Genomic DNA, 144,179 nt, shown 5'->3' with positions numbered 1-144,179 from the left:
CTAACTGTGAGGCTCGGCCCTCTTCGCCCCAATTGGTTGGCTCGGTTGGGGCCCGAGATGGTGGAGTTTTAGCAGCTTTGAGGTCAAATGCCACTACAACAGAGGTCCTCATGCCCTGTATTACTCGGCATGTGCTCGATACCGAGTTTGCTCAGGTGATGGACATTCCTTCGGAGGCCATTGTGGGCTAGATAACGGCCCTCTTCTATAAGGTGAGTTGTCCCTTTCGCAATGGACGTTGTTCTTGATTAAAAAGTTCTCGCTTTTCTGTTGACCATGGCTTTATGTTTCATGTTTCAATTTGCTCCTCTTGTGAGCGCCCGTCATGAGAACTGCACAACAAGACGAAGTGCAAAGAGGTGAAGACGACCATGCTGCAAAAGAGCACTGAGTCTGAGTAACTCCACTCTAAAAATGCTACTCTGTTGGCTCGAGCAAAGGAGTCCTTCCTGATAAGCTCTCTCTATTTTGAGGTTTGCTAAACAATTTCAAGCTCGAGCAAACTTCACTCTCCGACTTTTGTCCAACAACTGAGTGACCTGCAGGGTCGGCCGTACAAGGCCTCGTATGAAGCCATGCCAATGGTCACCTGATTGTTATTATTATATGCAAACTTGCCCAACGGCAGATGATTATCCTAGCTACCCTAAAAATCCAGCACACACGCTCACAGCATATCTTCTAGAATCTGATTGACTCTCTCAATCTACCCATCTGTCTGGGGATGGTAGGCGGTGTTGTACTTCGAAATCATGCCCAAAGCTCACTGAAAGCTCTTCCAGAATTGCAACATGAACCTCGGGTCACGATTAGATACTATTAATACTAGCACTCCATGCAACTTGACGATCTCGTTAAAAAATAATTGAGCGAGTCTATCCATGGAGTAGTGTAACGCCCCATACCTTCCCGTACTCGGGTGCTACCGAGTAACCCAAGTTAGTACGTACAAACCTAACTTATTTGAACATCTATGTTCATTATAGTCTAGATCCACCATTTGTTAGGTTCACAATGTTCCTTGAATGGTCCATCCCTTGAAGACACAAATCAGATTGTTTGGGTTCATATTCAACCCCTGGATCACACCTAAACACTCCTTAAAGAACCCTTAGGGTTATTAATAACTAGATATATGTCGATCCAACCTATGGGTAAGTTGAATGATCAGGATGTTGGAAATTAGTAATCAGGTATTCATATGTTATGGCCTACATAATAGTCAAAGTTAGTTAAAGAGTAGATACATGAATTATAGCTGTTGATCAACCATAAGGATATCTTTGTTTAAGATTAGGCCCTACAAGTGTAACGTAAAATAATAATAATCTATATTGTTAAAGATGTCATAACTGTGACACTCAATATTGTCAATCCATCGAAATGATGGACTAGTGGGAAACATAAATTGGTCATGAAATCACTTAATATGACCCATCTAAACTATGGGTCTACCTCACCTATTGATTCCCGTCCTAACTTGGACAGTCGAAGCTGGTGATCAGTGCAGGTCCTGTAAGGCCTGTATCTTGGTCTGTACCATTCCTTAGACTCCCACGATCCTCCCCATCGAATATAAGTAAGCCATGACTTATAATCAGCATTTGCACGTGACTCTAAGTCACATCCTGTAGATCTGAGTTGACTCGATCCGAGACTTGCACCATTGTGACCGCGCCGTCATCGCGGTTCCAACGACGCATCTTACGCACCAATGCGATACCCAGGCCAGGAGTTGTGGGTCCACGTTCATCTTGAGGAAAACACCACGCATTGTGAATTCTGAGAGAATCTCTACCCAATCCATCACATTAATCAATCAATACTAGTCAAGTACATCCCATCACAACCCATACCTATCCCATCCCTCTCTCACCAAAAAGTCAACCAAGACCATACCCTCTATGTCATTTCTTCTTACAACACTCATTCCTCTCTCCCATCTCTCACCCATTCCATCTTATCTCCTTCCATTTTCTAAGCAACCATGAGAGAAAAATCCTAAGGAGAGAGAAGAAGCTAAGTGTTCGGCCCACTTTCCTACCCCAAATCCCACCATCCAACCCTTTAATCTTCATCATCCACCATCAAAGAGAGAGCTTAGGAGCCAAGGATTTCAAGGAGCTAAAGAAGAAGACAATCGATGGGTGATTTGTAGGATTAGATTGTGTTTTTGAAGTTGGGCCAAGTGGGGCCTATATATTGATAGTATAGATCTCACTTTGGACCCTAGGTGTGGCCAATGGCCCACCATGATTCATATGATCATTCCATGATGGGGCCATTCTCCATGGACCCCATCATGATGTTTATTTTCCTATTGCTTAAGGTCATCTAGACCTTGCATTTTTGGTGGAAAAAGAGATCTCCACCATTGATTTTGATTGGTAGGCCCACAAGTAATGGGACCCACTTGATGTATATTTTATGATGTATGGAAGGGAGGGATCGTAGTGGCGGAGCCCTCCATCGCACGCTCTCTCTCTCTCTCTCTCTCTCTCTCTCTCTCTCTCTCTCTCTCTCTCTCTCTCCCCCCCCCACCCCCTTTCCTTACATGATGGCCCACCTGTCGACTGTGTGATGTCCTCACCGTCCAATGGCTGGACATGGGACCCTCGTGATGCGAGTGTTTTATCCATGTCGTTCATCCAACCACTTGGCTATCCGTATGGGCAAGCCTGACAGGAGGGAAGATATAAATATTAGCCAATCGAGAATTGTAGTGGGCCACCACGTGGACCCACCTTGCATGTGTGAACACCCACACCGTCCAGCGTGGGACGGTGCTGGACACACCACGGTGTATGTGTTATATCCATGTTGTCCATCTATGGATGTGGAGCCCCACACATGTGGAGCCTACCTTGATATAAGTGGTGTACACACTGTCCGTGGACCCACACCATGACGTACATGGGTCATCCAGACCGTCCAGGTCATGGTCTCACATGATATATGTGTTGTATCCATCCCTGTCCTTCCATCTCTGTAGGGCCTACCACGCTAGATGTGTTGTATCCACACCGTCCAATCACTGAACGGTGAGAAGCAGCTTAACTAGAGTACCTCACACTAGCTAGGTAGTTGCTGTACGCGTCTGATCGTGAGCTATGCGTTATATCCTACCATCCATACCATCCATCCATTTGACAGGCCATGGGACCCACCCCATAGGTGTAGCACGTGTGGGGGTGGGGCCCACCTTGATGTATGTATTCTATAACCACACCATCCAGAGTACTGGACGGTGCTGCTTTGTGGGCTAGCCGTGATGTATGGGACTTATCCACGCCGTCTGTTTGCTAGACGGGTGGGGCCCACCTTTAATGTATGTGTTTCATTCCTGCTATCATGTGGGACCCAAGTGATGTATGTGCCTTATATCCTGACCGTCCATTCCAGCTGGACGTGGACCCCCCACCATTATGTATGTGTCATATATCCACACCATCCAGTCTGCTGGATGGTGGGACCCACCTGATGGATGAGTTGTATATGCACCATCCATCCAATTTTTCCAAATCATTTTAGGCCATGGGCCGGGAAATGGGATAGATCCAAATCTCCAGTGATCCACACCGTGCATCCGTGGGGCCACTGCGATATATGTGTTGTATCTTCACGCCGTCCGTTTGCTGGACAGGTGGGGCCCACCTTGTGATGTGTTGTATATTCACACCATCCATCCACATGGCCCCACGTGGTGTACATATTTGATCCAAGCTGTCCATCTGGTGGGGTCCATTTGGAATGTGCAAGGCATACCTCAATGTGATGTATATGAGGCCTTTGAATGAGGCCTAATGTGATGTATTTGTGGCCCATTTGATGAGGCCCAATGTGATGTATTTGTGGCCCATTTGATGAGGCCCAATGTGATGTATATATGGCCCACATGATGAGGCCCATTATGATTTATATGAGGCCTTTAAATGAGGCCCAATGTGATATATTTGAGGCCCATATGATGAGGCCTGATGTGATGTATATGAGGCCCATTGAGAAGTATATTAGGCCCTTATGTGAGGCCCTTTGTGATGTTTTTAAGGCCCATGTGTGAGGCCCAATGTGATGTGTATGAGGCCCATGAGTGAGGCTCAGTGTGATGTATGTGAGGCCCAGATAGTGAGGCCCACTGTGATGTGTTTGAGGCCCAGATAGTGATGCATGTGAGGCCCTTATATGAGGCCCAATTATGATGAGTGATTCCACCATGATGTATATGTTATATTCACACCGTTCATCCATTTCTTTAAAGACGTAGGCCCCATTGTCTTGAGAGGCCCACCCTGATTTATGGATTATATGCCCACCATAGGGCTGCCTTATAAGGCCCATCATGTTGTATGTGTTTCATACACGATGTCCATCCATTTCCCGATTTGTATAAGGGTCGTGGGCCCCATAGAGAGTTAGATTCAAATCCCAAGTGGGCCACACTAGGAGACAATAGTTGTTAAATGTCCACCATTGAAATCCTCCCTAAGGCCCGTTCTTAAGCCCATTACATTGGAAATAATGATGGTTAAATGTCCACGTTGTAATCTCCATTAGGCCCATTGTTAGGCCCATTCTCATCTCCTCTTATTGGGCTTACCCCAAACCTTCGGGCCCCCATTTATGATACCCGTCTCACCCCACCGGGTAAACCTTGTACTCAAAGTTTTTTTATCATAGTGGATTTGTGATGATGTTGTTGGTTGTTGTTTGTGGGTTATGCTTATGGTTATGCTTACTACGAATCAAATTCATGTTAAAAATCCTCCTTGTGTGATCCCAGGATCGGAACCTGGTGGGTGCCAAGAGCTGAGAATGGGGTACTATGGAGGCTGTCGGTGCCGGATTCAGTGATAGAGAATTTTGTGACCCCGGTTTCCGAGTTTGGGCCGTGACATTATCTAGGTTATGCGATGCAAGAACATAATAAGCCAATATTATATACTGAGGAAGCAATGTAGATCAGTTATGCAATGTAGAGACATAGTAAACTAAATAACATATACTGAGGATGCAATGCAATATGCAAATTCCGGCGAGTCCACGAATACTGTCAACCTCATCTAGGTCATATAAATGTAGAAACATAGCAACCCAAAATGCCATATGCTGCGAATGTAATGCAATATGCAGATCCTGGCAAGTCCATAATACCATCAACCTTATTCAGGCTATGCAATATAGAAGTATAATAAACCAAATGCTATGCGCTGAGGATGCAATGCAATATGCAGTGCGAATGAAATGACCAAGCTGGAGTGTGAAGTCAGGTACGTAGTATCGCAAGCTATGGGGTCCATCACAAGGGGCTTCTATTTAAACCAGTCTCATACCTAAATTTGGATAGCCAGACTCAATGTGGTAAACTCCTGATCTCAGGTTAGTCACGGGCCCCAACCAAAATCTTAGTTATTGTAAAGGTACACATAACAATTAGTTACGCACCACCAACCCGAGTGGACAATGAATGAATGAATGAGTAAAATGATGAGTATACAACTCCTGCTCAATAAATCCACATATCACTATTGTACATCTGTGGGATATCACCAGGGTCTAGTACACTCCACACTGGCTGCCACCTCCCTAGCTGCACAACCATGCAAGTGGAAAAGACCTCACTACCCGTCTGCTAGCAGTATACCAATGCCAACCCTGCTCGTCCATAGCGGACCCATTTGTGAGCTAGTTAAACTCAACCTAGCTTACAACCCCTTCACTCGGGTAGATAAGGCCACACCCCCTTCCAACCAACCACGACACAATGGGAGACGCGGTCTACTAGTATTCAGTACTCGGGCACTCATGTACCCACTCAATCTAGACGTTAAAGCATCTCCTGGCCACGGAGGTTTAAGGACTTTCACCCAGGGACATCTATAATACCCCATGTAGAAAAAGATTTTTGGTGTCCCATCTGGCCATCCACGATATGCCTTTGGAGGCTACGGCCCTGCTATCGCTAGGGTGTACAGTAGTCATATCCCAAGATGTGAGATGTATGAGTCATACCATCCAATCATGCATCAAACCAGCGTGTATCGCGCGCTCATGTGGGGCAACTCTGTCTCTCAGGGAGTCCCATAATAATCCGCCCAATAGCATGTGCTATGATCAATCACTCCTTATATCAAGCATACATATGATGCTCATGGGCACAGATTGTGGAGCTAAACTAAGTATATTATATGATGATGATGTACTCTCCTCATATCAAGGATGGGCCTAGACGGCCTACTCATATCAAGAATAGGCTTAACAGGGCCTAAGGGAATGTCACAATGTGGACATTCAACCACCATTGCTCCTAATGAGTGGCCCTCATAGGGCTAAACATATAGTGGGGCCCATGGCCTCACATAAGGTCCTCACATACAACATAGTGGGCCTCACACAAGAGTCTAATATACATCACAATGGACCTCACACAAGGACTTAATATACTTCTCGACGGGCTTCATCATACGGGCCTCATATACATCATAATGGGTCTTACCACATAGGCCTCATATAAATCACACTGGGCCTCATCATATGGTCCTCACATATCACAATGAGCCGCATCACATGGGCCTTATATACATCAAGTGGGCCACATCACATGGGCCTTATATACATCAAGTGTGCAGCATCGCATGGGCCTCATATACAACATGTCAGGCCTCACTCATAGGCCACAAATACATCATAATGGGCCTCGCCAGATGGTCCATAAATACATCACAATGGGCTACATCCATGGGCCTCAAATACATCACAATGGGCCTAATGCCTGGGCCTCAAATACATCATAATGGGCCACGTCCCATGGACCTCAAATACATCACAATGGGTCTTACCTCATAGGCCTCACATACATCACACTGGGCCTCATCATATGGTCCTCACATATCACAATGGACCGCATCACATGGGCCTCATACACATCAAGTGGGCTGCATCGCATGGGCCTCATATACAATACGTCGGGCCTCACTCATGGGCCACATATACATCATAATGGGCCTCGCCAGATGGTCTATAAATACATCACGATGGGCCACATCCATGGGCCTCAAATACATCACAATGGGCCTGATGCCTGGGCCTCAAATACATCACATGGGCCTTATGTTTGGGCCTCAAATACATTATAATGGGCCACGTCCCATGGGCCTCGAATACATCACAATGGGCCACAACCCATAGGCCTTAAATACATCACAATGGGCCCAATATACATCACATTAAGGTGGGACCCACACACTATATTTTCATGTTATTATATCTACATCATACATCTATTTTTAGAGATTATTATAGAGCATTACCCAAAAAGAGAACCATACTGAAATATCATCTGGACTGCACCACAAATAGTAATGGAGATAATGATTTCATCGGTAAACAATTCACTAGGTCCACCATAACGTTTACTTTCCATCCAATCTGTTCATAAGGTCACAAAGACCTGACTTAAGAGGAAAACAAATTTCATATTGATCCAAAGCTTCTGTGACCCCAAACGGGTTTCAATGGTAGATGTCCAATCCTCCACTGGTTTTGTGGTGTGGTCCACCTGATAGACGATGTAGAATAGGACATATACATCAACGGTGGGTCTCACCATCCAGCAGCTACTGGACGGTGCAGGATAAGACCCACACATCAAGGTAGGCCGCACATGGTACTATCCAGATGGACAGTGCTGATATACAATAAATGCATTAAAGGTGGGTCCCACCCATCCAGTGAACAGATGGTGGGGAAGAAACCCATAGAAATTCTGACTTTAATACAGTAGCCATATGGCTGGGCTGCTGGCCCACTAGCAGATGGATGGTCTAGATTTAACACATACCTTAGATCAGACCCTCATATCTTGCTGACATCCATACAAATGGACGGATGGTCTGGATGTAACACAAACCTCATGAATCAGACCCATTAGTTGCTGACGTCAATATAGCACTTATATAGCTAGTGTAAGCATACACCAGCCAATCCTCTTCTACAGGGGTGGGTCCCATGTGGGGCCCACCATATAATATTATATATATTATATTTTATTATTATTATTATATGCTTTTAGAAGGGGGGGTGCTCCTGCATCCAGGCCTGGACGGACGGCTGGATGCAAAACACATATATCATGGTGGTCCCCACCGTCCAGACCACTGGACGGTATGGATATAAGACATAGGCATCATGTGTGGGTCCCACATGGATGGATGGTTTGGATATAAAACATACCCCAAGATTAGGGCCCACAAAACTTGTTAACGTCAATACAGCAACTGTCCAGCTGCTAGACTGCTGGGCTGTTGGCCTAGTGTCCAGCAGATGGACGGCCCAGATATAACACAAATCTCATGATAGGGCCCCACCAGCATGGATGAAACGCGTGCATCATTGGTGGGTCCGCATGTGTGGCCCACCACAGCTTTAGGATAAAGGTGATATTTGTGTTTTCCCTCATCCGAGCCGGCCTGAAAACAGGCAGCAAGTGGGCTCCATTTGCTGGACGTCCAGAAAATCTGGACAGTCCAGATTTGATCACATCGGATGGGCCACACACATATATTGTCAAAAGAAAAGGAGAGAGAGAGAGAGAGAGAGAGCGGTGAGATGGAGGGACCCCGCCACTATGGGCCCCTCTTTGCTTACAATCTCATACATAAAAATGGGTCCCATCACAAATGGGCCTTACATCAAATTCAAGATCTGATGCTATGAACACCCACCGATTTTGCTCCTTCTTGGCTCGCTGACTCCTAAACTCCTTGGATTTCCCTTTGATGGAAGTTGATGAAGGTTGAATGGCTAGGATGGGAGATTGGGTGGTAGGGAGTGGGCCACACCTAGCTTCTCCTCTCCTTAGGAATTGTTTGGATGTTTCCTCTCTTTGGTAGCTTGGAATGGAGTGAGAAATGAGAGAGAGAGAGAGGAGTGGTGTGTATGACATGGGAAGCATGGGTCACATTAACTTTTAGGATGAGATGAATGGGCTAAGCATGGGTTGCTTTGACTAGTTGGTGGAGAGGTATGGGTTGTACTTAACTAGTGATTGATTGATTGATGTGATGTTTGGTAGAGATTCTCTTGGGTTTCGCAACACACGGTGTTTTCCTCTAGATGAACATGAGCCCACAACTCCTAGCCTGGGTATCGCATCAGCGTGCGAGACGCAGTGTAGGAATCACGGCGATGGCGCGGTCACAATGGTACAAGTCTCAAGTCGAGTCGACTTAGATATATGAGATGCGACTCAGGGTTACGCGTAAAAGCCGGTTAGAGGTCGTGGTTTGTCAAAATTCGACAGGGAGGATCGCGAGAGTCTAAGGAACGGTACGGACTATGATACGGGCCTTACATGTTTGGTGCGATCAAAGGATACGATCAGTGTAACCGAAGCATAACAAAAGTGCATAAATTTGAAGTCAGTTCTAAGTCTGTATAAATTTTTCTTATTTAAATGGGTGCTTTAAGCTGTTATAAACACGAATTAGGGCTTTGGAGAAAGACATAGGGGTGACAGAGCTTCTATGGAGCTATCATTCTTCTTCAATTCTTTGGTGCTTGTTTGAATTTTCCATTTTTTTTCTTTTGTTTTCCTTATAGGATGTTAGTCATGCTAGGCTAATCCCTTAGCCTAATCTCTTAGCTAAGGCTAAGGGATGAAGCTTGTAGCTAATTACAATATTTAGTTTATTTGATTCAATAACATTAGTTTGAATAATGAGATTAGATTGAAATATATTTGGATTTACTTTAAAATTCTTTGAGTTGTTTATTTTTGGATTTGTTGTGCACTATGGGTATAATGAATGCTTTGATTTAACAATTGTTTAGCCTAAATTAGAGGAGGATTTAATCTATATAATTGATTGATCTATTACCACCTAAGGGTGCTTTAGACATTTTTTATTCCATGCGATTGAGATCTAAGTGTTGTAACACTCCTGTTCTCGAAACCCGAGTGTACAACTCGTTTTCCAGAAACCCGAGTGTTAACCTTTTGCGATGGCCCCAATTTCATGGATAATTTTTTTTCTTTTCTTTTTCTTATCTTTTTTAGATTTAGTAGTTTAGTGGAAGAGAAACAAATCAAGCATAATGGGAAGTCCAAATATACATATTCAATTATTCAAGTGGCTGTCCGAAGGCTTATACAAACCCATGTCCTTGAAATTACAGCTTAACTACTACAAGATATGTCTAATTGTCCTAGAGGGGGGTGAATAGGATTTTTTAATTTTTAATTAAACTAATTGCATGCACCTACTTCTAAACAATCAAGAATCCTAATGTGAAGAAGTACATAAACTAATTAAAACAGTGATATACATCATTCAAGCATTTTGACAAACATGTTTGGTGTATAAAATAGATAGAATATAGAGTTTAACCAAACAACACAAATAATGAATCAAAATATTCACTATAATGCACAATGATATGTAGTAGTTCAACTATGTGCCTACTCTACTCCCGACTGACCCACTCTCTTGTAGAGTGTGCCGGATTTCACTATTCAATAGTTTTAAATGAAGTTAATCATAAACCTTCACAACCTACACAAGGTTAACTTTTGTCTAAAAAAGGTCTTATAAAGTTCTACCTAAGAACTTGAGAAGTCCTACACAAGGACAACAACACCTACTCTCCCATCAGAGGCCTACGCAAGGACTTGACAAGTTTGAGAATATAAACTCTGAAACCCAATCATATACAAGAAAAGGTTTTCAGACACAAATGGACTCTTGTACTTACCTACAAGTGAGTGAGACACATTAAGCACATTTATGAAGATCTTTCAGGATGTTGAAGAGTCTTCAACTCCCTTGTACCGCAACCATATGATGATGCTCTAATGTCGATGCTAATGTTGATGGGTCAAGGGTTTGGGTGAATCCTATCTAGGTATTGATGGGTCTTTAAGAACTAGAAAAAATTCCCAAGGCTAAGCATTAAATGCATCCTAGCATATAGATTTCCTAATAAAAAAGGTCGTTAAAGCATCAATGAATGCATGAGTTTATTATTAAATCCAAGCTTTGAATATACCAATGATTGTCTTTAAGACAAGGATTGAATGATGAACTCTATGAGGAAAGAAGGCTTGACAAGATGGGTATGAACTCTTTCTATTAACTCTCTCAAAGCTCTCTCAAATACTCACCAAATTGCCAAGAAACAACCCCCATTGATATATAAAACGAATTCCCAATAGTAAAAAAACAAGCAAAAAACTATCAGGTCGAAGGGTCTTCAATACCATCGAAGTGACCTTCGATGCCATCGAACCTTCTTCGATTCCATCGAACCCAAGCAACAAGATATTCAAATAGTTGTTGGACAGTTTCTTTTGATGCCATCGAGCATCGTTCAATGTCATCGAAGGAGACCTTTGATACCATTGAAGGATGGCTCGATGCCATTGAAAAATTCTGTATATATGACCTCAGGTTGCTAGACAATTGGATAGTTTTTCGATGCCATCGAAGCTAAGCCCGATGTCATCAAAGCTTAAGTTAGATGTCATCGAAGGCTAAGTTCGATGCCATCAAACAGGCTTCAATGCCATTGGAAAAATCAAGAATTATGTGATTTTCTTCCTGGACAATTTGAGCACTTTTTCAATGCCATAGAAGCTTAAGTTCGATGCCATCGGAAAAATCCAGATTTTCCTTGTTTTATTGTTGGACTATTTGTGTTCTTTCTCGATGCCATCGAGGTTGTGTTTGATGTCATTGAAGGGGTCTTCGATGTCATCGAATAGGCTTCGATGTAATTGGAAAATTTTAAAAAAGACTTCAATTCTCACTGGACAATTTGACCTCTTAGCTCGATCCCATCGGGCTGCCTTCGATGACATTGAAGGCTGTTCGATGGCACTTTGATGCCATTGACAATGTCTAAATTTCAGAGTTTTTTTTTTTTACTTAGACATCGACTTCCATAGCCTTTTAACATACTTAGTAATGGTTCTTCCTAAATAATTTTGGTTAAGTATGGGCTATGTTTGAAGGATTTTGGTATAGGGTTTGGCGAGGTTATGAGCTACCTTATATTGAAACTTGAAGCCTCTAAATCTTTGGGTCTTCAATATTGGGTCTTCTTTGGGGCTCACTTGACTCTAAGACTCTAACTTCATGTTAATTGACGAATTAAGGTACTTTCAGTCCTAAGTCTTTATAAATACATGAAAGTACAAATTAAACATGAATGAAATCTATAATATAGAATCGCAAGATTATCTAGTTCCTCATACTCCACATGAGCACCAACATGCGCATCAACTACATCTCTTGCACACTGAATATGGTTTGATAGCATCAATGGTTATCCTAGTGAGGTATAACCCCTAAGATTTATCAAAACACCGTTCGGGTGGGGAAATGCAAAAGGAGGAGGTGTTCTTACCTCTTCGAGTCGGGTTAAACCCGGTTTAACCCATATCCCAATTCGGTGCTCCTTGGCTATGCATGAGCTATACACGTGCACTGATTAAAGTGGGGTCCACTGTGATGCTTAGTGGGATCCACTCTGTCCATAAGACTCCATGGGTCCAACTAGGTCATTAAAACCAAAGATAAGAAAGACCCAAAGCTCAAGTGGTCCAAAACCATTGAATTTTGAATTTATTTTACGATCTCCATTGATCCAATGGTTAGATTTACTCTAAACCTGAACCCCAATAGTTCAAGGATTCTAGGGGTTACTCACATGAAAATCGGTCATAATCTCAGTGATTAGATGACCCAATGGTGATGATTAAGTGATGGATTAGTAGATTGAGGGTTGTGGGTTGAGGTGTACATGAGTCAAGTTAGCTCGCTTGGATCGACTTAAAAAAGCTCGACTTGACTCGAATTGAAACTGTGTTGGAGTTGAGTCGAGCCAGTTTAATGAGCTCGGAACATTTCGAGTCAAGTCCGAGCTGGACCTAGCTCGACTCGACTCGGTTTGGCTTGGATCGACTCGGTTCAGTTTTTAAGTCAAGTATATATAGCTTAAAAAAAACCTACCCCATTACCTGTTCGCCCAACCTTAACCCCAGTAGCTAGCACCTAAATCGTCTCGAGTCGACTCTCCCCCTTTCACCCAACCCTAACCCATTCGCCTAAATCCCCCCGGCCATCCGTTCGCCCAAATCCTCTCGGTCCTTCGGCCAAATCCATCGTCGTTCTCTAGCACCCGGCGATTACTCTCCTTCCAGAGTTTGTCCAGACTACTGGCAACTGAAGTGAGTCTCCTCTCCACTCTCTCCATTTTTCCAACGTCTGTCTAGCGAGTAGTGTATGTCCGATTAGCGGACCCCACCTGACCACTGGCCGGGTGGCTCTAGTACAGTCGAACAGTGGCTATGGCCTAATCGGACAGTCAGACATCTCAGACCCCGACCACTGGTGGCTCTGGTACAGTCGGACACCACCCACGAGGCCTTGACTAGACCACTAGCCCAGTAGTTGTGGGTTGTGGCCCACTGTTTATATATATCAGACGTCTCAGACCCCAACCATTGGTGGCTCTGGTACAGTTGGACGCCACCCCGCAAGGCCGTGACCCGACCACTAGCCCGTTAGCTGTGGGATGTGGCCCACTATTTATATATATATATATATATATATATATATATATATATATTATATAGATTTAAAAATAATAGAATTGCTTATTTGATGAATGGATCATGTTCATGGATGATGGATGTATGGGATGGTTGGATTTATGGATGGATGTAAATGTATGGAAGATTTGGTTTGGATCATGGTTAGATGTAAGTGTTAATTTATAATTAATTGCTATGTTGTTTCTGAGTTAAATTGTTTATAAATTGTTAAAATGTGAGAATTGTGATATTGTTTTTATTAATTAGTTTAGTTATGTTTTAGTTAAATTATTTTTGTTAGATAGATGTAAGTTTTAATTTGTTTAATTATAAGATTGTGTTTGTTGGATAAATCACAGATGAAATTGTAACTGTAAGTGTTAATTTGTTCTTTTATATTTGCTAAGTTATTTTTTAGTTTAATTGTCTTTAATTTGTTAAATTGTGAGAATTGTGAATCTGTGATATTATTTTTGTTAGATAGATGTAAATGTTAATTTGTTAATTAGTTAAATTGTTTTATATATGTTATTATTAGATTGTAAGGAATAAGGATAAATAATCAGTTACCCATTTGAGGATTTTTTTTGTTGCAAACATAGATACAGTGTGTTCTTAGAGACAGAAATTTTTAAATTGTCCCATTTTTGGACAGTTCAGGGTTAGATAGATTGTAATGTCTTCATTTATTTCAATTTAAATGCATATGTCTGTTCTGGTTTCATCTCTCCTTTTTCTCTTTGGATATATTTCATATATTTATTTTCATCGTCAAATGTCCACACTTTGTGTTGATGCTTGACATGGGAATCAAATACATAATGAATATATTATGGAGAGAAAAGGGGAGATGTTGCCGAAATTTTGGCGTGGCATTTAAATTGGAAAATGAAGACATTACAATTTATTCAACCTTGAATTAGTGACTGATTTAGAAAGTTAGGCAAGTATACCCGTCTAGGTATAGGTAACTAAGGTAAGCATTATATCCTGCAATTATATAAAGTGGTGTAGTGAAGATTATAACATATCAAGAACTTTATTTTATAGATGACTAGTAAAGAGGAAACCCCAAATACCCCTGGTGAAGAGGAAACCCCAAATACCCCTGGTGTGGGTGCATCAGCCATATCTCCTCTTATCATAGAGGGAGACACGTCTTTAATTGTAGGCAAAGGAAAGAAGAGATCAGCAGTGTGGAATGACTTTGAAAAAGTCATAGTTAATGGTGTGTCGAAGATCAAGTGTATTCATTACAAGTCGCTATACAGTAAGATTCCAGGAGGATCAACAACACATTTAAACGGACATATAAAAAATTGTTCTAAAAGACCAAGACTCCCACCTCCATGCCAACAATTGCTTTCATTTACCAAGTTAGAAGGGGATGACTCATAAGACGTAGTATCCACTTATAAGTTTGATAAATAAAAGATGAAAGAGTGGTATGCTAGATTAGTGATTCTCAAAGAAAAACTTTTCAGAATGATAGAAAGTAAAGGGTTTAGGTCTTTTTGTCAATTCTTTAACCCTCAAGTTGAGAATGTCTCCTGCATCACTGTACAGAAAGAGTGCATGAAGATGTATGTAAAGGAGAAGATGAAACTGAAAGAAATTTTATCTTCAGTATCCAGAATAAGTTTGACATCTGATTTATGGACAGCGTCCAATTAAAGAAAAGGATACATTTCATTAACCGCACACTACGTATGTAACATCCTGAATTTTCACGGCCAAAGTTTATACTCGTGCCCGAGAAAATTAGGTGTTAATAATGTATAAATTAAATACTTTAAAAATCGTACCTTATTTTCTTTCTTCTTTTTTTCATTTAGATCACATCCAGATACATTCATGAAGGTAATATTCCTGATAATAAAATCAACTGTATTAATTGTTTCATCACAGTAAAAGGATTCAGTAAATAATCAAATGCCTTCTTAAATTGGAGCTTACTACATTTATTGAGTTTGGAGAGGAAGTATAAAACTAAATCATAAAACTATCTTCGTATTCTTTCAGTATAATCTTCTATAGGGAGATGGTCCTCTAGGTCTTTAATTTGTAAATCACCTGCATCATCTGTACGGTTGGAGAGGGTCAACGCCCTACTCATAGTGATGGTCATTCTTTTATAATTTATAATATAGTTGACATGAATCATAAGGATGAACGGGATATCGATACTCCTCATACTCCACATATATAAGGGCATCAATATGCACAATGTTCTATATGATATGCATGCCTGGCAAAATATGTGCAATCCATCACACTCAACAGTCATAGTTACATTGTGGAAGGCAGTTTATTACATCCGGCTCACCCCACATTCTTACACTACAGAGATTCATCGGCATGTCTCACATTATCATGGCTTTACGCGAACATCTTAAGGTGACACAACAACGCGGTTGGGGATTTACGTAACACGATGTATTCATGGAGCGACTATTTGTAACATCTAATCCCGAGAAGTGATGTAACACGCATGACATTTTACTTACATCGATTGTGCACCATGCCAACCAACCCACGGATTTACGTGCCGACCAAGAGCCGCTACCTGTAATGCATTACGTCCATGAATTTATGATGACTATTAGAGATGGGATGTCTAGCATGATACTTGCATGTAGGAGAATAAAATGATGTGAATATCTATGGTGATGAGTCACGAGGAAATTCAAATGGTGTAATATCTTTAAATAAAACAGGTAAAGGGCATGATCAATTAAATTGCGTACTTAAAGGAAGGATCCTCACATTAGTTTACTGATATTCTGGAACCTTATGGTAGATTCTATTCTAACCCTCCTGGTTCAAGTTGAATATCAAGTAAGTTTAGTAATGAGAAAGATATAATTCACCTAAGTTATGTTAATAAACTTTACGGGAATTGCCTTTACCAATCTTGATAAAGAAATTTATTTGATCATGTGAGGTTTGAGGAAATCTCTTCTCCCACTCTTGCACTTACCTATCTCTCTCTTTCTCTTCCTTATGGTCGAACAACAACTCTCTTCCTCTCTCTCTCTCTCTCTCTCTCTCTCTCTCTCTCTTGCAATATATCTCTCTCCTTCTTTCTCTTTTTCATTTTTCTTACTTGAGGAACGGGCAGGCTTTTTATAGCCAGACCGAACCTGGAAATTCATTATGCATCTTGGTTGTGGAACCTTCTTGCGTAAGAGTGGGATGGCAGACCGATTACGCAGCACAGCGTGGCATAGACATCTACCTGGTCTGTTGATTGCGGTGTGTGTACGCTGGTTTGTTCGGGATCTTGATCTTCTTTGGGATCGCTTCTCTTTGGATCATCTGGACTTTCTGGGTTTTCAAAAACATGCTAATAGTGGTGTTGGATTCCTGATTTGAACAGTGTAGTTGCTTGAGAGATGAGCATCGGTTTTAATGACGGATCGATCTCAATCCCTTCTTTTCTACTTTAGCAATCTCTAGGTTGGTCAGATCACTCATCTGATTCTTCCTAGCCCACCAAATTCATGGTGCAGGTAAGATTTTTGGGTCCACTACGCGGAGGACTCCTACCGCATGCTGTGTGGGAAATAGAGGAATTTCTATGGAAATATGCGAGGAATTTAGACAATCTCTCCCTCTCTTTTGGAGGAGATATGTCGGTCTTTTTTAAGTAAATGCGTAATGTGATATGCAAGGGAGAGGTGTTGTTGTTGCATCATTCGCATGACCCAAAATATCGACAAAACGGTGCATGTGGGCTGTGTAATCCCTCATGTGCATTGCTCTCCATGGTCGGAATTTCGAGAGGAGGTTGATGGATGGTCTGGATCTCTAGTCTACGGTGACGATGGCCCACACTAACTAAGATATGGAAATTTCCATTTTGAAAATGGTTCGAGCGGGAGTTGTGAAGAAGGAGGATCCTTCTTCGTGAAATCTTAGTCAGACTGCGTTTGACCGGTTCTTAGTGCATAGTGTTCTACGGCTGTGCACATTTTGGTGTACATGCAGACCCATATGGCAGTGGTTGGCAGGATCTTGCTCGATTCGCTCATTCATTTAATTCCTTGATGCATGTGTGGCCTCTTGGTTCCATAAGCAACCCGGTCTAGTGCCCAGGTGGGCCATGCTTTATCCTTTGGATTAAGTTATTGGGTTCTGATGTATTTTTCCTTAATTCCAGCTGTCAATACTCTATTTTGTTTATGATTCTTTTATAGTGATTACGTTGCCTGCTCTCATTCTTAGTCATTGGAATAGGTTGGATATCTAAAACGCTGTGGAAGTGTCCCTATTGATTGGACGTGTGTTTTCTGCTCGATCGATGCCTACGATGGTGTTTGGCACTTAAAGTTTCAGGGTGTTACAATGGTGGATGGTCTTGTCATAAAATCAACAGGCAGATGGTTTGATCTATGAATGGAGATAATTTCAAATGGTCAGATTCGTGTTGGGGATTGGATGTACGGTCATGATAGTTAAACTAGCATTGTACGCATGTATGTTTTGAGTCGAACTTTTTGGTAACACTCGAGAACTTTCAATACTCGAGTATTGAAAAGTTTAGGGTGTTACAACGTAGATAAAGATTGAAAACTCTGCAAGAGAATTTTAAACTTCCGCAATCTTCCTCCTCCACATACTGGTTTACTTATTTTAAATTACATCTACAATTGTCTAAAAGACTGGGGCATTGAGAAGAAAATTTCAGCAATAACTTTAGACAATACTTCAGCATATGACGGTGTCATTTTATGTTTACATAACCAGTTCAGGGTAACAGGAAATTTATTTTTTTATGAAAAAATATTTCAGGTCAGATGTTGTGCCCATATTCTAAATTTGATTGTGCAGGAATGGCTGAAAGGAATTGATCATACTGTAGAGAATATAAGAAAAAGTGTAAAATATATAAGGGGACATCGTCGAGATTGAGTGCATGGAATGACATCATTTAACGTTTGAATGTGCCATCTTAAAAAATTGTTGAAGTTAGATGTGTGTACACGTTAGAACTCGACTTATAAAATGTTAGATACAACAATGGAATTATAGCTTGCATTTTCTGAATATGCGGCGCGTGGCAGAATGTATTCTTGGTTGTCGAGCATAGATGATTGGACCAAAGCAAAATAAGTTCACAATTTTCTCAAAGTTTTTTACGACTGCACGAGGATTTTTTTTTCGGGAATAAGTATCCAATTGCGATTCTATTTCTTCCGTCTCTTTGGAAGATTAAGGATGCTCTACAAAAAAATACCAGTGCAGGTCCAGATTTTATACGACAGATGACAGTTGTTATGTAGATGAAGTTTGAAAAATACTGGGACGAATGTCATTTATTGATGTCCTTAGCATTGCTCTTTATCCTCATTGTAATATGGGCTTAGTCAAGTTTATTTTCATGAAAATTTATTCTCCTGAAAGAGCGGCAACAGAGACGTTCAAGGTTCGTCAAGCACTCAAAGAATTGTACAGTTCGTATGCTACTACTTTACCTATAGTAGGTATTAAAGAAAATAAAGATATAGATGTTTCTATACCTGATAATGAGGATGTGCTAAATGAATACATGTCTTACTTAGCACAAGAACGAATAAGAGTTCATTTTAAGGAATCAAAACTAGAACTATACCTCAATGAGCCAACCATAATGCGATCCGACTTTGATGTTTTAGATGGTGGAAGATGAGGGTCAGTGAATTAAAATACCCTACATTATTTGTGATGGCACGAGACATTATCAATACCAATTTCAACAGTGACATCAGAATCTGCATTTAGCACAGGGAGCAGGGTTGTGAGCAAGTATTGAAGTTCACTTTCATCAAATACAGTTGCAGTATTAATTTGTACAGAAGATTGGTTGCGTCCGATATGGGGAGGAGATGATATTGATGATGAGGAAGGTGAAGAGATTGAGATTCATGACAAGTCTTTACCTGTAACAATAACTACATGAAAGCGTTTATCAATTTTTTTCTATTTTGTTAAAACTTGAATGTTATGTAATATTGTTTAACTTGAAACTTGAAAGTGGTGGAATGTGAGTCTACAAGACTTTGATATTTATTTACTCACTATTATTCATTTGCTTTTATTTTTTTATATATTCATGTTGCTTTTATTTTGTTCTTATATCAAGTTCAAATAATTTATCAACATTCTGATTTTTTTAATTAAAAATTGAGTGTAGATATGTCATCATCTGACTCATCAACCAATATTTAGGACTACGCTTCCCTAGTCGAATCACCACCAAGGTCTAGAAGAATAAAGATTATGTGTGGTTTGTGTGATGCAAAGTTTTTGAACAAGACTAATTGGTTTCAGTTACACTTATCATGTCGAGGTGGTGATGTAAAATCATGCCCCAATGCTCCTAAGAATGTCCAAATTCTTTTTTAGGCCCTTTTAGATTCGAATAGAAAACCTTCCACTCCATCTAAACCTTTTGGATCTAGTACACGAATAACTTCCATGAAAGATACAAAGGAGGAATCTAGATTAAAAGCTTTGGAGGAAAAATAATTCAAACTCGCCTTAAAACGCAATATGGAAAAGGTTTCTAGACTTCAGCGATATCCTCAAAGACAACATGATGTTGAAGCATGATCGAGTACGAAGGGCAAGAAAAAGAAGAAGAGTAACAAATTCAAGTTCCTTACCCATCTCGGTGAATTTTATAAGGCATTGGGTACTGCGTACAAATCCTCATATAAAGAAAGTTTGAAAATTCTAGTTCAAAGTATGAAAGAGCATGAATGAAACATCTCTTCATCTTCTGACTCAGAGGAGGTGAACCAATATGTATATGAACAATTAGATAATAGTTCGGATGGATCAGATGACGATGCAGGAAGTTATAATTATGTCCCAGGAAGGCACTCCTCCTATGGATGTTATTAGTTATAATTTATGAACAATGTAATTATCAAAGCTTTTTAATCGTAAATTATGCATTTTATATATTTTATTGTTTTGTTCAACTTCAAACTCGAATTTGATAATCAAATTCAAATTCAAATCAAACTCAATATATAACTTGAACTCGAACTTGGCTCGAAATTCAAACTAAAACTCGGTTAGAATACTCGAACTCGAAACTCGGCTTGAAAACTCGAACTTGAAACTCGGCTCAAGAACTTAAACTCGAAACTGGCATGAAGACTCGAACTCGAACTCGGCTCGAACTTGGCTCGAACTGGACCGAGTTGTTGACCGAGCCGAGCTGAGCTGCTGATCCAAGCTCGAAGGCCGAGTCGAGCCGAGCTCGAGCTGAGGACTCTAGTTGGTCGAGTCCAGTTGAGCTAGGCAAAGCTCGGCTTGGATCGACTCGTGTACACCTTTAGTCGTGGGTTTGATGAATAGTGACTCTAGCGATTTAATCTCGATTATTAAGATATCTTAAGATTAGCCCTTCCATAGTCCACATTGGGCAATTTTGATGGTTTATAAGGTTGTCTAATTCCAATCCAATGGTTGATCTTATGATTCGATGGTCGAAGTAGGGAAGTCATGTGTTAGATCATTTCCTATCTGACTCATGTGGGTTCTCAAGTATCTAAGATTTGCTTAATTGGAATCCAATGTTGACTTAATGATTAAGTGGTCGATTGGCAACTCGAGGGTTGTGGACTAGAAGGACAGCGGATTTAATGCGTTGGGTCTTGATTCTGATATGGTAGGGATTGAAATCCTAAAAATAGTTCTCTCCAATGATGTGGTGGCCCATTTTGAAAATTAATAGATGAATGACTCGATCTATAGATGTAGATTAACCCTAGCGGTTAGACTTGGGCTAAAATGTAGGTGGTCATCCCAATAAGCCAAGTTTGTGTTTATACTAAGGCCCCGTTTGTTAAATCTGAAGTCTAAAGCCTGAATATTAAATCTAAAGCCTGAATCTGAAATCTGAAGTCAAAAAACTTGTTTGGTAATTATGGCTGAAGTTTGAAAATTAAGTACTACTGGATTTGAAACAACCTATTTGTTAACAAACATCTAAATGTCTGTAATATGTTAATTTGACACATTTGCCCCTATCTCCTGTTTGGAAATGTTTTACATTATAAAGAAATTACTATTTTTTTATTAAATTAAAATGAAATGATTGTATTTAATTCAAATAAACTAAAGTACTTAATAGAAAATTAAAATATCATTATTCATAAAAAAATAGAGAAAAAATTTAATGATTTGCATGTATAAGTGTGGCAGCAATTTCTTTTCACATATTAGACATAATGGTTTGTTCAAAGTCTCCAAATACTCCTTCCACTTCAGGCATATCATTCTTTGATTTGATATTCGTCTCCAAAAGAACATTTTCATCATTGTATTATTGGAAGAGTGGATTGGAGATGGATTCTTTTCTGATGGAGTTGTGCAGTGTCATGCATGCAATAACTATGTCGCTTTGCATTGGGAAGGAATATGGTGTCATTTGCTTCAAAATTGTAAAATGTGCCTTCAAAACGCTAAAGGCCCTTTTGATTACATTCCATAACTTCGCAAGCATATGATTAAAAATCTCCTCTTTATTAGTAGGCCACCCACCACTACGTAAGTCACTCAACCAATACCGAACATTACGGTATGGTGCCATAAAGCCTCTTATGTGAGTGTAAGCAGCATCAACCATATAATATTTATCTACTAAAAAATAGAGCAGATCTAAAGATTAAGTGTACCACACTGCAAAAAGCAGTGGGGGATTGAACGTCCACCATTGAAATCCTTTTGGGGGTCACAGAAGTTTCGGATCAATATGAAATTTGTTTTTCTTCTTCATACAGGTATTTGTGACCTTATAAACAAATTGGATGGAAAATAAACGTTAGGGTGGGCCCTACGAATTTTTTAACGGTGAAAATCATTATCCCTGCTGTTATTTTTGGTGTAGTCCATTTGAGCTTTAGATATGATTCATTTTTTGGCTAATGCTCTAAAATGATCTCGAAAAATGGATGAACGGTGTGGATATAATAAATACATCATTATGGGGCCCATGTAACTTTGATCTCCTTTGAACCGTTCGTACAACTCGGAGCTCAAGGAGAATAGGCGCTTGTCTTCCCACGACACGTATCTACTCCCCCTACCACCAACCTTGTGGCTAGTGGTCGGTGCTCTATGGGCCCCATCATGATGTATGTGTTTCATCCATTTCGTTCATCCATTTTTACCGATCATTTTAGGGCTTCACACCAAAAATGAGAGGGATATAAATCCCATGTGGACAACACCACAAGAAAATAATAGTGATTGGATATCCACCATTAAAATTCTCCTAAGGCCCATTGTACTATTTATTTGATATCCAATCTGTTGATTAGGTCATACAATCCCAGATGAAGGGAAAAGACAAAGATCAACTTGATCCAAAACTTTTATGGCCCTCAAAAGGTTTTTAATGGTTAACACTCATTCAACACTGTTTCTGTAATGTGGTCCATTGGGATTGGAGATTGGGATATACCTCATTTTTGGTCTCATAACATAAAATAATTTGGAAAAATAGATGGACGACATGGATGAAATACATACATCATGATGGATCCCACAGGCATTGGTAGGCAGTGTGAATGTGCAATTTGCATGGGATTCGGATTTCATGCAAAAGCTTTCGCAGGAAGTTTCTACCTAGGGATTCTAGGTGGGCTGTGCTAGTGGCTCCATGGGGCCTACAGTGATGTATATGATTTATCCACACCGTCTATCCACTTTTTCATATCATTTGGGGGCATAAAATAAAAAAATGAGGTAGATATAAGTCTCAAGTGGGCCACATTGCAGGAAATACTGAAAATTGGGTGCCTACCAATGAAATTTTCTCAGGGCCATAGAAGGTCATGGTCATGTTGAAATTCGTATTTTTCCTTTTTCATCAAGGTACATGTGACCTTATGAAGAGTTTACATGAGAAATAAACATCACATTTGATTCTAGGAAAGTTCCAACAATAGTTTTATTCAATTTCTGTTGGTTTCTATGGTGTGGCCCACTTGAGTTTTAAATGTACCTCATTTTTGGGCTTGTGCTCTAGAATAATCTGAAAAAGTTGATGGACAGTGTGGATCAAACACATAAATCCTGATCGGGCATAAAGAAGTTTCACATATTAAAAGTTGGTTTTCTATTAAGCAAATAATTTAAAGTGAAAAAAAAATCTCCGTAGTAACTTGAAAAGGGGTAATTTTGGAAGCACATTTTTTTAAAAAAGAAAAATTTATGGAGAGCATTCCGCATTCACCATTAAGCCAGACTCCTACCGCAGAAAGAATTCAATGAAAAATCACTTAACGCTTTTCGATTTCGGCGTTAACAAACAACTCTTGATACGAAGCATTTTCTTAATTCCGCGTTAAGTATTATTTTTCAGAGTTAACAAATATGCCCTAAGTTAGGGTTACATGGTAACACTCAAGTATCGAAAAGTACAAGGTGTTATAGTGTTTCATGAGAGATTCATTCAATTGAATTCATATTCTTATTGGTGTTGATGATTGATTTAATAGATTTATCTTCCTATTAGATAAGATAAGACTTCGATTCAAATTGAGTTATAAGAATTGAATAAATGATTGAGATATTGTGATTACAATAAGTGGATTTCTAAATCCTTAGTTTTTTATTATTATTTTGTTTAAAACCCTTTAGCCTATTCGTTGGATTAAAAACTCAGACACCACATACCTTTAGATTAGTTATAGGTTGTGTTCCCTATTATTTATGGATTTGATGTCAGTCTCACTGAGTTAAAACTACATTGCAACCCTGCACTTGAGGTTGTCAACCCATGGGTTCGATCACAACTGTTCTGCCATTGTAAAGGATATTCAATAGGGGACGAAATGCTGTCAAAATTATTCTTTTTAATTGATATTTGATGTTGTACAGTCAATATTTGAATTATCTCTGATATTTATCGAAATATCTCCGATATTATCTTTACCTCCAGCTCAACGATACCAGTAACATTGGTAGCGATATCGATAACACTGCCCGCGATATCGATAACACTGGCAGTATAAAAAATTCCAGGTATTAGCAACATATCGCTAAGTATCACCAACGTATCAATATCGATAATGTAATCGCTAATATTTTCAACTATGCAAATTTTAGGCGTCGCTTATATAACCAATGCATCGATATCGCCAATGTATCACTAATATTTTTGACTATGTAAATTCTAGGTAATGCTTGTATCATAAGTGTATCAACTATATTTCAATAATATCACCAACGAATTGATATCATTAAAATTTTGTTTATTAGAAAATTTTATTTCAATTTTTTTTTCTTCATGTGGACATGGTTGTATGTAGTGTTCAATTTGTCATTGATAATATTGATAATATCTCGATATTATTGATATCATAACATGCGCGATATTGAGACTAGAATCTTCCGTTTTCTTTCCAATTGTTGATGATTTTTTGATGAAGTATCATGTATTGTTGATATTTTACAATATTGATGGATGTTTGGATGCAAGGTTGGATGGTTAAATAGGCCGGATGGGATGGTTTGACTGATTTATTATAACAACACATGCTTTTAAGGCTTCATTTAAAGGTTATAGAGGGCTTGGATCGAGATAAAATCAATGCCTTCTTAGGTGTTGGGATGCCCCTAATAAATGAACCGAACGGATTTTCCACTGAGTGAGCCTAATCCTAATTTAGTGGGACCCACTCTCCTTGAAAAAATAGGATTTCAAAATAAGCAATAGTTGATTTCATAGAAATGGCAATTTAGTCTGAAAAAATTCAAAAGTTGGCCTAATGCAAATAAGAAAAAAAGAATAAAAAAAAAGAAAAAGAAAAAGAAAAAGAAAAAAGAAAAAAAAGTCAGGGAACTGAGGCCAAAACTTTGTAAAGGTCAAATCCCTTAGCACTGTTGTAAAAAACCCAAAAGCAACAGGGGCTCTTTTGCAAGCAACGCCTAGATTATCGCCTGTTTTGGAATACCCCACCCAGGTTTCTTCGGTGGCGAGCGTGGCCCCCCGGTCGAAGGACTAGGGTATCATACATGCATCCCACGTCGTCACCTGTTGGCCGCCACATTCGCACCAGCGTATCCGCGCGAGTTGAAATCCCTAATCACATGAGTTAATGAGTTTTTGGTGGGAAGATAAAAGAAGAGCGAGAGGGTTTTGGGAGATGGAAAAAGTTCGAACCTTTTCACAGCTCTTTAAAACCGGCTCCCGTGTTTTCCGTTTCTGAGAAGAAGGTAGAGAAGATGGGGAAACGAGGACAGAGAAAGGCAAATGGCGAAAGGGAAGAAACCCTTCCCAACGTTCTGGAGACTACCCGCATTCAAATCACTAAACGTCTCGAAGAGTTCCGAGCAGGCGATGCGGAAGGTTATTGCCTCTCTATTTTCCTTTCACTATTTCTCTTTATTTTGCAATTCTTTTTCGGATATGTCAGGAATCCAATTGTTTGGTGACGGCGAATTGAAAGAGAGAGTAGAATATGAAAGAAAGAGAGAAGGATGACAAAATCAAAGAGAAGAAAATCAGAAGTTTTTTTTTTTTTTTTTTTTGGGGTGGTCGGTGTTGGTATATCTTAACACCATAATTACTGTTGGATTCCCTTTTTCCACACCTCTCGCCAAATGCTATAACAAGAGTTGTAGAACGAGACGTTTCGCTCATCTGTTGTTTATCGCATCATTTATTGCATCTTCTACTCTCAATGGCAGTAACTATAGGTTCGCTAACTCTGGAGCCCTTCCTATCCACACGCATGTATGGACACCTGTCAATATGGAGCATTTGTGCGTGATCTGAGCTCTCTCTCCTGGGCAGGCTACGCTGGTTATATCTTCTGTTGCATATGTCAGGCTGTTTCGGCTGTTTCACTTGTTAAAACATTGTTAAAACATCCCACACCAAGAAAGACCTTATTATTGGGGCCAGCCAATGGGCCACCCAAGCCGACCATCTAAAAGATGATGGGTTGTGGCTTGATGAAAACCTGACCTGCCAATGTATGTGTGTTTGCTTTGTAGTAGTGACTTTGGAATTGTGCCTTGGAATTTGAGTTCGCCAATGTAAATTTTAAATAAATGGGGGAATTCTGCTGTGTCTGACCCTTGGTTTTGGTAATGTAGATTTTGGGTGTGTTTACTAAAGGTCTCAGGCTTGTCCGAACCCAGATCCAGTTTCAATCTGCCTCATTGACACCCGTACTTAATCGTAGAGGTGGCAATGGGTGATATCCTTGTCAAGTCAGACCTAGCTTGACCCGTTTACGTAATTGGCCAATGAGTTTGGCCTAGACCAGACAAATGATCCATTACCCAAAGACCCAGCCTGATCTACTTCAGATTCATTATGCCTGAGCTTGATCCAATTTGGCCCATTGCAGTGTAATAAAGATAGCCAGGGCCATCAGCTTGACCTTACACAACCTGGGTTGAATTGGACTAAGCACTTGCAACACTCATTTTTGAGTTGGGTTGGGTTTGGTCATTTGACCCAACCCATTAGTAACATATATAGGTTGGTTATGTTGATAGGGTTCGTAATGTTTTTGCTCAATTTGAGCTACTCCCAATTAACATGCTCAAACCTAGCTTAGAAGCGGGTTGGGCTAGTTGACCTGTTAAAAGAGGGGTTAGGGTTGAGTTTATTGGATTTCGGTCAGGTTAGGTTTGACCTTGGTTTGACTGAACTGACCTGCCCATGTATGGGTGCTTGCTTCAGTAGTAGTGACTTTGGAATTGTGCTTAGGGATTTGACTTCGCCAGGGCTTCCGCGACCTGTTTTGGACCATCGACCAATTGCTCTTGATGTTCCATATAATGATTGGGCCCTAAACCTTTTAGATTTGAGTGGGCTTGGTTAGAAATCGAGGGTTTTAAAATTTATTAGCAGATGGGTGGAATTCCTTGGAGGTTCAAGGTTATGTGGGATACAAGATTTGTAGGAAACTCGACTCTTCTAAAAGAAAAGATTAAATTATGGAAGGTCTTGGGTGCTAGAGAGATTACATTTGATGGTATGGCCAAGGAAATTCATGACTTGGATCATCCGGAGGCAGGCACTTAGTTGGATGAAGATAAAGAAAAAAGGGAGATTCTGCTGTGGCATTATGCTAACCAATCCAAAGAAGAGGAAATTAAATGGCAGCAACAATCTAGACCAGTTTGGCTTAAGGAAGGTGATAAAAACCCCTGCTAGTTTCATAGCATTGCAAGTGCTCAGTCTAGATGCAACGGGATTAGCAGTTTGCTTATAGGAGGCGAGAGGACTTTAGAAAGAAGTAGGATTTGTGACTCTATTATCGGCTATTACAGTAATTTGCTTTCTGGTGATGTGTAGAATAGACCGCGGCTTGATTATTTGTCGTTCGACAAGTTTTCGGAAGAAGAAGCCTCATCTCTTGAACTTCCATTCTCCATTGAGGAATTCAAAGCTGCGATTGATTCCATGTGTGTTGAGAAATCTCCACACCCTGATGGATTTCCTATAGCCTTGTTTCAGATTTTTTTGCACTTTCTTTAGAAAGACGTCACGAAATTTATTTGCAAGTTCTATGAGCCTAGTAGGTTGTCTGCATGCATGGGTGCTACCTTTATTGCTCTTATCCCTAAGATCGAAGGTGTGTAGCAATTAAAAGATTTTTGGCCCATAAGCTTAATAGGTAGCCCATACAAGATTCCTGCTAAAGTGTTGGCTTTGCGGTTTCTAGGAGTGTTATCCAAGGTTATAGCCGACAATGAAGGGGCATTCATTTTGGGTAGATAGATTTTTGATAGCGTGCTTATTGCCCATGAATGCATCGATTCGAGGTACAAGGAGAAGAAAAGCAGTATAGTTTGCAAGTTGGACCTAGAAAAAGCATATAATCATGTGGACTGGACTTTTTGGACTACGTGTTGAATCAGGTGGGTTGCAATCATAGATGGAGGGGTTGGATGAGGTCCTGTCTTCAGGCTGCCACTTTTTCTGTTCTAGTCAATGGTTCTTCTAGAGGATATTTTAAGGCCTCTAGGGGTCTCAGACAAGAGGATCTGTTGTGTCCCTATCCTTTTGTGGTCATTGGCCAGACCCTTAGCAAAATGCTCCATAGGGGATCCGCTGTGCCCCTATCTTTTTAGGTGTTCCCCCTCGAGTGGCAGTTTTCATTTGGTTGGTGGGCCACAAAAGAGTGTTGACTATTGATAACCTCCAACAAAGATCTCTTGTTCTCCTCAACATTTGTTTGTTATGCATAGCGGACACGAAGTTGATCGATCACGTGTTCATCCATTGTTCTTTTACCCGTATAATTCGGGAGTCATTCTTGGCCACATCTTTGATTCCTTGGGTCATGCCTCATTCCATGGATGTCCTACTCTGGGCGTGGCATGGAGGAGGTGGTGGGAAAGATGGGACAATCGTTTGGAGGCTCATCATTATGGCCTTATTTTGGGTAGTTTGGAAGGAAAGGAACAAGCATTGCTTTAGAAATGGCAAGACCTCCATCGATAGAGTAACATGTGTTGTTAAGTTGTGTTTGTCTCTTCCTTTTTGGGTCGTTAGTATTCTACTTTGTTGTATTCTTTTCCCGCCTTGTGGCGGGCTTCTTATTAAAGATTTTGTTGCCTCTAAAAAAAGGAAATGTAAATTTTTACTAAATGGGGAAATTATGCAGCACTTGACCTTTGGGTTTGTTAATGAAGATTTTGGGCTTGTTTCATGAAGGTCTTGGGCTCGGCCTGACCCAGACTCGGTTTGACTCTACTTCGTTGACAATGACACCTGTACTTATTTGAAGAGGTGGCAATGGGTGGGATCCTTGTCAAGTCGGGGCCAGCTTGACGGACCCATTTACATAATGGGCTAAGGAGTTTTCCCAAACTAGGCAAATGATCCATTACCTAAAGACCCAGCCTGGCCTACTTAAGATTCGTTATGCTTGAACTTGATCCGATTTGACCCATTGAATTGTAATTAAGTTAGGGCCATTGGCTTGACCTCAGCTTGACCCATTTACGTAATGGGCTAAGGAGTTTGGCCCAAACCAGGCAAATGATCCATTACCCAAAGACCTAGCCTGACCTCCTTAAGATTCATTATGCTTGATCTTGATCCGATTTGACCCATTGAATTGTAATTAAGTTAGGGCCATTGGCTTGACCTCACTCGATCTGTCTTGAGTTGGACTGAGTATTTCCAACACTTGTTTTGGTAGGGACTGAGTATTTGCAACACTTGTTTTGGTATAAGCAGTGAGGAAGTCTTGCGACATACGTGTAGGGTTTAAAAGCTCTATATTACTATTTGTTTCATATTTTGAGTTGGGTTGGTTTTAGTCATTTGACCTAGCCCATTAGTATCTTATATAGGTGGGTTGTATTGATAGGGTTCCTAATGTTTTTGCTCGATTTGAGTTGCTCCCAATTAACATTCTCAAACCTGGCTTAAAAGCGGGTTAGGCTAGTTAATTTGCAGGCTACTTACAACCATTTGCACCATTATTTAGCGTATAAAAGCTAGATCACAAAACTACGCTTGTGTAATTCAGTTAAATAAAGGCATATGTGGTAAAACACATTAGATCCCCTTCAAGTTGGGGTGTAGATGTTGATCATACCTAACTTGACAAGGACATCATTTAACTCGTTCCTCCCAATGACTTCTTCGAGAATGACAACTAATTGATCCTTTGAACTCACAAAAGTAGCACTAAATGTCACATTTTCCCTAATAAGCTGGTGGCCTAGTACTTGAATGTGTTTTGTGACTTTTGTTGCTAATTGACAAACACGATTGAATGAAATATGGAAGTAGCTTAATTCTCACAAAAGGAGCACCGAACACCTCCTCATACCTCTCGCTAAATGGTATCACAACTGTTGTAGAATAAGACGTTTCACTCATCTATTGTTTCTCACATCATTTCTTGCATATTCTCTGATGCAGGACATGAAATTCAAATATGATATGCAAGATTTTCAAGCTTTAGATCACACTAGTTCAGAAACAATTACACAAATTTCCATATCTCACACAAAAGTTCAAGTACTCAATCAAGGGGAATCTATGGAGGCCCAAGCCTACACATGCTAGGGCTGGATCAATCAAACTTATAGACCAAACAATACTAAGGAGAGTAAATTCATCCACATATGCACAAAAATATTTCCCCAATCCAAGGGATTCACAAGTTTCAATTCGGGGAACCCTAGGGTTAGGAAAAAAGGGGGCAAATAAATTGGAATTTAAGGCAATCTAGAGTTAGAGTTAGGGAAATTAAATAAGAGAGGAATGAAAGAGGGGAAAGATTGGACCTAATGACAGTTCACCCATGTGGACAGTGGACCAGGCCTGACGCACGTGCGCAGGGGCCTGTCTGCACGTGCGTGGGGACCACGGACTCGGAAAGCGCCTCCTTGAGTCTGGTCGGCCAGGGGTGGACTCCAAAACCCTTGAATTTCGGGCCGATCCGATATACGGTCTGTGTGTGGTGCTCCACCGAAGTTTCAGCCCTCTTGTAGGGCCAGATTTCAGAAATCTACTGTAGAAGAGAAATGTCTGCAAAATATTGATGGATTTGCAGGTGGGATGGTTGCAGGAGAAGAGAAATATGGATGGTAGAAGGTGGGGGGCGAATTGGGATGAGTGTGGTTTTGCACCACGATAGTCAGCCCTTCGAGGAAGGGAGGGTTTCACAACCAATTGGATTTTTACAACTCAGAAACTTAGAGGAGCAGGAAAAAATGTAAAAATTTTATTAATCTTCAATGAAAGAAAAAAAACTACAAGGGTTGCCTATTTATAATAAAATCCTATACTCCAAAACTCGTGCCATGTGCGCACCCTATTACTTGGAAATGAAGTAATAAAAAATAACAACTAATCAAAGCAATCTAAACGGTCCATGATATTTCTAATAACAATAATAAGCAAAACACAAAGTATTAGATTATTTAGAATAGTGGGCCACAATCATGAGAACTCATGGTGGGATTTACATGCCGATCGGGTCGACTCCAACAAACCAAAACGCAGTCCTCTAACTAGGAGACCCTCCCTGGATGTCGTCATCGATCCAGATCGATGGTGCGGCCCTCCTCGCGTACGTGCATAGTGGGGGCGTGCGTGCGGGCGCGCGTAATGTCCCCATCAAATCTCCTCGGCTGCGAAGATTTTGCTACTGGTGAAACAAAACTCCCAAACTGCTCCAAGATGTCAGGATCAAGTCTCTGAAGCTCCTCCTAAATGAGCCACGTACTGTCTGAAGCTGGGTGTGACTTCCACCTAACTAGGTACTTTTGAAACCCGCCATCCAACGTTGATACTATCTAATGGTCAAGAATATCCTCTATTTCCTCTCTGGGTCTGGGAAGGGTAGGTATGAGAGGTAGAGGCTAGGAAGAAGGGTTAGGAAGAGGCCATGGATCAAGGGATAGGTCTGAGGAATCAGGATGGTTGGGCGAAGAGCTGGACAAAGTATCAGTGGTCCCTTGAAAAGCAACTAGATCCTCCACATTGAATGTGGAATTAATTCACATGAAAGGTGGAAGATCTACCACATACGCATTGAGACTGTTTCGTTTTATAATTTTGAATGGTTCAGCGTTACACGCGTGTAATTTATGAACGACCCCCTGAGGGTACCGCTCAGGCCTAGTGCGGACCATCACAGTCCCCTACATTGAATTCCTTGAAACGTTTATACTGGTTTGCAAAAAAATTGTAATGTTTATTACCAGTAGTGATCTTTCGCCTGATTTCTTGATGTAATAAATGAATGTGATGCGCAAAGGACTCTGCGGACTCTGATGGCTTATGGGACAGTGACATAGGGACAATATCAATAGGCTTCCTAGGCTTATAACCAGTAATGACTTCAAAAGGACTTATACCTGTGGACCTATTAACAGAACTATTAAATGCAAACTTGGCTATAGGTAGTATGGTGTCCCACGTCCTGGTGTGCTCCCCTACTAAACATCTGAGCAAACTTCCTAGGCTCCTATTGACCACCTCAGTCTGAGGGTGGTGGGCAGAAGAAAATTGGAGCCTAGTATTCATCATGTGCCATAGTGTCTTCCAAAAGTAATTCATGAATCACACGTCACGGTCAGATACTATGGTTTTTGGTAACCCATGCAGTTTGACGACCTCACTAAAGAACAACTTGGCAACATGAGATGCGTCAGAGGTCTTAGAACAAGGACCGAAGTGGGTCATTTTAGAAAAACGGTCCACGACAACAAATATGAAATCGTGTTTCCGAATAGTCTTGGGGAGTCCAAGCATGAAGTTCATACTGATGTCCTGCTAAGGGATGAATAGAACTGGCAAAGGTGTGTATAATCCTGTATTTTGCTTTTTTTTTTGTCTTGCTAGTTGACAAGTACGACATTGCCATATAATTTTGGCCACGTCTCTCTTAAAGCTTAGCTAATGAAACCTATTCTCCAGTCGGGCAATGGTCTTGTCTCGACCGAAATGATCCACAACCCCTCTTGAATGTAACTCCCAGACAAGAAAATCGCGGAGGGAGGTGCGAGGTATGCACAAGCGGTCACTCCTAAACAAATATCCGTCTAAAATTAAGTACTCTCTGTTAGCTCTGACGGATTTTCTAATAACGATGCGTACACAACTCCAAAATCTGGACACTCAGAATAATCTTCTTTGATGCGCTCGAGGCCCGTGACTTCAACACTCATGGAATTGAGTAATGCGACTCGACGACTCAACGCGTCGGTAGACTTATTCTCTACATCGCCCTTGTGCTTAAGCATAAAAGTGTACTCTTGAAGGAATTGTACTCACTTGGCATGCCTAGGGTTTAATTTTTTCTGAGAATTCAGATATCTCAAGGCCTCATGATCTGAGAATAAGACGAATTTTTGCAGTAATAGGTAATAACGCCAGTGGCGCAGTGATTGCACTATCGCATAGAACTCTTTGTCATAGGTGGAATATTTTTGTTTCGCCTCGTTTAGTTTCTCACTAAAAAAGACGACAGGGTGCCCTTCCTGATTGAGTACTCCTATACCGACTCCTGACGCGTCTCATGCGACTTTAAAAGCTTTTGAAAAATTCAGAAGTCGCATGACTGAAGCTTCGATCATCTTGACCTTTATCTTTTTGAAGGCCTTCGAGGCTGCCTTTGTCCATTGAAACTTTCCTCTTTTTTTTAGTTTTATTTTTTATTTTTTTATGCAATCCGTGATGGGAGCCATGATAGAATTGAAGCCTCGAATGAATTGCCTATGAAAGGTGGCTAAGCTGTGAAAGCTGAATATTGTGGGTTCAGGCCAATTGACGTTGGCCTCGACCTTCTCGGGATCTGCCGATACGCCCTTAGTTGACACAATAAAACCTAAGAAGATAACACTACTAGACAAAAATGCACACTTCTTTAGGTTGATGTACAATTTCTTGGCTCTATGGATCCCACAAACCTGCCTCAAATGATTGAGGTATTGCTCCTTGGTCATATTATAAATCAAGATATCATCAAAGTATACGACCTGAAACTTCCCATGAAGGGCCTCAACACTTGGGTCATCACACGCATGAAAGTGCTTGGGGCGTTAGTCAGCCCAAAAGGCATAATTAGCCACTCATATAGCACATCTTTCATTTTGAAGGCCGTCTTCCACTCATCACTAGGGCGTACACGGATTTGGTGATAACTACTTTTGAGGTCAATTTTCGAGAAGATAGTAGCATTGGCCATCATATCTAACATGTCATCAAGACGCAGTACGTGAAACTAATACTTAACTGTGATTTTGTTGATGGCCCTACTATCAACACACATCCTCCACGTGCCATCCTCCTGTGCACACTTAGGGCAGTTCACAACTTTGTGATACCCTCCCGCTAAATGCACCTTCAAGCGGGTCACCCCTCACTCCTCGATACATGGCCACATAAATTACATATACTCCCGAATCGATTATTGGGAGTGGGCTGGCCGTATCGCCACCCTATATCAAGTTGTCTCCTTCCTCTTCCTCTTGACATATTTTATCTGTAAAAAAATATTATGTTAAAACTTGTTAGGACCCACCTTGGTGCATGTGCTGTGTATCCATGCTGCCCATCCATTTTGCCAGATTAATTTAAGGAATGGTCCTAAAAATGAGAATTATCCAAATCTCAGGTGGACCACACAGTAGGGATTTCCACCATTAGAAACTTCCTGGGGCCCACAAAAGTTTTGGATGTCGTGGAAAATAGATGGATGGTGTAAAATTATCGAGAAATATATGGATGGCATGGATAAAACACATACATCATGGTGGGGCCATAGAGCACCATTCAATAGGCAATAAGCAATTCAAGAAAAAAACACATATAATATATAGTAAGACACCAAAATTAGATAGTCTCATGCATAAGAATGTAGAAAGAATTAGGACATCATGAATCTTCATGATGTAGGTATTATTCTCACGTGGACCACACCACAAGAAATAGTGGGGCGTGATGGATGTTTAATCTTCCCCGTTTCATGTTGTGCGGCCCACTTGAGCTTTGGATCTGCCTGATTTTTGGTCTCACGACCTAATATGCCCTTAAAAAAATGGATGGACGGAGTGGATTTCTTACAAACATCATGGTGGGCCCCACCACAAGCCCCATAGGAACCAAAGAATGAGGCCGATCCAAAGTTCAAGTGAACCCATCATGATGTGGCCATGACCCTAGTGCGGATTGCCTACTGATAGCCAGGTGGCTATTGACACTACTTTGTGGGCCTCATCATGATGTATGTCCTATCTAGGCCATCCATACATTTTTTCAGATTATTTTATGGCATGAGATAAAAAATGAGGCAGATCCAAATCTCATATGGCCCACACCACATGAAAGAGTTGTGATTGAACACTCATCATTAGGAACTTCTTAGGGGCCACAAAAGTTTTGGATTAAGCTGATGTTTGTGTTTTTGATGCGGACATCAGAGTGTACCAGCGTCGCCGTAGGAGAGCCCCAGGCCCTGGCCCAACCCAGCCCACACTTTATTTGGGTGATCATTACTTGGGCTTGGTCTGTGGGCTACTTTGAAGACCCCATGTGCATAGGATGTGCATCATGAAGGCCCCAGACTGGGAGGATGCACATGGGTTGCATTATTTGGAGTGCTAGGATAGTTTTTAAGAGTTTTTATTGAGATCTGACTATTGGATCGCGTCCGATCACATGGTGGCCCGCCATGTGATCAAGTTCTTTTTCAGTTTTTAGTGTCCATTTATGTTTTGTTATTTTTCTGCACATTTTGGTTGGTTTGGATTTCTTAGTGGGCCCCTACTTTGCTAGATTTTAAAAAGGGGCATGTTGGTCATTTTACTTTTACATGTAAAAACTCTATTTAAGGGGGGGACGTCCAACCCTAAAGGGGATGAAGAGTACATGTTTGTTTTCTAAAGAGAAGCCTTTCTTTCTTCCATGTGACTTGGAAGAACCCTCCATGAGACTTGGAGCAAGGTGGTGAGATTCCATCTTTTTGTGGCTGTGTGACTCGCTCACGTGTTTATCTTCTGCAAGGTATGGTCTTTCCTTCTCCTTTTACTCCTTTAGAAAAAACCTCTTTGATCCTATCTAGCATAAATCCTTCAATCCATTGCGCCCAAAACCTTGACACCCTATGTCCCTGCCTCCTACATAAAACCTACCCTAGACCCTCTCCCAATTTCCTCCCACAACCCTCAATTCCCAAATTACAGATTTATCCCACCCCATAACCCATGTGATCTTCATCTCCTCTAAACATATTTTATGTGGTGAGTATGGTAAATTCTATGTGTGTATGAGTCTGCCCATGAGTATTTTGTTGATATTCTGTGCTAAGGGGTTGTTCTAACAACCTTGACATCCTGCGATTTAATCTTTATATGATTGTGTGCATGTGGGGATGATTTCTAATGAAATGACATGAATTTTTACTTGCTGAAATTACTGTTTGGTGAACTGTTCTGCTGAAATTATTGTTTAGTGGGCTTGGCCCATAACCCACAGATCCTAGGATCTGTATGCTCTGAGTTGTCATTTGACTAATCTCCTGTGAAACATGACATCCGTACATGTATCCTACATCATCTTTGGTATCAGAGAGAAGGTTTAGCATAAAGTATTTGTGAGTCCCATATTAAGTTAGGGTCTTTTGTGTGCATGCATATAGGTTGAGATTGCATCTCATATAGTGTTTAGGCCACACCATTAGGATAGTAAATTTGAACTAGAGTCTAGGGTTACATTGGGTACACCCCGTGCCCCATCGAATCAGTTTTTGTGTCAGTCCTAGAATTAGTTTCTTCCTTTTGAGTGAGTCCTTACGTTAAAGTTGTCTTAGGTGTGTCGCGGTATGGCAACCGCAAGTAATAGTTGTGATTTCGACCCGTTATCTCAACAGATCCTAGCACAACTACAAGCCATCACGTCTAGGCTAGATCGTTTTGAAATAGCCGTTGAGGAGCAGCGCACAACGACAGAATCCAATAAGCGGCGCCTTGCTGACCTTGAGGATCTTGGTGACGAGCATGAGTCTCAGGCTGAGGTATTGGAGCGTGGTGCTAGGAGGGATCCCACAACCCCAATAGAGCCAGCTAGGGCTCCCATAGCCCGTCCTACCCCTCAGAGAGAGCCTGTTAGGGATTATGCGAGGGGGCATGGCCCAGTAGTTGGCCGTGGAGGGGTGCGTCCTCAACCACCCTGGTTTGAGTACCATGACCGACATGATATTGAAGACCGTGTCATGAGAGGTGTGAAAGTCGATGCGCCGAGCTTTGATGGTCAGCTGGACCTAAGTCTTTGTCGACTGGTTGGCAGACATGGACCACTTTTTCGAGTGGCATGACATGCCTGACGACCGTCGAGTACAGTTCGCCAAGATGAAGCTTGTTAGTCAGGCTAAGTCTTTTTGGCTGAACTATGAGCGCCGACTTGAGAGGTCTAGGCAACCTCCCATCACACTATGGGCCGAGATGAAAGAGGCCCTGAGGGAGAAGTATCTTCCCCTGTCATACCGACAGAAGCTCATGGATTAGTGCAGTCCCTTCGCCAGGGGAACATATCAGCCACAGATTATATTGCTAAATTTGATGAGCATATGTTGCGGTTTGACATCTAGGAGGACCCCATTGCGACACTCTCCAGATTTAGGATGGGGCTCCGACCTGATCTTCAGCACTAGCTACTCACTCGTGATGTTGGCACCTTGGATCATGCCTACCAGTTGGTGCCTGAGTTAGAGCGGTATGTAGCACTCCAGCGTTCTCGACGTATGGATTATCGAGATCCCAGTTCTAGGGCTTCATCTCAGGGTATGAGACCTAATTATAGGACTCAGTCCAAACCATCCTCCTCTAGTCGACCCAATCCTAGAGATTTCAAGGGTAAGGCCATTGAGGGATCTAGTTCAAGAGGAGGTGAGCCTATAGAATGCTACCAGTGTAGCAAAACGGGTCATTTCGCACGTGAGTGTCCCCAAAAAGTGCGAGGGAAGGCCCTCCTGATTGAAGATTAAGGGGAAGATTATAATGATCAGGGCGATGTTCACTCCCCAAGTATAGGGTTGTGATGTAGTAATAAACTCGGTGAGACCGAGGTCGAATCCCAAGGGACTGATACTTGTACGTTATCTGAAAATAAGTAGAAATAGTACTAGAATGAGATGAAATCCAATTTGAGTTGTAATGTGAGGAATAATAGTGAAATACTAATCTAAAACTTAAGGAATTCAGAGGAAGGAAACTAGGGATTCAGAGGATCCACTTGTATAGATCAGGGAGATTGTATGCCTGTATCAAGAACCATGGAAATTAAACTGAACTTACTTGATCTAGTTCAAGAGATCAGACAGGTGTAAATTAGAGTGGATTCCATCACAAAACCATGCCCATGAGACAAAGCAAACAACAAAATCAAACCAATTCACAGCCAATCTGAGTGATGTATGAATGTCAGGAAGAGTTCCGTCATCCAACCATGTCCAAGGGGCAATGGTGAACAACAGGGTTTCCTAACTGCATAGTCACAATAAGGGAATGGACATACTCAAAGCCATCGCAAATATATTGTAATTTAAGTCACAATAAATCATTAAAAACTTGGAATTTGTCCACCTAGGTCTTGTTGGAATCGGATGCTCGCTGCTTCTTGGAAATCGGATGCTCGCTGCTTCTTGGAATTTGTCCACCTAGGTCTTGTTTAGAGGGCTTGTAGGACTCTGATGGACGGTTGGAAACCCTGTTTAGACGGTTGGAAATCGGATGCTCGCTGCTTCTTGGAATTTGTCCACCTAGGTCTTGTTTAGAGGGCTTGTAGGACTCTGATGGACGGTCCGGATTGGATCGCTGAAGCACGGAGGTGGCCCACGAGATTCATCCGCAGGCTCTGTTTGCGAAACAAAACCTGCGCATTCGCGCTGTGATGGACGGTGGACCCATGATTGAATTTTAAATGAAAATCCACGCCGTCCATCAGAATCAGCATAAAAAATTATTCAGAGATGGCTTGTTTTGGATTAGCGTTGACGTGGCCCATGAATTCTGCAAAGCCACCGTCCGTTATACGTTTGCAATTGCATCCGTGCGTATATACATGCATGGGTCCCAGAAAACACCTGGTGCACGGTCGATTTTACCTCCCAAGCATAATGGACGGACCCGATTGTCCATATAATGGACGGTGTGGGTCCACTTCGTGGTTCAACGGACACTCGTCCGTTTCTCTGGCGAAAAGCAGGAGCTGTTTTGGTTTTTTTTTTTAAGAAAGGGTCGGGTCAGCGCAGCTGCTGACCGGTTCTTGGACCAGTGCACGTCCAATGCGTGTGTGCTCCATATACATGCAGTGTACGTATGGGGTCCATCATGATGTACTCAAGTAATCTGCTCCATCCATCCGTTTTGTCAGCTCATTTAACGAGTTGAACCCAAGATTTAGGCATATCTAGATATCAGGTGGGCCCTAAATCAGAGCTGTATGGGCTTACTGACCGTTGGGCCACTTCCAGAGGCATCCAATGGCTGAAATTTGATGTGTACGGTTAGTTTTTGGTCCTCGAGCCATGTATAAAGTTTTGAGCTGAACAGATGATGGAAACCCAGTGATCTTGCATTCTGGCTGACTTTCAGGCCGCTTGAGCTTCAGTTCCTCGATTTTCGCGGATCCCTGGCGTGTAATTCCGTCGATCTTAGTCCCCTGGAGTCCGTCCCTTGCCTTTAGTGTCATCAGAGCATTAAATCCATGCTTTAAGCTCCCTTTTCAGTCCACGCTCGTAAATACACTCTGCATCACAAACATGATTAAAGCGGGCTATTAAATGGTATCATGTTCGTAAATCCCAGCAGTAACTGGGGTCTAATATGCAATATTTGACCCTCAACAGGCGACTATGAAGAAGAAGAGTATCGCCCTGATGTTGTTGCTAGTGATGAAGACGATGAGGAGACTATCCCACTTGCTATAGTCAGACGTATCTTAACTCAGGCTAAGGACCAGGATGATTGGCGTTGTTCTACTATTTTCCATACTTACGCCAAAAGTGGGGAAAAGAATTGCGAAGTCATTGTCGACAGTGGAAGTTGTGCAAATGTGGTCTCCGCTAGCACCTTGGATCGTTTGGGCCTAAAGCCCACTCCCCACCCTCAACCCTATAATGTCTCTTGGGTTGACGACTCTTCGATGTTAGTGTCCCAATGTTGTCTGGTGCCTTTAGAGTTTGGATCCTATAAAGACACTGTGTTGTGATGTTTTGCCCATGGATGTGGGACACATCATCTTGGGTCGGCCTTGGCTCTTTGATAAGGATGTCACGATATATGGTCGTTCAAATGCGTGTACATTCTTACACGAAGGCAGAAAGATTATTCTGAAGCCTATGCCTCCCAAGAACACGCAGGCTAAAAGGGGAGACGTCAAGAAGGGTGATGGAAAAGAAGTGAGGAAATCCCAAACTAAGTCTCTTCACATTATTAATGCGAAAGAATTTGAGAAAGAGGCTACAGAGAGTTTGGAGTTGTATGCCCTAGCAGCAAGAGAGGTTACACCAGAGGTTAGGGCAGAGATCCCGTCTAGGGTGAGTCCAGTTTTAGAGGAGTTTAGTGATGTATTTCCTGAGGACTTACCAGATGAACTTCCACCCATGAGGGACATCCAGCATGTCATTAACTTTCCATGGGTCTACTCTTCCGAACCTTCCTCACTATCGAATGAACTCGACTGAGCATGTCGAGTTGAAGAGGCAAGTCGATGAGTTGTTAAGAAAAGGGTTCATTCGAGAGAGTTTGAGTCCATGTGCTGTGCCTGTACTCTTCACACCCAAGAAGGATGGCATGTGGCGCATGTGCGTGGACAGCCGAGCAATTAACAATTCCACTTGAGCTTTGGATATGCTTCAATTTTGGGCTCAACCCCTTAAATGAGCTGGAAAAATGGTTGGACGGTGTGGGTAAACCACATACATTCATGGTGTGCCCCACAGAGTTTTCTTAGTACGATAAGAGCGTACCGAGTAACTAGGTACGCAATCCAAGCAGAGAGCTTTTGCGGAAGCCACCATTTTCGAAAGAGAGGAGGGAAGAGGGTTTTGGACCTTCCGGAACTCGAAAATCCCCAAATCTTCTCCTCAATCAAACTCGAATTCTCGTCGAAATCTCTGTTGAGAGAAATCTCCGTTGCTGTATCGATCCGAAGAAAAAGAAATAGGGAAATCAAAATTACAGCTGTCGATTGATGGAGTGGTCCATCAAATTCTACCTTTGATCACACAATCTTTGTCAACAAGTACTGAAATCCCCTCTTGTTTTTCCTCTTTAAAAACGGAAAAAAAAAATAAAAAATTCTTTTTTCGATATTTCGGTAATTACGCAACCCCACATCTCCGGCCTTCTATCGTCGAAATGATTGTTGGTTGTTGGCTACAGTAGACTCATGAGTTCGTGATAGACTCTGCACTATGTAGTAAACCCATGAGTCTGTGATAAAATCCAGAAAGGATGTGTGACAGTATCAATGATATCCATGATTTCAAAGATAATCGTGTGATATCCTACGATATATCGCGCGATACAAACACTTCGGACTGATTTCGTGTCACTGGCCAGCGATAATGATAATAACCAATAGTATCAATATTGCGTACACTGGTGACGGACCACCATTTTCCGGATGTGGGTATAGTTAGGGTAGATTATGTAACATGATCATCGATTGGTAGCAATGCAATGACCATCGTCTCATAAGAGGTAATTGATAAACTCAAATTGCCAACTAAAAGGCATCCAAAACCGTATAAGGTTGCAAGAGTTGATAACACTGCCATTCTTGTGACTCGAAGGTGTTTGGTGTCCTTTAAAATTGGCATCTATGAGGACAACATTTGGCGCGGTATAATTTCGATGAATGTCAACCACATCGTTTTCGATTGACCCTATCTCTTTGATCAAAATGTACAAAGAGACGGTAAGGCTAACACGCATACTTTCCTATGGCGAGGTAATTGTATCCATCTTCACTCATTATAGCCTACATTGAACAATCTTGATTAGGTTTTGGTCCCATCATTTAAATGGCCTAAAGAGTGTCTAGATCATCACTTGGGCACAATGTTTGGTCCTCCTACACAGGTGGATGCCAGTCTAGTAGAAATGGTAGGCTTCCAGAGAGTCCTTTTTAATTAGGACAGTAAGTACTTGCCTAATTTTTGCTTTATTTACTAAAGATTGGGACAATTGCGTTCTTCACAATAGGGCCATGCGTAAGAGCCTATAGACAGATGTACACAATTGACTAAAGTTTCCTTCTAGTTTCTGATTTTTGAACTCTTCAAGGAATGAGGCTCTTCCTAGTATATAGGGGATAGACTCTAGTTTTGTCCTCTTTGTTGTTGGACTCCACCAGATTATGCCCCTGGAGCTTTATTTTATTCTTCATAACTCCCTTGCTTTGTGTTGTGGTTTGGATGAGATTTGGAAAGATTAAAGTGGAGAAGTGATTTCTCCAAGCTGTTAGAATCCTGAAACAGTAGAAAGGTTTGTGTTTCTATGCTTTTTCATGGATAAGAATTGAAGTTGATTTCTATGCTGGCGAGTTAGCGGAGGGGTAATCGCAGTTCTTTCCTTGTGTCTAATGGTTATCCTTTGATTTATTATTTTTGTTTAGCTTTCATGCTATAGGCTTTGAGGGCTTGCTCCTCTATCCAGTTTTCTAATAAATTTAAAATTATCAATAAAAAATTAGCAATTGTTAATGCTTGCTTATGTATTCAAAGATGAACACCTGCAAAGTTGTAAGTACAGTATCTGATTGACCTATATTCGTCAGTAATTGTCAAGTGTACCTGATTGCTCTATATGCGCTCAATTTTTTTTTTTTTTTTTTAATCTTCTCAAGCTTAACTACATTTGGAATGCTGTAAAGATCCTTTACATTGAAATAGATGGCTCACAATATGGATGTTACACTCATTTCTTTTCTTTTGAACTTGCAGTCTATACCTTTGAACCCAACTTGACTAATCCTGAACGGGCCGTGGTGCATGAGCTGTGCAGGAAAATGGGTATGGTATCAAAAAGTTCGGGGTGAGTATTTAGATAGTGTGGTTGTAGCTACTAGAAGTTATTCCATCTAATGCGATGAATTAAATTAAATGATCAGACGTGACAACCGGCTTAAAGGATCTTATTATATAACTTGTTCTTTGCAACCTCAAGTTTAGGAAATGAACTTTGTGGACTTGGAATTGGATTTACCATGTGGACTATGAGGAGGTGTAGTTCTTAAGTGGAGCTACAATATGTATTGGATAATTTGATTTTATTTTTGAGAACTGTAGTAGCTTAAAAAGGAACACCAAAGATGGGAAACAAATCCCCATATAAAGGTTTTTCTGATTGAATCCTCTGGCCAATTTACTGCCCAAACTGTTCTTCTTTCTTCAGCAGTTTGGACTGCTCAATGGACGCCCAAGAGATGCATTCTTGGAGTTCCCTTCCACAATATACAACTTGCTAGAAAATATTATCAGATCCTCACTGATTTCTCAGTGACAACTTCGGCTTCTATCGAATTTCTCCATCTTGAACATCAAAAGACATACCAATTAATCCCTCATCATCCCTTAAAAAAATCCTCCAATCCCAGAAGGACCCATATTTTCTTTGGAAGTTCAATTGAAATCGAAGTTGACAATTCTATTTTGGTGGCCATTTTATTGATTTCCTATTGGAACCAAAAGTTTTGGCCTTTTCGGTGTTTCATTTCAGTCATAATTCACTAGAAGTTTGAAAGAAATCAAGACATAAAAAAGTTAAAAGAAAATGCAATGTTTAATGTTAATAGATGTGGAGATGTGGGCCGTACCACTGTACATCCCTCCTAAAGTTTGTTTTCACATAGACTTTGTTTTTAGTTATTTCTTCTTTTTATTAGTTGTTTATTTTGATCTGGGACGTCTAGGATATTTTAGCTCTTGCTCTCTGTCTCTCTCTGTCCCTCTCTCTCTCTCTCTCTCTCTCTCTCTCTCTCTCTCTCTTGTCATATTGACTTTATGTTATTAATATAAAGGGGAGAGGGTGGGCATCCAACACTAACTTACCTTTCCTCTCCTCCCAACTTCCTTTTCTCTCTTCTTTTCTTTTCTCTTCTCTTTAATCTATAATTCTACACATGATAAATACCTCAGCAACACATTAACACACAAAAGATAACCTTCTAAATCATTATAAGAAGTGAGAAGACATGGTAGAACTAATATGAAACACGCAATGTAGACATAATAAATTAATTATACACCAAAAAGTCCAGAGGATGAAAAGGACTGTCCGTTTTTATCTGCACAGTATTCATAGCATTCCTTGGCAGTCCCTCAGGAAGCATGACGTTCAAGACATAGCATTCTTAATAGTCACCTTTGACAAATACTGGTGAAGAAATAATCTTTGAAGAGGCTCAAGGAACCTAGATGACTCTATTTTGCTTAATCTGAGTCACCTGCTCTGGAAGATCCTAGAACTAGTTCTGTTTCCTTTTTCATCCCTTAAAACACCACCAGCACCAAATGCTGGCTATCTCAAGAGCTTTCCTCAGTGCTTAACTTCCATGACCCCATTTGAGGGCTGAACTATTAGTCAGTGTGCTTGGCTATCATCACCTTTGAGCTATCTCAAGAGCTATCCCCAGTGGTTAACTTCCATGATCCCATATGAGGGCTGAACTATTAGTCAGTGTGCTTGGCTATCATCACTTTTGATTTGATTATTAGAAACCAATCTTTTTCTGAATCTGCCACTTCAACTCCCAAGCATTCCTTTGAGACTACAGCCCATCAGATGAATGGTCTGATCACCCGTTTTGATTAACATCAGATTATCTGGATTGACCATCAAATGCAATAGAATTGACATTTACCAAAGTAGTGAATCTCAGAAACATCATCTTTCCCTCATTCTAATTAGAATTATATGAGGTTATAGGCTAACATAAGAAGACTTGAGACCCTAAATTTGTCTTCTCGAGTTCCTCTATAATGTAGATCATTCTTCTAATCTTATCTGTCCTTGAAATCCTCTCTAAGCGGACCTAATTTCCCTTTAGAATAATAGTTATGGTCATTAAGAAAATGCCAGAGAAGTACCTATAAAATAGGTTAAAGCTAAATACGATGCAAACACTACTGTTACTTCAACAAAATTGATTTAAACTAAAAGTTTCTAACTGACTGTTGGACTAAAACTATAATCGCATGATGCCTAAAATGATGAATTTACCCCTGGTGGAAAAAGAAGGAAAGTACAAAATTGTTCTTGTTCTTCATCCAATTGCGATGGGTCCAGTTCCAACATGCTTCAAAAGGTATTGTCCTGATTATTTTCCAGTCGTTTTTTTCCCATCAGTCTTGTGCAAATCCCACAGTATTCCTTGATATTGGCATATCACCATGGTGTGCTGTAAAGGCCATTACGGGGATGTAAAGTCAATTATGTAAAGGTAATGGTAGCAACTGTTACATGTTATGGGGTCGTAAAGGCCGTAACAGCCGTTACCCGTAAAGGCCATTACAGCTCCCGTAACAGCCCATTATGGCTCCTGTGAAGGCTGTAATGGGCCCGTAATGGACTGTTACAGGGCCGATACAGGTTTTCAGATTTATTTCCAATAAAAAAAGAGACCTTAACGGCCGTTACATCCCATATTGTAAAGGTAATGGCGGTGGCCGTTACGGCCACCGTTGCTGTTACGGAATACCTTGTGTATCACAGAGAAAGTCAGACTTCATCCTTTATATTTGATCCTTGCATGCAGTAACCCTTGACTATATCACATAGGGCATAAATAAATTGCAAACGTTCTTAATTGTGATGCGTTAGCACCCTATAATTCTTCTTGATTTTAGGGCATCCATGTTGAATGGAGGAAGTTTAGATCCATCAGACATTTAGATAAGGCTAGTTTCTTCTGGTTTAGGACCTATTTAATGTTTTTATACTGCTCATAGTCAATTGCTGAATTACTGAACCTCTGTGCTGTTGTGCTACTTTGTGCTTCTGGGTTATTTATCCTTCAATACAATCATTGGTTTCTCATCTAGTGTGTTGATTTTCACCTTTTTTTAATGAATCATGTGAAGTGGGGGGTTTTTTTTTTTCCGGTTAACCCTGGTCAGAGGAAGTTTCTAGTTCCCTACCTGAGGATGTGAGTTGTGTCTCAGGTTTTCAGCATGTACAACTGCTGTGCATGTTATAGTGATCCAGATAGTTGATTTGATGGGACTCACCAAGGACAATCATGCCACATAATTCTCCTTGATGGGGTGATCCTAACCTTTCAAATGTGCCCTGCATACTGGCATTTAAGTAAATGCCCTGCATACTGGCATTTAAGTAAAGAAATTCAGCCACTTTCCACTTAAACAAGGTTGAAGATTGAATCTCTAGGATCTTCCAATCTGGAGATTTAGGGGTGTCGTCCCTCCATGGTGGGGTTTATCATATCAATGGTCTACTTCTGAACCACGGGCCCCTCATTTACAATCCAAAACCCTCATGATACTATGCCATCGTTGTCTCGAGGGTCAGAAAATAGTCTCTTGAACATATGAATACCTTTGATACCCAGATAATTTGTATATGCTCACTGTCCTGTGTCAGATACAGCATGATATGATACCAATGCTCGTAGGAGGTACTTGCAGCACATGTTTTAACTGAATCATATTGCATTTAGATTCATTATGTATGGAATACTCTCCAATTTCTAACATTCTTGTTCTAATATATGTTTATTATATATGATATATGGATGCAAATAGGAATTTTATAATACAAATTTGTGAACACTGTCATTCATCAAATTTAGCATGTTTGAAAGATTAAGAAAAATATCTTGTTTAATACAACTGGAAATAAATATAATAGTCAGCATGGTTCTAGTAAAAGTTATAAAACTAAATATGAATTGCATGTGTTATAAATGGGATACTGTCACATACCTGTATCTAGTGTTCGTAATATCGATACTATCGGCCGATATTATTGTTATCACTGGTCAGCGACACGAAACCCATCGGAAACCCTTTGGAAATGAAAAAAAAAAAATATAGATTTTTATGTATCGTGCGAGATATCACCGAAAAAAAGAGAAAAAAATAGGGAAAATCATTCAATCCAGAGGATTTCGGTACCTATAGAAGAACATTGCATGATCGGAAGTAGAATTTGGTGGGCCACTCGATCGATCCATAGCAGTGCGTTGTATGCTCCACAAATTTTCAATTTCCCTTTTTTTTTTCCCCCTCGTCGAATAGATGCGTGATTTACATTGTAAAGGAGATTTCGGCAAGAAATCTGCGAAACCCTAAGAGATTGGGTTTAATCGAGGGATTTTAGGGATTTTTTGGAGAGATTTTAGGGTTTTGGAAGGTCTAAAACCCTTTCTGTTTGCATATTTTCGAAAATTGGTTTTTAATGCATTTTACGGACGCGGGTGCATTGCGTTAGCTCAAAGCCTCAAACGGACGATGTATCACGGGCTCTGTGGGGTCCACCTTGATGTATATGTTTTATCCAATCAGTCCATTCATTATGGAAGATCATTTTAGGGCATAAGTATAAAAAAGAGGCATTTTTAAGCCTAAAGTGGACCACACCACAGGAAGCAGTGGGGATTGAACGCTTACAATTGTTAACTTTTTGTTAGGGACAAAAGTTTTAGATCAAGCTGATATTCATTTTTTTACCTTCACTCATGTCTATGTGACCTTATGAACAAGTTGGATGGCCAAATAACCGTCATGACAGGCCCTACGATGTTTTGAACATGTTGGATGGCAAATAACTCAATCACCACTGTTTAATGTGGTGTGGTCCACTGGAGCATTCAATCTGCCTCTTTTTTAGGATCATGCCCTAAAATGATCCGTCAAAATGGATGGACGGCGTGGATAGAACATATTTAACATGGCGGGCCCTATATAGCCCCTGATAGGTCCATCTGTCTCTTACTAGGTAACGACGGAGGTAGCGGATTAGCTATTTCCTTGGTAAGAGGTTAGTGGGTGTTAACAGTTAACCTTACTGTGTGGGGCCACATTGATGATTTTTATCCATATCCACGCCGTCCATCCTTTTTCTTAGCTCATTTGAGGACGTTATCCAAAAATTTATGCAGATCCAAATCTCTAGTGGACCACACCACTGGAAAAAGTGGTGAATAACTATTAAAAGCTTTTCGTAGGCCACACAAGTTTTGGATGAATCTAATCTTTGTATTTTCCATTCATTAATTTTTTTTCTTGACCTTATCAACGGGTTGGATGGAAAGTAAACGTTACGGATCTCCTTGAAGTGGGCCTTAGGAAGTTTTTAATGGTGACTATTCAATCATCACTGTTTCTTGTGGTGTGGTCCACCTAAGATTTGGATATGCTTAATTTTTAGCAACTTGTCCTAAAATGTGTTGGAAAAATAAATGGACAAAGTGGATATACAAAATGTCATCAAGGTGGGCCCTATGGTGGGAACACCCACTAAGTTGTTACCTGGGTAACACCTAAGCCGCGCCCCGGCAAACTTGGGTGAGTCCTCGAACCAGCAATGTGGGTGGGACCGCTGAACGTAGGGCCCATCTCGATGTATGAATTGTATATCCACGCCGTTCATTTGTTTTTTCAGCTTATTTTATGCCATGGTCCCAGAAATAAATAAAATAAAAGTTTTAGGTGGACCACAGTACATGAAACAATGATTAATGATCATTGAAAACCTTTTGGGGGCCACAAAAGTTTTACATCAAAGTGATATTTGTTTTTATTTGTCATCTAGATCTGTATGACCTTATCAATAGGTTGGATGGTCAATAAACATTACAGTGGATGCCAGGAAGCTTTTAATGGTGGAAGTTCAATGAACACTGTGTCCTGTGGTGTGGTCCACTTGAAATATTTGTTGGCTTCATTTTTGGGCCCATGTCCTAAAATAATCTGGAAAAACAGATGGACGGTGTGGATATACAATGAACAATGAACAACACATGGACGCGGTGGATACTGAATATAGTTGTCTTAGTTCAATGGGACAACACATAGCTTAGACCCTATACAAAGGAAACCTATTATGTGCACTTCTTTTTTGAGATTTTATGATTTAAAAGTGTGTATTAAGGTCTTTTTCAATAATCCCTGAAGTTTCATTGAAAAATTCAACCATTTTCCCAATATTTCCTCATGTTTCCCAAAAAGTGAGATAAATTATGTGATACAAACGATATATCCCATGCAATAACCGATACGTATTTGTATCTCTAGGGTGCTATACATTGCGCGATACCGATATTTCGAACACTGCCCATATCAAGTATTTTAGAGAAGGAGAATTTTACCCTTATTCTTGTATTTCATCTTGATGTCCATATCTATGTATCATGGATCAAGACGAAGATTCTCTGCACTGTTGGCATGTAGATTAAACCTCAAATTTATTTATTATTATTATTTTTTATCAGGCGTGGAAAACAGAGGTGTGTTTCTGTTTATAAAAGTAAAAAGAAGCAGGTATCTGTTGTGAAGGGGAAAGAAAATGTTACTTGTTTGACATTTTCAGAAGAAACGAAAGATGTTTTAAGGGACTTATTTACAAACTATCCTCCTGATGATGGGGAGCTGAATGAGGAAACACCGATGAATTATAGTGGGAATGACAATAAGGGACAGGGGAAGCAAGATTCTAGCTTTTGCAGACCTTCAATGGGCAAGGCTGAGATTGCCAAGAAAGTTGATTTGCTTGCTTCTAGAATAAATGAGGCTCCACACTTAAGAAAGGTTCTTCTTCTAACCATATTCACTTGTAAATTTAGAAATTTATGTGAATTTCATCTACAATATTTTAAAGAAATACTATTGTGATTTATGATGCATGCTTTGTAGAAATTCTAGGAAGTGCCGTCGAAAACGTGTTTGGTGATTGGGACTGTTGATCCAGGCACTGAATATCTGGATGGGCCATGGACCAATCAAACAACTTGGACAATATGATTGTTATGAGATTTCCCCTTGTTTTGTTCACCGTTTCCCTTTTCGAGTTAACATTCCCGTTTTCAGGGGACTATCGGGTGGTCAGATTGCCTTGCTTTTTGAGCTATGGCCCATCCACCTGGTTCCTGGTTGCCACAATTATCCGAATCACTGCACACTAGTACCATGTGTACAATAGATTTGTTTTGGTGTGCGCTTCATGAACTTCTTGAAGCACATGCTTCATGGTAGCATTTATCAACACTTGAAGCTATTTGATTTCAATTGGGTGCTAACTCCACAAAATCTGTCTACCATTCTGGATTGGTGTTGAATGTTAACTGTGGTTTCATGCATGCAGATTATTGAAGATAGATCTAAGCTTCCAATTGTGTCCTTCAAGGATGTCATTACATCCACATTAGAATCACACCAGGTTCCTTTACTGTTATTGCTCCTTTGGATGGCTTATTTTGATAGATAATAGTCTATAAATGCATATCTATAAGACATTCACAAGCCAGGTTCCTTTACTGTTAGTGCTCCTTTGGATGGCTGGCTGCATTCTTGTTTGCAATTCATAGACATTAATCCACAAATATGCACCGATAACACTCACATGCATGCACACACAAAACTATGATCAAGTGTGAAGTAGTCATACCTTATAACATGTGAATTTATGTGGGTTCCAATAGGGCCACTGTGCACATGCAAGCATACTCTCACACTGAACTATGATCAAGTATGGAGTAGTTGTACCTTATTACGTTTAAATTTATGTGCATCCAATGTGGCTACTGACCATTGTAGCATTTGATCCACAAAATAATCACAATTGGATAATAACGGCCATGCAATAGGGGCATGAAAAATAGATGGTGAGAGTAAAAATGGTCTCACAAATTTATATGTGGGATCCAATGTGGCCACCGTAGATAGCATTTGATCAACAAAATAACCACGATTGGATAATCCTGGCCATATCCGCATACACAGAGGGCATGAAAAATAGACAACAAGAGTAAAAATGGTCTTAACATCAATTTTGTAAGCCCTTATTTGAGTTGATACAACAATCCAATAAGGTGATATTGGGGCCATGCACAATGGCACAATGGACACCATCTTTCTAATCGCACACGTGATTAGAGGTGGGCCTCCTACATCAAGCAAACACCGAGCAAACACCACTAGCTTGCCAAGAACCATCTGAAATCTGAGGAAAATGGACGGCTTCTCGTCTCATGCAAATCCTCTTTCACTGCCTACAACGGAGTAATGTCCACGACGCCGTCGAAGTGGTTGATGCTGGCCACATCATCCATAGGATAAAACTGCTCTAGTTCCTCCAACGCCTGCTCTCACTCACTGATTTTCATAGCCGAACCATCGACCATATCAAACCATGGATCATATTGGAATACTTTGATTTCCTTGCCATATTAACTAATTCCTCATTTACACTGCATATACTTTGTTTTAGTTCAACCAATTTTGCATCCTTTTGATTTGCACTGCATATACTTTTTTTCAGTTCAACTAATTTTACATCCTTTAGATTTTAAAGTATCCCTTCATAAATCTAGATTTGTGCTTATGCTCTCCCTCATCTTGTCAATCAAAACTATGTCTTCCACAACCAAAATACACCATGTGATCACTTCCTGCAAATGTGTCGTTACCTTGTCCATAACTAATGCAAAAAGGTACATGTCAATGCTGACCCTAGGTGAAAGCCTACAATAATTGGGAACTAACTTCTCTCCACTAGTGGTACCTGCATTTGATATTGCTCACTCGTACATATCATTAATCATATCAATATATCCTCTTGGAACTCCTTTCTTTACCAAAACCCACTAGATTAACTCTTTAAGGACCCTATTACATGCTTTTCCAAGTAAATAAAGGCCATGTGGAGATCCTTCCTCTTATATTTTTTCATCAATTATCTAAGCAGGAAAATAGCTTCTATGGTAGACTTCCTTGGCATAACCAAATTGATTTTTTGATACATGTCTCATGCCTTCGTCTTTGGTTAATCACTCTCGCCCAAAGTTTCATAGTATGCCCCAACATGAAGATAGCCTTGCATTGAAACTGGGTCAATCTCATCAAGTGGGCAACATGTACTTTGGATCTCATCAATAGCTTACTATGGTTTTCTGCGATGTACGCACGTTGTTATGGGTAAAATCCAAGGTGTACTGTTTTGGTAATGGTGGGCGTAATGGTCCCCACTGTTACCGATACGGATACGGCTCGTATCAGCAGATACGAGCCTTGTAATGCTCAATTTTATTTTATTTTATTTAATATATTATTTTTTAATTATTATTAATAATAGTTTTTTTTAGGTCAGAAAAATATGGAAAAATATCCATTAAATCTGGAATATTCTAAATATTCCAAACTTGCATTCATTTATAATTTTGAACATATTTATGGTGGTGTAACGGTCCACTATTTGGTGAGAAGTTGTATTGGGCTGTCTGATGAATTATGAACCTGACAACCTGGAATTGACTGTAAAACTTATATATTTAATTTTCTAACTATTTAATATCAATGATAAATATATTAGAATGAATATAATATCAAAATATCTCACGTGTAGGTGTTTGTAATTATTTTTCGTAATTTATTCTATATTAAGTTATTAACATACCTAAGGAGTGAGGTCTCTAGAATTGCATAAATTATAATGTTCATTCTATTTTAAAGTCTTCAACATATGACATGTCAAAGACTTCTCCTCCTATCCTGTGGTTCCTGTCGTGTTATCCTCAAGTCAAGAATATATAAAAAAATAGTAGTGTTTGATATACTCCCCTACAACTTGATTAATGATTACTTGATTAGTTGTTAGGGGAGTTATTTTAAGTACAAGTTCGGCAGTATCAAGTGTGTGCTTGCTTGGTGAATGTGTGGGTAATGGACTAATGGGTATATAGCAATACTTACCTTAATAAAAATATATACTTACAGTTACCATAATAAAATTCACGAGTTACCACTCACCACCAAAATGAAAATTTACTTTGTTGTGATTGCTTGATCTCTACCTCCACCTCCACGTCATTGTCATCATTAGGCTGCGACTGTGGAATAGGTGCTGCATATCCATAATATCCAGTGCCAGAGGAAAAGACCAGGTCAACGAAACCAGATAGGCAACGACTCCAACCCCGAGTAAGGATATCCACCAATGCCCATCGAATAGCCGTACTAGTGCCCATACTAAGGCTGTTGAGAATCTTGAGATTGAGAATGTGTTTGTTGTGATGAGTAACTTGGATTTGGATATGTATATCTATAATCATATGGATATGGATCAGGACTACTCTAACATGAGTGTGACAGAACAAGCTCAGTATAACTATAATCCCATTGGCCATAAGAATATCTATCATAATGATCAGGACCATGGGCCTACTTATGTTCCGGACCTCCTGGTGCACCACTAGACCTAGCTTCCTCTTGCTGGATGTATCGTGACTCAGTACACTCATAAGTCCGACCTCGTGTACCTTGTCGATGTTCATTGGGCTCTCGATTTGTAGATGGCTGTATGGTGTGCCGAGCAACACTAGAAGTGCTAGCATCAGGGGCGTCATCACCATCACCAGCATGATCATCTGACTCGGTCTCGCTGCTGCTACTGCTCGTCCTCTTCTGTTGAACTTAGAGCCAGACTTTGCATGAAAGCTGCCCCTCTTTCTGGGTCCAACATAGCTGCATGACTTTCTTGCTGCACTGTGTGTATTATTATGTCATCAACTTCCAATTCTTCACTATCCTTTTCAATTTGTTATTCCCTTGCTTCCAACCAAAGTAGCTTTGGGTCGTCCTCATCATAAATATTGTTCAAGTTTATTGGACAGTAGTTCGTGTCCCCGACGTCCATGATGCTCCTATGATGTCGTCGCATTCTTAGCCTCATGTTGTAGTGTGTGAAGACAGTCTATCCAACGTCCTAGTCTGCAATCTATTCCTATTCTTTAAATGAATAAGTGTAAAACAACTCCAATTGTTTTCGCAACTAGAAGATGTTGTCTGGCTCAAAACTTTTACTGTTATTTTTTGGAGAGCCTTCGTATTCTCTCTGAAATTCATCCACCATTTGGCTGTTGCAACCTAGATATTGCATGCTATGCAAGAGCATCTCCCAAGCTGCCTTGGCGAATTCCAAATATATCTAATTCATTCAACGCCTTTATTTGCATATATAAGTCAGGCTTTAATTTCTTTATTACATTCTTTAGCTCAAAACGAACTTCATTATCCGTAACAAATGATTGAGCATATCTGTACCTAGGATTTAGGTAGTAACCTGCTGCACGAAGATCATGATGAAGTTGCGTTGTCCATCTCTTGTCGATCATCTTCCAATAAGACTCCCAACTTGTACAATCATATTGAATTGTCAACTTCACCTTATCCATGGCATCGTAGAGTAAGCCCATGGTAGGTGCTTCGTTGGTTTCAACAAGACGGAGCACCTTCATTAGTGGCTCCATCACCTTTAGGATCCTCTTGACATTCTTCCAATATTTGTTGTCCTGTTCACAACTTTAACCGGTGTCCCTGATGTCTTCTTTCAATGTTTTGTGTTGAGCTAATCTCGGGAAGCGAACATCTCACTCAACTCTCCCCTATGCTGGTATAAACTCTCTAAGGCTATAATGTTTGTTGTAAATCTAGTCGCCGCAGGCCTTAGCAACTCTCTTCCTTCCGTGAACTTCCTCATTATTGCAACTACTTGATTATGGTTGTAAATAAATGGTGTTACTTATCTTGCCCTTTCGACCATTTCATTGACACTCTTCTTCTTCCCAATATCTTCCAATATAAGATCAATACAATGGGCAACATATGGTGGCCAAAACATATGTGGTCTCTTTATCATCAACTTATGTCCTACAACCTTATATGTTGCTTCGTGATCTGTCACATTCTGCACCCCATTCTCCTCTCCAATCTCATCCACCACTTTATCTATTAGGGAAAAAATATAATTAGATTTTTTTTTTTTTTCGGCCGATGCATCAATTGACTTATGGTACACAGTTCCCAAGTGGCAGTACACCATGAAGTTGATCATGCCGCGTCTGGTTGAGCTAGTCCAACCATCACACATGATCATGCATCCTTTAGCCTACCATATGGGTTTAAAGGTAGCCCACGTATGCTTTCACATTTGCATACTTTGCATCTGTCCATTTCCCCTAATCTCCCTAGCCGTGAGAGCTTTAATTCTTTCGCCTGCTTCTGCCACTGCATCAATTACCACCGGCCAATATGGAGAATTGGCCGCGTTAGGAGGTATGTTGGTATGCATAAATAACTTTGCTGCTGCCCTACCTAGCTTTTCAATGGAAGTTCTACTCTATATTTGTTTTATCTTCTTTTGTTTAGTTGATTATTTCCTAAATAGGATTAGATCAATAGAGGGTCTCCTGGGCTCATTTACTTCTTTATCCAAATGTATAGGGGCATCACGTGAAGATGCCTCTCATCGGCTCTTAAACATACGTCGTAATCCACCCAACCTACCCTCACCCCCACCCTCACCCCCATCCCCACCCTCACTTGCAGATGCAGTCGCATTCTTAGCTGCACTCCCACTCCCATTCCTACCTCCCCCCTTGTATCACGTATAAACCCCTTCGTGCGAAACATGCGTTGGCATTCTTCCTCTTCATGAGCAAAACGCAAGCTCCCTAACTATAGTTACTTTCTGATCTGAATCTTCGTCAGAATCAATAATATCTTTATCACAAACGCCTATATATTCAGGACCAAACACCTGTCGGGCTGCCTCCAAAATATCATATTTCTTTTTCTTCCCGGCTGCATGCTTACCCTTTGACTCATCCAAACTGGCTTGCATTAAAGTCATTATCTCTTTTGGTACTCTAGTATATCCTGCAACTTGACCATTTTGATGTGCCAAATGTTGTTTGTTGTTTGAGTTACGTAATTCCACCAGTTATTAGTTTGTCATAATAGTTACACTTCATTTGGTGCCTAGTACCACTTACCCTCTGACAATGTTGCCATCCAATATCCTCTCTTGTTGGCTAGACCCAGACATTTTCTTAGGTAGATATGGTCTATGTGAGAGTCTACTCGATTCTCTAAGTTTAAATACAGTTTTTAAAGGAGAATGAATTAATTAATTTAAATATCGAAACTTAATGTAAATAAATTAATAAAATAAAGTTCGAACTTCCGGATATAATCAATAAAGAAGAAATTATGTTTTAAACCATACGAAGCTCCAAAACTTGTCCTAAATAAGAAAATATAAATATAAAGTCAGTAATCCAAAAATAAAAATAAAAATAAAAATATATAAAATCAGTTGCATAATATGTTAAATGCACATTGATGTGTTCTACTATAATTAACACATCATACTCAACCATTAAAACAAAAAAACATTGAAAAACATGATTTTTCTTAATTTTTAAAAATTGCCAAAAAAAATAAAATAAAATATAAAATCAATTGCATAATATGTTAAATGCACATTAATATGTTCTACTATGATTACCACATCATATTCAACCATTAAAACAGAAATACATTGAAAAAAATGATTTTTCCTAATTTTAAAAAATAGATCGAAAATAGTCTGAAAATTAAAAAAATAGTATAAAATTAGTTGCATAATCTGTTAAATGCACATTGATATGTTCTACTATGATTAACACATCATATTCAACCATTAAAACAGAAATACATTGAAAAAACTGATTTTTCCTAATTTTAAAAAATCGATCAAAAATAGTCTGAAAATTAAAAAAATAATATAAAATTAGTTGCATAATCTGTTAAATGCACATTGATATGTTCTACTATGATTAACACATCATATTCAACCATTAAAACAAAAATACATTGAAAAAAAATGATTTTTCCTAATTTTAAAAATTGGTTGAAAATAAAAAATAAAATAAAAATAAAATCAGTTGCATAATCTGTTAAATGCACATTGATATGTTTTATTATAATTAACACATCATATTCAACCATTAAAACAAAAATACTTTGAAAAAAAAATAATTTTTCATAATTTTTAAAAATCGGTCGAAAATAAATAAAAAATAAAAAATTAGTTGCATAATATGTTAAATGACATTCATATGTTCTACTATGATTAACGCATCATATTCAACCGTTAAAACAGAAAAACATTGAAAAAAGTGATTTTTTCTAATTTTTAAAATCGGACGAAAATAATTTAAAAATAAAAAAAATATAAAATCAGTTGCATAATCTGTTAAATGTACATTGATATGTTCTACTATGATTATCAAATCATATTCAACCGTAACAACATAGATTAAAAAAAAAGGTATAAATACCTATTTTTGAAGATATTCCAGAAAATGGCCCACTGAGCTTCGATTCAACAAAATCCTTGAAATAGCTTATTTTGATATTCAAATTCATGCTAAGAGTGGTCGAAATTTGAAGTAGAATGGTTTAAGAAGAATTTGGAAGAGAAAAGTACCAAAAATGAGAAAAATAACCACTTAAAAAAGAAAAAAAAAGTTTGTTTTTTGACCGTTACGAACCCAAAAATAAGGGGGTCACCGTTATGGACCTGTAACACGTAACGGTACTAACCGTTACTATTATGTATCGGTTGTTACAGCCGATACATAACCAATTTTGCATACCTTGGTAAAATCGAGCTGACCTAATATATGAAACACGTGGCAACAAGACCATCAAAATAGACTCTCTGAACTATCAAAGGGCTAGAGAAGATGAGTTGAGCAACGAGACTTAATGACCGAGCTGAAATAGTTAAACTAGTTTGGAAATAAGACTTAGCAACAGACCTATATATCTTGACTTTTGATGTCGACCTCGACCTTGGGTGTCAACCTCGACCTCGAATGTTGACCTTGACCTTGAATCTGGACCTTCAATACCAACCTCAAGGTCGGATGCTGACCTCGACCTCGGATGTTGACCTCAAGCTCGGAATCAGAAACATCCAGAGAAATTCCCGCACTGTATATGGGCGGGATTGCTCAGCTAGATCTCAACTGAAGATCACGCCAATCGAAGCATAATTAAAGAAATATTCGAGAACAGATTCCGATTCCAATACAGGCCCCTCCAACTATCTTACAAATCTACTTGGATACGAGAATTACCTAAGAACACCTATAAATACATCGTCCTCTTCATGGAGAAGGTACACAAATATCCCGATTCTAGTACGCCTACTGTGAGTCTATACACCTAACTTAGGCATTGGAGGGGCCCTAACTACAACCGGTGCCCCCAATGTCCCCATGTTCTCCATTAATTTGTAGGTACCCAACGGCTCATAGGAGGTGGAATCGGATCGACCAGATTTGAGCAATAACAATTTGGTGTTGTCTGTGGAATGACAACAAGGCTATTCATAAGTTCCCCTTTCGTCAAGAACATCCATTTTTTCCCTTTGTCTTGTGATGGCTAAGGGAATAAGAAAGGCTTTAGCCACCATTATTGAACTAATCCCAATGCGGGAAGAACAGCCTTAGAGCCTTAGGGCATCGTAGTCAGATCCTCAACCTAACCCCCCTTCCTCGACAGTCGCATGAAGATCTCGGAACAGGGGGGTTGGCTCGTCTCTTTAGAGAACCATGTCGAGGCCTTGGCTGGTAATGTTGATCGGATTATGCGGATATCAGATAGATAGCATCCCTTCCCCAACCAAGGCGTGGAGTTGGGGGCAACAACCGAGCAATCTCGACCTCCTCAAGCACCTCACGACTCATGTGGTAAGGGATTGACCAACATGAAGCAAGTGTGTCCCCACACAAACCATGGGAACGACCGAGCTCGCTGAGTCCCATCTGCATCACACTATAGAAAAGAGAAGGTGTGAGAAAGCTCTTGAAGCGACAGTAGAAAGCGAAGTTCCATAGGAGGCAGAGTTGAAGGAAATCTGAGATCTGCTCAGCGATATCCAGTAGGCATGCCAGGCGAAAGCCCCTGCCTCCATTGACGCTATGCTTGAGGAAGCCGAGCCCTTGTTCACGGACGACATCATGAGATCCTAGCTACCGTCTAGGTTCTGGATGCCCCAGATAACCCCTTACACAGGGTCGGGAAATCCGGCCAAACACCTAGAGTCCTTCAGAGCCTGGATGGAATTTCGCGGTGCTTTTGGACTCATGATGTGCAGAGCATTCTCCCTGACCTTGTCAGGAGCTGCACGGAAATGGTATAGACACCTGAAGCCAAAGTCCAACTCCACTCAGCTCAACAAGGCCTTCATCACTCAGTTCATCGTCGGGAAAGATAGGAGAAAGCCGTTAATTCACCTTCTCACGATTACTCAAAGGGAGGACGAGCTGCTAAGAAATTACATCGTTCTCTTCACTGCTGAAGCAGTCTAGGTTGACAGTTACTTCGACCAGATAGCTCTTGCCGCCATGGCAGCTGGCCTTAAGCATGTGAAGTTCTTATTCTCAATTGGTAAGAACCCCCCCAACTACTCTCGCCGACTTACTTAACTGAGCTAAACAATATTCGAATGCAGAGGAGCTCTTAAGTTCACGAAGAGCTACTCGAGGTGAAAACAGCTCGGCTAAGGACAGTAAGCGAAAGGAAGAGGGGGAGCCTTCTGCTGCTAACACCGAGAGGAAAAAAGAGGACCAAAACAGAGGCCATCGTACTAGCCGCCGATTGGGAAGCCACTTTCGCTCCTACACTCCCTTGAACACTACGCGGACACTATGCTAGAGCAAGTGCTCATGGAAGTGCGTGATAAAATAATACTGAAATGGTTGAGGAAGATTAAGGCCGACGCCGAGAAAAGAGACGAGGAAATATTGCCATTTTCATTGAGATCATGGTCATAATACGGCGGAGTGTTTTGACTTAAAAGAAGAACCCAAGTCCCTCATCCGAAAGGGACGTCTACGAGAGTTTGTCGACAAAGAAAGGGATAACTAACCAACTCGGCAAGTAGAGCGACTCGACGACTAGAATAATAATGAAGAGACAAGTGAGATACACATCATATTTGGAGGACCGACTGGTGGTGGAGACTCGAACAGGGCACGCCAAGCACATGCTCAAAGCATGAGTAGTAGCGAGAAGGATCATCACGTCTACCTTACCGACATGACTGTAAAGGAGTAAAGGCTGCCCTCGTGTAGAATGGCCTTCACAAAGAAAGATGCCCAAGGGCTCCACTAACCGCACGTCGCCGCCTTGGTAGTCACCATGACTGTGACCAATCACAAGGTACACCAGATATTGGTCGACACTGACAACTCGACTGATATTCTATTTGCATCCGCTTTTGACAATATGGTGGTCGAGAGATCCAGATTGCGACCTGTTCAGACTCACCTGCTCGGTTTCGCAAGAGAGAAGGTGGCCTCTAAGGGAAGCATTCTACTACTTGTAACTGTTGGCGAAGACATTAACTAGACCACAACCATGATCGACTTCCTTGTAGTAGATTGTCCTTCAGTCTACAACATGATCTTGGGCAAACCGTCTTTAAACACCATGAGAGTTGTGGTATCCACTTATCACCTTGTAATGAAATTCTCGACCGAGCACGTTGTTGGCTAAGTTAGGGGTGATCAACACGAGACTCAACAATGCTACTCGACAGCACTCCGAGCAAAAGCGCAACGACATTAGATAATGCACATCATCTCCCTGGATCCACGGCAGGATTTTACAAAGGGGATCGCCAGTGGAAGACATGGCAATCCCACTCTCTGAGAGCAACCCGACACGCACGATCTAGGTCGGATCGTTACTTGAACCAGGGCGCCAGTCGGAGATCATCGACCTGTTGAGGCACCACCACTATGGCGTCTTCGCCTGGTCCCACCAAGACATGCCCGACATAAATCTTGAGGTTTGACCCCGACCACAAGCTAGTAAGACAAAAACGACGCGCGTTCGACCTCGAAAGGTATGCAGCCATTGGTGAAGAGGCCGGGTTCATTGAGGAGATCTACTATCCCAACTGGTTGGCAAGCGTTGTATTAGTGAAAAAGGCCAACGGAAAATTACGAGTGTGAGTCGACTATATTGACTTGAACAAGGCATGCTCGAAAGACATCTTTCCCCTCCTGAGAATCAACCAACTGGTTGATAGCACTGCCAATAGAGATGTGCACGAGTCGAGTTAGCTCAGTTACTTCGCTCGACTTGACTTGAAAAGGCTCGATTCGCCTCGGCTTGAACCTCAACTCGAATCGAGTCGGATTGAATCAGCTCGGTGACTTGGTTATTTTGATATTGATGCTGCTCGCCCAGTGTTTGATGAAATGACTCAATGAAGTGTTGTTTCAGGTGCATACATTTTCTGCGGGATCGGCTGGTGGCAAGGAAGGGATGGATACGAAACAAATCACTACAAAAAAAAACTTTATATTATAAAATTGCCTCACATCTTGATTTTGATGCTGCCCATTGAGTGTTTGATGAAATACCTGTAAATTGCTATTATTGTTTTGCATTATGTGAAAAATTGAAGATGCACTTTGTGTTTAAGAAAATGTCGCACAAGCTTGAACTGGCCCGAGTTGCTGAGAGGATCGAGCCAAGCCGAGTTTGAGCTGGGGTTAGCTACTAGTTGAGCCGAGCCGAGCTGTGCCAAGCTCGACTCGGTTCGACTCGTGTACAACTCTAACTGTCGGGCACGAGCTCCTTAGCTTTATGGATGCCAATTCATGATAAAATTAAATTGCCATGCATAAGCATGACAAACAAAAGACAACCTTCGTCACCGATAAAGGACTACTGCTACGAAGTCATGCCCTTTGGATTGAAGAACACTAGGGCGACCTACGAGCGCTTCGTTAATAAGATGTTCGCCAAACAAATCGGTAGCACGATGGAAGTCTACATTGACGACATGCTCGTCAAAAGTACTAATGCAACAGAGCATGTGGAAGACTTGGAGGAAATGTTCATGATCTTGAGAAAGTACCGAATATAATTGAACCCAAATAAGTGCGCCTTCGACATCAACTCGAGCAAATTTCTCAGCTTCCTAGTTAATCGGAGAGGAATAGAGGTGAACCCAGACAAGATCTGAGCCCTTCTGGACATGAACTCCCCCGAGAACTATGAAAGAAATCCAATACCTCACAGGTAGGATAACAACTTTGAACAGGTTCGTCTCTAGAGCAACAGACAGGTGCCTACCGTTCTTCAAGTAACTAAAAGGAAATATAAAGCCGACCTGGACAAGCGATTGCGAGCAAGCCTTTCAACAACTTAAGGAATATCTAGGATCACCTCCGCTACTCTCCAAACCCGAACTGGGAGAACCACTGCTACTGTATTTAGCAATGTCGACCACAACAGTCAGCTCAACCTTAATACGTGAGGTCGAGAACAAACAACTCCTGGTATACTACGTCAGCAAGGCTATGGTTCAGGCCGAGACACAATATCCCGACATAGAAGTGTTGGCGCTGGCACTAATCATATCATCGTGACGCCTTTGACCGTACTTTTAGGCTCACACTATCATTATCCCAACTGATTGGCCGCTTTGCTAGGTGCTTCCAAAGCCCGAAGCATTAGGGCGACTAACGAAGTGGGCGATCAAACTTGGAGAGTTCGATGTCATATATCGACCTCGAGCTACCATCAAAGGACAAGCCGTGGCCGACTTCATTGTCGAGTTCACCTATCCTGTTCCCTCACAGGAGACAGAGAACGAACAAGTAGCCGATTCGTAGTAATGGACCCTCTATGTCGATAGATCATCAAACTCAAAGTGGGGCAGGTCTGATCCTCGTCGCATCCGACGAGATCAGTATACAGTATGCCCTAAGATTCGGATTCCCAACTTCCAACAATGAAGCAGAATATGAGGCACTCCTCGCCGGGCTCATGCTAGCCAAGGTAATAGGAGCTCGAGTCTTGAAAGTTTACAGTGATTCTCAACTCATAGTCAACCAGGTCACCACAAAATGCTAAGCCAGAGGAGAAAAAATGATCGCCTACCTATGAAAAGCGTGAGAATTGCTCAGCGAGTTTTACAAGTGCAAGGTCACCTTGGTTCCTAGGTCGGAAAATTCCAAGGAAGATGCTCTAGCAAACCTGGCTGCAACAGTTGATGACGACCTTGCCAAGACCGTGTTGATCGAGTTCTTACCCGAGCCCAGTATCAGCTAACCCGACCAGAAGGAGGCTCTCCCGATAAACCAATCACTGAGCTGGATGGACTCGATCATAAGCTATTTATGGTAGGGTGAGCTGCCCGACTACAAACTCAAAGCCCACAAAATCAAAAACAGATCAGCTCGGTATATTATATTGGGAGACATACTCTACAAGAGAGGCTTTTCGTTGCCATACTTAAGATGCCTATGACCGGACAAGGTCGAATATGTCCTAAAAGAAATTCACGAAGGCATCTGCGACAATCATTCAGGCCGAATATGCCCACCCAAGTCATGGATCGATGTGATTTTTTGGGCCCACGCCCAAGCAAGGGATGACACATTTGATGGTCATCAACACATTATGGTGACTATGAGGCCTGCAAATAATTCGATGAAAATGTGTATAGTGAAAATGCTTGTATTGAATAATTTCCCTTCTAAATATTTATATGGTGGAGATTGTTTCACCGTTTTCATGAAAATATGGGGCGCGGATTGGGTACTACCCCAACCAAGACCTAGCTAGAGACGGATGCTCCTGTTAGGGGCTTTGTGGGGCTCGTCGTGATGTGTGTGTTTTATCCAAGCCATCCATCCATTTTGAAAGATCATTTTAAGGAGGAAGATCTAAGCCTCGAGTGGAACACATCGCAGGAAGCAGTGGGGATTGAATGCCTACCGCTGAAACCTCTTGGGCGCTAGAGAAATTTTGGATCAAGTTGATATTTATGTTTTCCTTTTAGGTCTATGTGACCTTATGAATAGGATGGATGGCAAACAAATATCGCAGTGGGCCCTAGGAAGGTTTCAACAGTGGGGGTCATTTCACCACTGCTTTCCGTTGTGTGGTCCACTCGAGCCTTCGATCTACCTCCTTTTTGGGCTCATGTCCTAAAATGATCTTTCAAAATGGATGGACGGCTTAGATAAAACACATATATCATGGTGGGCCCCACAATGCCCTTGACAGGACCGCCCATCTCTAGCTAGGTCCTGGTGGGGTTAGTACCCAACCCATGTCCGAAATTATGGGGATGGGAAATGGTATTTCCATGAACATGGCAAATCTTTCATGCTTCCCATTCATGGGAAATATAGTTTCCTTGGAAATATTATTCCTAGGAACTATTTCCTTGGTCCTAAACAGGTCCTAAAAATACTGGCGATTTTTTGACATGATGATGATGATGATCATCATCTCCATCATCTCAGCCTTATTCCAACCAATTGGGCTCTGCTACACTATTCTTGTTCTGCCATCGCCCTCTATTAGGGTCCATCACATGCTCTAGCACGAATTTGGAATGTCATATTGTTAGGATTCATAATTAAAGTTACAGCAAAAGTTTCATGCTGGCTGCTAACCTGATGCAACCCTCGTTTAACCGTGCTTGGGACCAGCAATGAGAGCACAAATTCCCAAGGGTGCTATGTAATAGTCTATGGTATTCCCCATTGAGATGCCTATTTAGTTTCTATAGACATACACTCGTGTACTGTATACTTCATACATGTTGAGTTCATATTTGTTTTACTACATTTTGTAGATTGTTGGTTTGATGGACTTCTTATGTTATTCAATGTCATGCTCTGAGTTCTGTTTATCTGTTTATGTATGGAGAACAGGTGGTGCTGGTATCTGGTGAGACTGGTTGCGGGAAAACAACTCAGGTTACTAGTCCTTTGCTTTGTCTTGTTTATAGTATCTGTAATGTATTCTGCATGAAAAATTAGTGCTTGAAAGGATTTGCAAATGGTATACTTACAAATGCACCATGAACTGCCTCCTAATTTAGATTTTACATGGTTAGACAAATTCTAATCTTGCGGTTGCTTAAACAAAATATACTTTGTTCTTCAGGAAGCAAAAATCTTAGCGAAGCTCCTAAAATGGTTAGAAGTTGAAATGATGTAATAAACAGTACAAGTGCCATCACAAACGCGTTAAAAACATATAATATTTGCATGCATATGCAAAATATATTTGTTCCCTTTGTTTGAAATCCAAGAGTATCTTTTCAAGTATACTTTGGCACCACATTATGTTTTAAGGATTGAAGCTTTTTTTATTTTATTATTTATTTATTTTTTATTATTATGGATGACAATGAGAACAAGTGAAGATGTTCATGTTCCCTCTTTGCCCTTTTAACGACTGTTGTAAATGACATATTGTGTGCATTTCCAGGAGCACCAAAGCTCAGTGATCTTATCTGTTGTAGGGTCTGTTTGGCACACACCATACAACTGTGTGGGTAGTAGTTTCTGGATAAGATTATTTTATCATGATAAAAGTTGTCATGTTAATGGATATATGGTGTTTGGCACTTGGCAGAAATACCAGCCATTCGTATAAGCTTATGTGGACAGTACAAAGCGTTTACTTGATACTTGTTCGCATTACCACGTATGAGCAACTGGTGCAATTTTTGAGTCATGCTCGATATGTAGTTGATTCAGCGGTTTGGATGGTCCAGATTGTGTATATGTACAATTTTCAGCGTGCATGCCCATCAACCTTTTACATGACCAACCATTATAGACTCCATTTTTCCTGAAGTCAGAAGCTTAAGTGTCACTTCCGTAGGCAGAAGGGGTAGGCGTGCAAGGGGTGTGCCTATCCGATGCATTGGACTGTTTTATGTCAATAAGATCCATACTATCCATTAGATGTGCTGCTCCAATTTTTGGCCTTGATCCAAAAAATCAGATCGATCCAAAACTCAGGTGGGCCAAAAAATAGGTAACAATGTAAAATCATTCCAATCCAAATTCATGTAGTGGGGCCTACCTGAGTTATGGAATGGCTTGATTATTGAAGAGTTCCTTCATCTCGTTAAGACGCATCAACAAATTCCTACCTCTATATCTATCTCTGAGATGTTTGGATTTTACCTATCAAATAAAAGCTTGCTCGGGAAGACCTAAATCTTTGGAAATGATTAGTTCAAACCCCCTATTGGTGTCTGCAAGACCAACATATTTTGCTAGAGAACCAGTAAAGACTTCCTTTTCATTTGTTTGGAGCGAAAATGGGATTTGGTTGGGAAATCAAGATCGGAGAGCATGTGGTACCAAAAAACCCAACCAGCGAGTTTTTGTTAATTCAAATTGTTCTCTTGCTTAAACTGCTTAAAATATGTAGAATGAAGTTAGTAATCCATGATTTTGCACGCTTTACATGTTCAATTATAGATCTTGACCTCCGATTTTCGATTTTAGGGAAAATGAAGAAATTCGGGAAAAATCCAAAAATTTTACCCATTTAACTTGCAATTGGAGTGTGGGCAAATCATGTGAGAGTGCTTGGAGGCTGATTTATAGATTGACGAAAGTTTTTTGATTTTTTTGAAAAAAATGTTTTATTAAAAACGAAATAATTTTTTATAAGATATATCAATCAGATGTTATTTGTTCATAATATTTATATATTTATGAGTGTATGTTAATCTTAACATCAACCACACTCATTTATTTATTTTCAGAAATATATTTTTTTTTTTACAATAAAAAATAATTTAGATATATATATATTTTAAAATAAATTCATTTTAAATTGGAAAACTCATTTTCAAGTATATTTTCATACATGTCGTTTATGATTTATAAATGATATGAACTGATTTTGGATATAATTGCATTAGTTTAATCAGATAGTGCATTATTTAAGACCTTATACAAAGGAAACTTATTATGTGTACTTGTTTTTTGTGATCTTTTGAGTCGTGTGTAATAATGTTTTTTTAACATCTCCTGAAATTTTATTGAAAAATTTGACCAATTTCCTAATGTTTCCACAAAACAGTGGTACATTTTTCGATATATGTGATACCGATATATTTTTGTATCCCAAGGGTGCAATACGTGCGTCAATACCGATTCTTAAATCACTTGGGTATGATGCTCGCCGAAGAGGCCCATGACCAACTACTTATCTTGGTGTAGTTAAGCTTTAGGATAAATAAGAGGCTAAAGTGAGGAACTCATTAACTCTCCTTTTATAAGAATGTTGTTTGTTGGCTTTACTTGTTGAAAGTCAACTAAATGGGCCTAATTTAATGCAAAGAAAGCGTGATTTGGTAAATTAGACCATTACATTGAATTAAAATAAAAAAGAAGATGAAAACATGAAAAAAGTGGATGATTTGGGTTTACTTTGCTTCAGTTCATTGAATCTCATTCAAATATTTTGTTTTAACCCTAAAATAGGTGTCTAGTCTAAAATGACTTGTTGAACCTCCTCCATGGTCGAAATGAAAAAAGAAGCAAAAACGAGAGATTTTTTTTTCTTCAAATTTGGGGTGTATATGCATATACTGGATCAATATGAACCTTCTTTCTTTTTTTGTTTTTCTTTTTTTGTTTTTCTTTTTTTTTTTTTTTTTTTTTGTGGTGGGCCGTTTTGGCTTGGTATCGTGTATAGTATCGGGTTGATAGCCTGATACGGGTTCAATACAACTGTATCGGCTGATGCAATACATATATTCAAAAATTCCTTGCCTTGCCACTCATCCATCTCAACATCCTCATCTCCACTCTGTTAATCCTATGAACATGTTGTTCCCTGACTACTCAACATTTTGTCTTATAAAGAATGGTCGGTCTTATGGCTATTCTATAAAATTTCCCCTTTAGTTTCATTGGTATGTTGTGATCATGTTAAAATTCCAGAGGCACATCCACTTATCTACCTAACCATAATTCTATGAGTAACATTTTTCTCAATCTCTCTGTTCTCTTGAATTATTGACCCAAGACATTGAAAATGGTCATTTTAAGGTTCCTCTTGGTCCGCAGTTCTTGCTTTGAATTTACCCCACCCTCGTCTTGTCACTCATAACGATGTCATTTGCAAACACCATAGATCTTGTTTCGTAAATGCCTTCTTAACTCATCCATAGTCAATGCAAAAGGAACTGGTTTAAGGTCACCCTTAATGCAAGCCTATAATAACACATTTGTCTCTCCACTAGTAGTCCTCACATTTGTTACTGCTCCCTCATACATATCCTTAATCATGTCAATATATCCTCTTGCAACTCCTTTCCCAACACCCACTAGATTAACTCTCGAGGGACTTTATCGCATGCTTTCTAAGTCAATAAAGACCATGTGGAGGATAAACAAACTTATTGCAGAGGGCATTCCTCATTTAGTTAAGGGTACTAAGAATGAGTGGAGTAAGTATTATTTTCATGGATATAACTGTAGAGGAATGACGGCTAAGGCGTTGGGCTTTTTGAACAGATATTGCCTTTTGACGTGACACTTTTACAATTTTTTCTTGGGCACAATTGTTGTATGAAAAAATGCACTCTAGCACAAAACATTGCAATACTAGGTAACACACGTCCTTCAACATGTTGTTAGTTCCACACTCTCACTATCTAATGGAAAGTGAGCGTCCAAGGATAACTAATTTCATAAATGTTTTGTCCTTAATTTAGAAGATTCTCGATGCGTTACAACTAGTGTTCGAAATATCGGTATTGTATTACGTATTGCACCCTTGGGATATAGATACGTATCGGTTATCACATGGGATATATCGGTTGTATCGCGTATCGTATCGTTGTTGTTGGAAACATGGGGAAATATTGAGAATTGGTTGAATTTTCAATGAAACTTTAGTGATTGCTAAAAAAGACATCAATGCACACTTATAAGTCAAAACATTACAAAAAATAAGTGCACATAACATATTTTCTTTGTATGGGGTCATAATCTATGTGCTGTCTAACTAATTGATGCATGTATATTTAAAGTATATTCATATAATTTATAAATGTAAGAAGACGTGTGGAAACACAAGCAATACATTCAAAAGCAAAAGAAGAATCACTAGATCAGGTTACACATGTTTGATTTTATGTTTGGATACAAAGATTGCAACTGATTTGCGAGAAATTTGGAAATTTTGATATATTTTTTTTCAATTTTCCGTAACTCAGCCCATCTCCTCCAAATCTCAAAATCGAAGCTCCTGATTCATGAATTTTCATGGATTTGTAACAATTTGACACTAACTTAGCATGATTTACAAAAAAAAAAAGAAAAAGAAAAAGGATTGAAATAAAAAATGCTACTGGATCGAACATGTGGAATATATCCCACTGCTTATGCATTTTGTATCGCACAGGTGGGATACAAGATATATCGTGGGATATATCGGCCGTATCGTCGATACTTAAAACACTGGTTACAACTTACCTGTTTGTTCAAGTATTGTGCAATTTCATCTTGATGCTGTTAATGCGTATTTTTTGATGCATTTTGTTTGTTCGGGGGATTTCATAGGCATTCATAAACGATATAAACAAGTACATAAGGACACAACGCAAAAGAAGACATTTTATTCTAGAGATTTTGAGTTCTTTACATTCCAGGCTATGACTTGGCACAAACCCTTGATTACATCATGTAGAATACTCCTGATTAAAAGGTGAAGAGATCATGTCTTTAGTATAAAGAGATGATTTCTTAGATTGCGCCACACTAATGGTCAAACTACATCTCTGGTGGATTAGGTGGCTCTGACTCATTTAATTCAAGTTCTGGGTTAAACAATCGTTGAGCCTCTAATCGAGCGGTGCAACTCTGGGCTCCACCTTTAGGACAGAGTGTAAGACCCGTAGCCTCGTGAGATCTTCCGTACGCTTCAACTTCGGCACCGGCATGTTCCTGGTGGACTAGATCGACGAGTTTTAATCGTGATCTTAGTTTATTACTCCAACACCCTGAGACTTGTACCCTAGCGACCGCACGGGCGCTTTGATTCCAATGCCACTCGGCATGCCCCTTTGCAACCCCTAGATTAGAAGTTGCAGTTTTGGCACAATCCAAGGTGGGCCGCGCAACGCATGCGAGCCTCACACAAATCCCTAGGTTGCCCAATCAATCAATCCATCAATCTAGCCATCAATCAAGCTATCAATCACTCATCTCTCTCTCTCTCCCCATTAGTCAAAGCAACCCATGCCCCCTCTATCTTTTCTTAATCCCTTCTATGTCCTAAATGTTCTACCACAAATCCCCAAACCCCTCTCAATTCCACACAATTGTTAGCAAGAGAGTAGAGAGATTAAGAGAAAGGAAAGAGATTAGAAAGATTAGGAGAGAGAGAGAGAGAGAGAGAGAGAGAGAGAGAGAGAGAGAGAGAGAGAGAGAGAGAGAGATTAGGAGTGGAGAGGAGCTTGGTGGACCATTCGATCGCCGATTCAAGCCGATCCAACTATTCATCCGTCAATGTGAGTGCATGGGCGGATAAAAACCCCCCATTTCTTTGTATTATCTCATTTTTAGTGGGTCCTTGATCATGTATGGAGTGTCTGGTGGACCCCATAGTGGCAGGGGGCCACCCTAATGGCCGAATCTCCTTCCCTTGCTCTTACTTTCCCATTTGCTTTCCCTTTTCTCTTTTGATGATGTTGTGGGGCCCACAAGTGGGCCACGCTATTTGAGAGCATGCAACGCACGCTATCACAGCGTGGACCACCTTGTGTTGCTCATCGTGATGTTTATTTTCCATCCAACATGTTGATTTGGTCATACAAATTTGGATGGTGGAAGAACCACCAAGATTCGGTTGATCTAAAGCTCCTTGGCCCCACCACGATCTGATCAATCTGATGGATGGAGTGGATTTGTCTAGGTGGACCCCACCACCCTTAAAGATAATAGAAAGAGAGAGGGTAGCAGTGCTGCCACTGGATGCAAACAACGTTAGAGATGCCGCTGCCCAGCAACACCTGCTGCTTGGGTTCTTAGAGGCCATTTAGTGGGCCGCACCATGATGAATATGTTTCATCCACGCAGTCCATTCGCTTCCTCAAATCATTTTAGGCATTGAGCCCAAAAATGAAGCTGATCCATATCTCGAGTGGGCTGTACCATGAGCAGCAAGGGGCTGGGAAGCCCTAACGTCATTGACGTTGCTTGCATGGGGCTGGACTAGTGGGTTCCCACTCTTGGGACCCACTGTGACGTATTTCTTAGATCCATACCATCCATTTGTTTTCTTGGCTCATGTTAGCCGTAGAGCCCAAAAATGAGGCTGATCCAACCATCAGGTGGACCACACTATAGGCGACTGCCCTCACATCTGCACATGCAGACGTGGGGAGTGGTGCCCCCACTCGTGGACCCCACTTTAATGTATATGTTGAATCCATGTCGTCCATCTGATTCTCCAAATCATTTTAGACCATGGGCTGAAAAATGAGGCAGATCCGAGTCTCAAGTGGGCTGCATCGAGGGAATTAATTCCTGCTGTTGAAACCTTCCAAGGCTTTCCTTGGGCCCCCTAATCATCCAAACCAACCTAAGTCAGCGTCCATTGGACCCCACTCGAGCTGGGCAATCCGGTGGACAGGTTGGATCGTCCAAATGGGGCCCACCATGATAGTGACACAAAAAAGAAAGAAAAAAAGAACACCACCAGTAGTGGCGCTGCTGCCAACGTCCAAATGGGCGGATGCCCATTATAGGGCGTGGAGTGGGGCCTACTCGTGGGACCCTCCATGATGTGTATGTTTCATTTGAGCTGTTCATCCATTTTTGCCGAATCATTTTAGGTTAGGGGCTCAAAAATTAGGCCGATCCGAATCCCAGGCAGACCGCACCGAGGGGAGCAGTGGGCAGGGAGTGCTGCTGATTTTGGCAGCACATGGTCCCACTCGTGGGACCCACCTTGATGTTTATGTGCCATCCACACCGTTCATCCTTTTCTTCAAATCATGTCGGGCCAGGGGCGCAAAGTTTAGGCTGATCCGGATCTTAGGTGGGTCGCACCACAGGTGGTGGAAATCATTTGGGTTTAGAGTTTCTGGACTTTGAAATCCAATGGACTTGGGAATTCCCTGGATTTAGAATCCCATGGACTTGGGAATCCCTGAATTTGGGATCCCTTGGTGCATGACTTGGATAGTATGACTCGTGCATTTCGCATCCTGTATGTCATGATCACTTTTACACCTTAGCGATATCTGGCTTGTGGCCTCCACAAACATATCGTGGATGGACGGATTGGGTACCAGAAATATATGTTTTAGCACTTAGGCACTATGGATGTCCATGGGTGGAAGTCTTTAAACCCTTGTGGTACCAGTAGGATGCTTCAACGTCGAGACCGAGTGGATAACATGAGTACTCGAGTGCCAAATACTAGTAGGCCACGTCTCCCACTATGTCGAGGTTCGTTGAAAAGGGGTGTGACCTTATCCGCCCGAGGGTAGGGGGCTGTAAGCTAGGTTGAGTTTGAGCAGCTCGTGAAATGGGTTTGCTATCGATGAGCCGGGTGCGCATTAGCATTTCACTGACGAGGTGGATAGTGAGGTATTTTCCACTCACCTGTTCATGAGCGCGATTTGCGACAACTAGTGTTGGAGTGTACTAGACCCTGGTGATGTTTCCAGTGACTAACTGTTCTGATATGCGGAATAGTTGTGCATTGGCATGTTTGCATTGCATCTTTAGCATACGGCACTTGACCATGTAGGCCTTGCATTCCATAGCCTTGATATGGCCAATGACATTCATGGACTTTGCAGCTTAGCCTTCCATCATCTTTTGCATACTCTGATATCTGTATTATTGTCATATGCATTGTGCACAAACATGCGCACTCTACTGAGCTTTGTAGGAGGCTTATGCGCGTTTGTTTACGCTGCAGGTGATGGTAGGGTGTATCATCAGCATTGAGCTCGGAGCATCAGCCTGATCTTTTGAGTTTTGGTTATATCTTGTATTTCCTTTCTAGCATTGTGCTAAAAGATTTTATTAGTGAATATGTGATAATGATGTTTGGTGACTTCGGTACACTCGTTATACTCCTATAAAAAGAAAAAAAAAATCACCCTGAAAATCCTTATTGTAGGATCCCAGGATCAAAACCTAGCATATGGGAGTTAGGAGCCAAGAATTGGGCACTACAGAGGCTGTCAGCACCAAATTTGGCAGCCGCAAATTTTGTTAGCCCGGTTCCAAGTTTGAGGCGCGACACGGAGACCTGAGTCCAGCTCGAAGATATTGATTTTTCAGTGAGCATGCCATTGATGAGCGTTAGATGGTAGAAGTCCTTAACGTTAGCATAATCCTTGCGAGGGCAGGTTATTCGGTAATGGTTTCTTCTGGATTGCCTGCCAGCCTCAGTAGAAAGGTTGATATCACATGTCTCGTTAATGGGGTTCTTTAGATAACAAGTCATGTGGGGTATGGATGCTATTTCGGGTGTAAGCCTATGGCAACCCTGTAAATAGCCTGGAATGCACGGATGTAGCAAAACTGGCGGTATGACTATTGCTGCTAGAGCATGTGTTGACAAGGCTCCAAGGGTTTGGGTGATAGCGTCGGTGAACGTTAGGATACTCATACCATTGTAACCCGTGAGATGTTGTGACTACTCCGTGTTATTGAGATCCCCCACCATATGCTCGATGTGCACATAAGGAGTGATATGAGCTTGACGGGAATTCCGACAAACTCTTGGAAGTGGTAGGGTAGTGTTCGCTAAGTAAGCGACGCGGGAGCCTGGGAAGCTGTCGCAGGGATTTGGGGGATTGCCGCGGTAGAGTTGAGGTTGCCGTGCCGTACGACTCAGTCGCTGTAGGTAATGTTGTGGTCGCTGCGGGAGACTAGCGGGTTGCCACGCAGGAGGAGAAAACTACCGCAGGGGAACCATGGTCACCATGGGTGACCGACTGGCTGCCACGTGTGGGAGATGGTTGCCGTGGGGGCTGGCGGGCTACCGTGCATAGGGAGACTATTGGCGTGGAGGAGCCATGGCTGTCGCGCCATGTAACATGGCTGCCGTGAGGGACACTATGACCGCCGCGGGACTTGCCAGGTTGCCACGCGCCTTGCACGACACTTTGCCCTTACCTCTTTCAATTTCCATTATAGGGGTTCCGTTTGGCCGGGAATTGGCTTGTCGCGCCGGACTTCTCAGTGGGGCAATCACGCCACGTCGGAGATGTTCCGGCAGATCGTTTTTTGGCGTTGCTGGGTGCCGAAAAGCTTCTCACTTGCCGCTGGCCGGATTTTGGGTTTTGGGTGACGAAGTTTGGGATTCCAGTGATGGAGTTTGGACTTCCGGCGAGATCCTTCTACTCTTTCTTCTTATCCAACAGTCCAAAAAGCTCATGCTTCAAAACAGAATGGGCTATTTATAGGTGATAATGTCGGTGGATGAAGATGAATGGTAGCCTACCACATGGCGTGCCGCGCAGGACGCTTAGGGTGTTGCAAGGTGGATGGCGTAGTGGCCGCACACCTTACGTGACGCTTAATGTGGCGTTGTGGCAGGGCGTCAAGGGGCCTTTTGCCCATTTAGTGCGGCGGCAACTTGGTTTGCATGTCCCCCTACGCGTCACCCAACCGTGCTCCCTTTACCTCTTCCTTGATGCGCGATAGCTGGGGGTCTTGCGCATCGCCCAACACGTCAGCTAGCGTGGCCTTCATTCCATCCTCCGCTCTTGCGATCTTCCTCCGGCCTGGTTGCGAGTTACCCTAGGTGTCACCCATGCCCCTAGTGCGTCAATTTAAGGCCCTAATAGAAGTATTAGACAATGCTTTACTCGAATTACCAACATTTTCACTTAGGCTTAGCATTGCACATTGGCAAACCAATTATGGGATCTGAATAGTTCATTTAGTGGATCCCACCTTGGACGAGTGATGGGCCTAAAATCTCACCCATCCAATTGGTAGACTTATTTGTATTGCATATGGATCATTGGTATATTTCTTTCAATAGTTCATTTAAAAGGCAATTATATGACGACTAGGATTTTTGAACCAAGTGGTCTTTACTTAACATCCACTATCCATGGTAGGGGCCATTAGGTTAGAAGTTTGCCACTTAAAAGGTGCCCCATCTGAATGGAATTTGGCTTGATGAAAGTTTTGGTGATTCTGGCTTGAGTTTCTTGCTTCGACCTTATATGTTTCTTTGGATGTAATGATGTATCAAGCATCAATTGCTACTTTATGCATCTATTTTTTGAAGCATCCATTCGAGGCTTAAGCACTTTGTTTAAGTTATTCTATTTGATTGTCTTTGCTTAATTTGCATTGTCATTTTCTACTTGTAGGTTTTTGTGCGTATGATGTTAACGTCTTCACATTTCTTTAAACAATAATACTAATGCCCTTAGATGTGTATGGGTTCTTAGACTGGGTCCATAAGCATCTCTTGATGGACCCACCCATGGGCTGTGTCAAGTTCATTTGGTCCAATGGCACGGAGTGACCGACCATGTTGAAGCTTGATAGGTTCTTGGGTGGAGAGGTTCCCCTTGGTGGTCCAAGGGGGCCTCCCTAGGTTAGTGTCCGATCATTGCCTGATCCCCTTAGAAGTTGTCGAAGAGAATTGGGCCCCCTTGCCCTCTGCTTCGAGCTAGCGTGGCTTGAAGTGAAGGGATTCCAAGATCTAGTTTAGAGCTTGGGGTCTTCCTTTGAGGTGAAAGGTTTTGCCTAGCTTTAGACTCTTTTAAAAGCTTAAATTGTTGAAGGAGAAGCTTAAGGTGTGGAAGAAGGAGGTGTTTGGGTTGCAAACGTAAGAATGGACCTCATTTTACAGGAGATTCAGGAACTGTATGTTAAAGAAGAGGGTGGGGCACTGTCGGCCAACGAGCAAGCCGCCAAGGAAAAGCTCACTGCTGTGTATGGACTCTGGTTAAAAGAGGAGGAAATCGAATGACATCAGTGATTGAGGGCAACATGGTTGAAAGTGGGGAGTAAATATATGAAAATTCCATGGGATAGCTAGTGCTCGGGCCAGATCTAATAGAACATGCAACTTGCTGGTGGAAGGTAAATGGATCGTCAACAACCTCAAATCTGTGACGCCTCTGTCAATTTCTAGTCAGACCTCCTTGTGGAAGAGAAATGGCTATGGTAGAGTCTTAACAAATTGGATTTCAATAAACTCTTGGATAAGGAGGTTGGCACTCTCGAGTGTCTCTCCCTAGAGTCGAAAGTCAAAAGCTATAGTGGAGGCGCCTAGCAGGGACAAAGCCTTGGGGTTGGACGGGTTTCCCCAAGCCTTCTTCCAAGTCGTATGGGAGTTGGTAAAGGCAGACTTGATTAGCTTCATGTTCAAGTAATTCGATTCATGCCACATGACGTCTGAGATGGGGAACTCCATAGTTGTTATTTCAAAAGTCAAGGGGTTTGAATGTTTGAAGGACTTCAGTCCCACCAACCTCATCAATATCTGCTACAAGATCCTCATTAAGATTCTCACTCAACGTTTCCGGTCTATCCCGTCGAAGGTGATCTCCTCCTCTTAGGGTGGGTTCGTCTTTCTGTAGGTCTATCTCACCAAAGGTGATCTCTTCTCATAACGCATTCATCTTTGGCAGGCAGATCCTGGATAGTGTGCTTGTAGTCCATGGACTTGTGTCACTGGGCGGTAGGAAAGGCATCATCTACAAATTGGACCCAGAGAAAGCTTTTAATCATGTCAATTGAAATTTCTTTGATTATATGCTGGATTGAGTGATGCAGGACATGAAAATAAATATGATATGCAAGATCTCAGGCTTTAGATTATACTAATTTAGAGACAATCACATAAAATTCCACATCCCACACAAAAATTCAAACATTCAAGCAAGGGGAATCTGTGTGGGTCCAGGCCTACACAGGCTAGGGCTAGATCAGTAAAATTATGGACCAAACGATACTCAAAAGGAAGTAAAAATCATCCACACATGCACAAAAATCAGTCCCTAATCCAAGGGATTCACCAATTCCAATTCAGAGAACCCTAGGGTAAGAAAATGGGCAAATAAATTGAAAGCAATGCAATCTAGGGTTAGGGTTAGGGAAAATAGGTATGAGAGGAGTAAAATAGGTAGGAAATCTGAACCTGGAGACAATCCCCGTGCGCGGACAGCAGGCCAAGCTTGTCGCACGTGCACAGGGGTTTGGTCGCACGTGCTAGGGGGCGCCGAACGCAGAAAGCTCCTCCTTGGCTCTGGTCGGCTAGGGGAGGGCTTCCAAACCCCAAAGTTTTGTGTTGATCGGATGTGCGATCTGTGCATGGTGCTCTGCCGAAGTTCCAGCCCTCCTGTGGGGCTGGAATCTCGAATTCTACTATAAAGAGGAAAACTGTTGTAATAAAGGACAAATTTGAAGCGCGGATGGTGGTAGGAGATGACAAATAGAGATGGTAGAGGATGAGGGCGAATCGGGATCGATGTGGCTTCGCACCACGATAGTTAGTCCTTCGATGAAGGGAGGGCTTCGCACCCATTTGAATTTCCACAACTCGAGAACTCAGAGGAGTAGAAAAACGCAGAATTCTTATTAAGCTTCAATGAGGAAAAAAAACCTACAAGGGGTGCCTATTTATAGGAAAACCCTATACCCTAAAACTCACGCCATGTGCGCAACCTATTATTTGGCAATGAAGTAAACAAAAATAAAAACTATTCAAAGAAATCTAAACCGTCCATGATACTCTAAATAACATTAATAAGCGAAACCTAAAATATGATATTAATCAGACTAGTGGGCCATGATCATGAGATCCCATGATGGATTTTACTTGACTATCAGGCATACTCCAACGAACCAAAACTCTGTCTTTTAGCTAGGAGGCCCTCCTTGGACATCGTCATCAATCCAGATCGACGGTGGGGTCCTCCTTGTGTATATGCGTGCGTGCGTGTGCGTGTGAGCGTGATGTCCCCATCATTGGGTGGGGGGTGAGTCTTGGTGGAGGCAATAGATTCAAACTTGCATTTTTGCTGCCCAATTCTCGGTTCTAATCAATAGTTTCCCTTTCAGCTTCTTGAAGGCCATGAGGGGGCTTTCGGAGGAGGATCCCCTGCCAAGGTGTTCTGTATCTGTTACGATACGACCATAAAGGCCGATACATATAGGTAACGGCCGTGATTGTAATGCGATAAGGTGGTGAAATGGGGTAGTTGGGTTTTTTGGAACATATCAGCCATTTTGGGGCATAACGATCATTACCCCTATAATGGTTGAAAAATGACCACTTTTTTTTTTTTCTACTTAAATCCATTTCTCCTCATTTTTTCGCTTTTCTTATTTTGAAAGCTTTTTTAGATTATTTTATAACAGATTTCGACTATTCTTACTATAGTTTTTAGGATTAAAATCGTAGATTGAAGCAAATTGGGATAATAGAAGCACTGAGGGCCATTTTTTCAAAAAATCGAAAAAGTAGTATTTATGTATTTTTTCCTATTTCTAATTGTAATGCTTGATTGGGATGTGTAAATATTAGAGAAACATAACCATGTTCATTAATTAACCAGACAACGAGATACAACACTCTCACCAAAGAGTGAACTGTTATGCTACCATAAGCATGTTCAAACAAAAAAAATGAATATATATTTGGAATATTTACATTATTATGAATTTTTTAAATATTTTTTTTTTCTAGAAATTTTTAGGCTAAAAAAAATTTCAACTAATATGGGGGTTGTAACGGTTGTTACGCCCCCGTATCGGCTGTTATGGCCAATACCTGTATCGGTAACGATGGTGATAGTTACGGCCACCGTTGCCGATATGGAATACCTTGTCCCTTGCCCTCCTTTCGTTTCATGGTTGTCTCAAAAGCCCACAGAAGAATTTTGAGCAAAGGCCGGACATTGGGGTATTTTGGAGGATTCCAGGTGGAAAATGTTGATTTGCCAATATCCCACCTTTAATTTGTAGATGATTCCCTATCTTCTGTGAAGCTAGTGAGCCAATGGTGGATAACCCTTGAAAGATCATTAGATGCTTTGAGGTAGTCTCCGGGTTGAAGGTCAATATCTCCAAAAGTGAGATCCTTGTCATTCATAGTGGAATCCTTGTCTTTGGCTGCTGGGCTAGTTCCTTCCTCTCTTGTACCTTAGCCTCCCCCTTCACATGGAAAAACTAGCCAAGCATTGTGACATAGGGTTGTTGAAAAGATGGAGAAGAATCTCTCGCTTTGGAAGAGTGGACACCTTCCTTTAGGGGCCAAATCACCCTCATCAAGGCTGCTTTGTTGAATCTTCTCTTATACTTCATGTCTCTTTAAGCTTTTCGAGGAAGGAGTCGCAAATATCAAGCGTCTGGAGGATGTCAATGTCGCCTCACTGGGCTAGTGGGGGTGGAGATTTGGGTCAGAAGAGTACAACCTTTGGAGGGCTGTCATTGTTGGCAAATATAGGTCTTTAGCGGAGGATGGTGGACTAAGGACCCCTCCCCCTATAGAGCATCTAGCCTTTGGAAGTTTATAGCTCGTTCAATGTGCATAGTCTTGGAGGGAGTCGGCTTGTTCGTTAAGAACGGGTATCGGATTCAATTTTGGGATGACCGATGGCTTGAAGATTTTCCTCTTAAAACGGAGTTTCCTAGTCTCGCTAGTCTCTCTGTCTCCGTGGACATCTCCATAGCTCAATGTTTCCCCAATGGCGTCTGGCTCCTGCCTTGTACTCTGAATCTTTCTGATTTTGAGGGGGATGATCTGGTTCGTCTCTTCTCACATCTTCGAGGGAATTGTCCTTCACCGGGCGAAAGAGATTTGCTGGTCTGGGATAGGTAGGGGATCTTCTCTATTCGGTCTTTCTTTGACTTGATTTCCCAGTCTAGTTCTGGTGCAAGTTGTCGCTACACCGGCCCCATTTGGCACTACAGTGCTCCCACCAAGGTTGCTGCTTTTGCTTGGCTCGTTGGTAGAAACAGAGTGCTCACTGTAGATTACTTGTGTAAGAGAGTTATGATGACTCTAACATTTGCCTCTTGTGCATGGATAATGCCAAATCGGTTGACCATCTCTTTATTCACTGTCCTTTTGCTTGGGGAGAGTGGTTTGGTCTCCTTGATTCCTTAAAAGTCTCTTGGGTGCCTCTTTCTCACTTGGCATGCCCTTAACCCTTGGAAGAAAGCTTCATCTGGGTGGTGCCTTACCTTGCTTATGGGTCTATGGTCCTTCGGGAAGAGAGGAATAACCGATGCTTATGCAATCAATGTGGTTCCCTATCAGATGTTCTAAGGGCGTGTTTGGGCAGTGGGATTAGAAGGGATTAGGTGGGATGGGATTCATCTGGTCCTATGCCAATTCCACTCCATGTTTGGGAAGAATGGAATTAGGTGGGAATTAGATTAGATGGAATTGCATTGGGTCCTGTGCCAATTTCACTCAATTTTAGCAAGTTGTGTAGGTCCCACCATGATGTGTGGGTTATATCCACACCGTCCACCCATTTTTCGAGATTATTTTAGAGCATGGGCCAAAAAATCAAGTAAATCTAAAGCTCAAGTGGACCCCACCATAGAAAGCAACGGGGATTGAATACTTACCGTTGAAAACTTCTTTGGGGCCACATAAGTTTTGGATCTACCTCATTTTTAGGCCCATGCCATAAAATAAGGTTACAAAATAAATGAACGGTTTAGATATAACACGTGTGTTATTCTCAGTAATTTCAAATGATGGTGGGTATATCCATTCACTGTACCACCGTATTACCAACAAAGCACGGAATTAATCTTATCCCCTGGCAACAGGGGACAATCCCTGCCATGGGTAATAATTATGTTTTTTGAATCCCATCCCACCTAATCCCTTCTAATCCCACCGCCCAAACACGCCCTAAGGAAGGCTAATATGTTCATCAGGGATTTGTTGATCCGACTCTTCTGGTCCATGCTCCTATCTGGCTCTTGCTAGCATTTTGTATTGTTTTTTGCCTTTTGGCTGTTTTAATAAAATTCATTGCTTCTCAAAAAAATAAAAAAATGATAAAAAAATATTTCTTGAGCATTATGTTCCTAGCATGGAGTTTTAGTGGACCATCAGCAAACCATCTTTGTTAACTTGCTTGTATTTTGTCAAATATCAGGGACGCGCTTATGATGCTTCATGCAATTATTATTAATTTTAAAATGGTTACTTTACGATTATTGCTTGTGGAGTAGTGTTTGTTCCTTATCAGATTTATTTTTACATGTTGGTTCTTTATTTTTGGGAACATAATCAGGTACCTCAATTTCTGTTGGACCATATGTGGGGTAAGGGTGAGACATGTAAGGTTGTATGCACACAGCCTCGGCGTATATCAGCTATATCAGGTTCCTGCTATATAACCATATCGTCTAAGTTCATGATCCTTCTCTTTCCATTCCTTTCCTTTCTTTCTTTCTTTTGTGCGTGTGCTTTTATAGTTGCTGCAAGCCTGCTTTTCATGATTGGATATATGTTGTGTAGTTGCTGAGAGAATCTCATATGAAAGAGGAGAAGATGTTGGAGATAGTGTTGGATACAAGGTATTATAATATATTTTACTGTATAAACATAGTGATTCTTTTGATTCTTTTATTTTATTTTTTATTTTTTTGATGAAGAAAATATCGAGGGAAGCATTTCAGAAATTTCTGTTTAAAGGTGTTTGGTTTGTATTTTAATTTTATGCACAACATAATAGGCTTGACTCTTTATGTTCTCATCTATTTTATAGCAATATTGTCTATATTTGCAAATGATGTTGGAGCTAGGAGTTAAATGAAGATTATTCTGTTCTCAAATCAGAAGTTGCATGCATTGGAGCCTTACTGACATATTAGAAGTAATGAGAACTGTTGACACTCTAGCAGACATGACCATCGACGTGCAGGCACAGAGCAACAGTACATATAACCTACATGTAAACCACTCCAAACTGTTCTAATGATGGGGCCTTGTGTAGATGGGTCATACTTCAAATTTCACACTAAAGCATCATTATAATTGTCTGATTGGTAGCCGACTAATCATTTACGATCAGATGTGCTTTGTTTTTGCACGTGCTCCCTTTTGTATGCTTTGGGGCATTTGGAAAGGAACAGGGGCATCTTTGATGAATAAGGTGGCTAAAACAGCAGTTTTGGCTACAAGAAAGTGTTATCTAGTTTGTTGGGTGTGTCAATATCAGAGATCATTTTTAACTGGCTGTTGACGTGTCATTGAGAAAATTTCTTTTGTCAAAGATGGGATCTGCATCTGGTGGGAGTGAGGAAATTGATTTCTTCTTCTTATTATTATTTAATTGGCCTCTGGTGGGAGTGTGGAAACTGAATGACAATGGAGTCTCCTCAATGTGTGTCCTTGCAGAGGCATTCTTGGAGATTTGGATGGATATGTAAAGACTTGTGTGTTTTTGGGTCTGGCGGAGGCAGGTGATCATCTGTGTACAAAGGCTAGGACCCTTCTCAAGGGTCTTAGTATCTTTTCCTCTAATGGTTAACTTATTTGTGGAGACGACCTCAAGAAAATTCTTGAAATGGGCTTCTACCAATTAAGGAGACCTTGGAGATTGGCATTTATGTTAGCTAGATTAAGAATAATGCCTCTAAGGTTAATCATATAGTTTTCCATGGTCTCAGCTCTCTAGTGTTTCTAGTGTTGTTGCCAACACCCTTGCTAAGGAAGGTATTTGGCAGTTGGTGACACTCATCCGGGATTCTAGTCCTTTGATGCAATTAACTTCCCTTTTGTTTTAGGACCTGTTTGGATTCATGGAAAGGAAACATTGTTTCCAATGAAACTAACATTCTGTTGTTTGTCAACCATTTCTTTGTGGAATTTGTAGGAAACATCTTTTCCTTATTTGTATATTTGCTAGAAAATAAACAAATTTATTTTCACACCTCCACCCATATGAAAGTTATTTTTCCTCGATGGGAGGAAAATAGTTTTTCTCAATGGTTAAACCCAAATGTGTCACCATCCATCTTCAATCACTTCACATGTGCCACATGTGCCATATGATCCGTTGTCCATCTTTCATTATGCCCCACACATGCCACTATGCCACATGTTCCACCATCCATCTTCTCTTGCACCCCAATGTGCAAATCATCTTCTCTTGCGTCCTACATGTGCTAATGTGTCATATTTACTACCATTCATCTTCTCACTGGGCCACACATGTGAAGCACCTCACATGCACCAATGTGCCACTTGTGGCATCGTGAATCTTCAATTGCTTATGCCACATGTGCCAATGGTGCCAATGTGCACAAGTTTTGCCATCCAGCTTCTAGTGCCCACATGTGCCAAATGTGTCGGTGTGTGTCTTGTGCTACATGTGCCACCATTTAGCTTCAAGAGCCTCACGTGTGCCTTGTGCGCCTTCCAGCTCCCACATGCTGTGCCCGTCAAATGTGCATTGTCAATCTTCAAGCATCTTAAATGTGCCATATGTGCCAATTTGGCATATGCCAATGACTATGAAGCTTTTTCCATTTTTTTTTTTTTGCTGTTCAACAAATTCGAAAATAGATCCTAAATTTCCAGGAATATCTTCTTGAAAAACAAACAAGGAAAACAACGTTTACTTTCCCACAGTTTCCTGAAAATAAGGTTTCCCATGAAACATTACTTTCCTATGCTTTCCCCGAATCAAAATAGGCCCTTAATGAAGTTGCACTTGAAAGAAGGAAAAAAGATTGGTGACAAAAAAAAAAGTATGATTGAAGTGAAAATAGTCAATGATCCAAATTCAACAAACAAATACGCACTAATACAAGGTTAGGATTATCTAATAAATCTGATTCTAATAATATGATCCAACTAAAGTGGGTTTGTGGGTGCTTTGGATTGTGGTACATGTAGTTATGTACACTGAGCTGTTCATTTGTAGTGTGTATGTGTGTGTGCGCATGTCGTCATTGTTTGTTAGTGTAGTAAATAACCCCATTTTTATGTGTAATAAATGACACACACAAAAAGGTTCACGTTGCTAGGTAACTTTTTTGCCACAATTGTGTTGCAAATTAATGCAAGGGCATTTTCATACTGGGCTCGAGTGGGGTGGCTTGTGGGATGTGGGGACACACTTGGGGTAGGCGGCCTGCGTATGGTGGGCCCCCACCTGTGTGAGGTGGGTGGCTTGTGTGATGCAAACCCATGTGATGTGGGGCCCACGAGGGGAGTTTGTTCGAGGACCTAACCCATGGGATGTGGGGCCTGGGCTATGAAATAAAGGGATTGATTTGCCGCGCTCTATCAATTCGAGCTTTTAGAGCAAATGGTTAGTTGTCCTGCATAAAAAATGGTGACTAAGATATGATTTTTTTGGGGTCAATATAGTGTTTCCATGACATCCAACCCATCCATAAGGTGTACCCTACCATGATTATGGGACACTCCAAATTCAGACTAATCCACTCATCAGGTGGGCGACGCCATATAAAACAAGGTAGAACTTCCCAAACCCTCTAAATTCAAGTTATGTCCCACTTGATGATTTTGTTGGCTTGATTTTTTGGGTCATCCCATCATCATGGTGAGGGCACCTGTGGGAGTTGGATTTCACAACATACCAAGTGGTCCCTAACACCCAATTTTGGAGGATTGTGGGCGATTTGCGTTGTTGTATGGCCTATTGGATAATCGAATCAAGTTTATTGTTGGGTTAGGCGGCTAGCTAATTGTAGAATTATAGATTAAAGTGAGAATAAGAGGAGAAGAAAAGGGAGGAGAAATTGGGAGAAGAAAGGAAAGGTAATTGGGGTTGGACGGCCACCCTCTCCCCTTTATATTAATTCAAAAAATCAATATGATAAAGATACACTTAATAATAAAAGCATACCCTACACGTCCCAGACAAATAAACAACTAATAAAAAGAAATAATTAAAAACAAAGTCAATGTGGGTCATATAATGGGTTCAGTGTTTTAAATAGCGGTAGCGTGATGCGTAGTGCTCAACCCACTATATAGCGTGTAGCATAAGCGTCTATTTTTTAATTTAAAAATAGGACAGATATAATAAATAGTGAATATATATATATATATATATATATGTAAGATTATTCATTTGATCAATTATAAGCATGTTCAAAAAAGTTATCAGTTATCATTTATCAAAAGCCAATCCACATATATAAGCCAAATCAAATAATTATCACATCAATAATTTTCTAAGCAAAGTACTTTAATTAATAATGTCTAATTGAAACCACAAGTCACAATTATGAAAAGAAATAAAAGTCTCATAGGTTAAAAGTATCAAGGATAATACAAGTGTTACATTCCTCAACATTAGAAACGAAGAAAACGTGAAAAAAATAATAAAAAATAAAATAGTAGAAAAAAAAACATCGTAGCTTACGCTACGGACCCTACGCGCTACGTCGCTGTAGCATACACTACAACCCCTGTAGCGTACGCTACAGGGAATTTACGCTATTTGGGATGCTACGTAGCGCTACGGCCACGCTATGCTGCGTAGCGTACGCTACCGCTACGCTACGGGCGCTATTTGAAACACTGAATGAGTTATATGATCCACATCCCCACATCCGTTAACACTCCCCCCTCAAGCTAGAGCATAGATGTTGTCGATGCTAAGCATGGAGTATATGTGTGTAGATTGACTATGATTAAGGGCCTTGGTGAAACATTGCCAAGTTGATCTCAAGACCGGACATATGCTGTAGAGATTCATGTACTGGAGACCTCATGTATGAAGTGACAATCGACTTCAATATGTTTAATCATTTCATGATAGGCTAGAGTCTTTGCAATGTTGGATGCTGTGGATTATCATAAAACAATTGTGTAGGTGGATTCATTGTAAACCCCATTTCCTGCAACAGTTCCATGGTCCACACTAACACTCAAGTAGTACGAGCCATTACTCTATATTAAGCTTCTGTGCTTAATCAAGCCTCAACACTCGGCATCTTATTCTTCCACACGGCTAGATTTCCTTCCACAAACGTACAATACCCAATAGTAGATTGCTTATCAGTTAAAGAACTTACCCAGTATACATCAGAGTACCCTATGATTTGAAGATGATTGTTTCGTATGTACAAAATTCCTTATCCTAACGCTCCTTCAGGATACCACAAAATTCAAACTGCATCCATATGAGGTACCCTCGGAGAGTTCATAAATTGGCTTGTCACACTCACAACATAAGATATGTCTAACCGAGTGATAGTTAAATAGATGGGTTTCTAACCAATCTTCTTATCTCCTTGGGTCTTCAAATATATCTCCTTAATCAGCAACCTGTTTGTGATTTGGATTCATTTGTGTACCAACTAGCTTATTACCAAGAAGACCTATTCCTATGAACAAATCCAGAATATATTTTCGTTAAGACAAATGAATTCCTTCCTTGGATATGACAACTTCTATACGAAGAAAGTATCGAAGATGACCAAGATCTATTGTGAGAGAATGCATTTGAAGACACTTCTTTTGCTCTTCAATCCCCCTGTTTTCACTTCTTGTAATAACAATATCATTAACATGCACCATTAACACACTAAGACCTGAGGTGTCTTTCCGTACAGAGATGGCATGATTAATATGACTTAGAATAACAAAGATGGCATGATCACTAAGACTTGAGGTGTCTTTCCATAATAACAATATCATTAACATGCACCATTAACACACTAAGACTTGAGGTGTCTTTCCGTACAAAGATGGCATGATCAGTATGACTTCGAACAAAGCCATAGCTCAACACAACTTTTGAATTTGTTAAACCATGCACGTAGTGACTACTTCGGCCTCATAAATCACCTATTCAGTTTACACACCTTGTTTGACTCCCCTTGAGCAACAAATCTACATGGTTGCTCCATATAGACCTCTTCTGCGAGATCACCATGAGGAAATGCATTTTTGGCATTTAATTGAAATAGGAGCCATCCATGATTAATGCCCACGGAGATGGTAACACAAATAAACTTTGACGTGGCAACAAGAGAGAAGCTTTTAGCATAATCAACACTAAGGATCTAAATGTATCCCTTCGCAACCAAGTGAGTTTTCAAACGATCAATAGTACCATCAGGGTGAAACTTAATGTTGCACACCCACTTGCAACCAACATTATGTTTACTGGCAGGTAGATTGGTGGGTTCCTAAGTATTGTTTTGGTAAAGAGCAACAATTTCCTCTTCATTGTCCACTTCCACCCCTTATGTGGCAATCGACCTTATTATGACTTGGGAATATGATGAGAAGACAATGATAGGGTAAGTTGGAGATAAGTATTGAAAGGACATATTTAGAGATATGGCCGCATGCTTACCTTTTCTCAAGGCAATAGGAGGATCAGACCTATTTGGAGAAGTTACTGGATCACTAGGGCTGGAAGAGGATATGGTGGATGGCACATCATGATTGGCTGCACTATTTGCCCTTTTTGTCGTGAATAGACTTTCAGTTGAGGCACAATCATGGTATTTTGTAATGGTAATGGTAGGCGTAATGGCTACCACTGTTACTGTTATGATAAGGGTTGTAATGGCCATTATGATCATTTAAAAAAAAGCGAAAAAACTATATTAATGGACCGTTACAGGGCAATTCGGGTCATTTTCTCTCTAACGGCCATTATGGGCATTACGATCCCGTAATGCATAATGGTTGCTACCGTTAGCGTTATGTAGCGGCCATTACGGATACCTTGGGCACTGTGGGAATGAATTCAACAAAGGGAGTACATAGGATTTATGTATTTTTCAACTGTAGTAGGTGTTGACATAGATTTCTACATCAAGTGATTTACAGTCTTTTGAGAAGAAAGTAGTAGAATCGAAAAATGTAACATTTGCATACACATTGTCTTCTAAGAGGATTGTAACAACGATAACCTCTTTATGTTTGGGAATACTCAAGAAAAATATATTTAATGGCTCTAAGATCTAATTTATTATATCTTGTCTCCAATTGATGAATAAAGCATACACAAAAAAATAATTGGGAGGTAAAGAAAACAACAATGTTTGGGAGTAAAATTTCCTGCATTGATTTACTGATTAAACAGTTGAGGGCATTCGATTTATAGGAAAACACGTCGTGAGTACTACACTTCAAAAACTTTTGGGAACATTCAAGCACGAGTCACCTCAAGCAAGTGATGTTTTCTTGTGGGTTGTGGGACACGACATTTGATGCAATACACTTGTTTCGGAAAAAATATAGACTAAAAAGATTGAGACATGTATTCCTTGGCATTATTTGGATGAAACATAGACACTTTTGAGTGAAATTGGTTTCATACTTGCATGTGAAAGGTCTTAAAAATAGAGAATAATTCAGATGTCTTTCATTAAATAGATCTAAGTCATTCGTGTATCATCAGCAAGTGTAACATAATATTTATACCTTGACCTACTAGAAATTTTAACTGGTCCCTAAACATTTGCATGGGCCAAAAAAAGGAACTAAATTGCTTTTTTCCACTCTAGGTGGAAAAGGAACATGATGATATTTACTAAGCTTACATATTTTACACTCTAGAACTAATACAAACGATAATGAAGAAATAATGTCTTTGACATTCTTCAAGGATGGGTGATCGAGAAAGCAGTGTCATTGATATGGAGAGTTGTCTTCTATGCTGCTGTGCCAACAACTTCATAGTCAGGATAGTACAACCTATATGTTCATATCCTCCACCAATCTTCTTCTTTGTCTTTAGATTTTGGAAAACATGATGTGGACAATAAAAGGTTACAGAGCAGTAAGGAGATTTGACATGTTTGTTAATAGACAAAAAAGACTAGAAGGAAATTTAGGGACATAAAGGATAGATAACAATGAGAGGGAAGAACTTGGATGAACAATACTGATGGGGACATCATGCGCACGCGCACGCACGCCGCCCACACGAGCACGCATGCCACCCCCCTTATGCACGTACATACGAAGTAGGCCCCACCGTCGATCTGGCTCGATAACGACGTCCAGGGAAGGCCTCCTAGTTAGAAGACGAAGTTTTGATTCAAAAGAGTGGGCCCGATAGTCAAGAAAAGCCCATCATGGGATCTCATGATCGTGGCCCACTAGTCGGATTAAGTTCATATTTTAGGTTTTATTTGTTTATGTTATTTAGAATATCATGAACGCTTTAAATTTTTTTGATTGGTTTTTATTTTGGTTTACTTCATCGCCAAGTAATAGGTTGCGCACATGGCGTGACTTTTGGTGTATATGGTTTTCTTATAAATAGGCACCCCTTGTAGTTCTTTTGATTCATTGAAGTTTAATAAAAAATCTTGCAAGTTTTTTTTTACTCTCTGAGTTCCTGAGTTGTGGAAAAATTCAAGTGGGTGCGAAGCCCTCCATTTTTGAAGGGCTAACTACCGTGGTGCGAAGCCACATCTATCCCCATCCGCCCCTATCCTCTTCCATCCATATATCTCACCTTCTACAGCCATCTTCACCTCGAATCCATCAGTTTTGCAGCGGATCTTCTCCCTACAACCAATTTCTAGAATTTGGCCCTATAGGAGGGCTGAAACTTTGGCGGAACACAGTGCACAGCCTGTACCTTGGATCGCCTTGAAACTTTGGGGGTTTGGAGCCCATCCTTGGCTGACCAGGGCTAAGGAATCGGTTTTCGGGTGTTGGACCTGCTCGCACGTGTGGCCAGGCTAGTGCGCACGTGCGCTAGGCCCTGGTCCGCTGTCTGCTCGCGGGAATTGTCTCTCGGTTCAGGTTTTCTCTTATTTTCCCATTTTCATACATATTTTCATAAACCCTAACCCTATATTGCATTGTCCTTAATTTATTTGCCCATTTTTTCCACCCTAGGGTTCCTTGAGTAGAAATTAGTGAATCCCTTGGTTTAAGGACTGATTATTATGCATGTGTGGATTATTTCTTATCTTTGAGTATCGTTTGGTTCATAATTTTTATTGATCCAGCCCTAACATGTGTAGGCCTGGACCTATATAGATTCCTCTTAATTGAATGTTTGGACTTTCATGTGGGATAATGGAATTTGTGTAATTGTTTCTAAACTAACGTGATCTTAAGCCTGAAATCTCGCACATCATATTTGAATTTCATGTCCTGCATCAAATTTGGTATCAGAGCTTACGTTTCTTATAGGGGAATACATTACTTGTTTAGGGTTAGTTTGTTTGAGTCCTTCATGCATCCAGTCTATCACATGTAGCTTTTAGGAGTCCATAGTCCCTTATTTTGTCAACTATATTGTTGGATTTTAGTAACATTGCATAGTTCCCTCATATAGAGTCTCATAGGATCATTTAGTCCTATTTAGTTACATATAGTCGTCTTAGAAAGTCCTTAGGTGGAGTTAGCAAGTGTATGCCCACATGTACGGGTTGCGGTTTCGGTTTGCACCCTACACTAAACATAGAGCAATTGCAAGAAGCAGTGGCCAAGTTAACCCAGTAGGTTGATTTCCTGTGTAAGCGCTTGGAACAACGCATAGATTAGCGCCTTGACCAAATAGAGGCCTCCCTCGAGACAAACCCTACCTTTAGGGAAGATGTCCATCTCAGGTAGGTGGTTAGGAGGTTAGACCAAGGAATGGAGGTGGCCAAGGAGTTGGTCATGGGCGCGCACCTGTGCACCCACCCCGTGAGGGACATCATCATCAATATGACCCAGATGCACAACTCCTCAAGGGAGTTAGAGTAGATGTCCCTACATTTGATGGCCACTTGGACCTTAAAGCCTTTCTAGATTGGTTGGCAGATATGGACTATTATTTTGAGTGGTATGACATGTTGGATGTTCGACGAGTCCGATTCGCCAAGATGAAGCTTGTGGGCTAAGCAAAGAGGTTTTGGGCGACGGTTGAGCGAAAGAAAGAAAGAGCGAGGGAACTCCCAATAGTCCATTGGGGAGAAATGAAAGAAACACGTAAAGAGAAGTACCTCCCTTTCTTTTATCACTTACGGTTGATTGAGGAGTGGTTGTCTCTTCGATAGGGTTTTATGAGTGTTGCGGACTATATCGAGAACTTCGAAGAGTATTCGACCCGCCGTGAGGTTGATGAGGACCCAGTACTCACCCTTGCTCGTTTTAAAACGGTCCTCCGTCCTGACATTAGGAGAGAATTGCTCGCCAAAGACATATACACTATTGAACAGTTGTACCAAGTAGTGTTAGACATCGAGCAATACCTTAAATCATCTGTGGGAATGCAGTTTAACTTTCGCGAGTCCGATGCTAAGGCCAACCCCTCTGGGGCTAAACCTAACACGGGATTCCAAAACAAACCTTCAAATAATGTTCAGCCCAGGCCTAAGGATGATAAGGGTAAAGAGATTGCTGGGTCTAGTTCACGTGGAAGTGGGGCCACTAGGTGTTTTAGGTGTTAGGATTTTGGTCATTTTGTTCACCAGTGCGGCATGAGAGAGGGCACCAAAGTATTCTTCATTGATGGGCAAGTAGAAGTAGTGCCCCCAGAGAGTGACGGCGAATAAGAAGAATATGAGCCCGTAGAGACCCCTAGTGATGAGGAAGAGGGAACGCAAGAGTCTGCCCTTGCAATTGTGTGTTGCGCTTTAGCTCAAGCTAAGAGCACTGATGACTGGCGCTGCAACACGATCTTCTATACTTATGCAAAATGTGGGGAAAAGAGTTGCAAGTTGATCGTGGATAGTGGTAATTGTGCTAATGTGGCATCGACTTGCACTGTGAGCCATTTGGGCTTAAAGCTGGAAGCCCATTTGTAACCCTATAGTCTCCTGAGTTGATGAAACTTCCATTCCAGTCTCGCACCGTTGTCTTATTCCTTTTCAGTTTGGATCATATAAAGACACATTGTGGTGCGATGTTGTTCCTATGGATGTTGGCCATATTATTCTGGGCAGACCATGGCTCTACGACAGGGATGTCATCATATTTGGTCGTTCACATGTGTGTACATTCTGGTTTGAGGGTAAGAAGGTCAAGCTGAATCCTCTGCCACCCAAGAATACGACTGGAAAGGAGTCCACCACATAGAGTAGTGTGAGCGGCTCAAAAGTAGTGGAGTCGAAGTCGAAGTCCAAATTGCTCCATATTCTAAATGCCAAAGACTTCGAGCGAGAAACGGAGGCAAAAGCGATGGTATATGCCCATGGTGTGCCAAAACGGTTATGTATCGGCCGTAACGGCTGATACGTAACGGTAACGGTGGGAACCGTTACGCGTTTCAGGGTCGTATCGGCCGTTACCCGATTTTGTACCTGTATCAGCCGATACGGGCTCGTTACGGGGCGTAACGGCCGTTACGGGCCTGTAACGGGCCCGTATCGGCCGAATAACGGTAACTTTTTTTTTTCATTTTAAGCTCTGTTTTTGTTGTTTTTTTAAAATCTCTTGCTTTCAAACTGTTTCTTACTCCTTCTACTACTAATTTCGACCAACCTTGGCTAGGTATTTGAAATAAAAACACATTATATTACGGATTTTCTTGAATCAAAGCTCGATGGGCCATTTTTCAGAAATTCGTCAAAAATAGGTATTTATACTTTTTTTAATATGTTTTGCTGTTTTAATCATGCCATATGATGTGTTAATCATAGTGGAACATGTTAATGTGCATTTTACAGATTTGGGGTGCCATTTAATAATTTTTTTATATTTTTTTCTATTTACGCATGAATTTTGGCCCCTTTTTTTAAAATTCGAAAAATCAATTTTTAATGGTTGTTCTGCTGTTTTAATCATGCCATTTGATGTGTTAGTTATAGTAGAACATGTTAATGTGCATTTTACAGATTTGGGGTGCCATTTTATATTTTTTAATATTTTTTTCTATTTACGCATTTATTTTGGCCCTTTTTTTGAAAATTCGAAAAATCATTTTTTAATGATTCTTTTGCTGTTTTAATGATGCCATATGATGTGTTCATCATAGTAGAACATGTTAATGTGCATTTTACAGATTTGGGGTGCCATTTTATATTTTTTAAAAATATTTTTTTCTATTTACGCATTTATTTCGGCCCTTTTTTTTGAAAATTCGAAAAATCATTTTTTATTGATTCTTTTGCTGTTTTAATGATGCCATATGATGTATTAATCATAGTAGAACATGTTAATGTGCATTTTACATATTTGGGGTGCCATTTTATATTTTTTAAATATTTTTTTTCTATTTACGCATTTATTTTGGCCCTTTTTTTTGAAAATTCAAAAAATCATTTTTTAATGATTCTTTTGCTGTTTTAATGATGCTATATGATGTGTTAATCATAATAGAACATGTTAATGTGCATTTTACATATTTGGGGTGCCATTTTATTTATTTTTTTAATATTTTTCTCTATTTACGCATGAATTTTGGCGCTCAAAAATAATTGCAAACACCTAAATGTAAGATATTTTCATATTAAGTTCATTCTAATATATCCATCATTGATAGTAGATAGTTAGAAAATTAAATATATGAATTTTGTAGTCAAATTCAGGTTATCTGGTTCATAAATTCATCAGACAGTCCGATACAACTCACCAAAGAGTGGACTGTTACACCACTATAAACATGTTCCAATTTATAAATGAATGCATATTTGGAATACTTAGAATATTCCGGATTTAATCCATTTTTTTCATATTTTTTTGGGAAAAAAAATTTTGCGCCGTTACGGGCCGTTACGCTCCCGTATCGCCGTTACGCCCCCGTATCCGTATCGGTTTCGGAGGGCACCGTTACACCAACCGATACCGATATGAGACACCTTGTATATGCCCTTGTGGCTAGGGAGAGTATAGTAGAGACTAGCGTAGAGTTACTCGCCGAGGCCATTTAGGTAATGCATGTGTTTCGTGATGTTTTTCCTGAGGATCTACCGGATGAGCTTCCCCCATTGAGGGATATACAGCATGCCATTGATTTAATCCCTGGGGCGACTCTGCTAAATCTCTCGCATTATAGAATGAACCTAAAGGAGCACGCTGAGTTGAAAAGGCAGATTGATGAGCTCCTAGAGAAGAGTTTCATTCGAGAGAGCATGAGCCCGTGTGCCGTGCCCGCCCTTCTTACACCTAAGAAGGATGGCACATGGAGGATGTGTGTTGATAGTAGGGCCATTAACAAAATCACAGTCAAGTATCGGTTTCCCATACCGCGTCTTGATGACATGTTGGATATGATGGCCAATGCTACTATCTTTTCAAAAATTGACCTCGAGAGTGGTTATCACCAAATCCATGTACGCCCTGGTGATGAGTGCAAGACAGCGTTCACGACAGGATGGGCTATACGAATGGCTAGTTATGCCCTTTGGGTTAACTAACGCCCCAAGCACTTTTATGCATGTGATGACCCAAGTGTTGAGGCCCTTCATGGGGAAGAACTTATGGAGTGACGGGCCTTTCTTTCTTGAATGAGATGATTGTATGACTGAGGCAGGACTGTCTCATGACACTTTGCATAATCGGCCCTATACTTGGCGAGAAGATGCTTCTTGCGGAAGTAGATCGAACTTTTCGTCTTTTGGATGTTATTATCCTCCATCCTCCCTTGTTTTGTTGAGCTACTGGTTAAACAGAGATCATTCCGTCCATTACATGAAATTCTCTGCTCTTGATCACAACGGATTTTTCTTTCTTTGATGCTTTCTTCTTACCTCTAGTCAAAATATAAAATTGCAATTAGTATCCAAGTGATAAAACATTCTATCTTAGAGATGAAGGGGAGGATGTTCCAGTTGAGAGTCACCATTTTGGCGTCTATATAGACGCCAAAAAGTGATAAATGTTTTTTGAACATTTTCTAAGTTACCATTGAAAAAAAAAGGTTCCCCAGTAGAGTTGCCATTTTGTTTCGACAAGAAGCAAATGCATTTGATTTGGGGGAATTTATTCAATAATAATAAAGAAAGAATAAGAGAACAATGATCACAAAATATCTATTCATTTTGAGTTCATTTACATCCTTGTATTTCCCTTGATTCTAAGATAGATTACAATGAATAGGCATAATGAATGAAAGAGAAAGTAGTAGTTTAATAGCAATTTTAACAGCATTTCGACGCTTTTGATGTTCATCGCAAAGGCATATGAGTTACGCGAACTCGAAACCCTTGATTTGATCGTGCGATAGGTTCTGATCATCCTTCCACTCATCCTTCTAGTCGTACGGATAGACTCTTCTTTCCCCTCTGTGAGCTCCTTGAGACCCTCCATCATAAGTGGGGCACATAAGCTTTAGCCAAGGTGGAGTACACAAGGCTTACTTCAGGACAAAAATCCATGAAGAATGGCACACAATACTTGTATTAAGATAAGAGAGCATGGAAAATGGTGCAAAAGCCCTCCTTTAGGACAATCTTCCATGCAAAGTGGTGCAAAGGTCATGCATAAGGACAGACTCTCATGAGAAGTGGTGCAAGAGGCTTGCATTAAGACAAGTCCCCATGCAAAATGGCGCAAAAGCCATGTATTAGGACAAGTCTCCATGCAAAATGGCGCACAAGCCATGCATTAAGACAAAACCCCACATCAAGTGGCGCATGGAGGTTCCCTTAGGACAACTCTTCGTAAGAAGTGGTGCATGGAGGTTTCCTTCAAGACAACTCTCCATAAGAAGTGACGCATGGAGGTTTCCTTCAAGACAACTCTCCATAAGAAGTGGCGCATGGAGGTTCCCTCAGGACAGTTGCGCGCAAGCGCGCAAGGGTCTCCCATACAAAGTGGCACAAGTGCCTCTTTCTCTCTCCTTTTCAAATGGTGTAAAAGCCAAGCCTCAGGACAAGGCTCCTTGAGAGGTGGAGCAAAGGCCAAGCCTTGGGACAAGGCTCCTTAAGAGGTGGCGCAACTACCTTCTCTTTCCAACTTCATTTGCGCGCAAAAGCCTTTCATTCGGACAAGAAGTCCACAAAAGGTGGCGCATAGGCCTTCTCTTTAAGATAGGGCTTCCACCCAAAGTGACGCACTCCCTTTAGAAGTGGCGCAAAAGGCTTTTCTCCCTTCTGTTGCGCGTAAGCACGCAAGGCCTCTCTCTCTCTCTCTCTCTCTCTCTCTCTCTCTCTCTCTCTCTCTCTCCTTTCTTCAGTTGCGCGCACCCGTGCAAACCTTCCTCCGGTTGCCCGTAATCGCGCAAAGCCTTCCTTCAGTTTCATGGAAGCGCGCAAACCTTCTCCCTTTCTCCTAGTTTTCTCTCTTCTATCCTCCTTTCCATCATCCTCCCTTCCATCCTCCCAAATGAAGAGTGGGGAGGGGTATTTCTAGGCCTCCCAAGCCCCTCACTTTTTAAATAGTGGTGATCACCATCACTTCTCTCTTTAAGACAACTCCCACCCTTTCTTCCTTAAACAGTGGTGTTTACCCACTTCTTCTTTAAATAGTGGTGTTCACCCACTATTCCCTCAATACAAAGCAACGCCCATCCTTTCTTTCCTTACCAGATGACGCCCATGCACTCTTCTATTCAGATGATGCCCATGCACTCTTCTATTCAAAATGTGGAGCGTACAACCTCTTCTAACATGGAATGGTGCTTCAGAAAGCTTCTATACTGTTGAATATTTTTTTGTGCCTCAACAACGCCAACCTAAAGAAGTGTGCGTTTGTCTAATAGTGTGATTTTCTTAGGTTTCATTGTGTCATCGGAGGGCGTATCGGCGGATCCCGAGAAGGTCAAGGCCATCATCAATTGGCCTGAACCCTGCAATATTCATGAGGTGCGCAGCTTTCACGGCTTAGCCACCTTTTATAGGTGGTTCATTTGAGGTTTCAGTTCCATTATGGCTCCCATCATAGACTGCATAAAAAAAAGGAGAGTTTCACTGGATAAAGGCTGCCTCGAAGGCCTTCAAGGAGATAAAGGTCAAGATGACTGATGCTCCAGTCACCCGACTTTCATATTTCTCAAAAGTCTTTGAAGTCGCATGTGACGTGTTAGGAGTCGGCATAGGAGGAGTGCTTAGTCAAGAAGGGTACCCTGTCACTTTCTTTAGTGAGAAGCTGAATGAGGCGAAACAAAGATACTCCACCTATGACAAGGAATTCTATGCGGTAGTGCAATCACTGTACCATTGGCGTCATTACCTATTGCCGCAAGAATTCGTTTTATTCTCAGATCATTAGGCCTTTAGATATCTGAACTCTCAGAATAAATTAAACCCTAGGCATGCCAAGTGGGTTTAATTCCTTCAAGAGTACACTTTTGTGCTTAAGCACAAGGTCGGTGTAGAAAATAAGCTTGCTGATGCGTTGAGTCGTCGAGTTGCATTATTCAACTCCATGAGCGTTGAAGTTATGGGCCTCGAGCGTATCAAAGATGAGTATTTTGAGTGTCCAAATTTTGGAATTGTGTACGTGTCGTTGTTAGAGAGTTCGTCAGGAGCTTGTAGTGAGTACTTGATTTTAGACGGATATTTGTTTAGGAGTGACCACTTGTGCATACCACGCACCTCCCTCCGCGATTTTCTTGTTTGGGAGTTACATTTAGGAGGGGTTGCGGGTCATTTTGGTCGAGATAAGATCATTGCCCTGGTGGAGGATAGGTTTCATTGGCCAAGCCTCAAGCGAGACATGGCCAAAATTATAGGGCAGTGTCGTACTTGTCAACTAGCAAAGTAAATGAAACAAAATACAGGATTATATACTCCTTTGCCAGTTCCATTCATCCCTTGGGAAGACATCCTTCGTGCTTGGACTTCCCAAGACTATTCGTAAACATGATTCCACATTTGTTGTCGTGGACCGTTTCTCTAAGATGACCCACTTCATTCCTTGTTATAAGACCTTCGATGCATCTCATGTTGCCAAGTTATTCTTTAGTGAGGTCGTCAAACTTCATGGGTTACCAAAAACCAGTGTCTGACTGTGATGTGCAATTTATGAGTTACTTTTGGAAGACACTATGACACATGATGAATACTAAGCTCCAATTTTCTTTTGCATACCACCCTCAGACCGATGGTCAAACTAAGTTGGTTAGTAGGAGCCTAGGGAGTTTGCTCTGATGTTTAGTAGGGGAGCATACCAGGACATGGGACACCGTACTACTCATAGCCGAGTTTACATTCAATAGTTCTGTCAATAGGTCCACAGGTTTGAGTCCTTTTGAGGTCCTTACTGGTTACAAGCCTAGGGAGCCTATTGATCTTGTCTCTATGTCATTGTCCCATAGGCCATCAGAGTCTGCAGAGTCTTTTGCACGTCACATACATTCATTGCATCAAGAAATTAGACGAAAGATCACTACTATTAATGAACATTACAAATTTTCTCCAGACCAATATAAACGTTTCAAAGAATTCAATATTGGGGACTATGATGGTCCGCATCAGGCCCGAGCGGTATCCTCCAGGGGCCGTTCGCCAGTTACACGCGCGTAGCACTGGACCCATCAAAATTATAAAACGAAATGGTTTTAACGCATATGAGGTAGATTTTCCACCTTCCATGGGAATTAGTTCCACATTCAACGTGGATGATCTAGTTACTTTTCAGGGGACCACTGATACTTTGTTCGGCCCTTCACCCACGCATCCTGATTTTCCAGATTTATCCCTTAATCTATGGCCTCTTCCCAACCTTTCTTCTCAGCTTCTACCTCCCATACCTAACCTTCACACACCCAGAGAGGAAATAGAGGATATCCTAGACCATCAGATAGTTTCAACATTGGACGGCGGGTTTCAGAAGTACCTGAGTAAACGAAAGTCATGCCCAGCTTCAGACAGCACGTGGCTCACTGAGGAGGAGCTTCAGAGACTTGATCTTGATATCCTAGAGCGGTTCAGGAGTTTTATTTCGCCAGTGGTGAAATCTTTGCAGTCGTGGAGAGTTGATGGGGACATCATGCGCACATGCGCACGCACACCACCCCCCCTATGCAAGTACATACGAAGGAGGGCCCCATCGTCGATCTGACTCGATAACGACATCTAGGGAGGACCTTCTAGTTAGAAGACAAAGTATTGATTCAAAAGGTTGGACCTGATAATTAAGAAAAGCTTATCATGGGATCTCATGATCGTGGCCCACTAGTCGGATTAAGTTCATATTTTAGGTTTTATTTATTTATGTAATTTAGAACATCATAAACGCTTTAGATTTTTTTGATTGGTTTTTATTTTGGTTTACTTCATCACCAAGTAATAGGTTGCGCACATGGCGCTAGTTTTGCGGTATAGGGTTTTCTTATAAATAGGCACCCCTTGTAGTTTTTTTGATTCATTGAAGTTTAATAAAAAATCCTGCAAGTTTTTTTCTACTCTCTGAGTTTCTAAGTTGTGGAAAAATTCAAGTGGGTGCGAAGCGCTCCCTTTTCGAAGGGATAATTACCATGGTGCGAAGCTACATCTATCCCATCTGCCCATATCCTCTTCCATCCATATATCTCACCTTCTACAACCATCCTCGCCTCGAATCCATCAGTTTTGTAGCAAATCTTCTCCCTACAAGCAGTTTCCAGAATCTGGCCTTACAGGAGGGTTGAAACTTCGGCGGAGCACCACGCACAGCCCGTAGCTCAGATCGCTCTGAAACTTTGGGGGTTTGGAGGCTGAGGAATCGGTTTCCGGGTGTGGGACCTGCTCGCACGTGCGGCCAGGCTAGTGCGCACGTGCGCTAGGCCCTGGCCTGCTGTCCGCTCGCGGGAATTGTCTCCCGGTTCAGGTTCTCTTATTTTCCCATTTTCATACATATTTTGATAAACCCTAACCCTAGATTGCATTACCCTTAATTTATTTGCCCTTTTTTTCACCTTAGGGTTCCTTGAGTTTAAATTAGTGAATCTCTTGGATTAGGGACTGATTACTGTGCGTGTGTGGATGATTATTTCTTATCTTTGGGTATCGTTTGGTTCATAATTTTTATTGATCCAGCCCTAACATGTGTAGGCCTGGACCCGCATAGATTCCCCTTAATTGCATGTTTGGACTTTCATGTGGGATGTGGAATTTGTGTAATTGTTTCTGAACTAATGTGATCTTAAGCCTGAAATCTCGCACATCATATTTGAATTTCATGTCCTGCATCAAATACCATTCCACATTCTTTGGACTAACAAGTGAATTCATTAAAAATATATCAATGGGGAAAACACGCTAGACTCGCTTGTTATATGGTCAGATGCTCTAGAATCAATGACTCATGAAGTTGGGAACATGGATCCTAAAGAAGCCATACCAAAGGTCACAAATGTAGCTGTAGGAGTGGAAATAGCAGTAGAAGTTGCAATGATAGGTGGATTCTGTAAAGTTTTCAATTACTTAGAATACTCTTCTTGAGTACGCTGGATGAGATCCACTACTCTCTCCAACATGAGATGCCTAATTAGCCCCGATATTGGCTTCTGATAAAGACCGCATCATTTTTCAATAGAATGTTTTGTAAGACCACAATGAGTGTACTTCTTAGGTCTATGACCTCTACCACCACCTACTCTGCCACCATGACCACCACCTCGGCCTTAATTAATAAAGGATGCTAAAGCAAAGTTGTCATTGGCTTCACTAATAGAGCTAAGAGACGTATGTTGGAGGCAAGCATACTCTTCATTCAAAGATGGTACATCCTTGCCACCCAAAATCAACGCACGAACCAATTCATATTTACATTTTAAGCTGAATAAAAACTTGGCGACGCAGAACTCTTGTTGCTGACATTGCTTCTCCAACTCAGTAGTAAGGGTTTAATACACATTCTATTGCTCTCACATTCCTTTTAAGTTTTGAATAAATATTCACCCAATGATCCATCTCCTTATTAAAGCTCAAATATTTCCTCACACACTTCTTTTGCAGTATCCAAAACATTACATTCACACTAATGGATGGTCCTGTACTATTCCACAACCACGCCGTAATCTACGTATTCTTTCAGATTCATTGATTGTATGTTTTTTTTAACACTCTCATCAGGTCATCTCTTGTAATGCATCCCACACTTCTTTTGCTATATCCAAAACATTACATTCACACTAATGGATGGTCCTGTACTATTCCACAACCACGTTGTATTCTATGTATTCTTTTAGATTCATTGATCGTACGTTTTTTAACACTCTCATCATGTTTTTTAGTGGTTGCGTATTATTTATTTATTTTTTACCCACACACACACCCACCCACACATGCACCCCATATGGGTACGAACCCAAGTCTTTAGTGTTGAAACATTGTGTTTACCACTGAGCCATGCATCAAGACCCTAGTGGTTAGCAATTAAACCCACTTGGATTTGGACCATTGAAGATATTTTGTTCTATTTAATTTAATAGAGGCTATTATGAATTCCGTTCTTGAATAACTTTTTTCATCCTTTAAGGATAAGGGACTACTATATATACCACAAGCTTATATGAACAAGGGCTGACCTTTCGTGCCCCAATGAACACCTAACTTCTATACTTCACATAGCATACACACGTTTCAACCAACCACACGTTCCAATCAATCACAAGGGGCAATGATCACAAACACGTCATCCGACGAAGGCAATCAGCCCACGCATCCACACGTTCCAACCAATCACAAGGGGCAATGATGACAAACATGTCATCTGACGAAGGCAATCAGCCCACACGTCCACACGTTCCACACTGTGAGAAGATGATCACGAACACTTCATTCCCTTCCTGTGCACAGACTATTATAAAGGCCTAGAACAACAAAAAGAAAAGAAACCCTAAGTTTCTTAAAACATTTTCAACATAAGAGGGATGAGAAGGACCAAAAATAAAAGAAGGAAAAAGAATTATAGGACAAAAGGGGAGATGGGATTTAATCAGAAATAAGGATACCCTAATACCATGTAGAATTATAGATTAAGGAGAGAAGAGAGGAGAAATAAAGAGAGAAAAATGAAAGTTGGGAGAAGAGAAGTGAAGAAATGTAAGCTGGGGTTGGATCCTCACCCTCTTCCCTTTTTGTTAATAATAAAAAGTCAATATGAAAAAAATAACCTTAATAGCAAAAGCAAAAAAATTCTCTATGCTTCCTAGACCAAAATAAACAACTAATAACAAGAAGAAATAAACTAAAAACAAAGTCAAGGTGGGTCATACAGTGGTACGACCCACATCTCCCCATTCGTTAATAATACTCATCATGGTGGGGAGCACCTTATGGATAGGTTGAATTTCATATAAATGTTTGCAAAATTGGTTTTGGTGGGTGTGTAGGCCTACTAGCCCAAAACCAATACGAGATTGGTAGACTCGTATCAATGTCATTTTCATTTTAACCAAATATTTCCAAAAAAATGTCAAAAGAAGGGAAAAATGGTAAACACAAGCATTTGCCATTTATTTTTGTCTTTGACATATTAAGGGTGCGTTTGGGAATGCGTTGATAAGCTACTTATTTTACTGGCAATAGCAAATCAATGGCTTATGTGACAAAAATTAATTTGGTAAAAATGCCATTTAAGCAACTTAAAATGACTTATGGTGGATAGCTCACAATGAAAGTTAGCTTTGCAAGGTGGGTGGTTCGCACTGAAGGTAGTCCCCATATGATTGAAAGTTCACATTGAAGATAGGGCCATGGTGGGCCCAAAATAATGAATTGTCCACATCAAAGGTTGGCCCCAAATGATGGATGCTAGATCTTGAAGGTGGACCCCCCATGATCGATGGCCCCACATCAAAGGTGTGTCCGGATGATGGACAATCCACAAAAACTGATGTTGCAAAAGTAATTTACGTATGTTGTAATTTATGGATTCCTTTTAGGATTATGTTTTTTTTTTTTTTTACCAAACACACTCATGCCCCTATTAAGTAGAAACCAAGATCAACTACTCAAGGCGTAAGTAACTAAAGCAAAATGACTTATGATCTAAATGCGCCCTAAATGCTGTATCAGACCAATTCTTTAGTAAGAATGTTGTCTTTCGGCTCAACTTACCGAATATTGATTTTTTTAGTCTATGGTGTTTAAATTTGGTGCTTCAAAATTTATGAATTATAAATTCTTTGGTTGGTCATCAATTCTTACCATAATGGGTTTTATTACATATTTAAAGGTTTCAACCGAGCATCACATGAGTCACCGGATTCACCATAAATGATGATAATTATCAAGCCTTTTCTTATTACCTCACCATAACTAAGTGGGGTCCACTACATGAATCCTTCTCTACGATTCCACTCTACTAAGGGCCATAACTTCAGTAAGAAATTGGTTATCAAGCATTTTCTTATTACCTCCACCCACATTCTTTTGGGCCTTCCCCTTGCTCTTTTAGAGCCTTCAACCTGTACGAACTCACTCCTAACTGGGGGAGGTCCTGGTCTCCATTGCACATGACTGAACCATCTAAGTCTTATTATCTATTTGTGTACTCCTAAATTCCCTTGGATGCTCATTTCAAGTTCTATTATGTCTTGCCACTTATCCATCTTAACATCCTCATTTCAGCTACAATCATCCTATGAACATGTTGTTCCTTAATGCTCAACATTCTCTCCCATGAAACATGTTGGGTGTATAACCATCCTAGATAATTTCCCTTTCAGTTTGACTGGAGCACAACGATCACGTTAGACTCCAAAGGAACTTGTACATTTCTTCCACCCCGCTTGAATTCTCTGGTAATATCCTTCTCAATCTCTCCACTTTCATGAATTATCAACCCATAATATTGAAAGTGGTCATTTTTGGAAGGTTCTTGGTCAACAACCTTTACGGCGGAAACTCATCTGTTGGGGAGTAAGTATCCAGAAGAGGAGCCAAAAGAGCAATGAAGAGAAATCGATAGCAAGAAAACTATGTTGGGGATTGTGGATTACAAGCACGAGGAAAATCCATATCGGAAGAGAAGATTGTTCTGGAAGGTCCCCATGGTGTTGGATCGGTGGTGGCGAATCATATAAAGGACATCGCAAAGGGATGGGCTATGGAATTTATGCTAGACCCGACAGATTCGGGAGATCATCATCAACCACCACCTTATCTCCAAGCCTCTTCTCAAGAACAGAAGGAATGGAGAAGTCTTAGGCACTATCGCTATGAAGGTCATCAAGGAATTTTGGGGAAAGCCCTTGCAGTTGGGAGTGCGTGCGACGTCCGAGAGGAAGAAGGATGGACCAGAGTATCCAGGAAGAAAACGATAGTGGTCAGGAAAAAGGTCCCCTCCTTTGACTAAACCTCTTTCCCATTCTTTTTGTTTCGAATATTTCGAAAGAATGGGATGAGTACACGCTCCCACACATCTTCTCAAAGGTTGGCTCTGTCAAAGAGGCAGTCATTTCTTGGAAAAAAGGGTTTATCAGAAAAGAGGGGTTTCACTTTTGCCCTATATCGGCCTCCAGAAGTTCTAATCTGGGGTCCGAATTCAATTGGCCTTCTCCCCCTTCAGTCTAGGCGATCGACAAGGTCACTTTAGTGAACCCCATCTCCTTGTGGGGTCAAGGGCGCTCATTCTCTGAGGTGGTCAAGGGCCAATAGTCCTTGGGGATCTCGACGTCATAGGAGGCTCTCCACCTTCCCCCCTCAAGACAAAACCCCCGAGCCCAGAGTCGTGCTACCAAAGATCGTCTGATTTAGGTTACAAATTTGCCTTTTGGTCCTCAAATTCATGTGGAGCACTCTCTAGTTGTGAAAGGTGCTGTGGCTTACAACAAAAGTTCTTCTTATCCTGCTAGAAGGACATTCTAAGGCATGCAATTGTCCATTGGTTGGAATCCGTTTGTAAGCTTCCCTCGGGAGATTTCAGCCTTAAACCCCTGGGAAAAGAGGAGATGCTTCTAAATGTCAGGACTAACCTCGGCATGGTGTTCGATGGCATCGAACTATCAAGTTCAGCACCCTCGATTTCTGCACTTTGCAACTTCGAATTTCTTCATTCTTCACTTGGTTTTCTCGAATCTCGGACTCTTGAATTCTTCAATCTTGACCTCCAAAGATCCAATCCTTGCTTTGGTAATTCTCGAGCATCAAATCCATGCTTTTAGTATCCTTTTCACCTTGAGCTCTCAAAATCACATCGTAAGAGAAAATATGTATAAATAGATCGATTAAACACTATCATGTTCAAAAAACCAAGGTATAACTAGGGGGAAATATGCAATATTTCACACTCAACACATGGCTTGTATTCTTGTTGTAGGGGCCCAAGACCGAAATAGTTTGTTGACCTTCATCCATAAATGGTAAGACTTCTCTCTTTTAGGACCGATTTGAGTCTTGGTTTTGAACCCTGATTTCATATCTACAGTGGCCTCGTGTAGGGGAGAGCCTTGCATGTGCCAATCAAAGGCACCTAAAAAGCTCATTTCAATAGCATTGTGGTGAAACTTGACCATAGTAACGTTTTCCATATTTATGTGTGCATGAGCCCTCGTGCACATCTGTATGCATGTGGAAGTAGTAACAAATTTCTATGAACATATGGATAGCTTGGTAATGCGATGCTGTTCTTGGGTCAATGTGGGACACATATTGAGTTGTGTTGATATGCATTAGAGCAATCACTCGAAGTGCATGATTTCTTGTGTAGATTCATCCAATCATTTTTCTTCGTAAGCATGTATGTATAAGTAGGAGCAGACTTCTTCAAACATATGTAATGCGGGGGCATTTTCACACTAGGCTCGAGTGGGGTGGCCTATGGGATGCAGGGGCACGGTTAGGGTCGATGGCCCGCAGAACCCATGAATTTGGGGCCTGTATGAGGCGGGTGATTTGTGTGAGGTGGAACCCTAGATTTGGGGCCCACGAGGGGGCAACACTCATGGATTTGGGGTCCACGAGGGGGCAACACCCATGGATTTGGGGCCCATAGGGAGGGTTCGACCAATGACCTAACCCATGGATTTGTGGCCTGGGCTATGAGAGGGATTAATTCGCCATGCTCTATCAGTTCAAGCTTTTAGAGCAAGTGGTTAATTGTCATGCATCAAATTGGTATCATAGCGGGAGGTCTCGTGTTCGAGACTCCTCATCGGGGGTAATTAATGCGAGGACATTTTCACACCGAGCTCGAGTGGCGTGGCCTGTGGGATGTAGGGGCACACTCAGGGTGGGCGGCCCGTAGAACCCATGGATTTGGGGCCCGTATGAGGCGGGTGGCTCGTGTGAGGCGGAACCCATGGATTGGGGCCCACTAAGAGGGTTCAACTGAGGACCTAACCCATGGATTTGGGGCCTGGGCTATGAGACAAAGGGATTAATTCGCCATGCTCTATCAGTTCGAGCTTTTAGAGCAACCGATTAATTGTCCTGCATTACTTTGTCATGCCATGCTGTCTTTACATCAATGTGGGGCATATATTTGAGTTGCGTCAATATAAATTAGAACAATTGCCCCAAGTGCATGGATTCCTATGTAGATTCATATGGTCTTCATTGATTGATTTCAAGCTTCTTATAAAGAAGCCTTGGGAAAATAAGTTGGTCCAATAACAGGTAAATCTGTAAACCCTTGTGCAATTATAATGCTTGGCGTTTCCAAAATTTATGTCTCACCGACCAAACAGTTGTGTTCAAGATGGAATAATTGTTTTGTTTTTTAATCGTTTCTTTCTATGAGGAAATTGTTTTCCATTCCTTGAATCATCTCTTTGGACCAATTCTCCGCAGGTACAAACAATTATTGTTGCAACTTTTCTTTCTGGATGATGATTTCTCAAGCCCTTTCCTTGAAACAATGTTCATTTTGAGCTATTCTTTTATTTTGTTGATGACTTCATGAATGTCGACCTTTTCAGATACGCTTGGAGTCGAAAGGCGGGAAAAACTCTTCTATAGTGTTTTGTACTAATGGGATTCTTTTGAGGATGCTGATTGGCATGGGTGCTGGTACATCGAACAAAGAAGTTGCAAATGAATCCTTGAAGGATGTTTTTGAAATAACCCATATTATTGTGGTAATGATTTTATACTTACATAAATGAATATTTAACTTGTAAATATTTATTTATAGAAATAATCCAAAGTATTGGGGATCCTCTGTTTTCATTTGATAGTGATGTTGCTTTTCTTTTCTGCTTGTGTACATGTCCTAAATCCCAATGCTTGTTTCCTTTTATAAATTTGGATAAACTTGCATATATAAACAGGGCATACATAAATAAGTGCATGGTTGCATACTTGCATAATATATAGATATTCACAAAATATACACATGCAGGTATACATCTGCACAGATATGCATGTGTAGAGTGTCCATTGCCCTCTCTCTGCATATGATAATTTGTTGCATGCAGTTTTCCATTAACCAACCATCACACAATGTGTTTGATTCATAAAATTATACAATCATTATTTCTGTATTCAACTGAGATTCGTGCCTATCTATTTCAAATGCCAATTTTACATCTATTTCAAATGCCAATTTTACATGCTTCTGTTTATAATTTGGTTGTGTCAATCTTCAAAAATAAACAAATAAATAATTTGGTTCTATCCGTCCAATTTTGCATTGAAGTCTTGATATTCGTATATGATTCTGTGACTTGATAGTATCAATAAAAAGAAATAAAAGGAGAGGTTTCAATTATTTGATAGACTGCCGGTGTCTTCTATGGCTTGGTATAGGAAGCGGTTTATATATGAAAACTGTAAGTTATCCGATTGCGAGTTTTTCTTCCTTGGATTAATAGTTACCACTCAGGCATCAATATTGTGAAATTCTTGGCTGGCATCAGACTATATTGTTGGAAAACTCTGATGGCTAGAATCAAAATGTTGATCCTCATTGAACACCATGAAAAGCTCATAAAAAAATTTCTGTCAAAATGTGAAACATTTTTGAGACAACCACTCCACTCATTTGATTACTTCTAAATTGCTATTTGCTATTTTGTGGAGTTGTTTGATAGATAGAAATAGATGATCATATGATTCTAGTCATAGTATGCTTGGTTTGCTTGTGAAGTGTTAGGTAGGCGGGGAGGGAGGGCAGGTAAAAATCTGACCATCTATCTAGTGAGGGGAGGGAGGGGAAATCTGACCATCTATCTAGAGAGGGAGGGATCACATTTGTCTAGCAAGCTTGAGACTTCCTCTTATTGGAGAAGCTTAGATAGAAACTATATATTTATATATTGTAAACTGCATAGATACCCTTCTAGCCTTGCTAGGCTAAAATGATATATTGTAAACTACATTAATACCCTTCTAGCTGGAACTGAAAATTGATCAGGCCATACATATTAGGCCTAGCCAGGAACACAAGCCAAGCTAATAAGTCCAAGCCTGGTCCAAGGCCACTATATATTTAAATGACATAAATACCCTTCTAGTCGTGCCGGGCTAAAACTATCCAAGCCCAAGCCTGACCTGAAAATTGATCGGGCCATACATACTAGGCCCTAGCCTGGAAAATCGGCCAAGCTAATAAGTGCACGCCCAGTCCAAAGCCTCGCTCGGCAAGCCGCCCAACCATTGTCAAACCTAGGTTTTAACGGCGAAGTACTTGCAAAATCTGGGTGCATGACTTTGCTCGTGCCTCTTGAGTCCACAAGGGGAGCTCTATGAAATGGGTATTGGTTTTGTTGATTTAGTTATTGGGACTATAGTCGCATGAACTATGAAGCAAAGCAGCTAGAGATTCAGATTTGGGAATAGGGAAGTGTCTGTTTCAAAATGTTAGCAAGTGTAAATGGCTAGGAATTAATTGGAGCACAATTCCGAAGAGTGATTCGAAGTGTAAGTGGCACTTGATTAGATGGATCGTGAAACTTGCAAGTGTAAATGGCTAGGGAGTAATGGAGCACGATTCTGAAGAGTGATTTGAAGTGTGAGTGGCACTTGATTTGATGGATCGTGAAACTAAGATTCAAATTGAGAGTGATTAGAAGTAATATTACTATTTCCTTCTGCCAGCCACTAAGGCTGGGACTTCTAAAGAGTGATTCGTAGTAATATTACTATTACCTTCTGCCAGCCACTGAGGCAGGAATTACTTGTGCCAACACCATACTAAAAATGCTTGATGGACAACAGTGTCGACTTGACTCAAAGTATTCATGTGTTTTCACGAAAAAGGCAAACAGACACTTTGTCATGATGGCAAACAAACTACTAAAATGCATTATGGGAAATAGGACTTGTTCAAGAACGCTTTGGTAGAATTTGATTCGGGGAAAACCTCTACATTCCTCTTTTAGCGTTACTAGCCGCCAACGATGCTATCAACGGAGAAGGAAGGAAGCTGGATCACGATGTCAAAGGAAAGGGTAAAGATTGGAGAAAGCATCAATGCCATCAAAGAAAGGGAGTTTGATTGAGATGGTTGGATAACTGTCTTTGGAAGGAAGAGAAAGAGGGATAATAAGGGACCTCTGCTCTCAGCCCTTCCGACCATCTTTATTGCGAAATATCCCCCCTCCTAAAAGTTCGGTCATCTAAATCGAATTTTCTAGAGATATGGCAAGGTAGTGGAGGCGGTTATCCTGCTAGATAGAAAGCTCAAGAGGCCTAGGTCCGGCCTACGGTGATCTACGTAACTCTTCTACCCAGCTTTGAGCGTTGTGGATCCGGTCCCTAATGATAGCGATTTTCTCAATTGTCTCTACACAATATCTGGACCTAACAACCTTCTCTTGCCAAGCTCTATCCAACAACTTGGGGATTTGCAAGGCCTGTTATACAGTGTCTCATAGGGTGCCATGCCAATACTCGTCTGGAAGCTGTTGTTTTAAGCGAACTCGATCAACAACAAGTGTTCATCCCAACCACCCTTATAGTCTATGACACAAGTGTGCAACATGTCCTCTAGAATTTGATTGACTCGCTTAGTTTGCTCGTCCATCTGAGGATGGAAGACTACTAAAATCGAGCAAAGCCCCAAGTGATGTCTTGAAGCTCCTCTAGAAATGTGACGTGAATTTGGAGTCGTGATATGATACAATAGACACTAGGACTCCATGTAGCCTCACCACCTCTCTGATGTATAATCGGCTCAGCTTATCTAGAGGCCAAGTAGCACAGATCAGGAAGAAATACGCGAATTTGGTTGGTCGATCGACAATGACCCAGATTGCGACATGATTGTGGCAAGTCCATGGCAATCCCATCACAAAATCCATGGTCACATACTCCCATTTCTATTTGGCAATAGGCAATGGTTGGAGTGCTCCGGTTGGCCTCTGGTATTCTACATTCACCTGTTGGCATGTGAGATGTGTAGAAACGCATGCGAATATATCTCTTCATGTTGCCTCACCAATGCTATTAGTGTGTATCGCAATACATCTCCATTCCACCCAGGTGGATAGTGAGCTTTGAATTATGCACCTTGTCTGGAATCTCACTCTTTAAGTCGGCCACACTAGGGGCACAAAATCCCCTGGAAGTGCAAAGCACCATCTATATCGACCTACTAATCAGGCTTGCAACTACGGGTTCACTTGCTGGGCCTCACTCACCCCGCTGAATAAGGTGGGTTGAATCGATAAGTTAGAGAGGCGTGTTATCGAATACTGCGGACTCATTTGGATGTCAAGTCCATTGTGTTGAGCATCCTCCACTCTTGGATCATAAGTTGGGCGACTATCCCCCATGGCTCGTGGCTCAAAGCATCTGCCACTATGTTCGCATTGCCCAGGTGATATTGCAGAGTGAAGTCATATTCCTTTAAAAACTCCATTCATCTTTGTTGTCGCATATTCAACTCTTTTTAGGAGAATAGATACTTGAGGCTCTTGTGGTCTGAGAAGAACTCGAACTTCTCCTTGTAGAGATAGCGCCTCCACGCTTTCAATGCGAAGACAATTGTTGCCAACTCTAAGTCATGCACGGGGTAGTTCTGCGTGTGGACCTTGAACTGCCTGGACACATAAGCTACTACCTTCTCCTGTTGAATCAGAAATTGTTCACTCGCATAAGATGCTGAGGACTGGTGCCGTCATTAGTTGGGCCTTCAGCTCAACAAACGTTTTCTCGTGTGTATCGTTCTAAACAAACTTCACCACTTTTTGTGTCAACTAAGTCAGTGGGCCGTCAATGGAGAATCCTTTGATGAATCCTCGTTAATATCATGTTAGGCCTAAGAAACTCCAGACCTTGGTCACACTCGTGGGCTGCCCCCAGTTGAACACTACTTCCACCATTGAGGGATCTATTGCCACCCCTTCCTAGGTTATCACGTGTCCCAAGAACATCTTTTTTTTTTTCTAGAATTCACACTTCTCCAGCTTGGCGTGCAACTGGTGGTCTCAAAAGGTCTACAATGCAGTCTTAAGGTGTTGCTCGTGCTCTTCTCGGGTGTTTGTGTAGATCAAGTTGTCATCAATGAAGACCATGATGAACTGGTTCAGGTATGGGCAGAAAATCTTGTTCACTCCATGAATATAGCCAATGCATTGGTCAGTTTTAACAACATCACTAGGAACTTAAAGTGCCTATAGCGAGTCACCAAGGTTGTCTTAGGAACATCCTCCTCCCTAACTTGAAGTTGGTGATATCTCGATCTGAGGTCAATTTTGGATAAGAATTGTCTCTCCTTCAGCTAGTCGAACATGTCATCTATCCTTGGTAGCGGATACTTATTCATGATAGTGACCCTGTTGAGCTAGCAGTAATCGTTGTACATCCTCAACGACCCATCCTTCTTCTTTACAAATAAGTTTAGCGCTCCCCACGACGATACACCTGGTCTGATGAAACCTTGTCCTTGCAGCTCCTCTATCTGATCATTCAGTTCCTTTAACTCCACTGTTGCCATTTGGTATGTGGCCATCAAGATTGGTGCAGTCCTTTGCGTAAGATCAATACTAAACTCAATGGTCCTTTTTTGGTAGCAAGCTGGGAATGTCTTGAAACACATTCGGGAACTTGTAGATGACTGACACTTGGTTGATGCCCAACTCTTGCTGCTGCTCCATGATAGCTAGGAGACTCTCCAATGGTCCCTCTCTTGACATCCTCAGGTTTTGAAACTGTGGGCCTGTGGCTGCCTAGGAATGAAGAAGGTGACTATCTTCTCAAAGCAATCTAACTTGGCGTGGCAAGTAGCCAACTAGTCCATTCCTAAAATCACCTTGAACTCTGACATCTTCAGTACGATCAAGTCAGCTGGCGGTACGAAATTTTAGATGGTAATAGGGTAGGACCTACATACTAGGTCTGAGGTGGCAGATTTCCCCAACGGTTTTACTACTACTAACCCTCCCTTTAGGGGTTCGGGGACTAATCTCGGCATACACAAATGTATCAGATATAAAAGAGTGCGTAACTCCTGAATAAAAAAGGGTCCTAGCCAGTGAAGAAAAGACAATTGGATTACCTTTCACCATGAACCCAGAGGCACACAAGTCTCTTTGTGGGAGTGCAAGAGCACAACCTTGAGTTGGAAGGGGTGGGGCCTGACCTCTTTGCTATTGCTGTGGCGGTCTCTACTGCTGGGGCTGGTACTGAGGTCTCAGTGGCTGTTGGAAATGTGGCCTCGGCTATTGTGGGTGGAGCAGAGGCCTCGTCTGAAATGGCGCCTTCTGCTGCTACCTCTGCTGCTATTGGTGGGGGCATAAACGAATAGTGTCTTAGCTCCTTGCAGTTGTGGTACTTGCCTTGGAACTGTCGTTGCACCGGCCCTATCAGAACTTGGGCGGTCGACCTCGCTATCCTTTGTCTCTTCGCAGCAGTAGCCTGCACGACTTGTGCTGCTATCTTCTTGCCCTTACTATCCCTCTTTTATTCTCGGGTCTTCCAAAAATCGTCGTTGTTGACCTCAATGATAAGGCTTGTTCGACCACATTAGCATAGGTCGGGAGCCTTAGCGCAACTAGCTTGTTGTGGATTCCTCTCCTTAGCCCCTTCTCAAACTTTCGGGCCCTAAGATCCTCGTCCATGATCATGTAGGGCACAAATCAGGACAACTTGGTAATTTTGGCATCGTACTAGCCTATAGTCATGTTCATTGCTCTAAGGCGCTAAACTCTGCCACTTTATTTTCTTGCATATTGCCAAGAAATACTTATTGTAGATCTACTCGCAAAACACCCCCCAAGTTCGGATCGTGTCCTCTCCTGCCATCTTGGCAATCATCTGCCGCCAAAACGTTGCCTCACCCTCCAGCATAAACACAACCAACGTTACTTTCTATTCTTCTGTGCAACCCATAATTATGAATATCTTCTTTAGGAGAGCCCTCCACCTCTCTGCCTCCATGGGATTTGGCTGCCCTTTAAATACTGGAGGGCTTAGCCTCTTGAACTCTTACTAGAGGCTGCGTGCCCTATCCTGTGCTATGGACACTGCTCTTCATTGGAATGTCAGGCCTGCAGCTTTAAGATGGATGCAATGCTTTCCAGAGCACGTAAAGCTCATCCTATATAGTCTGTCTGTCGTCAAAGGAGGCTAATCTCTGCACGGCTGCTATGGGCCTACCCCGAGTGTTGGGTCTCGCCATAATCTATAGTTGGATCAACAAAGTCTGAGGAAAATGGAGACCGTCTAGATCACAATTATCATTCAAAAGGCATTCTAAATTTCACTATTTCCAAGTCCTTCAATCTAGGATGCTAAGTTCAAAGTCTGCAAGTTCTCAAATCGGTGATCCTGATTCCAACTAAGTTCGCAAACCGAGAATCCTAGGTTTCATCATTTCTAGGTTCTCCAACTAGTGGTTAATCCCTAGGTAAATCCCAAATCTTATGCTATGATACCCACTTGTCATGCCTAGAATTCGACATGTTTTGCGGTCTTGAATTCGAGCTTTTGATGGAAAAAATTGTAAAATTTTTATTCTAGTATATCTGAGTAGTAAGGTTGTGATTTTCCATGCAAAGGAAAAATCAAAATTTCCACTGTAATATATAACATTCACGCTTAAAAAAATGCACAAGTTCCATTACATATTACATTGCTGATTCCAAATAGAAAAAATAAAAATAAAAAATCCAAGTAACATCTATAGACGATTCATGCTGGGCTACTCTTGTTGCTTACCTTTGCCTAAAAAATTCAACAATAGCAGGAATGAGCTTAAGGAAGCCCATTGAGTACATCCCTATGTTTGTGTGTTGTTTCGCCTTGGCTTTGGTTCCAAATGAAGGGGTTGGTTCAGGACCTGTATTTTCTCCACCGTGTCCTTGGTCCTAGTTAATGGTTCTCCCGAAGACTTTTTAAAATCCTCTCTTGGCTTGAGATAAGGCAATCTACTCTCTCTCTCTCTCTCTCTTATTTATTATTATTGTTATTTATTTTTTATTTTAATAGTAGCGGAAAGTCTCCGTCTCATGCTTAGTAAAGGAGAATTGGCTTGTTTGTTTTGTGGCTTTGGCATTTTGTTATAGTAGTAGAAGGTATCAATCTTGACACCTCAGTGCTCTTCCATCTAGCGGAAACTATTGGTTGCATGGCCGGTTCCTTTCTGTCCTCTTATCTTGGCCTTCCCCTTTGTATTGGTAAGCTTGCCAAATATCTTTGAGATGTGGTTATTGAAAGGTTTGAACACAAACTGTTTGTCTGGAAAAGAAGGTATTTATCTCTCGGGGGTCGTATTACCCTTCTTAAAGTTGCTCTCTCTAATCTTCCATCATATTTCCTTTTTCTTTATAGGTGCCCTAAATTGGTTATCTGTAGGGTCGATAAAATTTATAGGGATTTTGTATGGCAGGGAGACTTTATTGGGCCCATAATTAATATGCTTAAATGGTCTGAGGTTTGCAAACCCAGTCAATTCTGCTATTCTTGGATAATGGTTGGGTCTTTTTGCTCGGAATCTAGTTCCTGGTGGAGGGATCATTTGGTTTGTAAGTATGGCTCTGAGGTGGGGGGTTGGTTCCCCAATCCTACCTCCCTATACTAAGTGTCTTCTGTTTGGAAAGTGATTTGTCATTTGAAACTGCTTACACTGAATAGGTTCTCCTTTGTCCTAGGAAATGCTTCGCTTTGGCTCGATCCATGGATATTTGATAGGCCCCTTCTCCATATCTTCCCCAATTTGGGTCGAATGGCCTCTTTAGCCTCTATTTTGGTTGTCGATTGTTTTTTCTAATGTTGTGAAAGGGGTTTGGTGTCCTCCTTGCAAGAGATCCCTATCCGAGGTGGAGCTGGAAGAGCTGCTCAACTTGTTGGAGTTGCTATGGAGCTCTCGGCCCTCCCCAACAGAAAGTGATTTGATCGTGTGGCTCCTTCACCCTTTCGAAAAATGTTCGGTGAAGTCCTCGTTCAAACTCTTGAGTCCCAATGATCTTGACGAGGATCCGTTGTTCTCCTCCTTCGTTTGGGTTGATTGGGCTGCATCTTCTATGGCTTTGCATCAGCTTGCTTTAGGGTGCTAGTTCCTTTTGGGGTGCGCGGCCTCCTTGAGTTGTATAGTTTTTAGGTTTTTCGGCTTCTTTGTTTTTCTTTTCTGTTTTTGTATTGTCTTTGAGTTGTATAATTTTTAGGGTTTTTGGCTTTTCTTTGTTTTTCTTCTATTTCTGTTTTCTTTCTTTTTATTATTATTATTATTATTATTATTATTATTATTTTCTCTGTTTGTTTTGTTGTCGGTTTTTCTTTCATGCCTTTTGGCCTAATAATAATTTCATCCTTCAAAAAAATTATAGAAATTATTCCTTATTCTTGGTTATTGAAGTCATGGAAATTCCAGGAATGCTGATATCATTGTTTAGGGAGATTGTAAATAATTACCTAGTAAAGGAATCTATTCTCCAACTTCTTAGAAGAACTCCAAGGTGACAATTTTTATGACTTATTTTCTGACGGCTTCTCGACCTTAAGACAAAGTTATCAAAATCGCAAACAAAAGTTGGGGAGCTACATGTAATTTTAGTTTTTGAGGTCTGCTGTGTGTTGGTTGTATGTTTTATTTTATTCTAGTGTGAGATGTTGTTCTTGGATTTACTCTCCAAATATTTCTTTGCACTCCTTATCCTCTAAGCTTCCTTACATCTAATTTTGTGTTCTCAAGTGTGTGTAGTGTGATGTGTTTTAGATGCTTGAGGCTATTTTCATATTACTGTCATGTTTTCACTGCTTGAGGCTATTTACATCTAATTTTGTATTCTCATGTTTTCACTGCCTTCACATATATGTTCTAGTTTGGTGGCTTGGAATGCCCTATAGCAACTGCTCAAAATGTTTATTTTTGTAGGATGAAATTCATGAAAGGGATCGCTTTGCTGATTTTATGCTTGCAATTCTCAGGTACATGCTTAGAAAAGGCACACTTGGTTTTGCTTTATATCATTGTCAGACTTAAGTACAAGACATCCAATGTGGATTTTATAAATTGGACATCCCTTTTATTTTTGAAAAGAAATTAAGGATATCAGAGAATAGCATGATATTTCTGCAAGAATCTACTTATTCAACCATATTAGTGATTTGATTTTCATAACTGGTATTACAAATTTATAAACTATATAAGGAGCGTAGCTCATGCATGCCAATGTTCACGCATGATATTGTGTGGGAAACATCTCCTGAAGTAAATTGATCGTATGTAGGAATCCCTATGCATATTATTTGACCAGCTTTGTTCTGCTTTTATGCAGAGACTTGCTTCCATTTTGTCCTCATCTACGTCTGGTTAGTATAATTACTCACACTCTTCTAGTTTTCTAGGATAGATGTTTGCTATCCTATGTGCTTGTAGATCTGGGTATCTAAATAGACAGGCACACATGCCAGCATGTCGCAAGTGTTCAAGATCCAAGCCCCTCAGTGGGCCCATCATGCGTGTGCCGAAGAGTCAGGACAACCAACTAATCTTGCGGGCCAGTCTATGAAAATAACGGGCTGTCAAGAAAAATTTGGGCGTTGGTTGATGTTTAATTTCCATGCATGGCCCTCTGATGAGTTGTAGCCTGATGCTTGTGCTAGGGCACATACATGACGGGGACCTGATTTGCTTCTTGGTTACACATGCTTGTGCCATGAAGGTACATGTGGCAGTGTTTAGTTGGACTGGGACCTACAAACTTGTAGAGTTAGGCAAACCTCTCTAGCATTTATGCTTCAAATCTTCTTTTTCCTGCATTTATTTTTAACCTTTTAATTTATCTATTATTAATGTATTACTATGATCATTTCTTTAAGCCAACAGATCCTTATGAGTGCTACTATCAACGCTGAGCGGTTTTCTCAATATTTTGGCAGCTGCCCTATTATTCGGGTCCCCGGCTTCACTTATCCTGTAAAATACGTCTCTTATAGACATGCAGTTTCACTTCTTTTAATCACTTTATAGTTCACTTTAATTTGGAAGTAAATTTGTTCAGGTCAAGACTTTCTATTTGGAGGATGTGCTTTCTATCCTGGGATTAACGGAGGGCAATCATCTCGATCCCTCTGTCTTGGGTGATGCTGATGATGTCGATCTCTTAACGGATGAGTACAGAACTGCCTTGGATGAATCTATTGACTTGGCATTGTCCAGTGATGAGTTTGATCTCCTGCTAGAATTAGTTTCTACTTCTGCAACTCCAAAAATCTATAATTACCAGCACTCATTGACGGGTGCGTCGCCATTGATGGTTTTTGCCAGAAAAGGTCGAATTGGTGATGTTTGTAGGCTCCTGTCACTTGGTGCGGACTGCTATCTATGTGCTAAAGATGGAAGCACTGCATTGCATTGGGCCCAACAAGAAAATCAGGATGAAGTTGTGGATATTTTAAAAAAGCACATGGAGAATGATATTTCAAGGTCAGCCGAAGTGCAACAGCTACTTGAAAAATATCTAGCTAGTGTCAATCCAGAACATATTGATACTGTTCTAATCGAGCGATTGTTGAGGAAAATATGTATTGATTCAAAGGAAGGTGCAATTCTTGTTTTTCTGCCAGGATGGGATGATATAAATCAAACCCGTGAAAGATTACTTGCTTCACCGTTTTTTAAAGATTCTTCCAAGTTTCTTATCATATCTCTTCACTCCATGATTCCATCCGTGGAGCAGAAAAAGGTTTTTAGACGGCCGCCTGCTGGTACCCGTAAAATAATCCTCTCGACTAACATTGCCGAGACTGCAGTTACGATTGACGATGTAGTTTACGTTATAGACAGTGGCCGAATGAAAGAGAAAAGTTATGATCCTTATAACAATGTATCAACACTCCATTCTGCTTGGGTTTCAAAAGCTAGTGCAAAACAGCGGCAGGGTCGTGCTGGCCGTTGCCAACCAGGAATTTGTTACCATCTTTATTCCAAAACTCGTGCGGCGTCTCTTCCTGATTTCCAAGTTCCTGAAATCAAGCGGATACCAATTGAGGATCTCTGTTTGCAGGCAAGCATTCAGTTATTTTATTCTCTTTGATTCCTTATTAGTTCAGGGGACATACTCATTTTTTAATTGAGCATTTGCTTGGCCTAAAAAACTGCATCTTCCATACATTTTAGTGATCCTAATTTTACATATGGTGGGCGTCTGTCATGATCACTGGTAGATCTCCGATATTTCTCCTTCGTATCAGTCATTTTTTCTAATTGTCTGTTTACACGAATGGCTTGGAGCCTCTGATAGGGGATATATTGGTATGATCCATTTCATGATGGGCCCCACCAGATCAACATCGTGGATATGGTGCCCTGTCTGTACAATTTATGTGTTAAACAAAGAAACTCTGTTAGTTCTGAGTATCATATAACAGCCAGTCAATGCTTTGTTGCTTATCTAAATTCTCCACTCAACAGGTGAAGATGCTCAATCCACATTGTAAAATAGTTGATTTTATACAGAAGACTTTGGACCCACCAGTTTTTGAAACTATACGCAATGCAGTCATAGTCCTTCAAGATATTGGGGCCTTGACACATGATGAAAAGCTCACAGAACTTGGCAAAAAACTGGGATCTCTACCTGTACATCCTTCAACCAGCAAAATGCTGTTTTTTGCCATCTTGATGAACTGCCTCGACCCTGCACTGACTTTAGCATGTGCTTCTGACTATCGAGATCCCTTTCTTCTTCCAATGGCCCCAGACGAGAAAAAGAGAGCCACAGCAGCCAAGCTCGAGCTTTCCTCATTGTATGGTGGGCACAGCGATCAGCTAACCATCATAGCAGCATTCGAGTGCTGGAGATGTGCAAAGAATAAAGGTCAAGAAGCCCAATTCTGTTCTCGATATTTTGTCTCCTCAAGCACCATGAACATGTTATTCAGCATGCGGAAGCAGCTTCAGAGTGAACTGGCTAAGAATGGGTTTATTCCTGAAGATGCATCCAAGTGTAGCCTGAATGCTCAAGACCCGGGTATCCTTCATGCAGTCCTCGTGGCTGGCACTTATCCGATGGTTGGAAGATTGCTTCCGCCTCGTAGAAACAATCAAAGAGCTGTTGTGGAGACTGCCAGTGGTGCTAAAGTTCGCTTGCATCCTCATTCCTCTAATTTTAAGTTATCGTTTAGTAAATCTATTCATCATCGCCCCCTTATCATTTACGATGAGATAACACGTGGGGATGGGGGTATGTACATAAAAAAATGTACGGTTGTTGGGCCATATCCGTTATTGTTGCTCGCAACGGAGATGGTTGTGGCTCCTGCACATGATAGTGATGATGGGAGTGATGATGATGCAGAAGATTCTGGCAGTGAGGATGATGAGATGGAGATGCAAGCCTCATCATCAGGACAACAAGGAGAAAGAATCATGTCCTCACCTGAGAATACTGTTTCGGTGGTTGTTGATCGATGGCTTTCATTCGAGTCCACAGCACTTGATGTCGCTCAGATTTACTGCCTGAGAGAGCGATTATCTGCGGCAATCTTGTTCAAAGTGAGTTCCTTGGATTTACTTTTGTTTTGCCTTGCATGATAGCTACACACGAAATTCCGCTCCTAGGTATCTGTATACATTTGTGTGCTATTCTGAATGTTGATGATTCATCCGCTCTACAAATGGCAACTGTAGGGAAATACAGATCATATATATTTATAAGGTAGAAAATTGTACCTTGATTTATGCAATAGCATGCAAATAATATGACGTTGGTCTATAATAAAAATGTCATTTTGTATAGATTTATGATATCAAATTTATATACAAAATGCAGAATAAATGTACCGCAGCAACCCACATAAGCAACTTTGTGCTATAATTCTCAAATTAACAACTTGTACCCCTAATTTTATCATCAGAACCCCTAAACAACTGGTATTATGAATGATAATGGAAATCACTTGAGTTTGGAAGATATTCAAAACATTGTTGTGAAAGCATATTTATGGGTAACAAAGTAAAATATTCTTAAACTGCTATCCACGTGTGGTACTTGTTATAGAGAAGTTTGTGATCTTGGTTATACAATCCTTGTTAAATCTAGCATGTCAAAAAATTCGTTGCTATTTTTTTTTTTTTTTTTCTTTCTTTTCTTAGCATTTTGCATATGTTTCCTACATGAATGGGTCTATTACATGCTTTCCATGTTTCCTGTGTAACAGTATTAAAAATGATATTGGAAATCACTTTGAGTTTGGAATATTTATAAACCATTGTTGTGGATAATAGTGAAGGGAAACATTAAAATTGTGTGGCATGCATGCAATCAATCTGATGATATATGCATACTGATGGTACTATATATCTTATAATCCAATTTAGTACATTATATCATTACATCATATTTTATATCATACACAGTATATTATATCATATTGTATAGCATGTACTATATATAACCCAAGTAGCAAGGGACAATTTTACCCACACAATTTGTTCATGCAATTAGTTTTAGGATATAATACCTTTTAGAAGGGCATGGAAAGGTTTTATACTAAAAAGAAAGGGTAAGTTAGCTTTCGGAATTTATAACAAAAGAAAGGGTTTAGGTCATCATGAGGTGCTAACAATTTGTTCGAATTTTGCTTTTTAGAAAGAGAACAAGGGACTTTGATACTCTGGGAGAGGGAGATGGTTGACATGCCAACACTAAGAAATTATACAAGTACCATGAAATCAAACTACAAATTATGGGTATTTGATTCAGGTGGATCTTAAACACAAATATATAGTGACTTGATTCTATAATTGTGTGATTTGTGGATAGCTAATGGATGACCGCAAGAAAACAGTCAATGGTCCAAATACAACAAATAAATGCTTATTCATCTAATATTAAGATAGTTAAATCAATTTGAGTTTAAAATATATTCTATTTAATGTGGATCTCAGAATTTAGATAGTTTGATTAGTTTGATTGAGATGAAATGCACCACAAGTGTAATTTCAAAGTAGCTATGCATCGATGGTGACACCATACGATGTATCAAATAACTCCCACTTCTCCACCCGCCTCTCCCACGTCTCGAGAACTACTACATCCCTCTTCATGTGCATCGCATGTGTGACACCAGCTATGGGTACAGTTTGATATCCTCCAATTATTTCCCCTAATGTGGCCCAAGTCATGGATTGTCTTGTATTTTGGGTTGTTGGGGTTAAAAAAGCAGGTGTCCCTAATGGACAGCTTGGATTGCACTCACACACCATAGTGGGGCTTACACAACTTGGCAGTGCTATAAGCTTACAGTACTATTGAAGGTGTCCCTAATGGACAGCTTGGATTGCACTCATACACCATAGTGGGGCCCACACAACTTGGCAGTGATATAAGCTTGGGGTAAAAAAAGCAGGTGTCCCTAATGGACAGCTTGGATTGCACTCACACACCATAGTGGGGCTCACACAACTTGGCAGTGCTATAAGCTTACAGTACTATTGAAGGTGTCCCTAATGGACAGCTTGGATTGCACTCATACACCATAGTGGGGCCCACACAACTTGGCAGTGCTATAAGCTTACAGTACTATTGAAGGTGTCCCTAATGGACAGCTTGGATTGCACTCATACACCATAGTGGGGCCCACACAACTTGGTAGTGCTATCAGCTTACAGTACTATTGATAGTATGTGAATATTTTCCATATATCTTTTGATGATAAGGCGCTTCAGAGGTTCAGTAGAAACTATGTGATCCCTCATTCTTTTTGTTAATTAGAAAGATTGAAGAATTCCTATCTATTGATGTAAGTTATTAGAAAACAAGCCAGTCAGCATAATAGATGAGCCTTCACCTATTTACGGTAAGGGGAAGGCAAGGCATGAGGTGAGTGACTAAACCACGAGTGTGCAATAATAATTGACAAATTTAGGCACCAATTCGTGACAGAAAACATAAAAGAGTTGTAGGTGGGTAAAGGTGGAAATGCAATGGTGATGCAAGGGAGTTGACCTATCCAATATAGGAAGGAGGTAAACCACTTCGAATAGGAGATTCACTTGATAGTCATGGGTGCCACACGCATGCCCATTTATTCGTACGTCCACTACCTCCTAAATGTAATTAAGGGCTTGAGATGAGCAGGGTTGTTTCTTTCTTTCCTTTTTTTAAGGCATCGCTGAATTGATGAATGAATACATGGGATAACTCCTATACAGTTGACCTTATCATAGGTTGTGGTAGGTCAAGTAGAGTGGAGCCCAACATGATGCATGTCTGAAATCCAACCTGACCATCAAGTTACCTGGTCATTTTAGGTTAGGTGCCAAAAATTACATTGATCAGTGGCTGAGGTGGGCCACAAAAAGGGAAATAGTTGGGAGGGAGACACCCTCAATTGCACTTTGGTGCACTTGACTTGTAAAATGGATTGCTATTTGTCATGTACTATCCTCCCTAGATGTATCAAATGAATGGATTGAAATTTCATATACACAACATGGTGGGACCCATACACAGCCATTGGTGTGCGTCTCCCTCCCAACTATTTCTTATTATTATGGCCTGCCTAAATCATGGATCATTGTGATGTTGGGGCCCCTAGGATAAAAAGACGAGGCACACCTGATGGTCAGCTTGGATTTCATACACGCATCACGATAGGCCCCACACTAAAATTTACCACAATCTGTGGTAGGGTTGGTCTTATTTGAATGTGTGCATACATGTGCATGGGCGTGTGGGTGGGTGGTGGGTGTTTGTTGGTATTACGTATATGACATACAATTTGATACTCTGTTAAGACCAACCATTAAACCACCATGCTTTATGTAGAATGTTGAGCAGTCAAGGGATGACATCATGTTCATAGGATGTGCAGCTAGAATGAGGATGTTGAAATGGATGAGTGGCAATTCATAGGATGTGCAGTTGAAATGAGGATGTTGAGATGGATGAGTGGCAAGATGAGAAAGAATAAAATTATAAAGATAACATTGTAGGGAATTTAAGAGTAGCACCAATGGGTAATGAGATGTGGGATAGTAGACTTGGATGGTTTGGCCATGTGCAATGGAAACCAAGGTATTCAATAACGGTAATAGTAGCTGTAATGGCCACTGTAATTACGATTACGATACGGGCCATAATGGGCGTTGCGCCCCCTTTAATGGCCATTATGCCCATTTTTTATTTTTGTTTTTATTTTTTTATATATAAATAAACTATATCAGCCTATAACAGGCTATTAAAGGGCCATAATCGCTGTTGTGGGACTTTTTTTTAACAGGTGTCGTAACCTGACACAGGGGAGGATGTGATGAGGTCGATCACCATCTTCCTCAATTGATAACTACCTTGAATCCACAAGGCTCTCTTGAATCCACAAGAGAATCTTTAATCCACAAGAAGAAAGAAGAAAACTTGTTAAGAATTGTTTTTAAAAAAAAAAAAAAATTTATTTTAAAAATTAATGAATGAATAAAAACGAGTTTAACACCCTTTAAATAGCCTTAAACAAATCTTTAAAATGTAATAAAAAAGTTCTAATCAAACTACGAAACAAATTCAGAAAATCACACAAATTTCCCGCACCCGTCGACCAGTCGGGTTGACAGGTCAAAACAAACAAAAAGTGCTAGAGACTTGAATCATAAATTCTATGATTTTCGACTTGTCAACCCGATTTGTCGACCTGTTGAACTGGATTTCGACCTATTGACCTGTTTAAACTAGCAGAAACCAGATAACAATCAATCTAGAATTTGTGGCACAATTTTGACCTGTCGAACTATGCTGAGTGTGTTCGATCCTTCTTGGCTTTGTTGCTTCGGTCCATCTTAGCCATGAATGAGTCCGTGACCTATTCAAGATCAGTCCTCTCCACTTCAAAAGAACTTATCCTCGAGTTATTCGTCGGATTGGGTTTTTTATACTCATATAGGTCCACCATGTTGAACATGCGTGAAATCTCCATATCTTCATGAAGATCAATAGCATAAGCATTGTCATTGATCTTATGGAGGATGGGTACCGGTCCAATCTTCTTGTTTGTCAGCTTATTATACATCTCGGTCGGAAATATCTATTTGTGCAAATGAACCATCACATTGTCGCCCACATTGAATACTTCAAACGCCAATGTGTGTCAGCCTTCTTGTACTTGTCATTGGATGCCTTCAACTGGGCCTGAACATCAGCATGTAATCTTATGATTCAATCTGTCATATGTTCTGCGGCAATGTTATGCTCGGGAGTTTGGGTAAGGGAACCAAATCAAGGGTGTGTCGAGGTACTTGTCCGTACACAATTTCAAATGGGGACTTGCCGGTGGAATGGTTCAGCATGTTATTGAACGCGAATTCTGCCAGAGCGAAGGCCAAGTCCCATTGTTTGGTTTATCAATCGAAATGCATCGTATAAGGTTTCCAAGTGTACGATTCACTACCTCGGTCTGTCCATTGGTCTGCGAATGATATACATTGATGAACTTTAACTAGCTGTCAAATCATCGCCATAAAGTCCTCCAAAAATGACTGAGGAATTTAGTGTCACGATATGAGGTGATGGATTTTGGAACCCCATATAGTCGAACAACTTCTCAGAGAAATAGATTTGCAACACGCGTAGCGTCGAAAGTTTTCTTGCATGAATGAAATGGGCCATCTTGGAAAATCTACTGACTACAACGAAGACAGAATCCACCCCATGTTGGGTCTGTAGGAGACCGAGCACAAAGTCCATAGACAATCTCCCAAGCGTCGTCGGAGAAAGGTAATGGAGTGTATAGTCTTGTGCTTTGTGACTGCCTCTTGGATGCCTGACACGTGTGACACCGCTGCACTACTCTTCCCACATCCTGTTTCAGTTGTGGCCAATAATAATGTTCTTTCATGAGAGCTACTATCTTGTCCCGCCCTAAATGACCGCTGAGGCCACTTCCATGTAGCTCTTGAATGATATAGTTTCGTAATGAACTCCGGGGAATGCTCAACTGATTTGCTTTGCAGAGGAATCCATCCTGAATGTGGAGGTTGCTGGGCTGACCTTCCTGGCATCTAATCCACCCATCCTTGAAGTTGTCATCATCAACATATAAATCTTTGAGGCATTCGAACCTGACAACCTCATTGCTCATAGTGACTAACAAAGTGGTGTGTCGGCTAAGTGTATCAGCCAACTTGTTCTGTTGCCCAGACTTATGCTTTAGCACAAATGTGAATTCTTGTAAGAATGAAATCCACCTAACATGCATACGATTCACGTTAGTTCGGCTATTAATGAATTTGAGAGCTTGATGGTCTGTGTAAAGGATGAATTCCCTCTAAATCAAGTAATGTCGCCAATGTTGAAGTGCCTGGACCACTGCGTACAATTCGAGCTCATATGTCAACCATGTTTTGCGTGCATTACTACGATTTTCATTGTATAAGGCTAACAGCCTACCTTCTTGTGACAAAACTTCTCCAATTCTGACATATGAAGCATCATACTCGACCTCAAACAGTTTGTCAAAACTAGGAAGTACAAGAACTGGGGTTGTGGATAATTTGTGCTTGATTTCATCAAAGTTCCTGTTAGCTTTGTTAGTCCACTGAATGGTCCTTTCTTCATACAATTTGTAGTCGGTGACACATTGGTGTTGAAGTTCTTTATGAATCGACGATAAAGTGCTGTCAACCTGTGAAAACTCTGTACTTCATGGATGTTTGTTGGAAGCAGTCACTCCCTAATGACTCTCTCATTTTCGTTGTCCACCTGGATGCCTGTGGACGTCATGACAAAGCCCAAAAAGCAGGATATTAGTCAAACAACTACATTTTTTTATATTGAGATGCTTGTTTTCGGTGAGCACTTGAAGGACCTATTTGAGGTGTTTCATATGGCTTGCTTTGTCCTGACTGTATATCAAAATGTTATCGAAGTAGACCACTATGAAATGCCTAATGAATGGCTTTAGAACTTGGTTCATTAACCTCATGAATGTACTAGGTGCATTCGAAAGACCAAAGGACATGACTAACCATTCATACAACCCTTCCTTGGTCTTAAAAGTTGTCTTCCACTCTTATTGTTTTAGAGGAAATCACAAATTTGGCATGCCCCACCACAATCGACAAGTCTTCGTTGTTGTGAGCTCCTGATGCATTGGCATGGGTTCCACCAAATTCATGATTTTCCAAGAATTCATTGTCCAAACAGGTCCTTAGATGCTCATAATAATTTAGAAAGATCTTGCATTTCATTCATTTAAATTTTTATTTTTATTTTATTTTATTTTATTATTTATTTTATTATTATTATTTTTTTTTTTTGCGTTTCATTCATTAATTATTATTATTATTTTTTTGTTTGTTTGATCCACCCTTGAGCTTGAATATCTATTTTGCAATATCTGTTTTTCAGGTAAAACATCCACGGAAAGTTCTACCTCCAGCTCTCGGGGCATCTATTTATGCCATTGCCTGCATTCTCTCTTATGACGGGCTCTCTGGAATATCACCAGCCATGGAATCTGTTGATTCGCTGACGTCAATGGTGAATGCAGCTGGATTAGATAAAACAGCCTCAGGAAAGCAGTTTCGACCTCCAGTCGCTGGAGGGAGGAGAGGGATGGGACAGAATCCTAGCAATCCAAGTGGTTTTCTGAAATCACTGATAAGTGACATGCATATTCGCTCTCCTTCCAATTTACACAAGTCTAAGATGCCACAATCTAACAGTATGCATTGGAATGACCCATCAACTGATAACAATTTCCCATCGTTGACACCACTTGGTAAGCACCACACACCTCAGAGGACTCCTTTCCAAGGGCCATCTTCTAGTGGGGCCACGTCAAGGAATGGGTCCTTTAAACGGCCCCGCGGAAGTGGACCCCGTTAAATGCAATAATAGTTTTGATTTTAAGGTGTTGGAACGTTGAAAATCAGCTTTAGATTCAAATACAAGTGCATGGAAATTATGAGATAGGTGAGGATGGACCAATTGTCTCCATGAATACAGAAATTAGATGGTCTGCCACATCCATTCATCTTCCGTACAAGGCACTCGTTGGGTTGAATACTTGTTTTTAAAGGTGGGGAAGGTCCAAGTGTATAACATGGCTCAATGTGAAATGCCGATGGATGTTTCATGCCAATTCTAATACTATTTTGGGTAAGCTTTATTTCCTTTTTTTTTTTTTTTAAAAAAAAGGTTTATTTTAAAGGCAAAAAACAAGATGATACCGAACTTCACTAAAGGTACAGTTTGTGGAGGTTTATGGCTCCATGGATTTGGGGGCCCTCAAATTGGTGAGGCAGGCAGTTAAATCTGATGGTGCCCGGCTGTGGATGTGGGATGCCACAAGAATCTACCATATTAGAAGATTATTCGAACCCATCCATTTATGGCCTCCTATGTAGAATGCGGACGATTGCAGCTTTTTCTTGTTAACCACTGAATGAAGAATGATGAGCCACCCTTCAGGGGCATATCACATCCATTGTGGGTCATGTAATAAAAAGGTTGCAAGTATCCATGCAGTTCTTGTTCGGGGAAGGATAATCATTAGGACTATCAGTCGTTCACTGTGGGTGTTGCATGCTGCCATTTGGAGTAAAGGATAAGCTTAAAATCTGCATGGAAGCTGTATACGTGTTGGGACTCAAAGCAGGTTTGAATATGGAAATGATGTGCTGTCTGCTTCACTCACCATACCCATCATTCTGATACTGCCACTTTTAATTTGTGACTATCGCAAAAACTGATAATTTAACAACTTCTCGAACCATAGTATTTCACAGCTAAATTTCCAAAAGCTGTCATTCTGTACTTCCAATTTTTATGGCAAACCTGATTGACTAGGAAAACTTATCAGCATGTTGTTGCAAGAGCCCAATTTGGGATGGTCGCTTGGATTATTTATTTATTTATTTATTATTATTATTATTTTTAATTTATGGTGAGACTTCCCAAAGATAGGCGCATGCCACTTCTGCAAATGAAAGGAGCTCAACTCTTTCAAAGGAATTTTCTTCCCTTCATTTTATTTTTTCCTAAAAATTTCCTGCAAATATAAATATGTCAATCATTAGTTATCTGAATTATAAGAGATGAATACGGTTGCGACCATATCTTCTCCCATGAGTCTTTCCACAAACTCATTATTTCGAAAGGAATCCCTAGAATCCCTAGATTCTTGACTGGATTTAACTGCATCCTGAATTGCAAGTGAATCCACCTTTATCGACACAGAGACCCACAATTTGGGCAGTTGTACATTTGGTGCAGTGCAAAAACAGAAACCCATTAGGGAGTGTTCCATTTTCTGCATCTGCTGCGCACAGTTCAACATTTTGAGGGAGAACCAAATTATGAACACATTTATTCAGACATTTTGAGGGAGAACTAAAATAGTAAAATGGGGTATGATCAGATGCTCTAACAAACTGGATTGCAATTAGTGTAACAAAGTGGAAGTAACTGTGAATGTTCGGATCACGCCCACGGGTCTTTTCTTAGGCGTTGCTCTTGTGCTCTCGTGTTGTGACTCTGAGATATGAAATGTGTAACTTGGAGCCGTCATTAGCTAGTTATCTTTGAGTTTTGCAATCTGCTATACCCTGTAGAATTTTTAGAAATCATAGAATTCTTGGATTCTTTACTTTATAATGACTCCGGCGACTTAAGATTTTGAGTAAGACACCTTAGTGATAGAGAACGAAGGTGTAAGACTCCTCCGCTCACATGTGAGTATGGTCTCTACTTTGTGGGATTGATGAGATTTTAAGGGTTGAATAACTTTAGGGTCCTGGGGTTGGAAGAGTTCGATCATAGAGGTGATCTGCTAGCATTTGTATACCAAAGAAGGAATAGACAATGGACCTACTCTCTATAGTCAGTTGTGGATAAGCATTCCATAACTGCTCGAATCCAACTTTGAATTGAAAGTGAGGGATTTTAGAGGTGATTTGTTAGCGTTCGTGTACCTAAAAGGAGGAGAAAATGGACTTAACTTCTAATAGTTAGCCACGAGGTGGTACCCTATAACTGTTAGAATCTAAATTACGATTGGAAGTTAGGGATCGTATAGACAATCCGCCAGTGTCCGTGTACCAAAGAGGGACTAAAAGAAGGAGAAAAAATGAGAGTAGGAGATCATGAATTTTTCATGTGGCAGGATCTAAAGAGAGAAGTCACATGGCATATGCTCATGAATGCCTATAAAAGCGAAGGGGTTGGAGAGAGAAGTGTTGTAACTAATTATAAGAAAAGTAAAAGAAGCAGGAAGTGTGCCACATGCAATGACCGACAAATGTAGATATGAGAGAGGGAAGAAGAGACCCGATGCTCTTCATAGAAAAAGATGTCCAGACGTCTTCAACCTCGACCATACTCTGTAAGATTTTGTCCGTTGAAATGACTTGAATTAATTGGATGATGGCTTTGAACATGTTGGATTAACTTAGATATGAGTTGAGGTTTGGATGAGTGGCTTGGATTAATTAAATTGAATTGGAGTGTTTAGAAGGTTTCTATGGGCTACGTTGGTTGGGTAGGACAAGTAAGATGGATTAGGTTGGGAGGGTAAAATGGGTTAGGTTGCATAGGTAGGATGAGTAAGATAAGCTAGGCTGGTTGGGCAGGACGTGTTAATGACTAGAGCTAGATGATCTAGGTTAAGGGGGAGAGAATGGGGAGATATGAGTGAAAGCTTTCTCATCTTCCCTCTCTTTGGCATGTGTAGAAATGAAAGGGTGATGGGTATTTGTACGTAAAGAGAGTACCATAGTTGTGGTTTTGGTGAATTTGGGGGAAAAAGGTGAGGTGGAGGGCTATGATTTGTGAAGAGGATGGGAACTCTCTCATTAGGCTAAAGTGATGGTATGGATGGTATAAAGAGGATGGGCCGAGGGTATTTTAGGAATTTCAGAATCCAAACGCAACCGCCAATGTAAAAGAAATTTTATCTCTCTTCTAGCATGGCTCACCTGAATTGCGAAAAGGGACACGTGGCACTGACACTTAAAGTACCGTGGAGTGCTTCCCACCATGTGGCATTGGTCGGGTCTTCTCGTGGATGCTGGTGAATGGTAGATGGGACTCAAAAGTGTGGTGGCGGCACATGTTGTGCTGCCTCCCACATGGTTCCTACACACATTTTGCGAAAATGCTCATATTTGCCTCATTATCGCTTTGTTTTCTATGTTGATGTGCTCGTTGGAAAGTTACTTCGATAATCTTTCTGATGGGTTAAAATCACCTAATTTGGAACCCTTTTAAACATTGGAAAGTGGGTCTAAAGTCACTTGATGGTATGACCCAAATTACTTACAAATTTCAGCTACACCTCTTTAATAAATTGGGCACATATCTCTTAATATTCATTAAAATTAAGTGATCTTGGACTTATTAGAAAGATAATTTAAAGGGTTTTTTTTTTGTTAATTATGAAATATTGTATATTTTCTCATTATTATGCATTGGTTTTATAAGTATAGATGTGTTTAACTGATTTAATTATGTATGATTTTCTATGTGAGATTATTTGTAGAGATAAGATGAAAAGAATGATTAAAAAGAAGATTAAATGCTCAAAAAATGACTAAGTAAATATTTAATTATGTATGATTTCCCATGGAGGTGATTAATGAAGAATTTAAGTGCCAAAAATTCAAGAAAACCAACTGCAAAAGAGAAAGAAAAAGTTGGCAAAATCACAAAGTGCATTAACAAAAATAAAAGACTGTTCGATCCCACCTGAGATTGTTTTATTTCTACTGAATGTGCACAAAATAGTCCAACAAGAAATTGTGATTTTCAGAAGAAATTCGGCTTGACACTTAGGTGTGATCGAAGGAAGGTTCGGTGCGACCTGAGGGAGTCAGAGACTTTAAATCTATTTTAGAGAAATTCGTTTGCAACCGAAAAACTAATTGGTGTGACTGAAGTAATATTCGGTGCGGTCGAAGGCCATAGTCGGAGCGAACGAAGCAAAACAAAAGTGCGTAAATTTGAAGTCGATTCTAGGTCAGTGCAGATTTTTCCTATATAAAGGGATGAATCTAGTTTTCCAAAACACAAATTAGGGTAGAAGAGAAATATCAAGGAGTTGTGGAGGTTCTGCGGAGTCCTTTTCCAATCATTCGGTTCTTATTTGGTTTTTATGTTTTTCTTTTGAGTTTTAGTTCAATCATGTCTTTGATTGACTAATCTCTTAGATATGGCTAAGAGGTGAAGCTTGTAGTTGTCTTTAATTTCTGAGTTTACTTTGATTCAAGCAATTGGTTTAATTGTTAAATAATTTATTTCTAGTTCACTTTTATCCATCGTCGACTCAAGGCACATTAGATGTTTAGGAAAACTAATGATGGTTGCTTATCTATTTTGCAAGAGATTGATTTGTAAAATTCATTGATCTATCATATACTAAGGGTATAATAGATGTTTTGAATTCCCTACTACCAATACTTTGGTGCTTTATGTGGGAACCAATTCAATTGAAGTTCAAATTTATGTTTGTATATGAATGATGAATTAACCACTTTATTGTCCGACTGGATAGGATAGGACTTCGATTCTAATTGAGTTATATGATTGAATTAAGTGAGTTAGACATTAAGGGTGTCTATAAGTAAATCCTTGGCGCTCCAGTGCTTTATCTTTGTTGATTTCTTTTTTAATTACGTCATTACCTTTTAAATCAAAATCCATAAGTTAATTCTAATTCTAATTCTAAAATGTTCCAAAAATTGCACAATTATAAGCCATTGTGGGTTCAACATCGGTCTCATCGAGTTATTATTACATCGTAGCATTGCACTTGGAGTTTGTCTTAAAAGTTTTTAGTGCATTTGCCGACTTCAACTGCGTCTTTATGAAATACCTTAGTATTAGAATTAGTGTAAGACTATGATTAGTTTTCATCACGTTTTTAGATTAGGTTTTTCTAAGATTTTTAGATACTAATGTTGTTTCTTCTATTTAGTAGAATCGAACCTAGAATCGTCGGTCGGGTACTATCCTTCTCACATTCTTGTTTTTAGTTATTTTAGATTTCTTATTTTTATGTAGCTTTTAGTAGGTTTAGCTTTAGAATTTGAGTGAAAGTGGTTCGTGCCCAAGTGAGTTCATGATAACACTATTTGTCTCTTAAGTGAAGGAAGATTAGTTAAAGGATTTCCTATCTATCACCAGATTAAACAATACCTAAAATCCTTTGATTTTGCCAAAAATTTTGCTGAGAATCAACCTTATCTTCATGTTGAGGAGCAATAAGATGAGAAGGATGTGCATAGTGGTCCTCCACTTAGAACCCTACGTGATTATTTTCAACTAGCTAGGACGAGCACACCTTCCTGCATGATATTTCCACATAATGCATGAAACATGAATTTTAAGCCGGGAGTGATCCAACTATTTTTAAAATTCCATGGATTAGATTCTAAGAGTCCATACCAACATCTCAAAGAGTTTGACGAAATTGTAGCAACCTTACACTTCAATAATGTGCCGAAAAACACCTGACATAAATTTGTTCCCTTTCTCATTAAAGGAGAAGGCCAAGTCATGGTTTTACTCATTGAGACCAAAATCGATTGGGAAATGGCCTGAAATGACCTATGCGTTCCTTAAAAAGTTCTTCCTAGTTCATAAAACCAATACCCTTAGAAGGGCCATTATGAATTTCTTGTAGAAAGAGGAAGAAACTTTCTTCTAATGCTGGAAGATGTTCAAGGACCTCATAAGTACTTGCTCACATCATGGCTACAAAATTTAGTATGTCATAAGATTTTTCTATGATAGACTGGCTTCACCCATATGCTAATTGGCAGAGATGATGTATAATGGAGAATTCATGAACAAAGATTTTGATGATGCGTGAGATTATTTTGATATGCTAGCTGTAAACATGCAATCATGGGATACTTCATACAAACCCACCAATCCCAAGTCAATTCAGTCCAAAGAAAATGGAGGAATATACATCTTAAGGGAAGAAAATGACATCAACGCTAGGGTGGCTAACCTTACGAGAAAGGTCGAGGCCATGGAATTGAAGAGATTGAAACAGTCAAACCTGATGAGACCGTTGATTTTGTTTGCGGTATTTGTGCTAGTAACATACACTTGATGCATGAATGTCCTACGATTCATGCATTCCAAGAATTGTTGAATGAGCAATCCAATGTTGTAAACAATTATTAAAGGCTGTTCAGTGCTTCCATCTCAAACATGTACAACTTTAGTTGTTGGAATCATCCGAACTTCAGTTGAAGGAATGGACAAACATCTAGTGCAAACAAAAATCCTTAAGGGTCTCTTCCTCCAATCCTCATTTCGCCATTAACTCAAAAAATATACCCGAAGAGGATACAGTTCAAAGATTCATGCGTAATCAAGAGTAGTTCAATCAGAATATGTTACAAGTATTCGAGGATATTAGAACATCCTTGGGAGTATTTGCATAGTCCATTCAAAGAATAGAGTCACAACTTGTTGTTAGGGAGAAGGGGACTCTTCCAGCTCAACCTATACCTAACCCGAAACCGCAATACGAGATAAGTGACCCTAGCTCTTCGAATCAACATGTGGAGTAAGCAAAGTCTATCAAGACTCTTAGAAGTGGAAGAATAATTGACAAAAATATCCTGATAAGGGCTGAGAAGCCTAAGGACTTGAAAGAATCTAAGAAAAATGATGGGCCAAGCGATATTACACATGGGAAAGAACCGGAAAAAGAATACAAACCGGTTGCTTCATTCCCACAAAGGTTGATCTCACCAAAACCTCTACCCAACACTCAGGATATCTTAAAGGTTTTAAAAGTGGTGAAATCAACATCCCTCTGTTGGATGCCATAAAACAAATCCATCATATGCCAAATTCATGAAAGATTTTTGTACAGGCAAGAGAAGGCATGATGTTCAGAAAAAATAATTTTTTGACATAAAAAATGAGTGCCATCATAAAAAAGATGTGCCCCAAAAATACAAAGATCTCGATAGCCCAACCATCTCATGTGTGATTAGGGACCACTAGATTAAGCAAACTTTACTTAATTTGGGGGTGATTATGAATTTGATCCCATACTTAGTCTAGGAACAACTTGACCTAGGTGAATTAAAACCCACCACGACCACACTCCAACTCATTGATCGTTTGATTCGTATATTGAGAAGCCTGATTAAGGCTGTGTTGATATAATTTGATAAATTCTATTATCCAGTAGATTTTATTGTTTTAGATATGTAACTCGTCATTGATGCTAGTACTCAGATTCCTATCATCCTTGGTCGACCATTCTTAGCTACATCAAACACCATAATCAATTATTGGAATGTAATTATGAAACTATCCCTTGGGAACATGACACTTGAGCTGAATCAACATGTGCAAACAACATGAGGATAGCGATGATGTCCATGAGATTAACTTGATAGATTTGTTCATGGAAGATAAGTCACTTTTGACTTTATACTTAGACACTTTAGGTATGTGCTTGGCCCACTCCACTGATTTAGATGATGATATGATTAAGGAGATAGATGCCTTTCTTGATGCTACGCTAGTACTTGAAACTAACCGGTAAAGGCCCAAATTTGAAAGATTACTTTAAACTGACTTAAATCCTCCACCGTTTAGTGTCAAGGCACAAGCTTGACCTTAAACTGTTGCTTACTAATCTTAAATATGCCTACTTAGGTCAAGATGAAACATATACAGTGGTGATTTCTTCCCACTTGGATGAGGAACAAGAGAGTATGCTAATTTATACTCTCAAAGAACATAAATGAGCCATTGGATTGACGATTACGGATCTCAAGGGAATAAACCCTCTGAGTTGTATTCACCGTATTCACCTCAAAGATAATGCAAAAAAATGTGTAGACAACCACAACACCTTCTAAATCAAAATATGAAGGAAGTGGTTAAGGTTGAGGTGTTAAAGTTATTGGATGTGGGTATTATATACCCTATATCCGATAGCCAATTATGAGCCCAACTCATGTAGTACTTAAGAAGTTTGAGATTACCATCGTTGCCAATACGAATAATGAACTCGTGCCAATTAGAATCATTATTAGTTGGAGAATGTGCACTGACTACTGAAAACTGAATACTGTCACAAGGAATGATCACTTTCCTTTGCCTTTTGTTGATAAGATCTTAGAAAGGCTAATGGGTCATTCCCATTAATGCATCCTTGATGGGTATTCAGGCTACAATCAGATAGAGATAACCTGTGAGGACTAAACAAAGATCACATTCACATGCCTTTTTGGCGCTTTTGCTTATCGAAGAATGCCATTTGGATTATTTAATGCTCTTGTCATATTTTAGCGATGCATGTTGAGTATTTTTTCTAACATGGTAGGGCAATTTTTAGAGGTGTTCATGGACGACTTCTTTGTTTCCGTTCATCCTTCAACGAGTGCATTGAACACTTGAAATTGGTGCTAAAGAGATGTGAACAAAAGAATGTTGTGCTGAATTGAGAGAAATGACATTTCATAGTTCAAAAGGGGATAGTCATTAGATACATTATATCATCCAATGGAATGGAGGTGGATAAGGCCAAAATTGACTTAATCTTTAACTTACTACTACCCAAGAGCAAATGCGATGTACGATCCTTCTTAGGACACGCAGAGTTTTATCGAAGGTTCATAAAAAACTTTAATCTCACCTCTAGTCCTTTATGTAACCTTCTTCAAAAGGAAACTCCCTTTGAGTAGAGCGAGGAATGCTAAAAAGCTTTCACTAAGCTCAAAGGCATGTGACTGACGCTCCCATTATGCAACTACTCGATTGGAGTTTACCATATGAAATCATAAGCAATGTAAGAGACTATGTAATTGGGGCAGTGCTAAGCCAAAGAAAAGAGAAGAAGCCCTATTCTATGTAAGTAGAACTTTAAACACTGCCCAAGTGAACTACTCTACTATGAAAAAGAAACTCCTAGCTATAGTGTTCTCTTTGGACAAGTTTAAGTCCTAGTTAATAGGATCTAAGATCATCATATTTACTGACCATGTGGTGCTGAAGTACCTTCTTTCTAAGAAGGATGTTAAGTGTCATCTACTAAGATGAATGTTGCTACTCTAAGAATTTAACCTTGAAATCCGAGATAAGAAAGGAGTAGAAAATGCAATGGCTGAACATCTTTTTCAACTTGTCATATCCGATTCTATGAAGATGACACCTATCAATGACATGTTCCCTGATGAACAACTTTTTACAGTCTCTCAATTACCTTGGTACGCTGACATTGCCAATTATCTTACCACAGGTACAATCCCTACCCATTAGACTACGCAAGATAAGAAGAAATTCTTTACCGAGGTACACAAGTTCTTTTATTATGATCCATGTCTTTTCAAATATTGCCTAGATCAAATCATTAGGAGATGTGTGCCAGATAGTGAACAAAATAGTGTCATCTCCTTTTTCCATTCATATGTGTTATGGGGAAAACAAACCGACCTATGGGAAAAGGTCAGATTGGAACCTTACACACTCAACCAAGCAAATAATAAGCCCTTCCGTTCTCCTCTCTCCAGCATCAGAAATTGCCTTCAAATTCGATGCAGCCAGCTCCAACAAAGAGAAAAAGAGGGAAAGAGAGGGAGAAGAAGCTCATTCATCATGGGAGTTCGCTTCCTACTCAGAGTATGTGGCCGAGGAACATGCTCATAAGAGCACCAACTCCGTTGATTCCAAGATCTCCAGAGTTTGTCAGGAACGCTCTGTTCCTTTACCCGATAGTGATGACGGCGGTGATGAGGAAGACGACATTAAAAGCCATTCTCATCTCACTAAAGTTCAACAATGGCAAAAGGGAAGAAGAAAGCTTCGGCCTCCTCGATTGCACCTAACCTCGCACCACTGGAACAGTCCACTAGCCATCAGGATTCCTCTTCCTAGCTGCTGGCTGATTCTGTGCCTACAAGGCCGTTGCAACGATCCCGTAGTTGGGGAGGATGACTTGTCTCCTTCAAGCAGGAGGTTGAAGTGTTGAATAATGATATGAACTCCATGAAGCAGCTACAGCCTCGTCCCACACAAGGGGCCGAACAAGTAGGAGGACCGATGGCTTAAGAGCTACCCGAACCATCCTACGTGCCTGTTATCTCCCGCAAGAGTCGACAACTCGAAACATAAAGGCTGACACCTTCTCATGCCTTTGGCACCACCGTGTTGGCAGCTTTCGACCTATGTCATGAGTTGGACAGAAAGAACCGCGACAAAACACCCGAAGCAACCACTGAGGTTGCGGCTGTGAGTGGTGATCCCTGGGAAGCTGAGCTCAATGACCTGCGAGGTCAGATCGGTGACATACGATAGGCCTACCACTTGAACAACCCAACCTCAGTAGAGGAAATATTGGAAGATACCAAGCCTCCATTCACTACTGACATCATGCATGTGCAACTCCCACTGAGGTTCCGTATGCTTCAGATCTTCCCATACTCCAGAACCATTGACCAGGCCGAGTACCTAGAGTCCTTCAGGGTTTGGATGGAGTTGCACGGTGCATTAATCGCAATCATGTGCTGTGCATTTTCACTAACCCTAGCAAGAGCAGCTCGGAAGTGTTTCTGGTAATTGAAGTCACAATCGATCAATTCTTTCACGTAGCTCAGCAAAGCCTTCATCACCAACTTCATTGGGGGGAAGGAAAGCTTCAAACCAGCTTCCCACCTCCTCAATATAGTTCAGAAAGAAGGTAAGCTGTTGAAGGATTATATCAAATGTTTCAACTTAGAAACAATGCAGGTGCAAGTGCGTTCAGAAGAGATTGCTCTGACTGCCATGATGGGAGGCCTAAGAGATGGAAGGTTCCTTTTCTCATTCAACAAAAACCCCCCAACAATGATGACCGACCTTCTCAATAGAGTTAAAAAATACTCTAATACTAAAGAGCTCTTCAGCTTGCGGAAAGCTGCTGGAATAAAGGAAGCTCGACCAGAGAAAGATGATCTAAAGAAGAATCTGCCTCAGCTAACAGCAGCAAGAGGAGGAAAGACAGTGAGCCGCCAAGGAGCCAACACCTGAATAGATGACCTGACAACAGGTTCAACTTGTACTCCCCTCTCAACATGATGCCCGAGCAGGTCCTAATGGAGGTTCGAGACAAATGAATCCTCACATGGCTAAACAAGATGAAATCCGATGCAGACAAGCAGATAAGCGAAAATATTGTCACTTCCATCGAGACCACGACCACTTAACTGATGACTATTTGGACCTAAAAGAGAAAATTGAAGCCTTCATCCACAATAGGCACTTGTGTGAATATGTTAACAGAAGGAAAGAATGAGCTGATGCGAAGAATGAGCAACCCATCAGCGACTTAAACTGAGCTCAAAAAGCTCACGTTAGAAGTATCAGTCGCTCCATCTCGGAGCATTAGGTCCTCGTCACCAGCAGGCCTCTGAAAGTGCAGAAGGTAACACTTTACGATCTAACCTTCACCGAAGAGGACACCCAAGGAGTTCACCATCCCCATAACGATGCGCTTGTGGTTATTATGACTATAGCTAACCACAAAGTATTTTGGATTTTGGTGGACACCGGAAGCTCGGCTAATATCCTTTTCATCGAAGCATTTGAAAAAATGGGAGTTGGACGGCCTTAACTCCGAGCCGTCAAAATTCCCATACTCGGATTTGCGAGAGATAAGGTCACATCAAAGGGGTCAATCTAGCTCCTAGTAAGCTCTGTAGATGGGCGGAACTAGATGACAACCATGATCAACTTCCTAGTGGTGGATTGCCCCTCCGTTTACAACTTTATTCTCGGGCGACCTTCAGTTAATGCTCTTTGGGCTGTCGTGTCGATGTACCATCTCGCGATGAAGTTCCTCATCGAACATGGTACCGAATTGGTCAGGGGAGACCAACAAGAAGCTTGGCAGTGCTATTCTATGGCACTGAGGACCCAACACTAAGCAATGGCCATCACCTTTCTCGATCCTCGAGAAGACTCAATTGAGAGAGGACACCCTATGGAAGACCTCATATTCGTTCTGCTGGACGACTCCAACCCGACTTGAACAGTGTAAATCGGTTTGTCCCTAACACCACCATTATGAGACAAAGTCATGAGTCTCCTTTAATGATATGGCGATGTATTCTCGTGGTCTCATCAAGACATGCCCGATATTAGCCTGAGGGTTATGGTCCATAAGTTAAATGTCGACTTTGACTATCAACCAATTCGATAAAAGCAAAGAGCATTTGAGCCTGAGCGATATGCCATAATCGGAGATGAAGTCAAAAAACTCCTCAAGACCGACTTCATCGAGGAAATCTACTATCTGGACTGGATAGCTAATGTCGTCTTGGTTATAAAGTCCAATAGGAAGTAGCGGGTCTGCGTTAATTATATTGACCTTAACAACGTTAATTATATTGACCTTAACAAAGCCTCCCCCAAGGACAACTTTCCTCTCTCTAGGATCGACCAGCTCGTCGATAGCATGACCAGACATGAACTCATGAGCTTTATGGACACCTACTAAGGCTATAGTCAAATCTCTATGCATACTTATGACAAGCAGAAGACTTTCGTCGTAGACAAAGGACTCTATTGCTACAAGGTCATGCCTTTTAGACTGAAGAACGTCGGGGCGACATACCAAAGGCTCACTAGTAAGATGTATGCTTGCCAGATAAGATGCTCCATGGAAGTTTACGTTGACGAGATGCTTGTTAAAAGGATGCATAACGATTTGATTGTAGCTTGAGTAAGCATCCATGAAGCTCAGGAGTTCATGTCCGTTCGTGCTGTCGACGAGCTAGTCGTTCATGGGAAGAGGAAAGCTGTCCTTGGGGCAGGTTTTGTTTAGGTCAGTGTAATCAACAGAACCCACCACTTCCCATTGGACTTTTTAACCAAGATGACATTGGTTATCGAGTCTGGATAGTAGATTTCCTCGATGAAGTCAGCCTTAAGGAGTTTTTCGACTTCGTCTCTAATTGTGGCATATCACTTGAGCTCAAATGCTCTTCACTTTTATCGGATTGTTCGATAGTCAGAGTCAACATTTAAGTTATGGACCATAACCCTCAGGTTGATGCCCGACATGTCTTGATGAGACCACGCGAATACATCGGTATATCGTTGAAGGAAGCTCATGACTTCGTCTCGTAATGGTGGTGTTAGGGACGACCTAATTTACACTGTTTAGTTCAGGTCGGAGTCGTCCAGCGGGACGAGAATGAGGTCTTTCATAGGTCGCCCTCTCTCAGTTGAGTCTTCTCAGGAATCGAGAGAGGTGATGGCCATTGCCTGGTGCTGGTTCCTCAGTGCCATAGAATAGCATTGTCGAGCTTCTTATTAGTCTCCCCTAACCAATTCGGTAACATGTTCGGTCGGTACCATGTTCGGTGAGGAACTTCATCGCGAGATGGTACGTCAACACGACGGCCCGAAGAGCGTTGAGTGAAGGTCGCCCGAGAATAATGTTGTAGACGGAGGGGCAATCCACCACTAGGAAGTCAATCATGGTCGTCGCCTGGTTCTGATCATCTCCAGATGTGACTAGGAGCTGGATTGACCCCTCTGATGTGACCTTATCTCCCGTGAATCCGAGTATGGGAGTTTTGACTGCTCGGAGTTGAGGCCCTCTGACTCCCATTTTGTCAAATGCTTTGGTGAAGAGGATATCGGCCAAGCTTCCGGTGTCCACCAAAATCCAAAATACTTTGTGGTTAGTTATAGTCATAGTAACCACAAGCGCATCATTATGGGGATGATGACCTCCTTGGGAATCCTCTTCATTGAAGGTTAGATCGCAAGGTGTTACCTTCTACTCTTTTGGGGGCTTGCTGGCGACAAGGACCTGATGCTCCGAGTTGGAGCGATTGATACTTTTGGCATGAGCTTTCCGAACTTGGTTCGAGTCACCTCCCTCGGCGAACATGCTTGTCAAAAGCATTAAGGCTGCAGACCACACTCCAACCTAGAAGAAATGTTTATAATCCTACGAGAATACTAAATGAAATTGAACCCCATAAAATGCGCCTTTGGTATCAGCTTAGGAAAATTCCTCGAATTCTTGGTCAGTCAAAGAGGCATCGAGGTGAACCCCAAAAAAAATCAAGCTTTGCTCGACATGAGCTCACCTAGAACGACAAAAGAAGTCTAATGCCTTATAGGAAGAATAGCCGCCTTGAACCATTTTGTATCTCGAGTTACCGACAAATTCCTTCCCTTCTTTAAGCAATTAAAAGGGTAGTTAAAGACAGAATGGACGGAAGAATGCGAGCTCACCTTTTAACAACTCAAGCAATATCTGGGATCGCCACCATTGCACTCAAAGCCAAGGTAAGGAAAACCATTACTGCTATACCTGACAGTCTCAACAGCGACATTTAGCTCAGCTCTCATCCAAGAGGAAGAAGGGAAATAACTACTAGTATACTATGTCAGCAAGGCCTTGGTCCCAGCCAAGATCAGATATCCCAACATATAAAAGCTAGCCCTAGCCCTTGTCATGTCTTCGTGTCGCTTATGACCGTACTTCGAAGCCCATACCATCGTCATCCGGACCAATCAACCTCTTCGTTAGGTACTTTAAAAACTTGAAGTATCGGGGAGACTTACGAAATGAGCAATCAAATCGAGCGAGTTCGACATCAAGTTGTTGGAGCATAAAAAATCAAGAGAAGAAAGAGGAAAATTGAAAATTGAAAGAGATGTGAACCAATATATGTTGATTACGTGGCGCACAATAGAAAATTGTTGAGAGTGCCATTGCGCGGCGCACAATAGTGGTAAGGTGGTTTCGCAACAGGACTATATAATGATCGATTGCGCGAAGAAGAATAGGATTTATCTTTCAAGATCATGATTGCGCGAATCAAGAGTTCGCACGTGTGAGAAGTTATAAATACCCCTTTGCCCACTTTGTTAAATTCATTTGAAGACTTTGAGAGAAAGTGGAGAGCAGAGATTTCTAAAGAATTCATCAAGGTATAAAGTGTACCTATTGCGCGACGCACAAAGGGGTACGTGTCTGCGCAACCAATGGAAAATTCTTACATATTGCCCGCGCAACAGGTCTATTGCACGGATAGTAAGCCCCCAATGATGAATTATCATCTCAAGATGTCATGGAAAGCTTGATTCATACAAAAGGAGCAAAGTTCTCTGAGGCTACAAAATCAACCAAGATAATATCATTCCGCACAATAAATTCTTCAGTTTGAAGATTATATTAGATTCAAAATGCTACTAAAATTAATATTTGAACTTACTTGATTCTTGTATTCTGTAGTTATGTTTACTTTATTTTGGAATGAAGGGAGAAACAAGGATGTAAATGAATTCAGAATGAATAAAATACTTTATGATGATTGCTCTCTCATTCTCTCTTCATTATTATTAAATAAGATAATCCCCCAAATCAAATACCTTTTGTTTATTGTTGAAACAAAATAGCGACTCCACTGGGGGACTTATTTCCTATTAGATATAAATGTAGAAATCATTGAGAGGACTTTATCACTGTTTGGCGTCATATTGAAGCCAAAATGACGACTTTCAATGGGAAAATCTTCCCCTTCATCTCTAAAGTAAAGTGTAATTTTATTCAAGTTCTTGCCAATAGTATATCATTTGATCTTCTGACATGAATTACAATTTCAGCCAAATTACAATGGAAAATTCTACAAGTAAAACACTCTTCTACTTCAAGCCAACTAGGTTCATAGTAGAATATGCTTGTAATCAATCTCCAAGCCAAAAGAGCCGACCGATTCTGACCAAAAAAGATATGTCGCAAGCTATTAGCGGAGTGATCTTGAAATGGCCAAGCTATATGTCCTAGAGGGGGGGTGAATAGGACTATGCCAAATTAAAAATAAATACAACGGAATATGAAACAAGGAATAGATAACACTATACACCAATCACAGTATAGGAATGGAAAGCAACCTAAAATAGAGAAATATAAATGAAAATTATTCTGAGGACAACCTTACACCAAAAACCAAAGTTTATGGTAGGACAACCTTATTTCTAGAACAAATAGAGAAACTGAAGCTCAACGTAATAATAAAGAGATAGCAAAAATATAATGCTGAAATATAAATCTAAATTATTACAACATTCCCCACTGTGCTTGAAATGAAATGATTACAACATTCACATTCACACATATATTCCACAATCCTGAATGATAAAAGATAGGAAATATAAATCACACATCCACAACAGAAAGAATTATAGTGGTTCGCCTGTGTGTTCACCAACTGTTAAACAATAGCCACACAGAATGCTACTCCACTCCTAATATCCTCACACAGGGGATATTAGCGTTCACTATCAAATAGGTTTTCACAGGTTCACCCAAAACCTTCACAATTGTGTCTTTTTCAAAGGGCTTACACAATTCAAAAACCCTCACTTCTGAGTTTTCTGGCTCTTCTCAGATAACCAACAACTTTGAGATTTTTCTGGCTTAACCTCAAATAAAACCAAACAATGTAAATTACACAAATTGTAAAATACCTGATTTTCTCCTTCGTTGTAGCAGCCCAGAAGAACCAAGTCGGAGTAGAGATTTGAATGTCAAAATTCAATGTCCAATACTCACTTTATAATGGTTCTAGGTTCTAATAGATTTAAAATTAAAACAAAAGGGCTAGCTCTAATTGATTTTGATTCCAGAAAAAGGAAAATAACAATTCCACTTTTCAGATTAGATTGGAATGCAAGAAACAAAATCAATTAACAAAGCTAAAGAAAGAGAATATTAAATATGCACACTTAGCTTAAATGGTGCACCGACTTATCTCTCAGAAGATCGAATTAAATTAACTTAATTGAATTTTCAATTTAATTAATTCTGAGATCGTGCACTATTTATAGGTGAGCAAATCATGTTTTCGACTGGTCTAAGGACCTCTATGATTGGTCGTAGAACCAATAAATATTTGAAAAATTCAGGCGCGATAAGATTTGACAGTTTTACGACTGGTCGTAGGTGGTCTACGACTGGTCGTGGGTCTCCTACGACTGGTCGTAGGCTCACATGACTAGTCGAAGCAAGTCGAATTTGAGCGCTGCATATTGAGTCGTAGCTCTACAACAGGTCGAAGATGCAGTCGACACTGTACCTACGACTGGTCGAAGAGTCCCCAGGACTAGTCGAAGCCTCACAAATTTTTTTTAATTT

The 144,179-nt window shown here is 40.7% G+C and overlaps 1 protein-coding gene across 2 annotated transcripts; it reads left to right on the top strand.

Annotated features, from left to right (window-relative positions):
• Positions 1-25,500: 25,500 nt before the first annotated feature.
• LOC131250770 (DExH-box ATP-dependent RNA helicase DExH6) lies at positions 25,501-127,179 on the top strand. Of its 2 annotated transcripts, XM_058251066.1 has the most exons (14): positions 25,501-25,943; positions 43,033-43,123; positions 49,542-49,857; positions 50,411-50,485; positions 64,845-64,889; positions 81,212-81,302; positions 81,439-81,497; positions 106,604-106,762; positions 115,942-115,994; positions 116,345-116,378; positions 116,896-116,985; positions 117,071-118,075; positions 118,483-119,565; positions 126,413-127,179. In XM_058251066.1, the coding sequence occupies exons 1-14, from the start codon at positions 25,820-25,822 to the stop codon at positions 126,890-126,892; spliced, it is 3,705 nt and encodes a 1,234-aa protein (XP_058107049.1). In that variant the 5' UTR covers positions 25,501-25,819; the 3' UTR covers positions 126,893-127,179. The 2 variants fall into 2 exon arrangements, with proteins under 2 accessions (XP_058107049.1, XP_058107059.1); XM_058251076.1 differs by lacking the exons at positions 81,212-81,302; positions 81,439-81,497 and having other exon boundaries at positions 25,503-25,943.
• The last annotated feature ends 17,000 nt before the right edge of the window (positions 127,180-144,179 follow it).

The sequence above is a fragment of the Magnolia sinica genome, chromosome 1 (genome assembly GCF_029962835.1).
Source record: "Magnolia sinica isolate HGM2019 chromosome 1, MsV1, whole genome shotgun sequence".
Lineage (NCBI taxonomy): Eukaryota > Viridiplantae > Streptophyta > Magnoliopsida > Magnoliales > Magnoliaceae > Magnolia > Magnolia sinica.
This window is presented reverse-complemented; position numbering and strand designations above follow the sequence as displayed.

Bases quoted from the DNA above. Each gene is read 5' to 3' on its own strand.
- LOC131250770 (XM_058251066.1), top strand. From the start codon at position 25,820: ATGGGGAAACGAGGACAGAGAAAGGCAAATGGCGAAAGGGAAGAAACC. The intron at 50,486-64,844 runs GTTCCTTTACTG...TATGGAGAACAG, and splicing joins CCACATTAGAATCACACCAG to GTGGTGCTGGTATCTGGTGA. The intron at 116,986-117,070 runs GTAAAATACGTC...AAATTTGTTCAG, and splicing joins TCCCCGGCTTCACTTATCCT to GTCAAGACTTTCTATTTGGA.